This window comes from Diplotaxodon limnothrissa, linkage group LG15 (genome assembly GCF_057381915.1).
Source record: "Diplotaxodon limnothrissa isolate DT_005_m linkage group LG15, D_limnothrissa_male_GT1.1, whole genome shotgun sequence".
Lineage (NCBI taxonomy): Eukaryota > Metazoa > Chordata > Actinopteri > Cichliformes > Cichlidae > Diplotaxodon > Diplotaxodon limnothrissa.
In genome coordinates this window covers 21,537,819-21,658,098 of record NC_140610.1, presented here as the reverse complement: position 1 = coordinate 21,658,098, position 120,280 = coordinate 21,537,819, and the positions used below count along the sequence as shown (strand labels likewise).

The 120,280-nt window shown below is 43.1% G+C and overlaps 4 protein-coding genes and 1 pseudogene across 6 annotated transcripts; 2 read left to right on the top strand and 3 right to left on the bottom strand.

Annotated features, from left to right (window-relative positions):
• Positions 1-903: 903 nt before the first annotated feature.
• LOC146617458 (plasminogen-like) lies at positions 904-14,295 on the bottom strand. 3 transcript variants are annotated; one of them, XM_085373445.1, is made up of 19 exons: positions 14,230-14,295; positions 13,266-13,401; positions 13,059-13,165; positions 12,657-12,771; positions 11,995-12,134; positions 11,695-11,848; positions 11,498-11,616; positions 10,682-10,844; positions 9,176-9,300; positions 8,936-9,095; positions 8,345-8,526; positions 8,105-8,253; positions 7,926-8,019; positions 6,306-6,371; positions 5,949-6,018; positions 5,733-5,873; positions 4,877-4,983; positions 4,021-4,166; positions 904-1,279 (listed from the first exon to the last, which is right to left on the bottom strand). In XM_085373445.1, the coding sequence occupies exons 1-19, from the start codon at positions 14,276-14,278 to the stop codon at positions 1,118-1,120; spliced, it is 2,385 nt and encodes a 794-aa protein (XP_085229571.1). In that variant the 5' UTR covers positions 14,279-14,295; the 3' UTR covers positions 904-1,117. The 3 variants fall into 3 exon arrangements, with proteins under 3 accessions (XP_085229571.1, XP_085229569.1, XP_085229570.1); XM_085373443.1 differs by having other exon boundaries at positions 905-1,279; positions 5,949-6,023; positions 6,306-6,420; XM_085373444.1 differs by having other exon boundaries at positions 905-1,279; positions 5,949-6,023; positions 6,306-6,420; positions 11,695-11,815.
• A 2,320-nt stretch (positions 14,296-16,615) lies between these two features.
• LOC146617457 (solute carrier family 22 member 2-like) lies at positions 16,616-29,310 on the top strand. The gene is made up of 12 exons (XM_085373447.1): positions 16,616-17,040; positions 22,139-22,186; positions 22,343-22,446; positions 23,729-23,883; positions 24,123-24,291; positions 25,614-25,728; positions 26,013-26,113; positions 26,193-26,407; positions 26,497-26,605; positions 26,685-26,797; positions 28,777-28,876; positions 29,191-29,310. The coding sequence occupies exons 1-12, from the start codon at positions 16,690-16,692 to the stop codon at positions 29,279-29,281; spliced, it is 1,671 nt and encodes a 556-aa protein (XP_085229573.1). The 5' UTR covers positions 16,616-16,689; the 3' UTR covers positions 29,282-29,310.
• LOC146617456 (plasminogen-like) lies at positions 29,295-47,676 on the bottom strand. The gene is made up of 19 exons (XM_085373446.1): positions 47,528-47,676; positions 45,090-45,225; positions 43,473-43,579; positions 43,041-43,155; positions 42,817-42,956; positions 42,454-42,574; positions 42,231-42,349; positions 41,211-41,373; positions 40,295-40,419; positions 40,038-40,197; positions 38,893-39,074; positions 38,641-38,789; positions 38,447-38,540; positions 35,450-35,564; positions 34,770-34,844; positions 34,533-34,673; positions 31,754-31,860; positions 30,824-30,969; positions 29,295-29,672 (listed from the first exon to the last, which is right to left on the bottom strand). Exons 1-19 carry the CDS (start codon positions 47,574-47,576, stop codon positions 29,511-29,513), a joined length of 2,406 nt encoding a protein of 801 aa, XP_085229572.1. The 5' UTR covers positions 47,577-47,676; the 3' UTR covers positions 29,295-29,510.
• An 11,246-nt stretch (positions 47,677-58,922) lies between these two features.
• On the top strand, positions 58,923-69,488 carry LOC146617455 (zinc finger MYM-type protein 1-like; annotated as a pseudogene).
• A 14,096-nt stretch (positions 69,489-83,584) lies between these two features.
• Positions 83,585-113,444, bottom strand: LOC146617454 (plasminogen-like). The gene is made up of 10 exons (XM_085373448.1): positions 113,269-113,444; positions 110,468-110,603; positions 93,725-93,831; positions 93,301-93,415; positions 93,077-93,216; positions 92,696-92,810; positions 92,472-92,611; positions 87,371-87,485; positions 87,147-87,286; positions 83,585-84,431 (listed from the first exon to the last, which is right to left on the bottom strand). The coding sequence occupies exons 1-10, from the start codon at positions 113,315-113,317 to the stop codon at positions 84,427-84,429; spliced, it is 1,062 nt and encodes a 353-aa protein (XP_085229574.1). The 5' UTR covers positions 113,318-113,444; the 3' UTR covers positions 83,585-84,426.
• Positions 113,445-120,280: the final 6,836 nt, after the last annotated feature.

Here is a 120,280-nt window from a genome sequence, read left to right as displayed (position 1 = left end):
TTTGTAAGCTGATGTTAACCTTTTGCATTTAGGTTTCAGAGTTTTCCACGGTACAGAAACCGTTTTAGTGAAAGTTACAAATGATCTTCTCATGGCCTCTGACAGTGGACTCATCTCTGTGCTTGTCCTGTTAGACCTCAGTGCAGCTTTCAATACTGTTGATCATAATATTTTATTACATCAATTAGAGCGTGCTATTTGTATTACAGGTACTGTGCTGCAGTGGTCTAATAGACTCCAATTTGTTCATGTTGTGGAGATCAGGGAAATATTTTACTGCTACTATTCATAACCATTATCATTAACCATTGCATTAATTCTTATTCTCATCAAAAACATTGATTGACGCTGTTGGTATTATGTTATAATTTGTATTACTGGTGTTATCATAATCACGTACTAACCTTTTCATTACAGGTGTAGTTGTAATCATTTTATATACACTTTGCATTTCTGTGCTTATTTAAAGAGTTGAAGCTCAGTCAGGTAGTTGAAGGTCGTGAACTTTGGCGCTATGATCAGACAATACGTGGTGTAAGGGATGTTGAGCTATGGAAAGAACACACAACACATATTTTACATTCTAATGGAGAGTCCTCTTCACACACACTAAGGTTAATTATGGATTTCCACAGGATTCTGTGCTAGGAGCAATTCTGCTTATACATGCTTCCCTTGGGCAGTATCATCAGAAGGCATAGTATACATTTTAACTGCTATGCTGATGACACCCAGCTTTATCTATGAAGACAGATAACACACACCAATTGGTTAAACTGTAGGAATGTCTTAAAACTAAATTAAGTCACACACAATCAAGTAGGAAACAACAACTGAATCTTTATCTTGTATTTCACTCAATGTAACCACAAAGAAGTAGATTTGTAATGCATTTTCTGTAAAGCATGGCTTCTAAAAAAAAAAAAAAAAAGTTTAACCTGTTACAGAAACATTTTCATTGCTTTTGAAACCAGTAAGCTGCTCTGCTTTTAGTCTATCCACTTCAGGAGAGAATAGAAAACCGAAAAACTCCATGTCATGAAGTCAATCATTGCCAGAGCAGAACAATATATACAGGTTAAGACATCCTCAGTAAACACACTGCAGATGATAGCTTTTAGTTGGCTTTGATGGTTGTGTCTATCCAGTCCTTAAACTTAGACACTCGAGCGTAGACACCAGGTTTCATGGCATTGGCGCAGCCCAGACCCCACGATGTGACACCCTGCACGACGAACTTGTTCTGCTCATAGCACACCAGAGGACCACCGCTGTCACCCTACAGGAGGAGAACACATGTGTAGAAATAACTACAGTTTTTGATTATGTTTAAGTTAACAGCTGCTGAAACCAGCCTAAAAAAGAGCAGGAAACACGAAGGAAGTTGGGTTTTTTCTGCATTATTGTGTAAGCAATAAACTAGTGCATATTTGCCAAATAAACAAACTATTTGGAATATTAAAAATCTCTTTCTTAGAAAGTAAACATATTTGTGTTAAAATGATGGGGGTAAAAGTGAGAATGGCTCAGGAAATAAGCCAAATACCTGAAACTACAAAAACAAAACATTCGTATTTAGTTATTTCCCATCCATTTTAGAAGCAACACAAATTTTCTATGTCTACAGTCCACACTGTAAATATTTGGGCTTGTTTTTCCATGTTTCCATGTCTAATGAATGTGTATGTTTAATCAAAATATGTTTGTGCCAATACTGAAAGTGATGTGTGCTGTTTAGCCTTTTTAACACACAATAGACAAAGTCAAGTGTTTACTTAAATCCTCAAGAGTGTTGATGACACTCTTTGCAGCCATACAAATAACCTTTGATCTTTGTCTTTAAATTGTGCTACTCGGGTTGACTGAAATTCTCCAACATTTCTATAATAATTTTCTGGAAAGAACCCCAATAACTCTGGCAAACCAAAGAACTTCCTCTGTGAACTTTTGCAGAATCACCTGACAAAAAATGTCTGATCTTTAACCTCCCAGCTAAATAGTGAAAAGTCTGTTTGTTGCTCGAGTGAAATTGATGTTTGAATGACACAAACAGCTGACCACTGCATTCACCAAAGTGAGTTTACTGCTTTCTGTATGCTCCATCAAAGCAGCTCTTTCACCTCACACACTTGAAGAATTTTCAGTATTTGAAACTGCTTGCCTGTTGAGTGCTACATGTAAGAAAGGACAGCTGTGAAATATAGCCCAAGCCGGTTTTCCCCAAATGCATGTGTAAGAAAGCAAATTCATAATATTTGATTCTTATATTTTTCATTTGCATAGCCACATCATTACTCCTCATACTGTTTGACAACTTCAGCTTGAAAGATGTCAAACTATGAGTGACCTCTTTTTAATTTTCTTTTTCAAGGACAACATATCCCTGCAACAAACCCTTGCAACTGGGTACGCCATGTTAAAACTGCCATTTTTCCCACACAGTTCTTTGTATGTTGATGTAAACCTATTCATATTAAAGCTACGACTTGGAATGTTAATGTACTCAGAAAATCCTTACTGTATAAACCACATATGGAAGAACGGATGTAAAAAGTTAAAACAAGTATGTGTAGTTTTAGCTGGACTAACAGGTTTTATTTAATATAATTAAACATTCGTATCAAAAGCATAAATTACCTGTTATACAATCAGATTTTTCCAAGTATTGGATTATTGTACAGTTCCACATGCAAGTTATTTGATTTTGGTCATTTTATCTGTAAATTTCACAAATGTCAAAGCATCTTTGAGTTTATATTAAATTACATTAACGGGCCATTCGATCCCTATACAACCGTTGCAAGAGCTTGGTTCGCATTGCCGGCAATAAGTCGGACTCGTTCCCGGTGGGTGATGGGCTCCGCCAGGGCTGCCCTTTGTCTCCGGTTCTGTTCATAATTTTTATGGACAGGATTTCTAGGCGCAGCCAAGTGGCGGAGGGCTTTCGCTTTGGTGGCCTCAGAATCTCATCTCTGATTTTTGCAGATGATGTGGTTCTGTTGGCTTCATCGGGTGAGGGCCTCCAGCTCGCACTGGAACGGTTCGCAGCCGAGTGTGAAGCAGCGGGAATGAGGATCAGCACCTCCAAATCTGAGGCCATGGTTCTCAGCCGGAAAAGGGTGGAGTGTCCACTCCGGGTCGGGGATGAGTTCCTGCCCCAAGTGGAGGAGTTCAAGTATCTTGGGGTCTTGTTCGCGAGTGATGGGAGAAGGGAGCCGGAGATCGACAGACGGATTGGGGCTGCAGCTGCAGTAATGCAGACGCTGCACCGGTCCGTCGTGGTGAAGAGGGAGCTGAGTGTAAAAGCGAAGCTCTCGATTTACCGGTCGATCTACGTCCCTACCCTCACCTATGGCCACGAGCTGTGGGTAGTGACCGAAAGAACGAGATCATGAATACAAGCGGCGGAAATGAGCTTCCTCCGAAGGGTGGCTGGCCTCTCCCTTAGAGATAGGGTGAGAAGTTCGACCATCCGGGAGGGGCTCAGAGTAGAGCAGCTGCTGCTCCACATCGAAAGGAGCCAGCTGAGGTGGTTCGGGCATCTGACAAGGATGCCCCCTGGGCACCTCCTGGGTGAGGTGTTCCAGGCATGTCCCACTGGGAGGAGGCCCCGGGGCAGACCCAGGACACGCTGGAGAGATTATATCTCTCGGCTGGCCTGGGAACGCCTTGGTGTTCCCCCGGATAAGCTGGAGGAGGTGGCTGGGGAGAGGTAGGTCTGGGCCTCTTTGCTTAGGCTGCTGCCCCCGCGACCTGCCTCGGACAAAGCGGATGAAGATGGATGGATGGATGGATGGATGGGTGGAGAATAATTAACTGTTTGAATTTACTATAGAAACATTATTACTATTACTAAATTCTATGTTGAACTGTTGTAAACAAATGAAACATTTATATATCTGATTTTTTCAGTCATTAGTTTCTGGAAATCTATTAAAATATGTCAGGTCAGTAAGATGAAGTAAAACACACACATTTTATAAACATTCCCCAGTTTTCATAGGTTTGTGTTTTTCATACCCGGCAGCTGTCCGCTCCTCCCTCGATATATCCGGCACACATCTCGTTGTTTTGAACTCTGCCATTCAGGTATTCTGGTAGATTACACACCTTGTTCTCGATAATCGGAAAACCCTCTTCTTTCAGGACACCATCGCCTCCTGTACCTGCCAACACACCTGTGTGCAATTACCTTCCTCCTCCTCATGGCCATCATCATAAGATGTGTAGCAATACATGTACAGTGGAGTTGACCAAACTGCTAAACCTCCCTGTCCAAGATGTAATGTGTTTAATTAACAAAGAATCATTAATTAGAAATTATGTTCAAAAATAGTAATTATTGCTGGTCGATATAGAGCCACAGTAAAGCTTATTGTTCAAATCCTGCCACTTGCTGGTGAAAGGTTTTCATTGCACTCAATGATTTTCCTTCTGTGTCAATCATCTCTACATTGGCATTTCTAAAGTGTGCGAATGAGTTTTTCAGCTTACAGTGTATCATGAGTTGTAAAGCAACTGTGAAAACATTTCAAACATTTGTTTTAAACATTTTCTTTAATCAAGAACAAAAATGCTAGAAAAAGATGTGAATGGGTATCACTATAGCACTAATACATCTTTGTTAGGAAAAAACTAACTTCAAATGAAACAGAAGAAAATAAAACTTGTGAAACAGTGGCTATTATCAACAAGAAAATCCTGCCTACTTGATGTCCCACCTATGTTTATGAGGACCAGATGTGGCTTCAAACAAACTTTGATTAAAAGCACATAAACGTGTGATTTGTATCAGTTTGCATCAGTCAGTTTTTACTCTGTCATTACAATAAGATCCACAGACATTAAAAAAAAAGCACACATCTATGTGACGTACCTTGAGTCTCACCCCATCCAGTTACAAAACACTCTGCTGTACTGGAAACTATATAGTCCTTTTCTGGGAGACAAGCTGGCTGCACGTTATCATTTATTATAGCAGGGCTGAAAGAAATGCAAATATCTTTAATGGCATTCACAAGATTAAACTCGTGTCAACAAGTTACTTATTTTTCTGCATACTCCGTTCCAAAAAGGTTGGGACACTGAGCCAAATGTAAATAAGTTAATATCACATAATATAATATAACAATTTTAATGCATGGGTGTTACCATTTTATTGCTAGTATGTATCATATTGTTACCAGTTTGTCACTAAGCTATTGCTAATTGGTTTAACTCATGGGGATACTTTTGCTCCTATATTATTACACAATTACATACATTTTAATGTAATATTATTCCAGTATGATTACTCTTCATACAACATAACACTTATACATTACTTCCACATTATTGGCTACTCGTTTCCACCTTATTACCCCACTATTATGATAGTATAAGCAAGCTGTAATAGACGGTGCTACCCATTCACGGCTAATTATAGATGAATTTGACTGATAGCACTATTGTTTTTTTTTTTTCACACTTTCTTTTCATAGATATTGTGATAATTGTAATATCAGATGGATAACTAAATAATTAATAGACAGTATCTGTATGCTGGATTAAAGTATGAGAGCCTGTTTTCTAACAAGTCTGGTAGCTGAGTCTCAGTGTTAATACTTTCAAAAACACATATTTCATCCATGCTTCAGTCCTTCAGGTTAGCTAAGATCAAAGTTCAGATCTGCACCAAGTTGTTTGTGTAATATCATTAATAGCTGACCCAGGATGATTAGACCCATACTGACCTCTCTAGTTTAAGCAGAGCAATATCTGCTCTGTTTGGTCCCATTACTATTTTCTCAAGTCTCCTCTCTTGTTTCGATGGCTCATTGCCTCTCTCCGTGTGGATACCCAGGAATACCTTGTAGGCTGAAGGCCAAATGGAGCTGGTGGAATAATCAATCACTGTTTGAGTTATTGCAGAATTTGATTTTAATTGTTAATGGTGGTCCTGTTCCTACCTCTCAAAGCAGTGAGCAGCAGAAAGGACCCACTGAGGGTCGATCAGAGTTCCTCCGCAGACATGTTTTCCTATACTAGTAGAAAGAGAAACAGGTGTTTGTTTCACAATGTACAGACGAGATGCAGCAGCAGCTTGCTTTCAAAAACAAATGAACTAAAAAGTGAACAGACAAACAAAACCCAGGCCAAAATCAATATAAAATACTGTAACATATCACTATTAACATTCAATGTATTTATTTCTATAACTACAAGAACAAGTCTTTACAGTATTTACAGTTAACAGTCAAAAGTATTTAAATTTCTCTGTACATGTTATATTATGAATGTAAGTCCTTTTGGTGTTATTTTCTCACCTGGTTCGGAGGCTGATTTGCCAGGGCCATGAGTGAGGATTCGACACGCAGCCGCCGACAAGACGACTAAAACAACGTTTTGGTTTGATTACTGGTGTTCCGCACTTCATTTCAACTATAAAGCAGTAGTTCATTGTCATGAATTCTCAGAAGATGAGTGAAACAAAAACACTGAATTAGTTTAAACTTTAAACTTTATAGTCTCATTAGCAACAAGCCAATGGAAAAGTTTGCACAAAAATAGGTTTATTAATCCATTTTACTCACTAAATGGATTTTATCTGGTATCTCTAGCATGTCTTGGTTAGCTGGACAATAATTCAGCAGCACCATGTATTGCCTCACAGTGTCAAAGTCATGTGCTGGGATCCATCAGCTGGCTGTGTGAACATGTTCCATTGCATTTTAGGTTACTGTAGATTAAAAAGACTGGACATCTCTATGTGGTAATCCTGCACTTTTTACCCTCTGAAATCTGGGACAGGCTCCAGTCTCCACACATTATTGAGATCAAGAGATTCTGCTCTTTTGGTTTGGCTTTGGCTCTTATGGCCTCATTTAGCATCACTCTATGCCTTCTATTTAGGTATAATTTAACAAATACGAATGGTTTGTGTTTTTGTAAGCAATTTTTTACTGTTAAATTAAGTTTTACTTTTGTGTATTTACCACTACTGGGGAGAACAAACATGGGGTTTGAGGCCTGGACAGAAGTGTTTTGTTTTCCAGAGTGGAAAATAGCTAGAGGTCAGTGGGTATCATCTCAGTCAAGTCCTAATCTGTTTGTCTGGGGTGATTTGTTTTGGTTTGAATTGCAAAAAGCCATGGTACACCTGCAGCAGAAGTACAGCTGCACAGACTGTTGAACAGTTCTGAGAAGTATTTTTAGGTTTGTTGTTGATCCTGCTCTGATGGATATTTTCATATGTGTACCTGGCCTGTATCACTGCACTCACTGGCTTTAGAAAGTCTGCCCACTACCATCTTTCCCATGATGGTATGATTGTGTGTCTTTGCACATAGTGTGCCGATCAAAATAAAGTTCCAACTCTGTCTGCCTGGATTCTCAGCAGAGCTGAACAGGATTTGGCTCTCCCAAACAAGTCAGCTCTTCACATTCACTTACTGTCATTTGTCTTTATCTTTAATTATCTGAAGTCCAAAGAGAAAAAAATATTTATTATCATCACTGGCACCTACTAGCTGCAAAGAGGTATTAGTCCTATTTCCACTTCTAAATAATGGGATTTATAGTAGCATGATAGAGCGGTGCAGCATAGATAGAGACAGAGATTTTTTATTGTTGAGACAATGTGTGAATTTCTCTGACCAAAACAATATTTGTTTGATAGTTGCTAATCTCATTGAACTAAGTGAGATATTCACTGTTGTTAACATGGTTAGAATACCAGAACACATGTGGATAGAATCAGACCCACCATAGAGTCCGGTGGGTGACACAGGTTGAGATGAGTGAATAGAAAGCAAGGGTTACTACAGTCTGCAGTTCAGACTGAGCATCATTCATGCTGATAGAGTGGTTAAAAAGGTTGGTAGATGGTAACAAATTAAAATAAAACACACTGAATCTGAATGCCAACACAAACAATGTTCATATACCACAGTCAGGGATCTGGCAGTGTTCCCATATCCTGTCCCTATCAGTAGTGTAGCACCACGGTCCAATTATATCGTTGTCTGGATTTCTGCAGCTCTGATAGTGGACAGAGAAGTTAGAAGCTAGAAAAAAAATCTGTTCTTACCACAAAGAGTTTTTATTGCAACACCCACGCACTTACATTGCCGTCCAGACCCTTGGTGGGGTGAGTCTCTGGGGTGAAGCTGATGTGACTGTGAGGAGTCTGAGAACTCCACGCCTGGCATGTCACACCATTCGCAGTAACAGAGGTTGGACCTCGGTATGTCGCTCCATTTCCGATCTTGCAGTCTAAAACAGCCGCAGCGAAACAGGGGAAGTAAATGAAAGGTCAAACAAACTGGCAAGGAAGCACAACATGTGACACTTAAAGCTGATTCACCTTTTTCCGGTGGAGTCTGGATGGCAATGGAGGTGATGTGTGGCCGAGGAGAACTGACTTCTGAAGGTCTGACAGAGCATCTCTTCAAGTTGCAGTGCTCCCAGCGGACTGCGGGGTCTGTAGTGAAACACCAGGGAGCTTGGTCCCCGTCAGGGTTCCTGCACAGATTCCCTCTGAGGTCCCTGTTGTAAAAAAAAAAAAGCCCCTGAAACTTTAAGACATCAACCTATTAAACAAGATATTTTTATAGAGTTATAGAGTTACATATAGAGTTAAGCCCAGAGAGGGGGCTTAATAAATAGATGGATCTAATTGGGGTTGGAAAATTTGTTTTTTGGTTTTTTGCCAGTCAGAATTCTGACTGCTAAAAATTTTCAAAAATTAAAATTCATGGATTTTACCACATAGGTTTAAGGTACATCTTCAGCATACTAACATTCTTCTTGTATGTAGTGATGAATTCCTGGTTCATGTTTGTGTTAGAATATAGGTTTTTTTTATAATTTTTTCCCCCTCTCAAGGTCAGCTGTCTTATCCTCTTGTGTCATCCTGTTGTGTTAGCCATAAAAACTGAATGTGTTTAATGCTTACGCATCAGGGTAGGCTTCTGGAGTTTTGTAATGTCTGTGAGGAGTCATGGAGCTCCAACTTTGACATTCTTTTCCACTGATGGTCTCTGATGTTATGCCCCGATAACTGAAACCGTTCCCTTCATAGCAGTCTTCCTCATTTGGGGGGATCACTGGATCACCTGCAGCAAGGGATATTGAAAGGGGGGAGATTCACTCATTTTTGAAACACAAGGACGAGATAGATTAACTAACACTATACCTTGTGTGCGTGCAACCCCACACCGTGGCACGTTGCAGTACTCCCAGCGTTTGCTGGGGTCAGTTGTGTAGCACCAGGGCATCAGTTCATTGTTGGGGTTACGACAGTAGTTATTATCCAGACCTCTGACAAAGAAGATGAAAACATATTTGCACTGAAAAAATAATTTTGAACAGATTTCTTCTTTCTTTTCTCATATTTTTCTCATAAATGTTACTGAATAAATTCAATGAACATTTCAAACCATCTAATGTAAAGTAATATTAAACATTTTCTTTTTTGTTCTTTTTACAGTTCTTTTTAAATAAAAAGTATGCAGTGTTTACTTAATATAAAAATAAGTCAAAGGAGCTTGCAAAGAAAAGCATCTGGACTTCTTTAAGTTACTTGAAGACGTTTCACCTCTCATCCGAGAAGCTTCTTCAGTTCTAAGGTCAAATGGTGGAGAGTCCCAGATATAAACCTAGTGGGAGTATCCCCCCCACAGAGGGACAAAAGGACCCCTGATGATCCTCTAATCGCCTGAGCCAAGGTGTGAAACTGGGTGTGGGTCCCAATCAGCCAGAGTTTCGGGTGAGCTCATTGTGAAACCTGGCCCCACCTTATCATGCGAATTCCTGAGGTCAGATGGCCCAGGATGTGAGTGGGCGTTAAGACGTCTGGGAAGGGATCTCAAAACTGGATTATAGATGGCAGAGAGTTGGTGTCGTAAACCCCCGCAAAGATGGTCGCTCACAGTGGACATAGATGGCTTCTTTCACTCCTCTTTCAAACCATCTGTCCTCTCTGTCCAAAATGTGAACATTGGCATTTTGGACAGAGAGGACAGATGGTTTGAAAGAGGAGTGAAAGAAGCCATCTATGTCCACTGTGAGCAACCATCTTTGAACAGAGGCGGTGGTTTACAGACAATCACACACACACACTCCTCATCGGACGGACTCTGTTGCAATACATCCGTTTGTCATGGACCCCACCGGTAACATTTGAACTTAAAAAGACTAATCTTTTACTTGTTCACAATTTTATTTTTATTCTATTTTTTTGCTACTTTGGGGGAAATTTTTATACTTGAAGTTCTGTTAAAACCTGTTGTAATCCTGTGTTGTTCACAAATTTCTTTTAAAAGGCTTAACATCACTGAAGTACTTTTAAGCCACACAACAGTGTTTGTCTGGTTCCTCTGCTGTTCATGTACCAGAGCTCTAAGGGTCGTTCTTAATCTTCTGATACTAGCCCAAAATTACTCATATACAGTACCAATGGATAATAATAATGGATTGCATTTATATAGCACTTTTCAAGACCCTCAAAGCGCTTTACAATTCCACTATTCATTTTACAAGACGAACTGCCAACTCTTGAGCCACGATTACCCTAATAACCAAGGTAATGACTCCACGTAGGTGCTACACACACTAGAGCTGAAAACTATTGACAAAAACTCCCACTAATATTTGGTTCACCACGTTAGGATGGACATTAATTCCTGGATACAGCTCTTACTTGCAAGGGTAGTTTTCTGGGGACTGGTTGTGTTTATGTGGCACCTGAGCCGACCAGCTCTGGCACGTTTTGCCAGACTCAGTTACAGCAATTGTTCCTCGGTATGCTACACCTTCCCCGGTGACACAGTCGACCTCTGGGACAATGGTGGAAGGTTCAGCAGCTGAAGACGGAAGAAAAGATGTATTTCATGTACAATCCAGCAAAAAAAGAAGTGAAGCATATTGTCTGTATTTTGTTGTCTTTTATACTTTCTTACAACTTCATTTACATAAAGTCTCCTTTAGTTCTATTCTTCCTTTTCTGTTATTCATTTTACTTATACTTTTAAGTAGTTTCTGGCAGTGGATGATGGTAGCTTGAGTTTATCTAAATATATATATTTCAATGTTTATTCAACATGGATTTCTGAATGGGCTGTTGTGTTTTGTCTACAAGCTGCTGAATTGGGATTTTGCCATCAATAAAGAACACCTGAAATAAATGTTGCCTGCTTAACTCTGCACCTTGATTGGATTTAATCATGGTACTTAAAATAGCAGGTCACTATAACATTAGTTGAACTTGAATAAACTGAATTTAAATACTTTGCTGCCTGTAAATAGATTGAGCAACAAAAACTATGAAGTTTGAATGTCTGGTTTCATTGGAACATGAATATATTTGTTTGTCTGCAACAACTCTTGCACATGACATTCTTAATTTATGACCATCATGCTAATTGTGTTGCAGAAGAACACGCTGGGCAACAAACAACAGCTGTGAAAGGCTTTTTGTGGTTCATTAATGAGGAAACATTTAAAAATGGAGACTTACTGCAGCGCGGTATGGCGCAGTAGTCCCACCGTTTGGATGGGCTAGTGGTGAAGCACCATGGTCGGGGATCTCCATCTGGATTTCTGCAGTAGTTCTCCTCAAGATATTTTTGTGGTAGACTGCACAGAGTATAAGAAGAAGTATCCAGAAAGTAATCCAGAAAAGGCTTGTTAAACTCACAAAGGTTTTGCACTTACCTGCTGGGATGGTAGTCATGGTTGTGAGGTTTCTGAGAGTCCCAGCGTTGGCAGGTGAAGCCGTTTTCAGTGGTGGAGATTTTTCCTTTGTAGTCCTCACCATTGCAGACTATACATTCCTCTGGGAAGGAAAATCCCTGATGTATCTGATATGCTGGGCCATGGATAGCAGATAATGTTGTCCCAAATTATATATTAGTATTAAACCAAATGAAGACCATTGAATGTAAAATAGCTGCTAGAGTATAATTAGATATGTGTGTGTGTGTGTGTGTGTGTGTGTGTGTGTGTGTGTGTTACCAGAGCAGCTGGGTACGTTGCAGTGCTCCCAGCGTTTCTGGGGGTCAGTGGTGTAACACCAGGGTCCCCCTTTGTCCCCATCAGGGTTTCTGCAGAAGTTGGACTCCAGATCTGCTCGTGGGTGGCTCTGTGGCATGAAACTGCAGCAGAAACATTAACAAAAATTAATGTAATCAATAAAATACAAAATTTTATTGATGACTTATAAAGCACTGAATGGACAGGCTCCAGAATATCTGTCTGACTTACTGCAGCGTTATATGCCCTTTAGAGCTCTTAGATCTTGGTCACATCTAAGTCGAGACTGGTTCACAGAGGTGACCGGACGTTTGCGGTTGTGGCGCTGAAATTGTGGAATGATTTACCTCTCCACATTAGAAAGGCCCCGACCGTCAATCTTTTCAAATCCAATCTTAAAACACATTTTTACTCATTGGCTTTCAACACTGCATGAGAGTTACTATCTATCTACTTACTCATCTGTTACCTGGTATTCGTTATTTGTTATTGATGTCGTTTGTTATTGATGTCATTTGTTACTGTGCAATTTTTATGTTTGCACAGCACTTTGGCCAACATTTTGTTGTTATTAAATGTTCTATAGAAATAAAATAATAATAAAAAGATAAGAAATGGTTAAGTTAAATCAGTTGAATACATACTTTGGCCTGTGTGGGTAGCTTGCGTCCCATCTCTGACAGACCTGTTCTGATTTTGTTCTGGACTTTGTTCCTCTGTAATCTGTTCCTATCCCATTTGCGCATTCTAAGAGATATTCTAGAAAAGAAAAGAAAAAAGAAACAACAGGACTCTACTATTGTGTTGTATTCAATCAGATTGAACCACAGTAGTGTTTAACTTGCAATCCAGCTCCACTGTGTTTGCAGACACAGTCCAAACATCATTGATCATGACACATTGGCTAAAAATTAACCACAATGTTAGGAAAACTAAAAAGATCACACAAACCAGAGTAGAACAGTCACCAGAGACAAAGAAAATAAAATGCAAAAACAGACATTTCAGTCTTATATCACTTATATCAGGAATTTGAAGATCATTACCGTTTTTTTCATATAAAGCTGTGTTTCTTCTGCGCATGATATTCTCTGTTTTAGAGTTTGCAGCTGCTGTCCAGCACTCGCTGTCGTTTTCATCATACATAAAAGTCCTGTTTTTAAAAAAAGTACATATGTATATAAATGTAGTGTGTGTGCGCACTGTTTAATACCCAAGATGAAAACAATTGGGAGTGTGAGGTATGAACTTACCTGCATGTGAAGAGGGTTTCAGTGTTGCATTTGGTAGCACATTCGGCCAAAGTGCTGACTGAATACATTCGTTTATTCAGTGAGAGGATCCATGCCCCTTCAGTTCTGGAGTAGCCCTCTATCTCAGTAGCACCAACTGCAATCATACACACACACAAAAAAAATCCCCCAAAGCTTTATTTATTAACTGATTGATTTGTTAGCTTATTCTTTGCTGTTTGCCTGAACATTTCCAAAATTATTTAAGCTTCTGTTACATTACTGGGATGTAATTAAGGTAGATAGGATAAAAAATGTAAGAAAAATCACTTTCTTTTGTTGATTTGACCTAATCTTGAATCAGAAAGTCTACATTATTAGTTACACTGGTGGATACTCTTATTAAGCATGTCGAAATTTTCAAATGGGGATGTCAATGTATTTACAAATGATCCTACTAAGGAAAAATTCACGCTTCCGATTCCTCTAAACACTAGGTTTCAGGATTTTTTTTTCTATTTTTTCATTCTGTATGATGGCATTGAGAGTTGATATCTCTATTTTGGTCATTACAGCCACACAGGTGTGTCTATTAGCATAGAAGCCCCGCCTACCTCCACTCAAACCTTCTGTTTGCAAGAGATAGTCAATCAGATAAAAGACAGCTAAAGAAGGTCGTTTTAGACCATAGATGGGCTGAGAGAAATTCCATCCATTACATCCATTATATAAAACATCTTTGCTTTGAGCCCACAGTTAACATCATCTATCAGTTGTAGACATGAGGTTTAGCTTTAAATTGATTATTCAATGCTGTCTGTTCTGACCTGTTTCCATTACATTTATGTGGCTGTGTGAACAAAAACTCTGCATTTAAGATCCTAATACATATCGATGAGGCACTCTCACAGTGAATCCAACAACTGCCTCTTCAATGGCTATGATACATTTATTAATAATTATCATTCAAAGATGAATATCTTACCACTGCAGAGCAAAGCTCCAAGGAGGAAAGCTGCTGTGTTCAGGTCCATGGTGAGACCCTAATATGATCAGATACCTCCTGGTTTATTGTTGGACTTCTTTTAGCATGTTGGGAGGACCAATAGGACAGCTCAGTTATTAGTTAATCATTGTCCTGACAAGGACAGCAAAAGGGCAGCAGGTCGAAATCCTTGTTTATGAGAGATTTTGGAGCAAAACAGAAGAAAAAAAATGTGATTAAAAACACAGCAATTTAATTATTTTCTGCTGCATCGTTATGAAACACAGCTGGAGTGCATGTAACACCTCAAGAATTTATCTGTTCTCAGATGTAACGACTGGCCTTTTGAACTAATTATTCTTCGGCCAATCCTGTAAAGTTTTGGAAACTTTGACTCTTCAGGTAGCACGTGAAGAAGATAATAAAGGTTTATTATCTTAATAAAGGTTTATTATCTTCTTTTTATATTTCACTTTCATCTCTTTTGTATAACAAAATATAGGCTAAAGGTTTGAGTCAAAGCAAGAATAGTTTTGTGTCTTTATTATTTTTTGTTTTGAATTCTGTTTGGTTGCAGTGTTTATTTATTCATTTTAGTTTAGTTTTTATTAATTGAGTGATAGGGTGTGACTACTTTATCATTGACAAGATGTTGCTGTGCAGCAAATAATGAATTCGAGACTGTGGAAAAAACCCAACACTTTCTGTTTCCTGGCTATGTCCATCTTTTCTATACAGTCTATAATGGCGTGGAGGCAAAAACAGGAAGAGGCAATCTTTCTAAAACTGGCTGGATGTTTGAAATCTGTTTTATTAAAAACTTAGGAAGATGAGACGATTTCTTATTATAACCAAAGAAACACAGCCTAGTCTTTGGAATTAATCAGGCTTAATTTAATTTTGTTCAAATCTGTGATATAAGCAATTTACAAATATGATAGAAGTAAGAGTTGAGAAATCTTACATGAGCACAACAAACAGCTGACCTTACATGTGACATACACAAGACAATGGTAGTAATGTTTCTGAAAAACAAAGCATGTAACAGAGGACAACTCATGAGACCATATGATCATATGATGATCCCAATGCTACCTAAGAAAGGTTAAAGTAAGAAAAACACATCCTATCAAAACCCTCATAATAATAATGATATTTCAGTAAAATCAGGGTTCTCCACGCAGCTTCCAGCTTCAGTCTAATTGTATCATAAAAGTCAACAATCAACTGTGTGTCATTGTTTCTTTCTACTGTGGTGCAGGAATAGCAGACACTGCCATTTACAATGAAAATAGATGAGAAGTTGCTTAATATAAATGCACTGACAGATCACTGCACAATAGTAACATTTTTAAGGACATGAAATGTACATGTCTTTAACTGAACCCTGGTTTTTCTGAAGGACTTAGAAAATGCTCATAACCTTTATTAATATGAAGACCATTCAAAGGTGGTTTTGATCAAAATCACTACATAGAAAATGAAAATGATGGTGAGGATGTGTTAGTAACAATGTCAAGTTTGAATAACACACACTGCACACTACAAAGATGCAACAATTATAGAAGGAAGAAAATACATTTTTTAAGTATTCATAAAATTTTTTCAGGTGTCAGTCTTTTAGAAGTCAAAATATTTTGGCTGTCATTTAAATGTCTCTCTTTGAAGAATTAGTTTTATAATGTAAGATAGAATTCATTTTACATTAGTGTTAGGGTTTGGCACTTACTTGTGAAGGTTAAACTTTGGGGTTAGCGGGTTGTGAATGCCTTGAAGTCAATAAATGCACTTACAACAATATCCACAAACATGTCTGTGTATTTATCCACGGTCCCTGGGCCTAAACACAGAGTCGGGCACAGAGCAGCTGCTCCAAGGTGAAGAAGGCCAGACAGAGATTTCTCTGATTTGCTCAACTTCTTTTAATCAAGTTAATTTTTCTCTAAATTCTATAAACTTCTTTGATTTCGGTTAATACGAGAAAATAAATATGTACTGTTTAATGTAACACTGTTCTATATATACATTTTTTTTTTTTTTTTACAAATTCCAGGAATACAGTGGATGGAGGCAGAGTGATTCAAACACAGTCATTTTTATTGTGTAGTTAATACACGTCACACCATTTTCTTAGAAAAATAAAAGACAGCTGACCATCCGTGTCATGTGATGTGATGATCGTGCATAAATATTGAAGCTAAGGCCATTCAAGCATTCCTTAAGAAGACATACATTTAATGATTGCATAATCCTGCTTTCTTCCTGTGTTTGACTTTATTAAACAGTAACACGCTGTTACCCAGCTGTGTTTCATCTGGCCCCTTTGGACTTGTGGATCGACCAGTGTGAGGTGCACGAGGTCCAAGCACCCCTGAAGGGACTCTGATAGTTTGCACTGATCCATGGTTTGCTGAACAGAACAAGATTTGACTTGATTTCTTAAACTTTGCGACAGTAAGGATGACCTTTGATGACCTCTTGGAAGAAGCCGGGTCATTTGGCCGCTGTCAGAGGCGAATCTTTGCCCTGCTCTGCCTCTTGTCGTTGCCCTTTGCAGGGGTATACGTCGGCATCGTATTCCAGGGTTTCACCCCTGATCATTGGTGTCGGGACCCTGCAGTGGTGGAGAGGAGGCATGCATGCGGCTGGAACCTGACAGACAGTCGCAGACTGACGGTGCCTCTGGTCAATAACTCTGGACTGGTGCAGCACAGCACCTGCGAGCAGTATGAGGTGGACTGGAATGCCACAGAGCTGACCTGTGACACACAGGAACTGGACCTGAGTGGAGTCCCACTTACAGCATGCAAGGTCAGTTCCTATATGACTGTTTTTCACAGTGTTTATGTATAATTTTCATATAGTTTCATGTATAGTTTCATATGCACAGTTTACGTAGATAAATGGGTGATGTTTTATAATTTAACTATAGTTTTATAGTTTAATAATGTCAGTCTTGAGCATTAAATAATGGATTCAGTGCTGTTATAGGTAGTAGAAACAAAAAGAAGACTGAAAATGTTTTTTTTAATGTTTTTGTTCATCAGTGACGTTATGGAAAGGCCAAAAAACCCCAAAACAAAACAAAACAAAACAGCCTTTAACTACTTTTACACAAGATAAAGTGTTCAAGGTACAGTTTTTTGGTTGGTAGATTGTTCCAGCATGTTAGAGAAATTCACAGAGCTGTTCTGTGTTTTGCTCTCTCAGCCGCTTTTGATGTAATCAGTCCCACACAGACTCCATGATGTTGATAATACGACTCTGTGGGGGACAGACCATCTGTTGTAGAACCCCTTGTGGCTGAAGATAGTTTACACTATTTTTACTTATGAGACTGACTGGATGTTAGGACTCGTCGCTTTCCTTCTGCGGATGAGTCAGAGACCAGATATCTCCCTGAGCACTGCGTTAAAATAATTTGAATCAGCGCAACAGACATTTACTATGGTTTTAGATTCTACACATTGTTCTTGCTTGTTCTGTGCTCAGGGCCTACTCTACCCCCAGTGCACTTCTTTTAGTTTTCAGCCACTGGTGACTGAAGAAAAGTCATCCATGAAGAAAACAAAGTGCCAAATACTAAAGTTCCTCTAATGGACACTTGAGGCTGGCTCCAAAATGCCACTATGAGTATGAATGAATATCTCTTGCTTTCTGTTAATCTTCATATATTTTAATTCATTCTACTCAGTAGCACCTGAGTTGGCAATGTTTAATAATGGGTAGATAATAAGTTATTAAGAATACAACCAAAGAAAACAATTTTCCTTGTCCATATACACTGGGGCAAAAAAGTATTTAGTCAGCCACCAATTGTGCAAGTTCTACCACTTAAAAAGATGAGAGAGGCCTGTAATTTTTATCATAGGTGTACCTCAACTATGAGAGACAAAATGATGAAAAAAACGGAAAATCACATTGTCTAATTTTTAAATAATTTATTTGCAAATTATGGTGGAAAATAAGTATTTGGTCACCTACAAACAAGCAAGATTTCTGGCTCTTACAGACCTGTAACTTCTTCTGTAAGTGGTTCCTCTGCCCTCCACTCGTTACCTGTATGAACTTATCAGCATAAAAGACTCACTCCAAACTCCACTATTGCCAAGACCAAATAGCTGTCAAAGGACACCAGAAACAAAATTGTAGACCTGCACCAGGCTGGGAAGACTGAATCTGCAAAAGGTAAGCAGCTTAGTGTGAAGAAATCAATCAAATCCTGTAGTGCCAGACGTGTCCCTCTGCTTAAGCCAGTAAATGTCCCGTCTGAAGTTTGTTAGAGAGCATTTGGATGATCCAGAAGAGGATTGGGAGATTGTTATATGGTCAGATGAAACCAAAATTGAACTTTTTGGTAAAAACTCTACTTGTCATGTCTGGAGGAGAAAGAATGCTGAGTTTCACCCAAAGAACACCATACCTACTGTGAAGCAGGGGGTGGAAACATCATGCTTTGGGGCTGTTTTTCTCCAAAGGGACCAGGAAGACTGAAACATGTAAACAAAACAATGAATGGGGCCATGTTTCATGAGGTTTTGACTGAAAACCTCCCAAGGAGGCAAGAGCATTCCAGATGATGCGTGCCTGGGTCTTTCAGCATGACAATGATCCCAAACACAGCGCCCGAGTAACGAAAAAGTGGTTTCGTAAGAAGCATTTCAAGGTTCTGCAGTGGCCTAACCAGTCTCCAGACCTTAACTCATAGAAAATCTTTGGAGGTGTCATGGTCCTGAGTCTGAGGACTCGGTGTTTTGTGTTTCTTTATATTATTCTTTGTTCTCGGTTATTCTGTTTTGTCTTTTGTTTAGGTTTGCTATGTGTTAGTGTTTTTGTTTCATGCCTGCCTGTGTTCTCTCTGTCTGTCCATGGTGTTATTGTGTCTGCTCATGAGTCTGCCTGTCAAGTTCAGTGTCCTGTCTGGTTCTCTGTGTCTCTTAGTTTCCTGTTTTATTCTGAAAGTTCATGTCTCATGTCAGTGTGTTCAGTTTTACCGCTCCCCTGTCTCGTTAGCCTAATTGCTCCCAGCTGTGTCTCCCTCCTGTGGCCCATTCCCTGATTACTCCCTGTGTATTTAAGCCCTGTGTTTTCCTGTGCTCTCTGTTGCGTTGTCTGTCTAACGCCATGTCTGTCTGCATTACTCTGTGTAACCCGGTGTTCATTCTGCGTCTCTCTGCCATCTTTCTTTGTGCATTTTGTTCCTCCTCCCGTGCGTGTTTGGTTTAAGTTTAGTTCTTTAGTTTTCCCCAGTTTAGGTTTGTTTACTCCCCGCTCTGCTCTTCCTGTTTTTGTCACCTTATCACCTCTGTAAATAAACACTCACTCGCACCCCAGCCAGTGCCTGCATTTTGGATCCTTTTCTCAATTCACCACACGACTGCTGCCCAGCCGTGACAGGAGGGAGTTGAAAGTCTGTGTTGCCCAGCGACATCCCCAAAACATCACTGCTCTAGAGGAGATCTGCATGGAGGCATGGGACAAAATACCAGCAACAGTGTCTGAAAATCTTGTGAAGACTTACAGAAAACATTTGACCTCTTTCATTACCAACAAAGGGTATATTAAAAAGTATTGAGATGACCTTTTGTTATTGACCAAATACTTATTTTCCACCATAATTTGCAAATAAATTTTTTAAAAATCAGACAATGTGATTTTCTGGATTTTGTCTCTCATATTTGAAATATACCTATGATGAAAATTACAGACCTCTCTCATCTTTTTAAGTGGGAGAACTTGTACAATTGGTGGCTGACTAAATACTTTTTTGCCTCACTGTATTCAGTACGGATCAACAAGAAAAAGGTAAGACACTGTGTTGTAAGCAACACAAGGCTTCTAAAAGTGCGAAACCTTACAGTTTACAGAGTTACTTGTTAGTTGGAGCCTGTTCCCATTGGGGAAGACAAATGTCCGAAAAACAATTCAATTCAATTCAATTCAATTTTATTTATATAGCGCCAAATCACAACATAAGTCGCCTCAAGGCGCTTCATAGATACAGAGAAAAACCCAACAATCATTTGACCCCCTATGAGCAAGCACTTTGGCAACAGTGGGAAGGAAAAACTCCCTTTTAACAGGAAGAAACCTCCGGCAGAACCAGGCTCAGGGAGGAGCGGCCATCTGCTGCGACCGGTTGGGGTGAGAGAAGGAAGACAGGATAAAAGACATGCTGTGGAAGAGAGACAGAGATTAATAACAGATATGATTCAATGCAGAGAGGTCTGTTAATACAAAGTGAATGAGAAAGGTGACTGGAAAGGAAAAACTCAATGCATCATGGGAATCCCCGGCAGCCTACGTCTATTGCAGCATAACTAAGGGAGGATTCAGGGTCACCTGGTCCAGCCCTAACTATATGCTTTAGCAAAAAGGAAAGTTTTAAGCCTAATCTTAAAAGTAGAGATAGTGTCTGTCTCCTGAATCCAAACTGGAAGCTGGTTCCACAGAAGAGGGGCCTGAAAACTGAAGGCTCTGCCTCCCATTCTACTTTTAAATACTCTAGGAACAACAAGTAGGCCTGCGGAGCGAGAGCGAAGTGCTCTAATAGGGTGATATGGTACTACAAGGTCATTGAGATAAGATGGGGCCTGATTATTCAAGACCTTGTATGTGAGGAGCAGGATTTTTAATCCAATTCTGGATTTAACAGGAAGCCAATGAAGGGAAGCCAAAACAGGAGAAATATGCTCTCTCTTTCTAGTCCCTGTCAGGACTCTTGCTGCAGCATTTTGGATTAGCTGAAGGCTTTTCAGTGAGTTTTTTGGACATCCTGATAATAATGAATTACAGTAGTCCAGCCTGGAAGTAATAAATGCATGAACTAGTTTTTCAGCGTCACTCTGAGACAGGATATTTCTAATTTTAGAGATGTTGCGCAAATGGAAGAACGCAGTCTTACATATTTGTTTAATATGTGCATTGAAGGACATGTCCTGGTCAAAAATGACTCCAAGGTTCCTCACAGTGTTACTGGAGGCCAAGGTAATGCCATCCAGAGTAAGAATCTGGTTAGATACCATATTTCTAGGCTTTTCAGGGCCGAGTACAATAACCTCAGTTTTATCTGAATTAAGAAGCAGAAAGTTAGCGGCCATCCAGGTCTTTATGTCTTTAAGACATTCCTGCAGTTTAACTAATTGGTGTGTGTTATCTGGCTTCATGGACAGATAGAGCTGGGTGTCATCGGCATAGCAGTGAAAATGTATGCTATGTCTTCTAATGATACTGCCTAAGGGAAGCATGTATAATGTAAACAGAATTGGTCCTAGCACTGAACCCTGTGGAACTCCATAATTAACCTCAGTGTGTGAAGAGGACTCTCCATTTACATGAACAAACTGGAGTCTATTAGATAGATATGATACAAACCACTGCAGTGCAGTACCTGTAATACCTACAGCATGTTCTAATCGCTCTAATAGGATATTATGGTCGACAGTATCGAATGCTGCACTAAGGTCTAGCAGGACAAGCACAGAGATGAGTCCACTGTCAGAGGCCATAAGAAGATCATTTGTAACCTTCACTAAAGCTGTTTCTGTGCTGTGATGAGCTCTGAAACCTGATTGAAACTCTTCAAATAAACCATTCCTCTGCAGATGATCTGTTAGCTGTTTGACAACTACTCTTTCAAGGATTTTTGATATGAAAGGAAGGTTGGAGATTGGCCTATAATTAGCTAAGACTGCTGGGTCTAGAGATGGCTTTTTGAGTAAAGGTTTAACTACAGCTAGCTTGAAGGCCTGTGGTACATAGCCGATCATTAGAGATAGGTTGATCATATTTAAGATCGAAGAATTAATTAATGGCAGGACTTCTTTGAGCAAAAGACAACTGAAAAGCTTTGTGTGAAGTGTTTAAACTGTCCGTATTGGATTAAATGTTTACTTTTTTTGTCTTTCAGGAAAGCTGGGAGTATCAGTATGAAGGCAGGAAATCCTTCGTCACAGAGGTGAGAAGACAGTTTGCGTAAACTTAACAAAGTTGATTTAGATTTAAGAGAATTCCCTAAAATTTCTCTGTATTAATTGACTAAACTGTGCAGGTATGTAAGTGAAATTGGAAGTTTTCATATAGACATGAAAAAATGTCTTTGTTCCTTTTTCAGTTCAATCTGGTGTGTTCAGATGGATGGTTGGTGGACATGTTCCAGTCTACTCTCAATGTGGGCTTCTTGGTTGGCAGTTTCGCTTTTGGATACTTTGCTGACAGGTGAGGCTCCAACAACCATCAAGTTTACTGTGCTGGCCAGGTAACATATACAGGGTGGGCCATTTATATGGATACAAAATGGGAATGGTTGGTGATACTTAAGTCCTGTTTGTGGCACATTAGTATATGTGAGGGGGCAAACTCCTCAAGATGGGTGGTGACCATGGTGGCCATTTAGAAGTCGGTCATCTTGGATACAACTTTTGTTTTTTCAATAGGAAGAGGGCCATGTGACACATCAAACGTATTGGTAATGTCACAAGAAAAACAACGGTGTGCTTGGTTTTAACGTAACTTTATTCTTTCATGAGTTATTTACAAGTTTCTCTTTGTTCACAGCCATTGACATGTCGAGGTTAACACGTGAGGAGCGGATTGAAATTGTGTTGATATCTGGTGAACGCAGTAACCGGGTCATTGCAGCAGATTTCAATGCAAGACACCCTTTTCCAGCAGGATGGTGCACCACCACATTATGGGTGCCAGGTCCGAGCATTCCTAGATGAACAGTTTCCTGGAAAGTGGATTGGTTGTCATGGGCCAGTTGAATGGCCCCCAAGGTCTCCCGATCTGACCCCCTTAGACTTTTATCTTTGGTGTCATCTGAAGGCAATTGTCTATGGTGTGAAGATACGAGATGTGCAGCACCTGAAACTACGGACACTTGATGCCTGTGCTGGCATTTCTCCTGCGGTGTTGCTATCAGTGTGTAAAAAGTGGGAGAAGAGGGTTGCATTGACAATCCAACACAATGGGCAGCACATTGAACACATTTTATAAGTGGTCAGAAACTTGTAAATAACTCATGAAAGAATAAAGTTACGTTGAAACCAAGCACACCATTGTTTTTCTTGTGACATTACCAATAAGTTTGATGTGTCACATGGCCCTCTTCCTATTGAAAAAACAAAAGTTGTATCCAAGATGGCCGACTTCTAAATGGCCACCATGGTCACCACCCATCTTGAGGAGTTTGCCCCCTCACATATACTAATGTGCCACAAACAGGACTTTAATATCAGTAACCACTCCCATGTTATTACGGTGTATCCATATAAATGGCCCACCCTGTATAATTACAACTGTGTTTTATAGAAAAATATAACTATAACACCCCTGAAACACATGAAGGCATGTTTGTGTGGTATGAATAGGCACACTCCTGCAGGCCTCTTGTGGCTAGACTTGTGGCTCTGACGTGTCCTGGAGTGAATATATTATTTTCAAAATAATATTCATTCAACAAATCCCCACCTGATGTATTTTCCATTTCACTCTGCAGGTTTGGCAGGCAGATCAGTTTCTTGGTGTCCAACATTTTGAATGCAGTAGCAGGAATCGCAGTGGCTATAGCGCCAAACTACATCTCCATCCTTGTGTTCAGGACCATCCTTGGCTTCAGTGTCAAAGGAGGCTGGATGACCTCATATGTGCTGCGTAATCATCTCCATGTTTTCTGAAACAGATTTTTTCTCTGAGGCATTTTCATAGCTAACTGTGTAGAAATGACACGGCCTAACTTTTGATCATACATTTTCAAATTATTTTTAGGTGAATAATGCAAGAATTTTCTTACATTTGTGGAATTTATATACTTGTGTTATTTTTGCATCTCACATTGTTTTGTTTCTAACAAAATTGTCTTACTTTTAATACCATTCCTGTCCCTCTGTTAGTCACAGAGATTGTTGGTGTGAAGTACAGGAGAACAGTGGGTATCTTGTACCAGATGTTCTTCAGTGTGGGTCTCCTCATCCTTCCTTTGCTCGCCTACTTTATCACAGACTGGCGCTGGCTCCAGGTCACCTTCACTGTGCCCTACGTGCTCTTCGTGTGTTATTACTGGTAAAAAACCAAACAAACAAAAAAGAAAAAAAAAATCTCAATGTTGTTTGACATTGTCATCGTGTACACATGACAATGTCAAACAAAAACAGACATCTGTCTGTGCCTGCCTTTGCGCTCATAAATGACCAGTGGCATTTATGACAGTGCGTCACCTTCATATATATATATATGTATATATGAATATTCCAGTGTTCAGCATGCTGATCGCCTGATCTCTGAGGCAATCATTGCATCACAGTAAGGGTTAGGGAGTCGGGGGCAAGGCATTGGACTACCAATCACGCCATGTGGACATGACAGTCCACATGGCGTGATCATCCAGAAAAAAATGCTCACTTGAAATGAACTACTAGTCACTTTTTCATCACTCTTATGTAAAATTTTAGATCTGTACTTGTTCAGAAATGTCCAACACTCTATGTCATTTTTTCACATAATAGTGTTATCAATATTGCCCATTGGCCAGAGGGGCCGATGGCGCGAGATGGCAGCCTCGCCTCTGTCTCGAAAAGACCCTCAAACCTGTTTTTGGCTTTCCTTGCACACACATTTGGATACTAATCAATTGGATACTAATCAAGGATTTTGTGCACTACTGCAAGTTGTTTGGATAATTGCACAAATAGGCATATATGCAGGTTACGTAATAAAGTGGTATGTGAGTTTGGATCAGGAAACAAGACTTACAGTACTTCTAGCATGAGATGGTGCTTCCCTTTTAGATCAAAATAGATTTTCCCACTAAATTTATTATAGTAAAAGGAAAACAAAAACTGCCCATTATCTTTGGGACTATGGTTTATATATGATGTATCTCATTGCTTTTGTTCTGTGCTGATGCAGGAAGCACTCTGGCCTTTAAATAGTAAAGCAAGAAGTAAGGTTATGGAAGTCAGCAAGGTGGACGGAGATGTAGTACTTCTTCCTCTCCTGCTGTGGTTTCAGAGTCAAGATTCAAAGTGTTTATTGTCATGTGTGCAAAGAAAAAGCTTCTCTCTGTACAATGAAATTCTTTCTCTGCTGTCCACACGCAGATGCCGGTTAACATGTACAAATAGATAAAATAAAAATATCATGAATAAATACATGGAGACAAAAAAATTTAAGTATTAAATAGATTTATGTGCAAAAGAGCTATGAGCTTAATATGCTGGTTTAATTACTTGTTCCATAATAATAACCATTTTCACCTTGCATATTTACCATAGTCACTTTCCAGGGAGTTAAAAAGCTCCTCATCTCCTAAATAATGTATAAATCTTTTCAGTTAAGATTTTTATCTACAGACTTGCACCTTTAGACACTTCTTTGTTTCTCAGGTTTATCCCAGAGTCTCCGAGGTGGCTCATCTCTCAGAACCGTTCCTCCAAAGCTTTGAAGATCACTGAAGCTGTGGCCAGAGAGAACCACAGGACACTGTTCAAGAATACGGAGGTAGGCCGATTAAATAGTTCACTTACAGAACAATTTAAGAGTTTATAGATAGCAATGACTAAAGGAACAATATATTCACCAAATATGTTTAGCAGTTTACTGCTGATTTTAGTATTTAATGGAATTTGTTGACAAAGATAAAGAAAATCACCAAAACTATTCTCTAACATTTCATTTCCACTAACAGGAAACATTAAGACCTATTAACTCCTTATTTCTACCATTATTTTATGACACTTTTTAATCCTGCTTTAATCTCACATTTCCATGTTTTTATTTCCCAGTCACTGACTGATGGTGAAGGTGAGTCTACCTCTGCCTCTTTGCTGGACCTAATCAGAACTCCAAACATGAGAAAGCACACCTTCATCCTCATGTTCAACTGGTGAGACTTGCCTGAAATCACACACGTTTTTTTTGCCTACATGCAGTTGATGCTGAACCTCTGTGTTTGTTGTGCACAGGTTCACCAGTGCTGTGGTTTATCAAGGCCTCGTCATGCGCTTGGGGATAGCAGGAGGAAACGTCTACATTGACTTTCTCATTTCTGGCTTGGTGGAATTTCCTGCCGCCTTCCTTATCCTCTTCACCATTGAACGTATTGGCCGGCGTCTCCCATTCGCCACTGCGAATATCGTAGCTGGAGCTTCGTGCTTCATTGCTGCTTTCATTCCTGACAGTGAGTTTTATGCATAGACTGTACAGAAAACACAGACATGGTCACCACCCTGGTACCCATTGGTTATTGACTTCCTGTGTGTATCTCAGGCTTGTTCTGGTTAAAGACAGCGGTTGCCTGTATCGGTCGGTTGGGGATCACCATGGCCTTTGAGATGGTGGTGTTTGTTAACACAGAGCTCTACCCCACATTTGTCAGGTGAGGAAACTAATTATAACCTGCTGAAGTTATAACCAGGAAATTGTGTTTATCTCTCCATCATTTTGACTGAATACAGGAACCTGGCAGTGTCTGTTTGTTCTACTCTGTGTGATGTTGGAGGCATTGTGTCCTCATTCCTGCTGTACAGACTGGCTGCTATCTGGCTGGAACTGCCACTCATCATCTTTGGTGGGTTTATAATGTTTACCAGTAAGCATGTATATGAAAAAAAAAAACGTTAAATACTAGATGAAAGGTGCAAAACCTCATATTTATGTCTTCTCAGGCTGAATTCTTAAGAATGTTAAGGACTGTGCTCTACATTGCCACTAATATATTTTGGAAAAGGATGAATCTACAGACAAAATACGTACAAAAAATATTCTGTATTTTATGTACATAGCTCAACTAATGTGAATGTGCGAGTGAATGTGAGTGCAAATGGTTGTCTGTCCCTGTGTGTTGGCCCTGCGACAGACTGGCGACCTGTCCAGGGTGTACGCCGCCTCTCGCCCTAAGACAGCTGGGATAGGCTCCAGCACCCCCCGTGACCCTGAAAAGGATAAGCGGAAGCGAATGGATGGATGGATGAACTAATGTTAGAGAAATGTATCTATTTTGACATTTGCTTTAAAGGTGTTTACTCTCACCAAATCACATAGATTTTACTAGAATTAAAGAGTACAGATGCAGCTGAACAAGCAGGTTTAGTCTGGATTTCATCTCTTGAGTTTTCCAATTTTAGATAAAGATTCAGCTGTTTGTTATTTATTATATTTATAAGAACGTCCCTCTCCCTCAAATCAAAACAAAACCAAACAAACAAAACCCCTGAAAGCATAATATTACTTTGCTGATGGGTTGCCAGAAAAATACTGATAAAAAATTTTAAAATTAAGATTTGGGGGAAATATGTCAGAGATTTTCCGTATGGGCTGTATAGGATTTCTTCTGTAGAATGTATGTGATAAATAAAACACATTTACATGGATAAAAGCTACACAATTACCTAATGATATATTCAAACATGCATGTAATGTAATAGTTAGGCTTAAAATGGCAGAAAAGTAGTTTTGTTCATTGTAATTAATTAATAACATATTATATATTTTATCCATATTTAATATAATAAAAATAAATAGCAACTATTACTTTTTTTTTTTTTTATAAAACTAGTAACTGGGTTTTAAAAGGTAACAAATCAAGTTCATAGATTTACCTTTTCAAAAACATCCATAAAATGTTAATAATGTACTCTTAATAACAGATCCTAACAAGGAAAAACAAATGGATCAGATATAATTTCACAAAGCAGTGACACTATTTATGGAATAAAGTAGTAAGTAGTAATATAGCATCACTATGTTTCGATTTGCCATATTTGTCCTTAAAAACATTTAAAACTTTTTTAAAAAAGTCTACTGCTGCTGTAAAACCCCTTCATCACTTAATGTGAATTTTTACTTATGTAAAACTACAAAGAAATTACAAAAAATATTTTGGCACTCACAGTGTTGTTGAATTACATCAGTTATAGAATAATGTTCTTGCAGGTTTGAGTAATGGTTGTACTGGCTGCTGACTGTGAATGGTCCTTTTTTGTCACCCGACTTTAGCCAGTATTTTTTCGACAACAACTTCAGGATGTTTCCTGAAGCAGTAAACTAGAATTTAACATCTTATAGGTTATTCAAAGGAAGTAATCTGTTAAATTACAAGTTTCAGTTCATTTTATAGAGTCCACTGTCCAGAGTTTGAGCCATCCACACAGTATAATACAATGTTACTAACTGCCTGTGTAACTATTCTTTGGAGTGAATAATTCAAGTAATTCATTAAATGCAATATTTTTAGCTAATGCTCAGAGAATGTTTTATACTGATACCAGTTCCTTTAATGCTTTTGTAGGAGCTCATGAGTGTTTTAAAAAGTGATAATTGTTTATTCATTCGATATTTTATTTGTTAAAAGCTTTTTATTTAGTTTTTAATCAACAACAATTTGAGTCAGAAATATATATTTTTACTAGCCTAAGTGTGATTATGACACACTAAATTTAAAAAACAGAACAATATCTGAAATTGAAAAGTCTTTAGCTTTTTTTGTAGGAAATAATTAAAATAATTTTGCAATTACACTGACATCATCTGCATCTTGTTTTGGTACAGGCGCTGTGGCAATCATAGCTGGAGGTTTGGTGCTGTTACTTCCTGAAACCAAAGGAGTACCTCTCCCTGAAACCATTGATGATATTGAGTTCCCTAATTGGTAAAATGTCCCAGTTTTTTCAGTCATAACACATTCAGAATCCCGTTTACTGAGTACAGCTAAAGTATTAGTCCAGAGGTCCATATGAAGAGCACTGTGTATAACTTGTTATATTAATGAGTAAAGTAATCCTTCTTCTGAGTTCATATTACAATTAGCATTTGTTTTTCATTACTTCTTTTTGTAAAACTTACGTAAAATTCAAAGAAAGTCTGTACTAAAGTTTCATTGTAACTGATAAGGAAACTTATCTCAATAGACATTTACTATGCATTATTTGTGGGTGTAGTGTCAAAATGTTTTCTCTCTCTCAGGAAAAAGCGGAGCCACGAAGAAAATCATCAAATGAAGAATCTTCTGAAGTCTGAAGATCAGATGAAAAACAGGGAAACAACTACTGAATGATTACATTTTATTTCACCCAAACACAAGGAAGTACGTTTTTAATATTTGTATAATTTCCTTGTTTCATTTAAGTATTGTTTTTCCAAATTTCATTCATTGTTCATTGTCCTTCTTTTTTTAAACCAGTAACATGCGCTGTTTATAGTGTATCCACATCAGTCAGCAGTGCTTGTAATATCAGAGCAGAACAGTGTACATATGTTAAGATCCTCAATAACCACATTGCAGTTTAGTTGGTTTTGATGGTTCTATCTATCCAGTCCACAAACTTAGACACTCGAGCGTAGACGCCAGGTTTCATGGCATTAGCACAGCCCAGACCCCAGGATGTGACACCCTGCAAGACAAACCTGTTTTGCGAATAACACACTAGAGGACCACCGCTGTCACCCTACAAGGAGAAAACACACACATATACATATATTTTACTGTTCAATTCACAGCTGCTTTTGATGCCATTGAGGTTAACTGCTGGCAAAACTAACAGAGAAGAAACAGAGGAATTGTTTGGCCAGTGGCTCATTTAAAAAATATAACAGAAGACTAATTAAGGCATTGGAAATAGCACATCTACTGTATTTGTTGTTGACTATATACATTGAAAAAGTGGGATACTAAGATTTATTTAACACATTTGACTTGAGTCCTTTTACCTTTTAGGCAGGCCAGACAATAAAACAAAATAAAAAAATAAAAAAATAATAAATTAGTAAAATTACAGAATTTACTCTAGACCCCAAAACAGGAAATTTCCTCTTATTTACTTGTTCCTGTTAGTAAATTATGTTGGTGTACTATGAATGGCAATGGGGGTGAGCAGTCTTATTAAATTACAGAAGTTCAGAATTGATACACTCGTTCACATTTTCTATCATTGTCCAGTGGGTTGGGTTTGAGTCTTCTTCAGGACTATCCTGGCCCCCGTGCCTTATGTTTGACACCCCAGAACTAAAGATCACTGATAACATGAGTGTGCCATAAAACACATTCATGTTAATATAATTTTAAAATTGGGTCACTTTTTCCATGTTTAATCAATGCTACAAATAAGTGGAGGTTTAATTCAAACAAGTATCAGAGAAATGTTTAGTCAATATTCCAGTTACTAAAACAACCATCAGGTAATCATTGTCAGCACAGTTCTTTATATCTCGATTTAAATAATCTAAATAACCATCTAAATATTTACTGTTAATATGGAAAATTTACATGCATAACAGATAAAAGAAGTTCAAACATCTGTCTAGTGTTGATTAGATTTTTTTTTGTGTGTGTGATAACAGAGGACTCAAAAAACTTTAACATGTTTGTAAAATCAAATTTTTCCTGGTTTGAATGTTTGATTTGATTTGATTTGATTTTGGTAGCTTTAATTTATCAGTCTGCAATTTTCTAATATTTTAGAATGACTTTTAATGTGTTGTGAGTTTAATAGTTGATTGTTGAAAGAACTTCTAAATCCAAAGTACTCTAACTTTATGAAATCTTTTCTCATGTATGGTGAACTGTTCTACTGTAAACATATTTTAAAAAAAATTGTACCTGGCAGCTGTCTGTTCCTCCTTCGATATTTCCAGCACACATCTCATGATCTTTGACTCTGCCGTTCAGGTATGCTGGGCGATTGCAGACCCTATTCTCAATCACAGGGAAACCAGCTTCCTTAAGGGTGCCGTCACCTCCCGTACCTGCAGACACAATTCTCAGCGGTTATCCTCCTTGTCATTATGATAAGACATGTTTAAACCAGTGGCTGTTGTTTGCATAAAAAAAAAAAATACTATTATCAACTTCTTGTATGTTGGTTCTATTGCACTGGTCTTTATGTCTCCTTAAAGGTAATTTTTGTCTTAAAAAAGCTACTTTGTTTGAACAAAGTGGAAAACATTCTATAAATGATTAAACAGCTACAATGTTATGTCCAAGGCACCTGTGCATTGTATTTCAAAGCGACATACAGTATCAGCACCATTCAAGCCAGAGTTTACTCAACATTTGTACATAATAATGATGTGGGGTATAGTTAAAAGATCACAAACTTATTTTTAAAACTAAACATAGAAGAATTGTTTATAAGTTGTCCTGTAAGGTAGGAGTACACAATTATTTCAATCAGAAGATTAAAGTGCTGGTTGGGCTAAGTAAAAACGCTCTGATTAAACAGTGCCACTTTGTGGTGAAAAGCTTTCATTACATCTTGCAGAGGATTTTACAAAACAAGACCTGATTGTATTTCATATTAATCTGCTCAGTGCTGAATTTCTAAAGCTTGTAAATTAGTTTTTTAAGTTTATTATCTATAATGCATTGTGAGTTAGTAAGCAAAAATATGTGATCAAAATTGGTTTAAACAACTTAACCAGACACTTTGCATTGTATTTATGTATTTATTTATACAAATTTATACAAATTGACGAGGAATTCAGATAATTCTCACAAATAACAACAATAGCACACATAAATGTGACCTACCTTGAGTCTCTCCCCATCCAGTAACATAACACTCTGTTCCACTGGGCACTATGTAGTCCTTTTCTGGCAGACAAGCAGGCTGTACTTTGTCGTTTATTAGCACAGGCCTAAAAACGCACACACAACATATATTCATACATTGAGAAGCATCAAATTTCAGTCCAATAACATATGGGGGCCACTATGAAGCATGAAGATGGGGTATTCTTTTCTGACACATAGCAATAGGACCAAATGGTGGACATACAAAGGTAAGAGTGTCCTAGTTATAATATTTACTGTGACATAAAGAGCAAATCAAAAACACATGAACACGTGTAAGTGTAAAAGATGTAGACAGTGTTTTTGCTAGATTTTATGAAGTTTTTAAAATTTTGCGTACATAGAAATCCACTTTTTCTTTTCATTGCCTCAGCACAATGTTGTGCTATAAGGGGTACTCTTGAGGAAGACTTTGCTGACAGTGTGTTTATGTGTAATTAAATTTTATTTCATGTATTTGTGCAAAGATTTGTACACATTTCACATGTTGCTGATGTGATGCCTCTTGCGCAGTGAGAGACCATCAAATATTTTCTCTATTTCAGGGACAACAGCTGCCAAGCCACAGAGGATATGGGTGGTGAGACAAGATTTGGCCCTCTTCTAAGTCACAACAATATTAGACGGCATTCACAGCTTTGAAGTCTACCCTGGGAAGGCTGTCCAACCACCTGAGCTTCCAAGTGAATGGGCAATGTGGTCCTACATACAAAATTGCACGAATTCTGTGCAAATCCAAAAAATAAAGCAGCCAGTGATGGGATATCTCCAAAGTATGAAGAGAAGGAGAAGATACAGAGACCCACAGTTCCCATTCCAAACTGGGAATGGGTAGCAGGTCCACTAAGTTGCAAAAGTAAAGAAAACAATACACAAAGAAGAAAATATGTATATATATAAAATGTATATATATAAAGTGGCTTTCAAAAGTATTCGGCCCCCTTGACCTTTTTCCACATTTTGTCACATTACAGCCACAAACATGAATCAATCTTATTGGAATTCCACATGAAAGACCAACACAAAGTGGTGTACACGTGACAAGTGGAACGAATATCTTACATGATTCCAAACATTTTTTTACAAATAAATAACTGCAAAGTGGGGTGTGCGTAATTATTCAGCCCCCTTTGGTCTGAGTGCAGTCAGTTGCCCATAGACATTGCCTGATGTATGCTAATGACTAAATAGAGTGCACCTGTGTGTAATCTAATGTCAGTACAAATACAGCTGCTCTGTGACAGCCTCAGAGGTTGTCTAAGAGAATATTGGGAGCAGCAACACCATGAAGTCCAAAGAACACACCAGACAGGTCAGGGATAAAGTTGTTGAGAAATTTAAAGCAGGCTTAGGCTACAAAAAGATTTCCCAAGCCTTGAACATCCCACGGAGCACTGTTCAAGCGATCATTCAGAAATGGAAGGAGTATGGCACAACTGTAAACCTACCAAGACAAGGCCGTCCACCTAAGCTCACAGGCCGAACAAGGAGAGCGCTGATCGGAAATGCAGCCAAGAGGCCCATGGTGACTCTGGACGAGCTGCAGAGATCTACAGCTCAGGTGGGGGAATCTGTCCATAGGACAACTATTAGTCGTGCACTGCACAAAGTTGGCCTTTATGGAAGAGTGGCAAGAAGAAAGCCATTGTTAACAGAAAACCACAAAAAGTCCTGTTTGCAGTTTGCCACAAGCCATGTGGGGGACACAGCAAACATGTGGAAGAAGGTGCTCTGGTCAGATGAGACCAAAATGGAACTTTTTGGCCAAAATGCAAAACGCTATGTGTGGCGGAAAACTAACACTGCACATCACTCTGAACACACCATCCCCACTGTCAAATATGGTGGTGGCAACATCATGCTCTGGGGTGCTTCTCTTCAGCAGGGACAGGGAAGCTGGTCAGAGTTGATGGGAAGATGGATGGAGCCAAATACAGGGCAATCTTGGAAGAAAACCTCTTGGAGTCTGCAAAAGACTTGAGACTGGGGTGGAGGTTCACCTTCCAGCAGGACAACGACCCTAAACATAAAGCCAGGGCAACAATGGAAAGGTTTAAAACAAAACATATCCATGTGTTAGAATGGCCCAGGAAAAGTCCAGATCTAAATCCAATCAAGAATCTGTGGCAAGATCTAAAAACTGCTGTTCACGAACGCTGTCCATCTAATCTGACTGAGCTGGAGCTGTTTTGCAAAGAAGAATGGGCAAGAATTTCAGTCTCTAGATGTGCAAAGCTGGTAGAGACATACCCTAAAAGACTGGCAGCTGTAATTGCAGCAAAAGGTGGTTCTAATAAGTAGTGACTCAGGGGGCTGAATAATTACACACACCCCACTTTGCAGTTATTTATTTGTAAAAAATGTTTGGAATCATGTATGATTTTCGTTCCACTTCTCACGTGTACACCACTTTGTATTGGTCTTTCACGTGGAATTCCAATCAAATTGATTCATGTTTGTGGCTGTAATGTGGGATGGTAATTCCACTAAGACAAAAAAATATTGCACAGAATAAGGAAAGACTGAGATATTGCACATGTCACATTATGACATTTAATCATTAAATAATCTTGGACTAGTCTGTTTCTACAGTTATGCTTACATGCTTACAGTTATATATGTTGTGTCCAGTGACCAAATTTATGGATGAATTTGACTGATCCAGTTTTCCAATTGCTGTAGTATTTAACACAATTTCTATTTGTAGTTGATCAGGGATAATTAGACCTATACTGACCTCTCTAGTTTGAGCAAAGCAATGTCCGCTCCATTTGGTTCCTTCACTATTTTCTCAAGTCTCCTCTCTTGCTTTGATACCTCATTGGCGAGTTCTGTGTGGACACCCAGGAGTACCTTATAGGATGAAGGGCGGCTTGACCTGTATTGTATAACATGTAGAAACATAGGCACTAATTATTTAGGATTTGAGTTTGCAGAATTTGATTTTAGGTTTCAATGGTGGCTCTCTTCTGACCTCTCAAGGCAGTGAGTAGCAGTCACGACCCACTGAGGATGGATCAGTGTTCCTCCACAAAAATGGGTTCCCGTACTGGTAGAAAAACAGACATTTAGTTCAAAATGTACAGATGAACTGTAACAGCTTGCTTCAAAAAATACAGATATTAAGAGGCAACAATGGTAAAACAGTGAACTGACAAATAAAGAAAATTATCAGACAACTGATATAAATCATCTCTAATTTTCTGCTTCTAAATCTAAGGTTATTGTATTCATCATGCAAGGTACACCATGTTTGGTTAGACACCACATTTCATCTTGTTACCTTGTCCATCAGTAACACTGTGAAGAATCTTGGAGTCATTTTTGACACACTCATTAAACAAATACGTAGGACTGCCTTCCTGCATTTACACAATATCTCTAAAATTAGAAATATCTTGTCTCAGAATGATGGTAAAAAACTAGTTCATGTATATAATACTTTTAGTCTGAATTTTAATAATTCATTTTTATTATTAGTCAGACCTAATACCTCAGTAAAAACAAAATCAACTAAACAAAAAACAAGTGAACAAAAAAAAACTTGTGTATATTTTTCGATCAAAATAATTTAAATTTCTGGATAACTCTACATATCTGTTAGGGAAATTCAGAGTATTTTAAAAATGTAACTCTTTGGTGTTATATCCTTACATGGTCCGGAGACTGATTTGCCAGGGCCACGAGTGAGGCTTCGATACACAGCCGCCGACAATACGACCAAAACAGCGTTTTGGTTTGACAACTGGCGTTCCACATTCCAGTCCAGCTGCAAGGTAATGATTTATTGTCATGAATTCTCACAAGCCCAGTGAAGCAAAAAAAGACAAAGTTAGCTTCAAGTTTTGAGGAATTAATTAATAGACAGAAGTCTTAACACCCTTGTCAGCCACAGGAAAATTGAACGGACAAAAAAAAAATTCTGTTGAAACTGAAAGAGTTGACAAGAGTTATTACCAGTGATGGGAATAACGACGTTACTAACAGCATTACTTTTTTCAGCAACGAGTAATCTAACGAATTACTATTTCTATCGTTACAACACTGTTACCGTTACTAACAACAAAATGCAGTGCGGTCGCGTTACTATTTTTCAACAAACAGACGGTTGAAGCTGTGTTCAGCTTACCGCATCTTATATCAGTTGCACGGAAGTAGCAATCTGGGCGCTACAGCTTTAAGCAACTGCGCGCTCCTGCGGACAGCAATCACTTTCTGCTCGACGATCACTTTTTGGTACACCTGGAGCTAAGCAGGTGTTTGACTGAGGAAGAATAAAGTAGTCGTGGTAAGCCAATCACATGACCACTTCAAGATGACAAAGCAACAAGGTGATATATACCTGTTTTTAATTATATTGATAGGCCATGTAAAACCAGAGTCATGATAAATAATATATACTCGGCGTTTTTCCTGAATAGTTTCGTCACATTTACTCTCTAAGCACAGAGCTAGCAAGCACTCTGTGCTTATGACCAAAACAAAACAAAAAAACAAAAAAAAACCCTGCCCTTTTGTGTTGATCGACCAATCAAAAAATGATATGGCAACATGACATTTGGTTGTTTAGGAAGACGGGGCATTTTAGGAGTGACGGCGAGAGAGAGAGAGAGAGAGAGAGAGAGAGAGAGAAAGAAAGTAGAAAAAGAGAGAGAGCGAGTTTTGAGATGTGAGAGATTTGTGACATTTAGCGTGTTTGGAGTGTGTAGTTAATGTGTTGTCTTCTGTAGTTAGTGTGTAGTGTTGTGGATAGATTTGTGTTGTGTGTCAGAACAATGAGGTGACTGCTGTCTGCAGGTGTCAGGCTGTGATGTTCTCCTTTATAGTGGACAGAATTTACTTTTTAGGAGTGGCACAAATAATTTGTGTGGTATCTTATTGAATGCAGAACGCCTGATTGTTCTGTAAATAGTTTGAAATGGTTATAAAAAAGAGGGTAAAAGCTAAATGGCTGCAAATAACTTGTGGTTTGTGTTAACCCTCTCCAGGCAGACGTTGCAGATTTGCAACAGTTAAGACCTAACAACCTGATTACCCCACATACATATTTTATGAGTTTTTTTACTCAGAAGTACCACTGCAGGACAGGAAACTGTGACGGCCTCAGAGGTTGTCTAAGAGAATATTGGGAGCAACAACACCATGAAGTCCAAAGAACACACCAGACAGATCAGGGATAAAGTTATTGAGAAATTTAAAGCTTAGGCTACAAAAAGATTTCCCAAGCCTTGAACAGCACTGTTCAAGCGATCATTCAGAAATGGAAGGAGTATGGCACAACTGTAAACCTACCAAGACAAGGCCGTCCACCTAAGCTCACAGGCCGAACAAGGAGAGCGCTGATCGGAAATGCAGCCAAGAGGCCCATGGTGACTCTGGACGAGCTGCAGAGATCTACAGCTCAGGTGGGGGAATCTGTCCATAGGACAACTATTAGTCGTGCACTGCACAAAGTTGGCCTTTATGGAAGAGTGGCAAGAAGAAAGCCATTGTTAACAGAAAACCACAAAAAGTCCTGTTTGCAGTTTGCCACAAGCCATGTGGGGGACACAGCAAACATGTGGAAGAAGGTGCTCTGGTCAGATGAGACCAAAATGGAACTTTTTGGCCAAAATGCAAAACGCTATGTGTGGAGGAAAACTAACACTGCACATCACTCTGAACACACCATCCCCACTGTCAAATATGGTGGTGGCAACATCATGCTCTGGGGTGCTTCTCTTCAGCAGGGACAGGGAAGCTGGTCAGAGTTGATGGGAAGATGGATGGAGCCAAATACAGGGCAATCTTGGAAGAAAACCTCTTGGAGTCTGCAAAAGACTTGAGACTGGGGCGGAGGTTCACCTTCCAGCAGGACAACGACCCTAAACATAAAGCCAGGGCAACAATGTAAAGGTTTAAAACAAAACATATCCATGTGTTAGAATGGCCCAGTCAAAGTCCTAAATCCAATCGAGAATCTATGGCAAGATCTGAAAACTGCTGTTCACAAACGCTGTCCATCTAATCTGACTGAGCTGGAGCTGTTTTGCAAAGAAGAATGGGCAAGGATTTCAGCCTCTAGATGTGCAAAGCTGGTAGAGACATACCCTAAAAGACTGGCAGCTGTAATTGCAGCAAAAGGTTGTTCTACAAAGTATTGACTCAGGGGGTTGAATAATTACACACACCCCACTTTGCAGTTATTTATTTGTAAAAAGTGTTTGGAATCATGTATGATTTTCGTTCCACTTCTCACGTGTACACCACTTTGTGTTGGTCTTTCACGTGGAATTCCAATAAGATTGATTCATGTTTGTGGCTGTAATGTGACAAAATGTGGAAAAGTTCAAGGGGGCCGAATACTTTTGAAAGCCACTGTATGTGCGTGTATGTTTGCAGGTGCATGTATAACTTGTACATATCTTTCTTATGTAAATGTAAATTTGTCTGTTATTGTGTAAATACTTACGCTATTGTGTACTCCACACACATGGAGAGATGCCAAACTGCCTTTCATTGTTCTTGTAACAGTGACAATAAAAAGCTATTCTATTCTAACTTGCCCAACACTGGTTATCACTGCAGTCTGCAGTTGTGACTGAGCAACTGTAGAGTCACAGTGATGGAGTATTATTGCGAATACAAATAAAATATACTGAATATACAAACCACAGTCGGAGATCTGGCAGTAATCCCATTTTTTGTTTCTGTCTGTAGTGTAGCACCATGGTCCATTCACATCACCGTCTGGGTTTCTGCAGCTCTGAGAGTGGACAGAGGGGGAGAGTTAGATGGCTAGAGAAAAAAACAAAGAGTTCTGCCCTTTCCCCAAAGTGTTTATATAGCAACACCCACACACTTACATTGCCTTCCAGACCTTTGTTGGCGTGAGTCTCTGGAGTGAAGCTGCTGTGTTCGTGAGGAGTCTGAGCGCTCCACGCCTGGCAGGTCACACCCAGCACAGTAACAGAAGTTGGACCTCGGTATGTTTCTCCATTTCCAGTCTTGCAGTCTAAAACAGCAGCAGAGAACCAGGAAAAGTGAAAGAACTGACAAAAAAACTGACAAGCAAGCAAAATGTTGGCAAATCCACATTTTAAAAAAAGTTGATTTACCTCTTTCTGCTGGTGTCTGGGTGTTAGTGGAGGGCTCCTGTGGTTGAGGACGAGTGGTTCCTGAAGGTTTTGTAGGGCATTTCTCCAAGTTGCAGTACTCCCAGCGAACTGTGGGGTCTGTAGTGTAACACCAAGGAGCTTGATCTCCATCAGGGTTCCTGCACCAATTTCTACTGAGGTCTCTGTTGAAAGGTAGATCTGGAACATTAGGATATCGACCCACAAAACAACATACTTTTTTTCTCCTGGAGTCAAACCTCAGGAGGACTATAAATCTCTGCTGGCTCATTTATCATATAACAAATCAACTGGCACATCATGCTTAGAACAAATATTAGCCTTTGTAGCCTTTCTAGCTGCTACTTTTTTTTTTACGAGTATTTGTCATCAGTATATTTTGACCTACAACACCGTAGGTGTTCAAAACAGTTTTGTCTATGGTTCTTAAGTAAGTTGAAGAAAAAAGTTATAAAATTAAAGATAAACAGAACAAAATGATTTGCAAAAATGAATCCCAATCCAGATAAGTTCAATATTTTATTTATAATAGGACATAGAAAACACACTGAATATTTGAACTGAGACATTTTTCTATTTCGTGAAACAAAACAACTCACTTCAAATGTATCAGGACCAACATGGAAAAGCAAGTGGTAGAAATTGTGGCACAACTTAAGGATAATATTCCTTGAGTAAAATTGTGAAGACTTTCAATATTTCATCATCTATAGTAGATAACATTATCAAAATATTTAGAGAATCTGGAGAATCCCTGTTTATAAAAGGCAAGGCCAGATAAGGGACCTCCCGGCTTGTTATCAGCACTCAGTTCAAAGGCCTGCATTTCTGATGGTGTCGGGGTAAATCAGTGCCTATGGAATTGGCACCTTGCACATCTGGAAAGGAGAGATTTCACCAACATTTTGTGCATCAAGAAATGAAGACTTTGCCAAAGAAGACCCAGGGCTATTGAGTAGCTAGAATCCTTAGCATTCCTCTCCCAAAAGTCCAAGTAAAGTACAATAATTAATCTCTAGACAAATTGTGGATTGTTTTGTCATTATGCAGTAGGCTTCTCAAAAATGTTAGGACGCTCTTCTGCATGTATAGAATTCTGCTGTGTATAAAATGTATTTGATCCTTACGCATTTGGGAAGGCCTCTGGAGTTTTTTCATGTCTGTGAGGAGTCATGGAGCTCCATCTCTGACATTTTTTCCCACTGATGGTCTCTGATGTTATGCCCCGATAACTGAAACCATTCCCTTCATAGCAGTTTTCTGCATCTGGGGGGATCACTGGATCATCTGCAGCAAAAGGTAAAGAAAGGAAGAACATTCCTGGCTACATTTTGAGAAGATGAAGCTGACTTTAAAAGAAGGAATAAGTTGACTAATATTATACCTGGTGCAGCTTCATTCCCACACCGTGTCACATTGCAGTACTCCCAGCGAGTGTCAGGGTCAGTTGTGTAGCACCAGGGCCTCCTTTCATTGTCAGGGTTGCGACAGTAGTTATTGTCTAGACCTCTGACAAAGATAAACACAGAAAAACACAAAAATGCGTGATCATCTTTCAGATTTCATGTGATACTTTTACCAGGGTCCTTAAACCAAAAACAGGTTATTGAGTAAGAGTCAACAATAGACATTCTTCTTTTTTTTCTTTTTAGTACAAGCACAGTGGTCATACTCCATAGTTCTGAGTATTGTGCTGAGTGCTGAGTATTTGATATACAGGATGACTGTTCCTCTCTCAGCAGCATGCTTTCTGTAGCAACATCCCATTTACAGTGCTCTTTCACAGCATGAAGCCATACTGCTGCTGACTGAACCTCGACTCTCTTTTCCTAACCTAGCACTTTCCCATAGCTTCATGAAATGGCTGATCAACCTTGCACCACTCCAGCTGCTACAGCTCTGCCCATAGTCCTTGTTCTTAAAAATTAGTACCAGTAAACATCTTCTCCATTCCTCAGGCATCATTTTACTCTCGATCATTTGAGTTAAACAATCTGGTTAAAAACTAATCTGCCTTCTCACCCTAGGCCTCTCCATACCTCAATAGATATCTGGACTAAATGCCTTTCCACTCTTTATCCTCTTTCATAGCTGCCTTCATTTCTTTGTTTCTATTTCTCTGCACTTCCTTATTCACTTACTGCCCTCTTCTCTCTCATTTTCTACCTTTATCATGTGGATCATGAAGTTCTACAATAGATCTAAAAGCTATTAATGAAAAAGTTGAACTGTGCCACTAATATTTTGTTTACCATATTAAATCACTAAAGGCTGACACTGGTTTCAGGTTTAGCTCTTACTTGCAGGGATAGTTTTGTGGAGTTCGGTTGTGTATTTGTGGTTTCTGAGCCGACCAGCTCTGGCACGTTTTGCCAGTCTCCGTAACAGCAATTGTTCCTCGGTATGCTAAACCTTCATTGGTGACACAGTCCACCTCTGGGATGATGGTGGGAGGTTCAGTAGCTGAGAAAAGAAGACAAGATGGATTGTATAGAGAAGTCATAAAAAAAGATGTCAAACATCTGCACTCTCTTTATTATCTGTAAAAAGCATGTTTTAAACTCGATTCTGAAAGATGCTATAAAAACTGTTTATTGTTTTTACATATTTAAATTATTTTTCTGTTATATTTCCACTGACTTGTACTTTTAAAGCTGGTGGGTTCTTGCAGTGGGTGATGTTGCTTTGAGCAGAAATATTCATTCAACATGGATTTCTGAATGCTTTGTTTACATTGTTGTCTAGAAACTGCAGGTGCATTTGAGGTTTACATCAAAGAAGGAAACCCCTATTAAATGGTGGAAATTTCAGTTGTATTTAAATTGATTTTCTGAAATAAATGAAACGAATATGAAATTAATATTGAGCCAGTTTTGATTGGTTCTGTATAGGAAATGGGATTAAACAGGCAGTCCCCTAGGTATACAACAGTGCATTATGTTGATTGTTAAGAGAAAAAAATTTTCAATCACATGGCAGCAACACAAAGCATTTAAGCATACAGATATGATCAGTGTGACCTACTGAAGTTCAAACTAATGATCAAACTTTTTTTTTTCTGAACATGTCGATCTCCTTATGATCACAGTGTACACTTCTTATCATGGTTGCTTCCAGCAAGATAACACACCATGTTACAAAGCTCAAATAATTACAGACTGGTTTCTTAAAGCTAATAAGGAGTTAGCTACATAAATGGCCTCAACAGCTATCAAATGTCAATGCAATAGAGACCTGTGGGGTCTGGCAACAAACATCAGTGGTGCACCAAATTTTCCAATATTGTGAAATTCTTATCCTCATTAAACGTGAGGACTTACTGCAGCGCGGTATGGAGCAGAAGTCCCACCGTTTGGATGAGCTAGTGGTGAAGCACCATGGTCGGGGATCTCCATCTGGGTTTCTGCAGTAGTTCTCCTCCAGATACTTTAGTGGAAGACTCAACAAAGCATAAATAGAAGTATTTAAGCTTTAGCGTAGCTTCTGGAAAATGTTTTCAATGTCCACAACAAGCTCACTGAAGTGTTGCTCATGTTGTCTTACGTGCTAGGATTGTAGCCATGGTTGTGAGGTTTCTGGGAGTCCCAGCGTTGGCAGGTGAAGCCATTTTCAGTGGTGGAGATTTTTCCTCTGTAATTCTCACCATTGCAGACCATACATTCCTCTGTGAAGGAAAAACACTGATTTATCTGAAATATCATAGCATGATAATTACCGTTCTTCCATATTGCATATCAGTATTTCAGAACATTGTGTAGTGCCTAGATTGCACATATTAGCTACATTAGATAATTTAAAAACCAAATGGCAATTGTTGAAAGAGAAATGGCTGCTAGAGGACAATTAGACATGTATGTTGGCGAAATAAAACAAAACAAAACAAACACAGAGATTTATTAATCTTACCAGAGCAGCTGGGTACGTCGCAGTGCTCCCAGCGGGTGTTAGCATCAGTAGTGTAACACCACGGTCCATTGCTGTCCCCATCAGGGTTTCTGCAGAAATTGGAGTCCAGATCTGCTAGTGGGTTGCTCTGCGGCATGAAACTGCAGCAGAAACATTATGAAACGTTTTAACAAAGGCATAAAAGGATATGAAATGATGATGCAAAATCAAACGCAAACACACACTTTGGCCTGTGTGGGTAGTTTGAGTCCCATCTTTGACAGCTCTTTCCTGAGTTTGTTCTGGACTTTGTTCCTCTGTAATCTCTTCCTATTCCATTTACACACTCCAGAAGATATGCTAGAAAAGAAAAGAAAAGAAAAGAAAAGAAAAGACTAGAAATAGATTTATTGATGTTTATCACGCATTATCTATAGTAAAAAATGTATCTGATCTGAGTTCTGTGATGTTTTATGAAACTAAATTAAATTACAGCAGTGTTTAACTTTCAGTCCTCTACTGTGTTTATAACATTAACTACAATGTCAACAAAAAGCATTGGAAACAAAAAACATGTAAACTAGAATAGACTAGTCACTGTAGCTGACAGAAAGGACAACATGAAAACAGAAGCTTTAGTGTTAGTTTTAGTCATAGAGAAAAATTTGGATCATTACCATTTTTTTCATATAAAGCTGTGCTGCTTCTGCGAAAGACACTGTCTGTTTTAGAGTTTGCTGCTGTTGTCAAACACTCTTGGTCCTTTTCATTATAGACAAAAGACCTGTGAGGAAAAAAATGAGGTGTTGTTTGATTTCTTGCAAGTTGCTATACAAATCTAAGTTAAGTACACATTAGGAGTTGAGGTGGCCACTGGAACATACATGGACAAGGATTGATAACATGGTATTAATAGAAAGCTATTAATACCATGCTATTAAAGCTATATTACTACAAGAGAAGCTGTTATCAAAGCTTGAGATCCAGAGTCTACAGTACAATGGGAAAAGCAGTGAGCAGTATGGAAATATTGAGCCAACCCTCGTAGAAGAGAGCAGTGAATCCAAACTAAATGTTGCCCAGCCACCTGCAACGGCAGATGCATCTACTGAAATGAGAAAATATGTAGCCAAGGTAGCCACCCAAGCAAAAGCACGAGTCTCCTGGTTAACAGTCCCATCAGAGGAGATGCTTGCAGATGTGATGTTATGACATTGCTTTATACCCCATCCCCACCATCAGCATCACTGATTATGGGGATGATGAGCTCATATACACTGCCACAGTAATCTTAGAAGCACCTGCATAAAAGATCAAGGATGCAAGTAGAGGAAGTCTCCAGTGGAGAAAAAAAAGAAGCCAATCCAGGACGTACTCCCAAGTACAAGAGAATAACAACATGGGCCAGACCCACCCAGAGTTGAAACTGAACAATACTGAAAAAACATCTGTGAGAAAGAGGTGCCACACCACACCAATGCCAAGTGGCTGGTGGACCTACAGTAACACCAGACCACAGCAACCTTCCACAGACATACGGAAGCTCCTCTCAAGCATCATAGCAACTAAACTGAGTAGAAACATGAGTCAATACACAAGAATAGCTCAGAAAGGCATTGGAAATACAACAGACAGCAGAAGCATCAGCTCCTGGTCTATAGAGCTGCAACACAGGACTTTACAACTACGCAGACCACCCTGAACGCCGCCTGGATTGACAACCTACAAACTCAATTCTTCACACAACCATATTAGAGTGCCTGCACTGTACAAGGCATAATGGTAGGAATAAGATCCCAGTCAAAAACACATACGGCTTACTGGTCATCAGATCCCCAGTGTGAAAAATACACTGGCCACACAAGGCAATAGATGCAGCTGATGTCGAGAAACAAAAACTCCACGCAGTGCATGGGGGTGTCCACCTTGCATTGTGAGGCACCTTCAGGTTCTACAAGCAGTGGAAAGAGTGTAAGGATCAATGAGTTTCAGAGCCACAACCTGAATCATGGAGCATCCACAAATACAGCTGAAGATAGATGATGATGAGGAACAGTTGTGATAGATGTGGCAATACCAGTGCAGAGCAACATCAGGAAGAAGAAGCACAAGAAAACTGAAAACCACCAGGAGCTAAAGGAACAACTGGAGCAGATGTGGAGGGTAAAATGCGGCCCTATGGATAATGGCAGGAGTAGGAGCTAAAACTGGAAAAAAAATGTATTTGCATATACATAACATTCTATATATGTGCAGCATTTTGATCCACAGAATGAAATGAGATGTGAACTTACTTGCATGTGAAAGATGTTTCGGTGTCACATTTGGTGGCACACTCAGCCACAGTGTTAACTGAATACGCTCGTTTATTCAGTGAGATAATCCATGCACCTTCAGTTTTGGAGTAGCCTTCCACGTCATTGCCACCAACTGCAATCAATCACATCCAAAACCCCCCCCAAAAAATCAGTTACATCATTTATCAATGTTTTCTTTGTTGTGTGGCTCAAAGATGAGTAAAACTTGACTTCACATTTCGTTTTTTAAAATATAAAACAAAAGAATCTATCTATTATATTATATTCAATTTGTATCTCGATGATCTTTCTGTTGTGTAAAATGAATGTAAGACTGCATGTATGGTGGGTAACCTTCTTATTAATCATTTAATGTATACTGATGATTTGGCCCATTTTGTTTCCCTACAGTGCTGGTTTTGTCATGGTCTTCGTGCCTGCCCGGTCGGCCCCACAAGGCTACATTTGCTGTTTCTGTTCTCTCCCTCTCTGCCTGGGCGGAGCTCACTGTGGGCTCCTGCCCTTGGCACACACACCTGACAACAATCACCTGTCATCACCGGGAGCACTATTTGAGGCTGGAACACAGATCCTCTCGTCGCTGGATGATTGTACTACTGACGTTAGTGTTCTCACAGCTCCTGTGGACTTGTGCTTCATAATTCATAATTCGTGATTTGTGATTAGTTGGTGACTTTCCTTCTCTTCTGCCTCAGATCTTCCCCCCCCGGACCTGCGACCTCCCTGCCGTGTGAACGTGTGTGAGTGTGAGCAAAGAAGACGTGAGCGAGTGTGAGAGAGCTACCCTGTGATTCCCCGGAGTTTTGGATCCCTTCACTGTACATATATTGCACTGGCACTGTAAATAAACTACACCTTGGAGACATCTAACCGCTCTGCGTTTGAGTCCCTGTAACCAAATCGTGACAGGTTTGAAGCAGGGACTTAGAGTGTGTGCTAGTTATAGTCCCCAGTATAATACTGCTTTTAACCCTAAAAAGAGTGAGTTATTGTGATTGCTACAACACCGTCTGTGATGATGATGTGAACTTAAAACAGTGTTTTAAGTTGCACATGTAAGCTAATAATAACAACAACTATTATTATTATTATTATTATTAAGATACAACAAAATAATATATTTTAAAAAACCTTTTTGTGTATTCAGTTATTATTCAGTCAGGTCTTTGGGATTTAAGCTTTTTCACTGTCATAGGCTGTAGGCAGTGGACTCTGGAGTCATAGAAATGTTAGCTAGACTTACATGTATAAAGGAGTAAAAGGAAAAAATATAATCATTCTGTTGGACACATAAATTAAATCTTTGCCTATTAACTCATTAAACTAACATAAAAATGAATGCAGTACACTTAGGAACACATTTTAGGAAATCTGCTAAATTTGGGAAATTAGCAATAACACAAGGAAACATAAGGGTGGAAGAGAACAAAACCAGCATCTCGAAAGCTCAACATTTCTTATTTGTTAGATCAATATAAAACCCAAAGTGCAAGTCACCTTTAGACTCCCACATCAAGAGTGCTATTGGACTTATCGTCTGTTGCTATTAGATACATTTCATTACAAATCTAGCAGTTCTCATAACAGCAAAATACAAATGCTGTCAGACTTAATTTTAGATAAAGGTTTTGGTTTTTTTTTCCACCTTGCGCAGCAGCTAAATAATATTAATACTAAACAGTGATCTAACATGACTAACTGTCCTTTTTGTTATGTACCCAAATGTTATATTTTAAAAGAGAGTATATATTCATTGTCAATAAGCAGGTTTTGTCCAGTCAGTCAGTCAAGGTTGCTGATTAGAGGGTTTATCGGGAAATCGTGTAGCCAAACAATCCATTTTACGTCATCTGACTAAAAGGAACCAGTGTACAGGCTACAAAATTATTACAAAGTCATCCTTGACACTAATTACACAACTTTTTGAGTCTTTATAAACTAAATTACACAGAATTACCTGCAATTACTTTAATGTAAACTTACATTTATCAAATTCAATTAATTATTCAAGTCTTGAACAACAGTATAGCTTTGAATGTGCTGATGTGGTCTGTCACGACCTGTTTAGACCAACAAGTTTTCTATTATTTAAACTAAATGTAAACCAAAATGTAAATGTAAAAAACAACTTCATTGCACTGCCTGATCTTATTCCAAAAACCCACATTTAAACAAATTCTGTATTAATTTGGATTAGACCTGCTTTAACTAATGAGGATATATTTTTCTACTTTAGCTGAGTTATTTTTATTCTTCGTCATCTGAAAGAGGAAAAAGTGCTAGTCAGTCATTGTCCTGTGCTGTAAGGGTTTAGACCTCAAACCCTTGTTTATCTTTTAAATGTAAGAAAACAGAGCTAAACAAATAACAAGAAAAATCATCTTTACATGCCCTATAGTAGTTGTACTACTTACCAGTGGAGATCAAGGCTCCCAGGAGGAAAGCTGCTGTGTACAGGCCCATGGTGAGACCCAAAAACTAGCAGTTCATCATCGACTAACTCAAAGAGACACCTTGTGGTATATTATTGGGCTTCTTTTAGCATGTCGGGGGGGAAAATAGGGCAATTCAATTACTTGTTAATCATTGTCCCAACAAGGACAGCAAAAGAGCTGCTGGTCAAAATCCTTGTTTATGAGCACAAGCAAAATCATTGCATCACAAAGAAAAGCACAGCATTTCATTCTCAATTATGTTGCATATTGTTAATTTTTTTTAGCTGCAATTAATTTCCAGTTTTATTTAATTATTAAACCACATCAATTAGAGAGTGGAGAGAGAACTTTGAAGGTTTATCTGTTGTTGGATGGAATGATCAGCCTTCTGCCAATCACATAATGTTTAAAAAAACTACCCCTAAACTCTGACTTATTTAGATATCATGTGAGGGTTTGTGTCTTCTTTTGTATTCCAATTATGCTCTTTGTTTTAAGCATAGCATTACTTAAGCTTTGAATTAGAGCAATAACAATTTTAATTCAGTTTAATTCAGTTAGTTCACAGAGTGGATTTGCTCATTGCAGTTTAGTTTTCATTATTGAGAATGTCTACTTTTATTTTTGGTTTAGTCTTTAGTAGTTTGAGTTAATCTATATGTTTTTATTAAGTTAATATTAATAACGAGTTGTCAGGAGCAAAACTAATCACTTTCTGAAGGCAGGTCGTTCACACTTAACTAGATAACCCAGTCTAAATGAAGCATCAGTACCAAGTAATTCTTCATGTGTTTGCAAACTGAGGAACAAAGACATTTGTGACACATTTATTATAGTTTCATAATCAAACAATATTGCTAAAATTATCTCTCATTTTTAAAATTATCCTTCAATTTTTAATTCACTCAGCAATACTTCCTTTTTGGTTTTCTGCAATAGGTTTTAGTTGAATAATGAAAGTCATCTAAAATTATAAATCCTGTTTGTGTTTGTTAATGAAAAAAGATAGCAGAATGTTCATTCTACAGGTAAATAATATGTGATCTAGATACAATGAAATCAATATCAGTGGTTAATCTTCAGCTAAAATGGACCAATGCCCCTCCACTGCAAACACTGGATTACCAAACAACCTACTCTAGACAGATCAGTGTACGACAAGAACACGTGTTCAATTTTACTTCATTAAGAAATATAATTATTCTTGTATTTTAGAGCATTTTTAGTCAAATTCGGAATATGGTTGCAAGAACAAGTAAATAACTCCTTAAAATGTGATCGGATCTTCATCTAAATCTCATTTGAGCAAAAACGATTTAACTAAAATACAATCCAGTTCCAAAAAGCTGTGAAAACTGTAAATGAAAACAGAACTTAATAATTTTAAATCACTGAATGAACCCATAATGTATTAACTGTTACTGTACTTTTATTACAAGTGTTATACTGTAAAGGCAACAGGCTGTACTCTGCTTCACCTCCTGTGCAGAGTATTAACATTCAGGGTATAAAAAACATATCAAACGTTTAAACTGAGTCCTTGTACTGTTTCATGAACAATAACTATTTAAAAAAACGTTGGACTGGAAGTTGCTGTAAAACTAAGTGTTACTAAAAAGAAACAGCTGTAGAACATTTTGTTACTAGTTATTTTGTAACTAGTTAAGTAACAGCTCAGTAACATGGTTGGGTATAAAAAGCTCACAGTAAAGAGGCAGAGTTCCCCTAAAGTAAAGATGGGCAATTGATTAGTGATGGTAAGTTTGATTCTTTTGACTGAATATAGTTTGAATGAGTCACTCACCAAAGTGAATCGTGTTTTTTGAGTCATTTGAGTCACTGAGTCAGTTGCCCAGAGAGTGCAAAAAATGTACATTTTCACTCAAACTTAATTTGTTTCTCTTTTCATGTATATCCTACTGCTAAGATGAGTGACTGCAAAAGAAAAACAACTGTTTTATATTTAATTTTTTTTATATATGTCCACTGAGCTGTGAGCCAGGGGGCGGTAAAGCGCCTTAACATTGGTTGCCAACCAAGAAGAAGAACCTGTGAGCCAGTAGGGAGGGGACGAGATTTGTTCCTGCTATGCTTTATAACAGGAAGGGAGGGGGGGGGGTGAGTCCTGAGCAAGGAATGTAGAAAACATGGACGATGCGACAGCTCCCCAAAAATGAAGCCAAAACGTCTCTATTGCTCCCTAGTGTCTGGCTGCAGTATAGGTCATAAACCCTGCCTCCTCCATGTTAGTGGATGGGACTGGGGTCAGACTAAAATAAATTAATTCTCCTCAGATAATTTTTTTTCCCAAAGATTCTTTCTTTTTGTTATGGCCCGTCTAGGCGCGGCCAGACCACAACATAAAGGGTGATCCATCCCCGTCCAACCCCAAGCAGCACGTCACACACTTACTATTTTGTGACAGTGATTTATTTACAATAGGTGCGGTTAAACAAAGGAAGGGAGCATATCATAGCTTCAGGGTGAACCCAAGGCCAAAACAACAAACAAAAGCAGCCTATCTCAAAAATAAACGAAACTTACCTACTCAAAGGAACTAAACAAAACGACAATCACTTTCCTCCCTACCTAACAAAAACAGGAGAAAACTGATTAACCAAAAAGGCGGTCCACCCCTACATGCTCTTACATTACATAATACGTCGATACAGTGACCGGTCTGCCGGCTGGGTTGGGCCGAGGATGAATGACTGGGCAGTCCCTGGCGGGCTCTTCTTATCCGCTGTCTCCCAGTCCTCAGCCAATCGGTGTGAGCCATCCACCCTGGATGCACCAATCCCGGAGGAGCACCTAGATACTCAAATCCACACACAATTACAGTCACAGTCGTAACACCCCCTTACCCAAGAATTAACATTAACCCCAAAATGTTTAATTCAAGGAGACAGTGCTCTAGACAGGGTGTCAGCCAATACGTTATCCTTCCCTTTCTTGTAACTGATCTCCAAGTTAAAATCTTGCAACAACAAGGACCAGCGCATAAGTCTTTGATTGGAGTTGCACATTTGGGAAAGGAACACCAGTGGGTTGTGATCGGTAAACACCTGCACAGGCAGCACACTTGACCCAGCATAGACCTCAAAATGCTGTAACGCAAGGAGTAAAGCAAGGGCCTCTTTTTCAATGGTGCTATAATGGGTCTGGTGTCTGTTAAACTTTCTTGAAAAGTAGCAGACGGGATGATCTACGCCGTGATCATCTTCCTGTAACAGAACAGCGCCTGCGCCACACGAGCTGGCGTCAACGTCTAGTTTAAAAGGGCGCTCAAAATTCGGCGCAGCTAGCACTGGTGCACTGCACAACAATGCTTTGGCAGATTCGAATGCCACCTGACATGCTGGAGACCAAATAAAAGGTTTTAAGGGGCTAACAAGATCAGTTAGGGGACTAACCACATCAGAAAAATTTCTGCAAAACCCTCGATAAAACCCGGCCATTCCTAAAAAACGACGCAGTGCTCTTTTTGTCTGCGGGACAGGAAAATCAACAATGGCCTGTACTTTCGCAGCAACAGGGCGCACTTGCCCCTGTCCGACCTGTTTCCCTAGATAAGTAATGGTGGCTTTACCAAACTCACACTTAGAGAGGTTTAGTGTGAGAGAAGATTCACAAAAACGTCTGAACACCTCAGAGAGCGTTTCCAGATGTTCTGACCATGTTGGAGAATAAATGACAATGTCATCCAAGTATGCCTCACAGTTTCTCACTCCAAACAATACCTTCTGCATTAGACGTTGAAATGTTGCGGGTGCGTTTCGCAACCCAAAGGGCATTACCGTGTATTGGAGGAAATGATCTGGAGTTACAAACGCGGAGACTTCAGAAGCTCTGGGGGTTAACGGGACTTGCCAATATCCTTTTAACAGGTCTAATTTAGTGACGTATGTAGCTGAGCCGACACGATCAATGCAGTCCTCCATTCTGGGGAGAGGGAAAGAATCCGGTTTTGTGACAGCATTAACCTTTCTGAAATCGGTACAGAAACGTGGGGTGTCATCTGGTTTAGGCACCAAAATACAGGGTGAACTCCACGCACTGTTACTGGGCTCAGCTAACCCATGTTTAACCAGGTATTCGACTTCCTGTTGCATTAAATTCCGCTTGGTTGGATTTACTCGATAAGCATGTTGCTTTATTGGCTTATCAACTTCCACAACGATATCATGAGAGAGCACAGACGTCTGCCGCGGATGGTCAGAGAAAAGCAGCAAATTAGCTTCAATCAGATCAAGGATATCTTTGCGGGCGGAATCTGACAGATGCGACAGGAAAGAGTCTAAGTTTTCTAACGCTTCTGAGTTTCGCAAACGGGCCAACGGCATACAACTGCTCTTGTCAGTCAAGTCATCATCTTGCAAAACATACAATGGGGGTGCCGAACACACAGAGACAGGCGTTATGGGTGTGGTTTTGTCAGCTGCCACGTCCTCTCTAGAAACATAGCGTTTAAGCATGTTAACGTGGCAAACCCTCAGTTTTCTCTTTCGATCAGGGGTTTTTACTGCATAGCTAGTGTCACTTATCCTTTTGTCCACCTCATAGGGACCAGAAAACCGCGCATGGAGGCTAGACCCAACTAAAGGAAGCAACACTAGAACCTTTTCACCAGGAGCGAAATGTCGGACCACTGTCTTTTTGTCATACCGGGCTTTCATGTTGCCTTGTGTTTGCTCCAAATTGTCACGGGCCAACTGACATGCCCGGAAAAGACGCTCTCTAAAACTGCAAACATAATCTAACACGTTATGCTCGGCTCGCTGCGACTCAGATAACCACTTTTCTTTAAGCAGTCGCAGGGGACCGCGTACAGTGTGTCCAAAAACCAGGTCAGCCGGACTAAATCCAAGGGATTCCTGGGTGGTTTCTCTAACAGCAAAAAGCAAAAGCGGAAGTCCCTCATCCCAGTCTTTACCTGATTCAAGGCAGTATTTGCGCAACATGGTCTTTAGGGTTTGATGAAATCGTTCCAGTGCACCTTGACTCTCTGGGTGATAAGGGCTGGACGTTTGATGTTTAACTTTTAACTCCTTTAAAACCTGGGCAAACACTTTTGACATAAAGTTTGTTCCCTGATCAGTTTGAACAACCCTGGGTAACCCAAAAGTCGAAAAGAACTTCGTGAGGGCTTTCACAACGTTCTTTGCCTTTAAGGTACGTAATGGAATTGCCTCCGGAAAACGAGTGGCAGCGCACATTACCGTTAACATGTACTGGTGGCCTGATTTTGTTCTTGGCAACGGGCCCACACAGTCCAATAGAACTCTCTCAAACGGCTCACCCAGCGCTGGAATCGGGTGAAGAGGCGCTGGCGGAATCGGTTTATTTGGCTTTCCCACCACTTGGCATGTATGACACGAACGACAATATTTCACCACATCTGATTTTAAACCAGGCCAAAAGAAGTTACGTAATACACGATGATACGTCTTTTTGACCCCAAGATGTCCAGCTAAGCAGGCATCATGCGCGAGACTGAGAATCTGGGGTCTATATTCCTTTGGCACCAAAACCTGGTTTACCCGATGCAAATCAGTTGAATCAGGAGACCAAGATCGCAACAGTACACCATTCTCAATGAAATATTTTACGGGAGCTTTAGACCCCTCTCTGTCCACAACAGAGGAAAAACAAGGCACCAGTGAAGGATCACCCTGCTGTGCTTTGATCAACAGCTCTCTGGTAATATTCAAGCTCTGATTAATGTCCTCAGGTATCATTTCAGGGACGTCACATGTGGAGAGTTTCACAGAATCAATGGGTGACACGAAAGAGTCGTCTTCATCAAGCGTAGCCATAAACGACCCCGACAAATCCACAATCTCACCCATTTTACGAGCCTGAGCACGAGTAATTGCACACGCAGGAAACACCTCTGAAGCAGTGGAGCTTGAGTCAGCAGCAAGGGCAGGAATATCAACAACTTCTGGCGGGGGAAAAACATGCCCACCAGCTAGATCATTACCAAGAATGAAGGAAACTCCTTCGATTGGTAATCGCTGGCGCACGGCGACTTTAACGTAGCCCGACACTAACGGCGAGTGCAGGTGCACCATATGCAGAGGGGCTTTGGTGACGCTCATTTTTATTCCCCATACTAGTATGTCGGAACCACAGGATGTTTTTTCAGACAAAGGCAGCACAGACTCTAGTAGAAACGAGTGGTACGCACCCGTATCTCTAAGAATCGTGACTGGCACTTTATCATGTTCTTCACCTGTCAACGAAACAAAGCCACATGACACAAATGGTAGAAACTGCGGATCAACGTCAGTTTTCGGGTTTTGTTCAGCCTCCACGTGCACTTTTGGCGAGCAAGCGGTTTTAATCAAACCCACGCCTGCGGGAAATTTAGTGCCCCTCGCTTCTTTTCTTTCCTCTCTGTCCAGCGAAAACTCCATACTCACACACACACACCCCCACACAAAAACAAAACCGCCAACCAGAAAAAAAAACACGCCAACCCCACAAACCAACAAGCGAGAAAAGAAACGGAACGAGCCCCCAATTATGTTATGGCCCGTCTAGGCGCGGCCAGACCACAACATAAAGGGTGATCCATCCCCGTCCAACCCCAAGCAGCACGTCACACACTTACTATTTTGTGACAGTGATTTATTTACAATAGGTGCGGTTAAACAAAGGAAGGGAGCATATCATAGCTTCAGGGTGAACCCAAGGCCAAAACAACAAACAAAAGCAGCCTATCTCAAAAATAAACGAAACTTACCTACTCAAAGGAACTAAACAAAACGACAATCACTTTCCTCCCTACCTAACAAAAACAGGAGAAAACTGATTAACCAAAAAGGCGGTCCACCCCTACATGCTCTTACATTACATAATACGTCGATACAGTGACCGGTCTGCCGGCTGGGTTGGGCCGAGGATGAATGACTGGGCAGTCCCTGGCGGGCTCTTCTTATCCGCTGTCTCCCAGTCCTCAGCCAATCGGTGTGAGCCATCCACCCTGGATGCACCAATCCCGGAGGAGCACCTAGATACTCAAATCCACACACAATTACAGTCACAGTCGTAACATTTTGTTATCAATAGTTCTCATGATGGTGCTTTATGTCCAAGGAGTCTCCTTTCCCATCCATCCATCCATCTTCATCCGCTTTATCCGAGGCCGGGTCGCGGGGGCAGCAGCCTAAGCAAAGAGGCCCAGACCTCCCTCTCCCCAGCCACCTCCTCCAGCTTATCCGGGGGAACACCAAGGCGTTCCCAGGCCAGCCGAGAGATATAATCTCTCCAGCGTGTCCTGGGTCTGCCCCGGGGCCTCCTCCCAGTGGGACATGCCTGGAACACCTCACCCAGGAGGCGCCCAGGGGGCATCCTTGTCAGATGCCCGAACCACCTCAGCTGGCTCCTTTCGATGTGGAGCAGCAGCTGCTCTACTCTGAGCCCCTCCCGGATGGCCGAACTTCTCACCCTATCTCTAAGGGAGAGGCCAGCCACCCTTCGGAGGAAGCTCATTTCTGCCGCTTGTATCTGCGATCTCGTTCTTTCGGTCACTACCCACAGCTCGTGGCCATAGGTGAGGGTAGGGACGTAGATCGACCAGTAAATCGAGAGCTTCGCTTTTACACTCAGCTCCCTCTTCACCACGACGGACTGGTGCAGCGTCTGCATTACTGCAGCTGCAGCCCCAATCCGTCTGTCGATCTCCGGCTCCCTTCTCCCATCACTCGCGAACAAGACCCCGAGATACTTGAACTCCTCCACTTGGGGCAGGAACTCATCCCCGACCCGGAGTGGGCACTCCACCCTTTTCCGGCTGAGAACCATGGCCTCAGATTTGGAGGTGCTGATCCTCATTCCCGCTGCTTCACACTCGGCTGCGAACCGTTCCAGTGCGAGCTGGAGGCCCTCACCCGATGAAGCCAACAAAACCACATCATCCGCAAAAATCAGAGATGAGATTCTGAGGCCACCAAAGCGAAAGCCCTCCGCCACTTGGCTGCGCCTAGAAATCCTGTCCATAAAAATTATGAACAGAACCGGAGACAAAGGGCAGCCCTGGCGGAGCCCATCACCCACCGGGAACGAGTCCGACTTATTGCTGGCAATGCGAAGCAAGCTCTTGCAACGGTTGTATAGGGATCGAATCCCGTAGCAATGGGACAGACACCCCATACTCCCGCAACACCTCCCCACAGGACACCCCGAGGGACACGGTCGAATGCCTTCTCCAAGTCCACAAAACACATGTAGACTGGTTGGGCAAACTCCCATGCACCCTCAAGTATCCTCGAGAGGATAAAGAGCTGGTCCAGTGTTCCGCAACCAGGACGAAAACCGCATTGTTCCTCCTGTATCCGAGGTTCGACTAGCGGACGAACTCTCCTTTCCAGCACCCTGGCATAGACTTTCCCAGGGAGGCTGAGGAGTGTGATCCCCCTGTAGTTGGAACACACCCTCCGGTCCCCCTTCTTAAAGATGGGGACCACCACCCCGGTCTGCCAGTCCACAGGTACTGCCCCTGATCACCACGCAACATTGCAGAGGCGTGTCAACCAGGACAGCCCTACAACGTCCAGAGCCTTCAGGAACTCGGGGCGGACCTCATCAACACCAGGGGCTCTGCCACCAAGGAGTTGTTTAACTGCCTCAGTGACCTCGCCCCCGGAAATTGGCGGGTCATTCCCCTCATCCCCAGACTCTGCTTCCTCCTCGGAAGACGTGTCAGTGGGATTAAGGAGGTCCTCGAAGTATTCCTTCCACCGCCTGACAATTTTCTCAGTCGACGTCAGCAGTGCTCCGCCAGCACTATACACAGTGCAGGTAGAGCACCGCTTTCCCCTCCTGAGACGCCTGACGGTTTGCCAGAATCTCTTCGAGGCAGTCCGAAAGTCTTTTTCCATGGCCTCTCCGAACTCCTCCCACACCCGAGTTTTTGCTTCAGCCACTGCCCGAGCTGCATTCCGCTTGGCCTGTCGATACCTGTCGGCTGCCTCCGGAGTCGCACAGCCTAACCAAGCCCGATAGGACTCCTTCTTCAGCCTGGTGGCTCCCTTCACCTCTGGTGTCCACCATTTGGTTCAGGGATTACCACCACGGCAGGCACCAACCACCTTGCGGCCGCAGCTCAATGCAGCAGCTTCGGCAATGGAGACGCTGAACATGGTCCATTCGGACTCAATGTCCCCAGTCTCCCTCGGAATGCTGTTGAAGCTCTGCCGGAGGTGTGCGTTGAAGATCTCGCGGACTGGGGCCTCTGCTAGACGTTCCCAGCACACCCTCACTACGCGTTTAGGTGCACCAGGTCTGTCCAGCGTCCTCCCCCGCCACCTGATCCAACTCACCACCAGGTGGTGATCAGTTGACAGCTCAGCCCCTCTCTTTACCCGAGTGTCCAGAACATATGGTCGCAGGTCTGGTGATACGATTACAAAATCGATCATCGACCTACGGCCTAGAGCGTCCTGGTGCCACGTGCACTTATGGACACTCTTATGTTCGAACAGGGTGTTCGTTATGGCCAAACTGTGATTAGCACAGAAGTCCAATAACAAAGCACCGCTCGGGTTCAGATCAGGGAGGACGTTCCTCCCAATCACGCCCCTCCAGGTCTCGCTGTCGTTACCCACGTGAGCATTGAAGTCTCCCAGCAGGAAAACAGAGTCTCCAGGTGGAGCACCTTCCAGCACCCCCCCCCCCCCCCCCGGGACTCTAAGAAGGCTGGGTATTCCGAACTGCCACTCGGCGCATAAGCGCAGATGACAGTCAGGACCCGTTCCCCGACCCTAAGGCGCAGGGAACAAACCCTCTCGTCCACCGGGAAAAACCCCAACGTACCGGCAGCAAGCCGAGGGGATATTAGAATACCCACCCCAGCCCGCCACCTCTCACCAGGGGCAACTCCAGACTGAGACAGAGTCCAGCCCCTCTCCAGGAGACTGGTTCCAGAGCCCAAGCCATGCGTAGAGGTGAGCCCGACTATATCTAGCCGGTACCTCTCAACCTCACGCACTAACTCAGGCTCCTTCCCCACCAGAGAGGTGACATTCCATGTCCCTATTGCCAGTCTTGGCAGCCGGGGGTCAGTCCGCCAGGGCCTCCGCTCCTGGCCGCCACCCGGCACACAATGCACCCGACCCCTATGGCGCCTCCTGCGGGTGGTGGGCCTGCGGGAGGATGGGCCCATGTCTCCTCTTCGGGTTGTGCCCGGCCGGGCCCCATGGACTAAGGCCACCAGACGCTCGCCCTCGGGCACCCTCCCCGGGCCTGGCTCCAGGGCGGGGCCCCGGTAACCCTATCCCGGGCAGGGTAAACTGTTCCCTCGATATTCTTTTCATAAGGGTCTTCTGAATCGCTCTTTGTCTGGTCCCTCACCCAGGACCAATTTGCCATGGGAGACCCTACCAGGGGGCAAAAGCCCCCAGACAACATAGCCCCTGGGATCCCTGGGACACACAAACCCCTCCACCACGATAAGGTAGCGATTCAAGGAGGAGGTCTCCTTTCCCATGAATTTGATTCTAATTCCTGCCGCGGTGATGTTAAATTGGGGTGAAACGTCATCATAGCAACTTTGACTGACAGCTGCAGTCACAGAGAAACAGAGTACCTCTGTTCGGGAATACAGATAGAGCGTAGGCTCTGAGAGGAGGGCCAGCGTTTACTTTTCGGAAACACGCCTGACTGTTTTACCCTGACAGCCTGAGGTGTTCTTCGGTAAACTGGACAAAAGGACCCGCTGCACTTTTTTGGTAAAGCTTTGGTACTACACGATGCACCACGCACTGTGCGATTTTTTTCAGTCGCGTTAATCAGCTTCTGCTCAAACTGCACGATTGACTCGCAGAGGTTATAAGTTCGTAGGTCACGATGCAGGGTCTCACACTATACGGCCTGATGCTCTGATGTGACCCGAGTGCTCACACTGTGCGTCCATAAAATGAAGGTTATAACAGAAAATCTGTCGCTTGCTCTCCCTCGCTGTCTTTTACTCACACAGCACCACCATCAACTTTGCTACATTGCTAATGAAAAACATTGACCAGGCAGCTGTGTTTGAGCAGCAATGTAAATCCAACTATTTTCACGGTTGTTGTGGTCGTGATAATTTTGTGAGGCCACATCGAAAAGGCTCGGATGAGCTTTCCAAAGTTCTACAAGTTGTGCCTCCATCGCTTGTGTCCAGATAACGCTGCACTGCTGTGCTACTCTGTCTTTTTCACCGACGTTTATGTGTTTGTGCGTGCGCAGTGTGAGCGGCTGCGGTGACACCCTCACAACGGTCGTGAGGATTTCAAACATGTTTGAAATACTCCCGACCAAGCAATTTCTGATCGGGAGGTGTTAATTGCTTCTCGTTACACCACGTATACTACACGATGCACCACGCACGATGAAGGCCAACCTCGGGCCGACCAACAAAACGGTCACACGACTCAAAAATCGGCTCAAAATAGGCCAAAGATCGCAAAGTGTAAGCCCGGCATTAGTTAAACGTGTTTGCAAGCTAATCCGTAACTACTGTGCTTAGCTAGGTCCTGAGACCTCGCTAGCTAAGATGAACACTCAGCTGTCGGGGAAACTTGCTTTGTAAAGTTTGTTTAGCTAATCCGTGCAGGTAAATGAATTTACACCGACTAAAGAAATCAAGAGAAACGCCCCGGGGTGCTCAGTCACTAATTATCGTTACTGTACTTTCATTACAAGTATTATACTGTAAAGGCAACAGGCTGCACTCTGCTTCAGCTCCTGTGCAGAGCTGATTATTAAATATGTGCAAAGACCAGCATGTTTTCAGTCTCCACATGTGTAAAGACAGTAACACTATTTTTTTAAGCTTGTACTTCAGTAACTCCTCATTAATCTGTAACTATGGATTAAACTGTAGAATTGACAAAATGTAAGATCCTGAGTGTGTGGGACAGAGAAGGATCAGCTTTATTTCAGATTTGAGAGATAAACATTATATTTCAGTTTGTGATGATTCTGTTCTCTTTGTGATTACAGGAGCTGCCCTCAGATTCAGACCTCAGCACCACCGAGTGACAGCAGACAGATCATCCAACATGTTCACATGTTAACTGCAAAATTAACTGATGAAAACAGTACAAAGGTTAAAGTACCACATGTGCTGTCAGTGAAAGCTGCAGCTGTTTTATTGATAAGGTTAAAGACAAAAAGTCAAAAGTATTAATCACCCCTGTAACTGTGTCACTGTATATCAGCATTACCAGGACCTCAGTTTGGTGTTTCCGAAAGCTGCTGATCTCAGACCTGCACAGCTTCCATTGTAAACACTTGATATACTCAGCTGCATGAAGAGCACGTTTGAGTTTCTCTGACACAATAAAATAAAACTTGATGAAGGTCAAAGGTCGTCACTTGTATGTTTAACTATAAACTTGTCATCTGGAATTCCTTTAGAGTTTTTTGCAGATAGTGTGTCATTTACCATAAAGTGATTCAGCTACTCATGTCATGGTCCTGGGCCATGTGGGCCCAGTATTCTCAGTTTTTGTGTGTTTTGTACTTTATTCCCTAGTTATGCCTTGGTTCCTAGGATTATTTAGTTAAAATGTTCCTTATTTGGTTACCTCCTGTGTGCCCCTGTGTATCTGTGAGCCCTCGTCTCTCCTTGTGTTTTATTCTATGTTTTCCCCAGCCCGTTATGTCTGTGTTTTCCCCGTGCTCTCTCTCCTCCTGTCGGAACCTCTGTACTTCCTGTTTTACTTTGCCCGTCTCCCGTCAGTGTTGCGTTCACTCCTGCAGTGTCTTGTTATGATTATCAGTGTCACCTGTGTTCCCCGTGTGCTCCCACTTCCCTCGTTAACCCTCTGTGTATTTATGTCTGCGTCTCCCTCAGTTCTGTGTCGCGTTCTCCCTCATGACTGTGTGCCCCTCCGTGTGTGTCCTCGTCAGTCTGTTCCTTAGTACTTCCCAGTTTAGTTTCATGTTATTTTGTATCGCCGTTATCTTTTGTCATCTTTTGTCTGCAATAAAGCTGCATTTTGAGTTCAGTCCTGTTTTCCCGTGAGTTTGCGTTTGGGAACTATTTCCTGCCTGCCACACAGCCAGATCATGACAACTCATACCAGAGTAACAAGAGAGGAACATATATTTTAAAATATATAACTTTCTACATGACTGAATATAATATCTTTATTTAAAAGTCCAGAGCCTCTGGGGAGTATCCGAGTATTTATAACATTACACAAACCAAAGGTCTCCATCACAGTGTTCATGAAATGCTGGGTTTATCCATCTTCTGGGGCAGGCCTACGGTGGAGGTCTGAAGATTTCCCTGTGAGGGAGCTGCTGGTCAAGATCATGAGTCCTGCTTGATCAATGCCATGAGCTTCAGTCTTCCTGTTGTTTCTTAAATGGAGTTGACGTCATGCCGCAATGCATTGTGGGAGCGCGGCACCATTTTCGGGGTCTACAAATCAAAACGAACACACTGTGTTGGAACGATGACTACAAGAAAGATAATTAAAAGCAGCTCAAAAGAGAATGGACTGTATAGAGACCGATTGCGTTCAGAGGCGAAACAGCGGTACTTACAGAAAATAGCGTGCATTGGAAATGAAATACGGCGGTGGAGTAGAAACCCTGAAGACCAACCGCTATTGACGTAGCCTGACATATTTTCGTACCTTGTCTGTGGAGTCAGCGCGTACAAGTCATCATTCAAACAAAGGTAAGTCAGCTCGAGTACTGCGTGTGAAATGCGTTTGATTTCCCTGCAAACATTCAGATTAGTGCAGCATAAATTCATTCATGAGGGGGAAATTACAGTGAGAACATGTGGAGGCTGTTAGAGGGATAACATAGTGAGTTCAGTGCATTGATGTGACATTGTCCTGAAGGATTTAGTTATTCTTTATGGTTAAAGAAATTGCAATAATTTATTCATATTTATTATAAATAATTCTAATTATACATCTTGCTTCCATATTTGTATCTTGTGTCACTAAAAATACATTTTGTTTTTTAGTTTTATACATTGATTAATGACCTGCAGAATCTCCTTATCATATTAAGTGATTCATAATTGTCACTTTATGCTTTCTCCATCTTGAAAGTGATTACATCCTTGCATTACATACTTTAGGTTCATTTTCTGCAGGCAGGTTTCTGAGAGAGAACAGGCAGATTTACACTATAACATGCAGCGTTCTATAGATGGACACATAAAAAAATGAAAAATTACATGTATGTGCTAACTTTCTAAACACTTATCTACATTTATGATAAAGTAGATAAAACACATTTGTGTCGGCCTTGGCTCATAGTTCTTGTCTTTAAATGAACTTTGTGTGTGTTTCAGGTACTGCACTCTAAGACTGAATGAACCAGCATTGCAGCCATGGGTCACTGTGAGCATCACAGGGAAGGTTGAAGCCGCCCACTGCACCTGTAAGGCCGGAGTCGGAGAGACCTGCACCCACGTCACTGCTCTTCTGTTTAATGTAGAAGCAACAGTGCGGATCTGTGGCACAAGGAGTGTTACAGATGAACCTGCACACTGGGTTTTGCTGGGTAATATGACCAAGATACAGCCAGAGGTTGGCCATAAGATAGACTTCTCCTCTTCAGCTGCCCAAAAAAAGGCTCTTGATCAAAACATAAACAGACAATCCGTAATGAAAGGTAAAAGGAAAATCCCACCTGCTACTGTGGAGGAGTTGTCACTGCTATAATGCCATAATGTTTTATCTAGGGGTCTAGATTTATGCCTGTAGTGCACTGCCGTGTAAATAATTTGCATTTACTGAATATGTACTGACTGAGTACCACTGTTTAAAAATTGAATAAAGAAACAAACTAATTTTTGCCTTTTTTTTTTAAACCACTTTATAGAACATCACATCAGTAACAGTGTAGAATCCATGTCATTTATAGTTTACAAATGACAAAATGTTTACACCAAATCATGACAGTGTTTACATGATATCAGCCACTACTAACACTACTTTATTTACTGTATCTTTTAAAAAATACCGCTATTTATACAGCAAAAGACTTAAGAATATTTAACAGGAGCAGGTTTCATTCTCCCCAGGTTTTATTATCACACTGTTCACCAAACGCAGCAAACCTTCACCATCTTATCCAGAAGGGTCACCCCTTCACCCTCACATGGAAGAAGTAATCTGATTGGCATGGTGGTATGTTTGAAGCAGGTCCCTTGTGTAGCACTGGAACCCAGTCACGATGTTTCATCCATTTCATTGGCTGGTTTGCTGCAATAATGCCAAATAATTAGCAACTCTATAAATAGAAGGTAGTTCTGCAAAATCACTCAGTAGGATGTTTGTTCTAATTAGCTATGACCTCAGAGTGCATCGGAAATAAAACTAATAGGCTATAGAGAGTGATACGAACATATTTAGAACTTACCGTAATGAAAATGTCTGGAGCACCAACAGATATCTGGGAATGGTAGAGAACTGGATATCAGCTCGTCTCACAACTGCTATCCAGGCTAGACGCCTTCGATTGGTAACATCTGATACAGGAGCTGCCTCATGTTGCTTCCAGGTTGGGAAAGAATGAAAAGATAAACCATTTCAAGCTTATTCTCTTGCCGGTCGTGCGATTGAACATTGCAGCCGACCACACAGCAAATACGAACCATGGCTGTTGTGTGTGCCTTCGCTCCTTTTTGCGCTTTGTTTTGACCCCGAAAATGGTGCATCAGGCCAAAATCCTTTCCACGCCCACCCCCGTGACATCACGCTCTGAAGCCCTATTTTGACTTCATTTTTGCACAATGGGAGGAGGTGCTGTCACGTCGTCCATGTTTTCTACAGTCATTGGTCCTTGTCGCTACCTGATCCGTACCGGAAACCCGATCGGTACCCTACATGCGCGAAAGGTGTCCACTTCCGGTCGTAGCGTTTTACGATAGTTGTGGGTTAGAGTATCTGTTAAGATGTTAAGAATAATAAGTATATCTTAAAATGTTTCCAATAATGAAACATTTCAATATAATGTAGACAAAAACGAAAAATAAAAAGATAGATCATGAAAAGTTGATGTATAACCTATATATGCACATCGAACGTGTTGCGCTTTTGCAGATAATTTATCCTCATATAACTGTCTAAAAAAATAGAAAAATGAAGTTGATATGAAGCCTTGACGAGCTGGTGCTGATGTTCGTAAACGAGAAAAGTGGGAAATGAAGATTGTGGTTCATCCGTTTCTCAGAGAAGACAAAAGCAGGGATAATATTATCGTTTGATCCTGGTGTTGAAGCTGTATCACGGCTTCCTAATGCATTGTTGCCAAATGCATTGATCTGATTAGTCTGATTTGTGTATTCGGATCCGAAACATCTGAAAAATCGGTTTGAATTATATGCACAAATTCGTCCAGTGAAATAACACGGTCGGGGCGGAACGCCTGCGTTAGGAGGCGAGTCTGAAAAATAATTTTAAGGGCAAGAAGCTGAACCAGGGCAAGCAGCAGCAGAGGAAGAAGAAATATGGTCCAAAGCAGAGAAGGTGATGGGGTCAGACAGCAGAGGGAAGGAGAGACAGCCTGAGTTCTCTGTGTTTATTCAAAGCGATCCCCATGGTAAGATGTCTATCTGAATCTACCAGAATGGTACAAAATACACCCTTGGTTGGAATATTCCCAGAGTAGAGACTCTTGTTACTGTTTTGCTGCAATGATTGCTTGGGCAGCGAATAACAAAATGAGTGAAAAAAATGAAACTCTGATGACGGCAATGGATGACCATCGCTAGAAACAAGTGCTTGAAAACCAGACTTACATTAAGACTATAGCAGAAATTCTAATCTTGACTGCTACAGAAAATATAGCTCAACGTGGACACAGGGAGTCTGCTGACTCAAATAAAAGGGGCATTTTCCTAGAAATGTTGAACATGGTAGGCAATCATGATCTTGTGGTTAAAAGGAGACTGGAACAACAAGCCAAAAATGCTTTGTACACCAGTAAAACCATCCAGAATGAAATTGTTTCATGTTTGGCTGAAATGGTTGCTGAGGAGATCACGCGAGAAGTTAAAGACAGTGCACAATTTTCAGTCATTGTAGATGAGACTAAAGATGTCAATCAGAGCAAATTTCTTTTATAGTTAGATACTACTATAATGGTGCAATACACGAGAGTTTCTTAGGGTTTCAAGAGGCAGACAGACTGGATGCCGTTGGGCTGACCAGCAAGATTATTGGCTGTTTAGAAAAACATGGGCTGGACTACAGACAGAACCTTGTTGGCCAAGGGTATGATGGAGCATCTGTGATGAGTGGGTCACATTCTGGTGTACAAGCTAGGATAAAGGAGGTGGCAAAGTATGCTTTCTACATTCACTGTAGTGCCCACTGCTTAAACCTTGTCATAGTAGATGCAGTGCAAAGGGTGCCTGATGCAGGAAATTTCTTTTCTTTGCTAGAACGATTGTACACATTCATATCTGGATCTTACGTCCATCAGAAATGGCTGACAGTGCAGCAGGAAATGTTTCATGGGGTACCAAGAGAACTGCAGCGCCTTAGTGATACACGTTGGTCTTCTAGACATATAGCATGTCGCAATATCATGGACAGGTTGCCTGCAATTTTGCGTGTACTAGAAGAGATATCATCAGAGAACAATGCACAGAGAGCTGTAGAAGCAAAGGGCATTCTGGTTCAAATGGATCTGAATTTTGTTGGATGCCTTGCACTCTTCAGAAAAGTATTGAGTGATTCTAATATGTTATCAGAAATGCTTCAGTCCAAAACTGTTGACCTTTCTAAGGCTATAAACCTAGTTGAATCGCTTAAGAAGACAATGGTTTATTACCAAACTGAATCCTTTTTTGATGACCTGCGGACTGATATTGTATAAACATGTGAAAAAAGTGGCATTTCAACCCAACACATCCCAAAACGATCAATACAGAAAGCAAGAAAACTTCATGATTCTCTTGTTAATTCTACCCTTGGACAGCATGTAGACCCAGACAGCAAACAAATGTTCAGAATCCAAGTATTCTATCCAGTTATAGATTGTATGATGGGAGAAATGGAAAGACGCTTTTCTAGGCTGAACTGTAATATTATGAAAGGTATTCAGGCATTAAATCCATCAAGTGGCACATTTTTGAGAGAGGAGGATGTACTATTTCTTGCCCGTGCTTATGACTCCAATACTGATGATCTGAAGCATGAAGTACCTCAGATTAGGCGAGTCTTAGAAAGACTTGCAAAGAGTGATGAAACAGTTCCTACCACTCTCCTAAAATTTGTGAGTTTCTTGGAGTCGTATAATGATGTGTTCTTTGAACTGTTTCGGCTGTGCAAAATAGCTGTAGTGTTGCCTGTCAGCAGTGCATCTTGTGAAAGGACCTTTTTTGCTTTGAGGATAATTAAAAACTATTTACGATCAACTATGACAGAGGAAAGACTGTCCAATCTGTCTATACTCAGTATTGAGTCCAAACGCACAAAAACATTGGATTTGGATGAGTTTGTCAGACGGTTTGCTCATCAACATGGAAATCGCCGCATTCAGCTGTTGTAGACACAATATTCTTCAACGTGGCCTAATGTAATGAAAAATAAACTTTAAGTACTTGACTAGTGAATTTTGATGGTGAAAAATGTTTTTTTATATTATTTTGTTCAGTGTTTTTTGTAAAGTGCAGATTTCTGACCTTTTGCTGTAAATGTAAGGATGTAATACACTTTTGAATGTATTTCCAACATAAAAAGAGTGTGAAACTTAATTAAAAATACAAGTCCAACTTAATCCACCTTGTATTGTGTAGGTTTCTGGATTTTGTACTTATTGGGATATATGCTTATTTGTTGTATAGGCTATACAGTACATAAAATCCAAAATATTTTTTAATGTAACTGAAATATTTAGTTATATCGGCTAATGCCAAAAAGAATGTTAGGCTACGTTATATTTAAAAAAAAAAATTGATGTATTTTGACTATATATGGCATGTATTAGAAAATGTAGCACCTGCAAATGTGTAAAGAAATGGCTTCAACTTTGTCACCCTATCTGATCTCCATGCCACCCCCAAAAATTTTCTGTAGATCCGCCCCTGCTAATAAGGTCATGCACCCTGATTTTAAAAATGAATGTTCTTCATTGGATGATGAAGTGGCCTTTTTCATGTCTCCTTGTGATGTTCCTCTGCCTCCAAGACCTCCACCCATTGCAGAGTTAGGTCACTCTAGAAAGCACAGATATTCAAGTATTTCTTCTGTGGTTAATGAAGAGGAACAACTGATGCCTAAGCATTAGGCTGATGACTTATAATGTTTCATTCAGGGGCAGCTCTAGAAGGGTGGCATGGGGTGGTAGGTGCTACCCTAAAATGATCTCTTACCACCCGAAGTGCCACCCTAGGTTTGCATATGACAGTGTTGTTTATTAAAATAAGATACCATTAACACTTTGAGCGTAGTTACAGTTAACAGTGAATATAAATGCTAAAACTGAATATATTGCATAGTGTTACCTCCCTCCACAAATAACAAATGGTTCAGCCCATAGCGCAGACTGGCTTTTTTCTTGTTTTCAGTAGCAAGTGATGGTTATGATTGTGAATTGTGAATTCAGATTTCACACAGGTGGTTGGTTGATGCACTCTGGAAATGGAATAAGGGTGAGTATTATTAACCCTCTGGGTTCCACGGACTCGCTGCACCCCCAAATCACATGACTGATTTAAGCTGACATAGCAACAAGCTGCCACGCTGAGTCTTTCAGCCCGTGCTGAAAGATCGGACTTCAAAGTATACACCGTTTTTTAAATTTTAATTATAGGCCAGTAAATCCAGAGTTATATATATATATATATATATATAAACATATTAGGGGTGAAACGATACACAAAATTCACAGTTCGGTTCGATATTTTTTCGATACAAAAAAATGTTCATGCCTTTTTAATTTGTCATTTATTAAAATTATAAATATATATTTTAACTCAAAAGTACAGTTTTGAAATTTAATGTTGTTGAAACAGCAAAGTAATAAAAAGTAAATCTATCTGATCGAGCTTAGCTTCTGTCTCGCTCATATATATAAGTATATATGAGCCATGCTTTTTTCTATATCACTTTTTAGGGTTTTTTTTCCAAAGCATTTTCTGAGGACAGCGCAAAAACAGTAAAGAAAGGGCCACCTATTTGGGGTGGCTGTAGCTCAGGTGGCAGAGCAGGTCAGCCACTAATCAGAAGGTCGGTGGTTCGATCCAGGGCTGCCTCCTGGCTGCATGCCAAATATCCTTGGGCAAGATACTAACCCCATGTTTGCCTACTGGTGGTGGTCAGAGGGCCCGGTGGCGCCAGTGTCCGGCAGCCTCCCCTCTGTCAGTGCGCCCCAAGGCAGCTGTGGCTACAATGTAGCTTGCCAGTGTGTGAATGTGTTAGTGATGGGATTTCCGGCTCTTTTTAGAGAACCGGCTCTTTCGGTTCGGCTCACTAAAAAGAGCCGGCTCTTTCGGCTCCGAACCGGCTCTTCAGGTTGTTTTGTTGCTTTAATTAATTTATTATTAACAGTATTATAAAATTATGCACAAAAGGAATTACTAACGTAAAAAAAGTGGTTTTATTTATATATGTTTATATATAAATATATGCGGTGGTCCCTAGAGACAAAACACGTACAAACTCCAAGACACATTTCTAGCATGAACTGAACTTCCAAAGCAGAGCTACTAGATCACTTAAATTACACAATTGAAAGCATGTGTGTATTGTTTGTGTATTTATACACAGGCACTCATATATATTCAAATAATTTAAAAAAAAATGTTCATTTACCTGTTACTACCACACAACAAATCCAGTCATTGGTACTTGCTGGCTTGTGTAGCCACTCGGTAACAAAAGTTCAACACTGCCCCCAGCATCCTGGAGCACTTCTGTTGTCTTTTGTACGTGTTTTGAGTTTTTATGTGCTTCTGAGTTTTTACGTGTTTTGGAGTTTGTATGTGTTTTTACGTGTTTTGGAGTTTTTACGTGTTTTGGAGTTTGTACGTGTTTTTACGTGTTTTGGAGTTTGTACATGCTTCCGAGTTCGTACGTGATTTGAAGTTTGTATGTGCTTTATCTCTAGGGGCCACCGTAAATATACTTTTATTTATTCACTCCACATAAAATGTAATAAATAAATCATATAATACAAAAATCAACTATTCACATTTCAACTTTTAACTATTTAAATTTTCAGCTTTTTCCTTTTACAAATTTAAAGTGAAACAACACAAAACACTGCAAACCACAACACAATTAAATATAAATTAAAATATGAAAACAAAAAGAAACATGCACATTCTCTGTCAAATGGACCTGCATGAATAAACTTTCTGAATCCTTTATCATCTGCAACTGAAAATAGTTGTGGATGATTACTATACCTTTCTAATGTGACGTTGTTGTCCCTGGCTCTCTTTCTCTCTCTCCCCCTCTGGATCTGTTCCTGTGCTACTGAGTGTAACTACTGCCCCTCCCCCCTCTGCCCAGCGTAAAGCACAAGGCTCGCATGCTGAGTGAAGCAGAAAAAAAGTGCGAGAGAGAGGGTGAGAGAAAAAAAACAAAACAAAACACACGTGACGGCTCGCGATAAGGAGCCGGCTCGCGTCGTTCACGTCAAAGAGCCGGCTCTAAGAGCCATTTCGTTCGCGAACGACCCATCACTAATATTTAACCCCGTGCAGACGGATTCCCCATGCCAGTCCGTTAATCACCTCTCTGTGGTAACTTGCCTCCCGCGAAAGCGTTGTACTGATGTATCATTTGAACTGCGTTAACTCTGCCTTCATGTGTCTAGATTTCGATCTGGCGTCCTGCATCTGCCACCTGCCTGCTGGCTTGGACCACCCGGTGCACCACCTGGCCTCATCACTGACTCTACGGATACCCTTTCCACAGAATTTCACACTCCCTTCCCGAGTCCCACGGTCCCACTCCGATCATAAGCCAACTACACAAACCCTGTCTTGTTGCGTTTACCTGTTTTCCCAGCTCACTATTAATTTTCTCCCCTTTCTGTTGCAGCCTCTCACGGTCCCGATTTCGGCTTCCCCGCATCATCTATTTCCCCGGGTTTTTCAGTTCCTCGCTTGCTTCTCTGGTTATCCTGGGTCACCTTTTGTTAATATAGTAGTTTTTTGCTGCTCGCATTTGAGTGTGCTTTTGGATCCTTTTGGTGTACGTGCACCTCGGTGCCTGACAAATGACACTGACCAGTGTCCCATTCTACCTCCTCCTGAAGTCCCACTGCGCCCAAGTCCTCCACCGATTGGAGTTTCTAGTAACTACAGAAAACACCTAAATTCAACATTCTCAGAAAAGCCTCCTGGTGCAACTGCTCATGAGGATTCACCGCGCCCACCTGATGAAATTGCACACTTTCCAAAGAAGAGATACTTCCATTTATCTACTGTTGCTTTTCCTTGTCTCGATGATTAAAGATGTGTTTGTAGTAATAAATACATTTTTGAGCAAATACATGTTGAGATGGTATGCTTGCTTATGGTGGTTATGAAAGGATTCAAAAAGGATTATTGCTGATAAACTCTTAGCTTTTCCTACTCATGTTCTCCATGAGCTATTTTGATGTATACTTTGAAGATCCACTCACATTATTATTAAATATGTATATTCTCAGTAGAGTATATAGCCACATGTGAACAAGGAATACATTCAATTCTACCAGATACTCATTAACAAGTTACCTCAACATAAACAGTGTTGTGGAGTAATGGAATACATCCTCTATGCTGTTACGTATATAAAATACAAAATATGCGTAACTGTATTCCTTTACAGTTACCCTATTAAAAGGTGGTATTCAAAATACAGTTACTTTGTTGAAATGAATGGATTACACAGCGATATTTTCCTGTTTCATAAGGCTGTGCCCTCTCTATTTTTGCCCAAACAAAACACACATTAAGGACCCGGCCATCGCAGTCTACGTGGGCCAGGTCCTCAGAAGGTCGGGTAGGCCAGAAGTAAACGGCTGTGAAATTGGACGGTCTAGCCTGATCTACTCCCGCCCTTAATTAAGAATATTTCCGGTCGTCAGCGCCCCGAAATCTTGCTCTGTTTTTTGTGTACATTTTTAATTATCGACAAGCTAAAAAAAACTGTGTTGCGGTCGTCATCGCCGGCATGCTTCGAACTGCAGGCTCATCAGAGAAAATCATATCCAGGTAAAACTATTAATCTAGATGCATTTAGGAATTACTTAGCTAGTTTTATGGATAATTTTGGTGACTGAATGACAGCGGTCATTCAAAATATATGAACAAAATCTCTTAGAAAATGTTCTTCTATAAGTTTCAATTTATTTTCAATTATTCATATGATCCTGTTACTTATTTGTGTACATAAAATGGCAGTAAAATTGTCAGAAAGCTGAAAACGGTTAATTTTTAGTTCATAAAAAAGCTTAGCTACACAGATGAAATGTTTAAACTGTTATTTATCAGTGTTAGTATATTTCACTCAAGCTTAGTAATCAATATATGCCATAATATATATGTCATAAAATAAATGAAGTCATACCTTTCTATTAAAACTGTTTATGCTGTTCTCCACCTTTTCCTTAACCAGACAAGGCCGTTGTACTGCAGGATTAACCAAGGTGTACCAGTCCTGGACCGTTTTTTTAACCAGGAGGATCCAAGGCCTGATTTTCGGCTAAGCAGGGCATCTCTGGCAGTGTTGCTAAATCTCCTGAACCAGGATCGGCAGCATGGATGGGGTGCCACAATTGAGATACTGGTGTATCTTTTCTGGTTGGCAAGTGGAGCATCCTACAGGGTGGTCTCAAGAGTGTTTGGGATGCCTCGTTCTACTGTCCACTACATCGTCCACCGAGTCACAAAACAGGTGTTGGCCATTTGCTACCAGGTCATCCACCTCCCAACAACTCCAGAGGACCTGGAGGTAGTGTCCCGTGGGTTTGCAGGGCTGGCACACCACAGAGCCTTTATGAAAGCGGTGGGTGGAATCGACGGCTGCCACGTACGCATCAAGTGTCCAAGTGGCCCTGATGGTCAGTCCTATAGGAACAGAAAACTGTTTCTATCCATCATCTTGCAGGCGGTTTGTGACCATCGGGGCCGCTTTATCGACACATACGTGGGCTGGCCTGGGTCGGTGCATGATTCCAGGGTGCTCCGCCACAGCCCACTGTACAGTCAGTCAGTCTACCCTCCTCCAGGGCATTTCATCCCCGCAGATGGAGAGTACCCATGCCTCCAGCGTCCACTCCCTTTCAGCACACCCTACAAGAGGCCAGTCCAAGGTGTGTAAGCCCAGCGCTTTAACAGCCATCATTCCAGGGCACGCACCATCATAGAGCGTGCTTTTGGAATGATGAAAACGAGGTTAAGGGCCATCTTCCTGCAAGTGCTGGAGGTGCAACACACCTTTAAACCCCACCACTCAATGTCAAATTAATTGTGTGTACACACACATCTATATATATATTAGGGGCATAGCTGGACTGGCCATCGGGCATACCGGGCATTTGCCCGGTGGGCCGCTGGCGATTTTTTGTTTTTATGGGCCGATGGATTTTTTTTTATTTTATTTTTTATTTTTAGGAAGGGTATATATATAATGAAAGGTGTTGGATTGGCCAATTGGTCATGATCGACTCTGGGCTGGACCAATTACAGCCGAGGAGGCCGGATGCACCCTCCCCCTTGTTTAGCAATCACGTGATTTTCGCGCATTGCATGCCGGGAACTCGTGGCAAAACAATCCAAGTACCGCATCAAATGCAAGCATTTGCAGCACCGCAAAACGTTCATTCTCCGGTTCCAATACCTTCTTGTTTTTTCTTTGACGCACAAAAAAGGAATGTACAAAACAAAAGGAGAACAATGCCGTACAAAGACAGACTCGACGAAAAGACAGAGAAAAGATACGAGGAAAAAATCAAAGAAGTGAAAGGGTTAGACCCTTACGAGCACACAGAGTGGACAAAAGACATTAGCGTGCTGCCCAACTTTCACCACGCTCAGATTTATAATTATACGGTTCTTGGAGTGAGTGCATACACTCATGAAGTTTAGTAACTTCAGGTCACTGCAACAAGCCCAGGTACAGTTTACCGACGGATGGGTGCAGGACCTTGGTCCAAAGATTCGCACCAACATTTGTTTTGATCCAGCATTATTTTTAATGCAGGGGCAAATTAAAAAAAACAACTTACGTTCATTGCCCTAGGAACCGTTTTCTGCCACGCCCCAAAAAGTGCTATAAAAAGATTATATATTCATATTTTTTTCCACTTTAAATTAGCCAATCTTTTAAAACTACTTCTCCCTGAAATATTCATATAAAGTTTTAATTATATTTCGGGGGTTTTAGCCCTTTAAATCGCAGTTTAATTACATGAGCGCACCGTTTTTTTAGCCCCCCAAAAAAACCTTAATATTTTCCATAAAATACATTTGAAGTAATATTTCACTTTTATTATAATTAGGCCTTTGGATGGTCCAAAGATTCGCACCAACATTCGTTTTGATCCAGCATTATTTTTAATGCAGGGGCACAGGAAATTCAATATAATGGTATATTATGATTTTTCACTTTTTCCCCAATGCTTTTTACCTTGTTGTGTTCTAAAATAAAATGAAAAAAAATATGTAAATGAAAATACAAGATCAGTTTGAACCAGAAAAAAACTTTTATTTAGAACAATGAACATGAACATTTATGTTTTTGGGAACGGGAAAGATATAAGTAAGAAAAAGGGAGGGAGAGGGGAAGAGCATATGTGGAGGTGTGGTGTGTATGTGGAGGTGTGTCAGAGTCCTCAGTTGACGCAGTCTTTGCAAATGAACACAATGTGGTCCTTACATGTGGACTTCCCGCATTTGCAGCAGGTGCCGACGACGCGTCTCCTTTTCTCATCGCAGAAGTCGCACTGTCTCCTGCCCTTGGAACTAGGGATCAGGGCGGGGCCTGCAGCAGCACTCTGCCCACTCGTCACGATGTCTGCAGCACCTGATGAGCGGGGAAGGCGTCCTCGCTTCAGTATGTGTGGGTTTACTAAAGCTTCACCCACTTCTTCAACATACAGCCTCCGTTTGTAATTTTTCTGCTGTTTCCAGGATGGGTCAATAGCGGTCCACAGCACGTAGGAGTTGTACAGTGACACGTCCAGCAGGTTGTGGAAGAGTGCCACTGGCCAGCGATTTGTTTTCCTCCTAGAGGAATAGGTGCCAACAACCTAAAAAAACCACACACACACACACAAAACAGAAAATTTCAAACCTATGTATATTTTACACAAGAATATATGAGCAAGAATGAATAAATCTGTGCGTAACTGATGCGTGATGACACCTACCTTGTCAAGGTTGTCGACGCCACCTTTGCACCGATTGTAATCTTGGATGATTACTGGCTTTCGCTTCCCTTCCCCGCTCACATCCGGAGTGCGGTGTTTTGTGCTCATCAAGAGCACATTTTTGCCACGTCGGGGGACATAGGAGACGAGAGTGTGGGTGAGCGTGAAGGCAAACGCAGACGACAGGACCGCTCTCCCTCTTGTCTGGAGCAATCGAGGCGGAAGCTCCGGCTTATTTTTCCTAATCGTTCCAACTAGGGCCACTTTCCTCTTCAGCAGCTCTTCTGCCAGGGCAAAGGACGTGAAAAAATTGTCACATGTCACCACGTTTCCCTGGAGCCCCTCCATTAGCTCCAGCGCCACCCGCATCCCCTGGTTCACCTCCGCGCAATCACCAGCTTTGCCGGTGTATACCTGGAGTCTCCAGGCGTAGGAAGTTTCCACGTCGCATACAGCCCATATTTTTAGACCGTACCTTGCTGGCTTCGTTGGTATATATTGCTTGAACTTGCACCTTCCCCGGAACGGGACGAGCTGTTCATCAACACAAATGTCTCTACCTGGGTTGAAGAGCAGCTCCAGGCGATGTGTCCACAAATCCCACACCTTGGGGAAGGCAGCCAACTTGTCCTGACGGGGTCGGGAAAGCTTATCATCAAAACAGAGCGCCCCGCCGATTTGATGGAAACGCTTGTGGGACATGGTGGCTCGAAAAATATCCCGTCCGCATTTATCACCCCAGAGGCTGCGAGACGATTCGTGTCTTGACCGGTAAACACCGGCCAAGATGAGCAGCCCAACATAAGCACGCAATTCATCACAGTCCATGTCACGCCAGCCGGCGACTGCGCGTCTCCCGTGCGGATTAGTCATGGCCACCGTGTGCTGCACAATTTCATCCGTGAAGAGGAGTGCAAAGCTGGATGCCGGGTCCCTGATTCGGGCGGCGGCGTAGTGTGTCGGTCCTGGGGTGACATTTGTAGCTGCAGGAAAATAGCGGAGGGTCTCCGTATGAGTGGGGGACCAAACGATTTTGCCATTTTTTGCAGTCCATTCCGAAGCTGCTTCCTCCATCTCCCCTTCGCTCTCAGCGTCAGATGTTTCTTCGTGGGAACTGGACTCCAGCTGCTCTAGTTCCACAGAATTATCCGTTTCCTCTCCAGAATCCTCGGAGGAGGATGAGGAGTTATCCTGGCACTCTGAGTCCAGGACCATTTCCAACACTTCATCTGTGCTATAATATCTTGCCATCCTGAAAATGACTACTCCCGCTCTACTGCTCATTCTTATAACCTCTGCTGCATTGCATCTGCATAAACAATTTGAGCCCGCAGACAAAACCCAGTCTAATTTGGTTTCGGCCCCTGCTTTTATGTTTATTTTGTTTATATTGCAGCGTGGCCTTCTAACAGAGGAAAGACTTTTGAAGTTAGACACAGACACACTTATTTTTCTCTTTCCTTTTTAAATTTTTTTAGGCATAAAGACCTTTATTTTACATTTTTTGAACATACACACCATTGTCTAAGACTGTTAGTGACACAGAATTATCATTTATTTGAACAGAAAGTCTATGGAATAAATATGAGAGTTACTTCATTTCCTTCACTTGCCCAAAAGTGAAAAAATGGCGCCACCTGGTGGACAAATATAAAAAGTAAAACTTCAAGGCCCTGAGTCCTCATTGACATCCAAAGCAAAATAAATAAATAAAATCATATAATAATAATTTTGGGATGAAAAATAGCTGTTGTGGCGAATCCACTAGCCAAAAAATGGATCGCACATCAATTGTAGAAACGATAGTTTTATATAAGGCTTCAAAAGGGGAATGTACAACAAATAAACTGCTCGACATCAGAGCAACATACAATGGCTTCCCAAACTTTCTTTTCTAGCTAAAAAACCCCAGAGTAACTTTCGTCTACTACAAAGGATTCTGGGAAACGCAGTTTTCTAATGAAAATACCTGTTAAATGCTCCCTTTTAGCAGAAAATTAAATCTATAATTAACAGCCCTCACTAAACATGTGACTAACACTTAAATCACTTACAAAATAATCAAAATGCTGTTATCAAACAAAACTGCAATAAAGTTACAACAATAGCGTTTATAATGGAAGTCAATGGGGCACAAAACGGTCCCTAGGGTAATGGGTGTGGGGATTTTTGCTGCTCAGCCAGGCTGTTTTAAGAAATTCACACTGAAATTTTAAAAATCTTTTAAAAAAATAATCCTTTGGCAAGTTTGGTTATATTCCACTGAACACAGTGGAAATGGCATGCATTTAAAACAAAAAAGTGGCACAAAAAGGTCCCAGTATGACATGAGGGCTAGGGATCTTTTTTAATAGCACTTTTTCAAACTGTTGTCTGCTACAGAGTCACAAGTATTATACTAGTAGTAACATAGAATCCACTTTCTACGGTTTGCATATTTCTGAAAAACCTCTTAGTGGTGTGGCAGCCGTCAATTGAGCCAGCCTTGCAAACCCGTGGATGGACTATGCAGCGGACAGAGGGAGGAAGCATCCTAAAACTCTCTTTGCAGACCACCTTGTGTGATTCTCCACTCTCCGACCACAAAAGACAAACCACGCCCATATGGAAAAGATATATATATATATATATATATATATATATATATATAAAAACACCCAGCACGCCCCTGCGGGCGGTTTATCCTTCAAGCTCGGGTCCTCTACCAGAGGCCTGGGAGCTTGAGGGTCCTGCGCAGTATCTTAGCTGTTCCCAGGACTGCGCTCTTCTGGACAGAGATCTCCAATGTTGTTCCCGGGATCTGCTGGAGCCACTCGCCTAGCTTGGGAGTCACCGCACCTAGTGCTCCGATTACCACGGGGACCACCGTTACCTTCACCCTCCACATCCTCTCGAGCTCTTCTCTGAGCCCTTGGTATTTCTCCAGCTTCTCGTGTTCCTTCTTCCTCATATTGCTGTCATTCGGAACCGCTACATCGATCACTACGGCCGTCTTCTTCTGTTTGTCTACCACCACTATGTCTGGTTGGTTAGCCACCACCATTTTGTCCGTCTGTATCTGGAAGTCCCACAGGATCTTAGCTCGGTCATTCTCCACCACCCTTGGGGGCATCTCCCATTTTGACCTCGGGACTTCCAGGTTATACTCGGCACAGATGTTCCTGTACACTATGCCGGCCACTTGGTTATGGCGTTCCATGTATGCCTTGCCTGCTAGCATCTTGCACCCTGCTGTTATGTGCTGGATTGTCTCTCTCTCTCTCTCTCTCTCTATATATATATATATATATATATAAAACACCCAGCACGCCCCTGCGGGCGGTTTATCCTTCAAGCTCGGGTCCTCTACCAGTGGCCTCGGAGCTTGAGGGTCCTGCGCAGTATCTTAGCTGTTCCCAGGACTGCGCTCTTCTGGACAGAGATCTCCGATGTTGTTCCTGGGATCTGCTGGAGCCACTCGCCTAGCTTGGGAGTCACCGCACCTAGTGCTCCGATTACCACGGGGACCACCGTTACCTTCACCCTCCACATCCTCTCGAGCTCTTCTCTGAGCCCTTGGTATTTCTCCAGCTTCTCGTGTTCCTTCTTCCTGATATTGCTGTCATTCGGAACTGCTACATCGATCACTACAGCCATCTTCTTCTGTTTGTCTACCACCACTATGTCCGGTTGGTTAGCCACCACCATTTTGTCCGTCTGTATCTGGAAGTCCCACAGGATCTTAGCTCGGTCATTCTCCACCACCCTTGGGGGCATCTCCCATTTTGACCTCGGGACTTCCAGGTTATACTCGGCACAGATGTTCCTGTACACTATGCCGGCCACTTGGTTATGGCGTTCCATGTATGCCTTGCCTGCTAGCATCTTGCACCCTGCTGTTATGTGCTGGATTGTCTCTGGGGCATCTTTACACAGCCTGCACCTGGGGTCTTGCCTGGTGTGATAGACCCCAGCCTCTATGGATCTTGTGCTCAGAGCTTGTTCTTGTGCTGCCATGATTAGTGCCTCTGTGCTGTCTTTCAGTCCAGCTTTGTCCAGCCACTGGTAGGATTTCTGGATATCAGCCACCTCCTCTATCTGCCGGTGGTACATACCGTGCAGGGGCCTGTCCTTCCATGATGGTTCCTCGTCTCCCTCCTCTTTCTTGGGTTTCTGCTGCCTGAGGTATTCACTGAGCACTCGGTCAGTTGGGGCCATCTTCCTAATGTATTCTTGGATGTTCGTTGTCTCATCCTGGACTGTGGTGCTGACACTCACCAGTCCCCGGCCCCCTTCCTTCCGCTTAGCGTACAGCCTCAGGGTGCTGGACTTGGGGTGAAACCCTCCATGCATGGTAAGGAGCTTTCTTGTCTTTATGTCAGTGGCTTCTATCTCCTCCTTTGGCCAGCCTATTACCCCAGCAGGGTACCTGATCACGGGCAGGGCGTACGTGTTGATGGCCCGGATCTTGTTCTTACCATTCAGCTGACTCCTCAGGACTTGCCTGACCCTCTGCAGGTACTTGGTGGTTGCAGCTTTTCTAGCGGCCTCTTCATGGTTCCCATTCGCCTGTGGGATCCCCAAGTACTTGTAACTGTCCTCTATGTCTGCAATGTTGCCTTCTGGTAGTTCAATCCCCTCAGTTCTGACTACCTTCCCTCTCTTTGTTACCATCCGACTACACTTCTCCAGTCCGAACGACATTCCAATGTCATTGCTGTATAGCCTGGTAGTGTGGATCAGTGAATCGATGTCTCGTTCACTCTTGGCATACAGCTTGATGTCATCCATGTACAGGAGGTGGCTGACAACTGCTCCGTTCCGTAGTCGGTATCCGTAGCCAGCCTTGTTAATGATCTCACTGAGGGGGTTCAGGCCTATGCAGAACAGCAGTGGGGACAGAGCATCTCCTTGGTAGATCCCGCACTTGATGGTGACTTGTGCTATGGGCTTGGAGTTGGCCTCTAGTGTTGTACGCCACATCCCCATTGAGTTCCTGATGAAGGCTCTTAGGGTCCCATTGATCTTGTACAATTCTAGGCATTCCAGTATCCAGCTGTGGGGCATTGAGTCATAGGCCTTCTTGTAATCAATCCAGGCAGTGCACAGGTTGGTCAGTCTGGTCTTGCAGTCTCGGCTGATTGTTCTGTCTACCAGTAGCTGGTGTTTTGCGCCTCTGGTATTCTTGCCAATTCCTTTCTGTGTCCCGCTCATGTATTGACCCATGTGCCTGTTCATCTTAGCCGATATGATGCCTGACAGGAGCTTCCATGTAGTACTGAGGCAGGTTATTGGTCGGTAGTTGGAGGGGACCGGTCCCTTCTTGGGGATCAGGACCGTCCGGCCTTCAGTTAGCCATTCCGGGTGTCTCTCGTTAACTAGCAGCTGGTTCATTTGTGCTGCCAGACGCTCGTGGAGTGCAGTCAGCTTCTTCAGCCAGTAGGCGTGAACCATGTCGGGCCCTGGTGCTGTCCAACTCTTCATACTGGAGACCCTTTCTTGGATATCTGCCACTGTGATGGTTACTGGACCCTGTTCAGGGAGGTCGCTGTGGTCAGCCCTCAGATCCTCTAGCCACTGAGCATTGCCGTTATGGGTTGCATCCTTCTCCCATATGCTCTTCCAGTATTGCTCCGTCTCCAGCCTTGGTGGTGCTGTTCTCTTATTGTTCCCTTGCCACTGAGAGTACACGTTTGCTGGTTCTGTGGAGAACAGCTGGTTTATTCTCCTGCCTTCTATCTCTCTGGTGTACCTCCTCAAGCGGCTGGCCAAGGCTGTGAGTCTTTGCTTGGCAGTTTCCAAGGCCTCTTAGGCACCTTATTTGTCGCACCTTTCTGCAACTCCGTTAGTTGGCTAACCTCCCTCCGTGCTACTTTGATCTTGCCCTCTAGCCTCCTTCTCCATGGAGGGTACTGCCCCTTGTCGCTGTTCAACTTGTAGCCAAGCATCTCACTGATCACTGTTGCCGTATTGTAGATCAGCTTGTTAGTGTCGGTAATCGTGGTTGTAGGTATTGCTGCATTAACATCATCTAGCAGACCTTCTGAGGGAACTTCACGTAATCTTGGTAACCGGCTACGCGGGATCCAGGTTTCAAGCTTGGCCATGATCCTATTTTTCAGGTCAGTTCCTCTCGCACTCAACGATCCTTCTCCTATCGCACTTGGGGCTATGTACCCAATCTCGGGTGGGGGTGATGATATCTCCCCCCTGACCTGGCGTCCTGACTCCTCCTTGCCGTAGCATTTGTGTTGTACCTCGTCAATCTCTAGCTGTGAGAGCAGTCCCTTCTTTCGAATGTTGGAACACTGAGCTACTAGTTGTTTCGCCGTCATTGTGGATGTTGGGTATCGAAGAATCCATAGGTCCCTCATCCTATTCATGTAGCCCCTTCCGCCGGGGTTACTTGCATAGTAGCATTCCAACAACGCCCTGTTTTCGTCTCTTGCCCACCGATGCCTTCTTGTTCCAGTAGCCCACTTTTCGTCAGGGTGCCCTGGTTCCTCAACACCTGACGCGGACCTTGTTGATCCGGGCGACGTCCGAGCCGGCATGCCTTCATATTTATCTGTCTCGCTCATGTCTGCGGTAGGCTTGCTTAGCATAGGGGGTCTAGCCTTAGGACCCTTACTGGATACAGACGCCCCAGGCAGGAATCGAACTTGCGATCCTCTGTTCCAAAGGAGTGTAGTCTAACCACTACGCTATCCAGCTGCTTTTATATATATATATATATATATATATATATTATAAAGTTTGTATCTGCCTTGTGTGAAACTTGTATGAAAAGCATATAAGAGTGAAAACAGATATAAGATCCCTTGAAAAATTATATAATGAAACTTGTATGTTTTGGATACTTACTAAAACAATATATGAAAGTAATGAGAAAGTGGCCACTTTCATGAGTAAATCACGTAAGCCTTATATGATTTACTCATGAAAGTGTAATCACATATAAGTTTTTACTATTTCTTTTCCATATAGGCGGGTCACAGTCGCAGCACCCCATCCATGTCTGATCTTCCTTCGGCAGATCCAGCAACACTGAACACACCCGAAACTCTGGCTGATTGGGACCCACGCCCAGTTTCCCACCTTGGCTCAGGCGATTAGAGGATCATCAGGGGGTCCTTTTGTCCCTCTGTGGGGGGGCACTCCCACTAGGTTTATATCTGGGACTCTCCACCATTTGACCTTAGAACTGAAGAAGCTTCTCGGATGAGAGGTGAAACGTCTTCAAGTAACTTAAAGAAGTCCAGATGCTTTTCTTTGCAAGCTCCTTTGACAGACTGATTTACAACACAACATGGGGACATGAACAGAGCACCAAGGACAGACACAGGTAGGGCTGACAATACACCAAACTACAGGTTCAACCCTAAACTAATACAAACCAGAATAAACACAAAACGGTGGGTCAACGACCCAGGACCATGACACTATGTGCCATCTTTGTGTACGCTTTCCCACCCAGACTTCTAGACTTCTGATTGGCCAACATTTCTACACGGTTAGGAATATATCGCCATTTGTTGCTTTGGCATGTTCCTAGCAGTGTTTTCCTTCAATTTTGCGTTTACATGTGGACGGGATTATTTTTTAAAACGAAAACGGAAAATCTCAGTTTTCAAAAATACCTGTGTACGTGTGCACGTAGCCCCAGTCTCCAAGTGTTTTAAGTCGATAAATATGTACTTAAAAAAATAATGACAAATAGAAAATCTGTCCATGTGTACCAAAAACATACATCAAATGCTTAGGTAAACTACTGTGCAACAGTTGAACTACAAAGTAGAGAAGAATGCAAATATACAGTTACAGCAATTCCTTAACTTACAAATTTCAAACCATACATAAAATGCATATTTATCACGACATGCTGTTTCTGTGATAGATCCCAACTAGCTTATGTGCAGAGGTTAAATTATGAACACTATATATATTTGAATTAGCTATGTCTTTCATTTTAGGCTATCATGCTTGTGTTAGCTAGCATGTGCTAACTAACACAGCTTGTGTTAGCATTGTGCTATATTGTTGCACTAACAAGCTAGCAAGCGTGGCTTAAACAGCCAGATTCACAACAAAAAAAAAACCCAAACATGAATAATTATCACTGAAAAGAATTAACAGACTAATGATACCTGTTCACACAAAGTATTTTCATCGAGATGGTTGAAGACAGATTCACTCTTTGTCACGTCCTGCGGAGCAGACCGAGTGGAGTGAGTGAGGTGGACCCAGGTGCATACTGACCTTAACCTCCTAAGACCCGAACTTATCCACGGCATGCATTTTAAATTTCTCTTTGATATTTGGGCTCATTGGGACCCGATGAATGTAAAAATAAAGAATTACCAGATTTTTTTTTTTTTACCTAATTTTTGTTTCTAAGAAAAATGAGAGCCACATATGAGGATATCTGTTTACATTTTCCATAAAACAGTAGCAGTATAATGTCCTTGTAAGTGGATATCAGGCCCTTGTAGAGCAAAATTCAGTATTTTGGTCTAAATAACCCAAAATGTGATGTCCACGTATGTGGACGCCAGGTCCTAGGAGGTTAATGAAAAACAAGCCTTTATTTTGGGGCTAACACTCACAGACAAGAAGCAAGGCAAAATGAGGGAACATCTTTCTTTCTTTATTTTGTCTTTGCCTGTCCCGTTCGGTACTTTAGCAATCACGCTTGTTGTCTGAAGGACAGGAAAGAGCCCAACGAATTTATTTTTTCAAGTGGAGAAAATATGCCAATGCCATGTTGTTCCACTTGATTAGTCTGTATTATCATTCTTTATTTATGTTATTTTTTTAAGTTATTACAAATTGGACAGACATATGGAAAGGGAGAAAGGAAGCAAAGGGGTAGGGGAGACGGTAAAAGAAGACACTGCGAAAATCCGTTTGATCACCCGTCAAAAGAAGAAAAGAGAAAACAAACAGCACAACATGATAGAGACAACAACCTAGATACATGTAAGTAACAGTAAATACTAAATATTGAATGTTACTAAGTGGCACGGAGGACCGACAGTGCACAATATGCTTTAAGTTAGCAGCCAAGGAAGATAGGTTTGTGTATGTGAGCGCCTGTGTGTACACCTGTATGCGTGAGCGCGTTTAAGTTTAAAAGGTTTCTCCATCTGGGGGTGTGAGGGAAAATCTAAACTTAAACTAGGAAACTATAAATAAGACTTTCACTATGACTTGACAAAATTAAACTGGATGTGGGGTAGGTAACACAGACGATGCAACAATGAACAAAGGGAGACGGAGGACTTTGTTACGACTGTTGTCGTAATGTTGTCTCATATGTAAATCTGAGTGTACAGGTTAGTGATGGGTCGGTCGTGAATGAAATGGCTCTTAGAGCCGGGTCCTTATTAGGAGCCATGGGTTTTTTCCTCTTTCTCTTGCTCTCTCGCTCTCTCACTTTTTTTTTTTTTGCTTCATGCTGCACGTTAGCCTTGTGTTTGGGCTGAGCAGAGACGGGAGACACAAACAGAGCCTTGTGTTTGTGCCCGAGGGGACAGGGGCGGTAGTTACATCGTAACAGCAGTAGCACACGAAAAGACCAGGAGGGAGAGAGAGAGAATGACAGAAACAACAAGAGACAACATCATTACATTAGAAAGTTATGTTAAGGAAAATGAGTGACACCAAGAAAAGAAGAAAAATCTGTAACCATTTCAATTTTATTGAAAATAGAAATGCTCTTCTGAATAGTTGCTGGGATGCTTAGAACTCAAAATTCACTGCTTTAAATAGTTTATTTTGATGCACATGCTGTTTTCTTTTGCAAAGAAAGCAGTCTCCATTGTTGACATACCATCACCTGATGTCCAGTAACATCATATCATCATTCCTTTCTCTGGCTTTTTCATAATGTAAAACAAAGTTTACACTTTAAATTGACTTACATTACATTTTCTTCTCTTCTATCTTGTACTTAATTTGTCACTAATTCCAACACAGATAAACATTCAGCCACATATGAATACACTTTAAGTTAACATTAAGTTTTTGCTATTTTAGTTCACATACATTTGTCATTAGTTCAATCCCACATGAACATCCATTTCAACGTGCTCGTTCTTATTCATTTTCTTAGGAACACTTTTCCTACATTTCTCTTCAAAACTCAGTTTTTGTCAATCACCAAATATTATAATATAACATGATAAATAGAATATTTTTTAAATCAGAACATCTTGTATAAAGTGTGATTTTCTGATTTTGTTTAACTTGTATTTTTCTTCTCTGGCAGAATTTGTGATTTTCATGCACTACTTAATGTGTATCCATACTTAATAAAAAATACTTTATAAAAACGTTCATGTCAGAGCAGAACAACGTATACATGTTAAGACATCCTCAACAACCGCATTACGGATGATAGCTTTTAGTTGGCTTTGATGGTTGCATTGATCCAGTCCACAAACTTAGAAACTTGAGTGTAAACACTGGCCGTCCTGCCCAACGTACATCACTCAGTCCATGTTGCGACACCCTGAAGGACAAATCTGTTCTGCTCATAACAAACCGGAGGACCACCTCTGTCACCCTACAGGTAGGAAACACAAAATAGATATTAGATAGTGGATACTTTACTATTTTACTCACACAGCTGTTTTTGACTGATGCTAAAACCAAGCTAAGAAAGTGTCAGAGTCTGCGTGTGGAGAGAGGAGAGCGGACCCAAATGCAGACAAAATGAAGCGTGGAACATAACTAGATTTTAACGAAAAGGGAGCTGTTCATTGTGGCTGTTAGAAAGGTGCAAAACAAACCTAAAGTGGAAAAACCAAACATAAACATGAAAACCTGGTGTGGAAGGGTGGATACCTGGAAACAGGGCGTGAACACAACAGACAACCTAACAATGGATGCATGACAACAGATCACATAAATACTAGGGGTGCAACGATACACAAAATTCACGGTTCGGTTCGATACTTTGGTGTCACGGTTCGATATTTTTTCAATACAAAATAAAATGTTCATGCCTTTTTAATTTGTCATTTATTAAAATTATAAATATATATATTTTAACTCAAAAGTACAGTTTTTAAATTTAACCCTAACCCTTGTGCGTGTTTTTTATTTTGACAGCGAATGCGCACCTGCGGACCACTTATGTGCACCCCTGGTTATTTAGCTCGTCATATTGCAGCCACAGAAATTCTTTTGTCCATGAAACCATAAAGCTGCACTTTCTTTTTGCCTTATAGTCTGATTTGTCATAACTTTTCCGTTTTGCGGTAAGCTTTTCTTTGGCTGTCACTTCTTCACCCTGACCTGTCTTATTTGGCTCAGCAGAACTGAAATATATATCCTGCTGCTTTTACAGACGCACTCACATAAGCTCAGCGATTCTCTGCACGATCAACCTCTCACATGTTTAAGCTTGCTGCGGGAGATTTCACTTGTCATGTTTGCATAGTAAGCTAACGATTGATAAGACGATGTCAGAGGAATTGGTGCACAAATTATCATCACTCACCAATCAGTACTGTCGCTCTCTATACACAGTTCACGCGATTGCAAAGTGAAAGCAAAAAAACAAGCGCAAATTCAAACGCGATTTCAATATGTCACATATTGACAGTGGCTCACCGATGCCAATGACATAATTACCCAGCTACATTTCCGAAAGAATGCAAAAGCATTGACATATATTTTTCCTTCCTACAATAGCCGGACGGGCAGGGCAGAGATAGATTTTGGTAGCCCGACTGGAAAAATCGCTAGCCCCGGGACATCGGGCTAGCGATTTTGCGAGCCCTGTATCTGATTGAGAAATCACTCATCTTTGGAAAAGAGAGTTTATTACAGAGGAATGTCTCTTTCCAAAATAAAAGCTATACTATCCGCTTCTTCTGGGCTATATTCTCAGCAGCATATTAAACATATCAGGTCCCCATAAGGAGACTCATGTGCTAACGGCTGTCTAAATGACTCGGGTAAAGTTTGTAGCATGCATGCTTGTTGTTTTTGTCTTTGCACTAGGATGATGTCGGCGTAAATGTGCAGTCATATTCGTTGTGTTCCCACTAGTGCTTTCAGGTTAACCTCGTTAAAATGACCTTAACGCCACAACACGGCAAATCTCCGTTAACGAGCTACCCCTGATAGCCCCGTGCATGGGGCTAGACGGCCAACACGTTAACGAGCTAACTGCGCTAACACACTAGCTCCCACCCATGTAATTGAGCATTGCGTGGCACATCCAACATACTGTTTTACTTTAGTCCATGACGCGCTTACCTTCAGGGTCATACGTCACATGAAAACCAAAATAATTCCAAACGCCAGATCTGAATGAGGTTCAATTTGCCATGTTGCAAGGAGAGCTTAACTTCTGTCTCGCTAGCTTGCCCTGCGCTCTTCCTTCTGACTATGCTGTCTGTGTTGAGCGCTCAGTGGATCTGCGCTCGACAGTGCAGCCTAGGCGGAGTAGTCGAACGCAGATTCACTGAGCGCTCCACACAGACAGCATCGTCAGAAGGAAAGTTGATAAAATAAATTACAAATGTTGTATTGTTCGATACATATGCGTACCGAACCGAAAGCGCTGTATCGAACGGTTCAATATCGATACGAATATCGTTGTACCCCTAATAAATACACACAAGGGTGACAAGGCAAATGGAAACACACGGGGAACACAGCTGAAACAGATGAACATGACGCCACAGGGGAAGAAAAATTAAACAAATTAGACTGTCAAAATAGAAAATACAGAGGTGCAGACTTAAGACACACGACCTTGACATGACATCAGGGAACAGGAGATGGGACACGGGTATAAGAAACAAATACAGAATATGACAGCGAGGGGGAGACAAGGAATGAGATACAAGGGGAAACGTAAACGAGGAGGAGACAAGACTGGGCACACGGGAAAGAGAGGGAACGAGAGCAACGCAAAGGGAGACAAAGGCATCACAGAGACGCACAAAGGGCGACGGGGACTTAAACACAGGGGACATGACAGACTCCCACACTAAAGACATGAAATTACAATCATCATAATGAGGAATAGTGGTGGGTCGGTCGCGAACGAAATGGCTCTTAGAGCCGGTTCTTTGACGTGAACGATGCGAGCTATATTTCTTTTGAGATTATTTACAAGGATAGAAACGGTTAAACTTTGGAGAAGAAAGAGAGGGATTGTTTGGCCATTGGTTCAGAAAAACACAAGAGTAGTAAAGAGAAAAGAAATGTATGCATATGGGTTGTTGACAACGGCCATAATTAAATGAATTATGAATCCTACCAGAGCAACTAGGTACGTTGCAGTGCTCCCAGCGGGCATTAGGATCCGTAGTGTAACACCACGGTCCATTGCTGTCCCCATCAGGGTTTCTGCAGAAGTTGGAGTAAAGCTCTGCTTGTGGGTGGCTCTGCGGCGTGAAACTGCAGCAGAAACATTAAGAACAAATCTCACAAAGGCATAAAAGGATATGAAATGATGATGCAAAATCAAATGCAAACACATACTTTGGCCTGTGTGGGTAGCTTGAGTCCCATCTTTGACAGATCTTTCCTGAGTTTGTTCTGGACTTTGTTCCTCTATAATCTCTTCCTATTCCATTTACACACTCAAGAAGATAGTCTAGAAAAGAAAAGAAAAGAAAAGAAAAGAAATAGATTGACTGATGTTTATCACAAATTTCTTAATGTAAATTATTTATCTGATCTGAGTTCTGTGATGTTTTATGAAACTAAATTAAATTACAGCAGTGTTTAACTTTCAGGTGAAGCTGTTTTCAGTGGTGGAGATTCTTCCTCTGTAATTCTCACCACTGCAGACCATACAGTGGTCTCTGGCCTGCTGTAGAGGAGGGGTAGCACAGTGAGCTCGCAGGAGCGGCACGGGGGTGTGTTTGAAACAGGTATGCTGGGTCAGGTTAAATGACACTGCTATCTTTTGGGGGTTTTCCAGTGACAGTGGAGCAGAAGGACGTGTGTGTGGCAGCAGCCTTGGAGAGACTGTTCCAGCGTGCAGAGCACCGAAACAACAGCATCTGCTGCCCACAGATAATAAAAGATAACAGAGTAAACTGCCAACTGTGTGTGTGCGTGGGGTCCTTACCACAGTGGTGCTGAAATCTTGGTGCTATGTCGGACCCCCAGTCACTCTGCCCGCTCCAGATTGTGGGCCAGGTGATGTCTGCACAGCAGGCGGCTGCGCAGGAGGAGCAGCTGGGGGTATTGCGGGACCACTTGGAGTGGGACACCGCTGTACTGGAGCGGCTGATGGGGGCTGCAGCTGTGCCAGCGTGTCATCCCCCCCGCCCCCACGCTGTCAGTGGCACTTCACCGGATGGTACCGTTGGTTAGGGCTGCACGATTAATCATTAGAAAATCGCGATCTCGATTCATACTTATGTGCGATCTCATTTCCAAATGACAACGATTTAAAAGATTTTTTTAAAAAGACGACGACGACGATTGTACCGCATTTTGGTCCGGGACGTAATCTGCATGAAAACAAGCGCTCTCTCTTCCTGCTCAACAAATGACAAGGGCGGAGCCTTATACCACGTGATACAGAAGCTGTGCCGTGTGATGCTAAAATTAGCAGGGAAAAAAACAACGGAGAGCACGTCAGGGATGATGAGAAAGTGACAGTAGAAAATCCGTCCCGGTCAACCACCCAAACATCAATAACGGGAACCTTATACAGCGCTTCCCTATACACGTCGAACTCCCGCAGGCACAAAGAAATTACGGGGGCTATCACTTATCACCTGACCAAACATATGGCTCCCATCAACACTGTGCAAAACGAGGGATTTAGGAAAATGATCAACACCCTAGACAAATGCTACACAGTGCCGTCCCGCAACTATTTTTTCTATTGTTGCACTACCTGCTCTATACACGCAGTGTCGAGCAACGGTGGAGACGGAATTTCAAGCAGTACAACATTTTGCAGCAACAACAAAACGTGAGACATTTGTTGTTTTTATGTTTATTTATTGTTTTTATGTTCAGTCTCAACTGTTACGAAGTTGATGTGCAGTTAATAAGTGCAATAAATATTTATACTGGAAAAGAAAATCGTGAGAGAATCGTGATCTCAATTCTACCGTTGGTATTTATAGAGACTTTTCACGCCACAATGCTGGGGTGCTGCTGTCCGGAGGAAGAGTGGGCACCACGGCTGTTGCCTCTGTTGTCGGGTGAAGCCCAGACAGCTGCCCTGAGCCTGCCTCCGGCGTCCCATGGAGTGTATTAAGATGTCTGTCAGGCGGAATTGGATCACCTTGGTCTTTCCCCGGAGGATTACCAGCAGCAGTTCCACGCTGGTCAGATGCCGGGAGGGGAGCGGCTGATAGCATGGGCAAGGCAGCTCGAAGACGAGGCGAGGTGGCTGTGTCCAGGGCGCATGTAGGAAGACGCCCATATGCTGGACTTGGTGGTCATGGAGCAATTTGTGAAGGGGTTGCCCGACGCCACCACACATTGGGATCGCTACCACAGCCCCATCGATCAGAACGTGGCAGTCAAACTGGTGGAGGACCATCTGGCCACTGGCCAGGAGTACACGCATCTGAGCAGCCAGCCTACAGGATGCCGGCGACATTGAAGAAGGGACCTCAGCATGGACAGGACGGAGTGAGCACCGGTGTGGAGCCCCAAGAACCTGTTTGCACCCCTGCTTCCTGCCAGAGACCCAGAAATGTTCGTCGCCGCCTCTGAGCCATGGGCGGCTGAACAGACCCTGGGGCCGGAGTGCTGAAAGTGCGGGTGGCTGGGGTACCTACGGCGGGAGTGTCCGTTGATGGAGGTGGGCCAGGTGTTCCGCTTCGCTGGGGCTCCGGCCTTGGGGGCTGCACCCAGACCCTCGTCCACTGAAGCTTGGTTTGCCCCGGCTCATTGTTGGAGGCGGAGTGGGTGGAGGTAAAATGTGTGCATGGGGATGTTCACAGGTATTCCATAGTACTGCTGCTGCTAAAATTCCGGGGCAAAATGCATAGGGAAAAGGCTGCGGTTAGCCCGCGCCTGTCGCGTCCCCTGATTTTGGGTACAAATTGGCTGGGGTTTCATAGCCTGTTGGAGCAGTACATGGGGATGCGATTATGACTGGTAGATGCGTGTAATGTCTGCATGGTGCTCAGTGGTGACGCGGGGTCGTCCGATGCTGACTTTTGTGGGGAAGAAGAAGTGGGTCCTTCTACGGAGGTCCTTCTGTCTTCTGTGTCATGCCCTATGGAAGATTTTCCACTGGAGCAGTCTTGTGATGACACCCTACACTCAGCCTATGACCAAGTGATAGATATTGATGGTCACCTGGTGTGCCCTGAAGCCATGCAGACTTACCCGCACTTCCAATTGCGGAACAGTAGGCTGTATTGAGTGAGTTGCGACACTCACACTAACGAAATACACACCCAGTTGTTGGTGCCACGGAGCCGGCTGAAAATGATTTCCCGGGCGGCTTATTGCAACCCCATGGCAGGGCACATGGGATGCAAGAAAACTCAGGAACAAGTAATGGCCCGATTTTATTGGCTGGGCAGACGTGCGCTGATGGTGCGTGTCATGCCCGGATTGCCAGATGGTGAGCCAGCCAGCCGTTCCAAAAGCGCTTTTGCATCCATTACCCTTAATGGAGGTCCCATTCGAACGCATTGGTGTGGACCTCATTGGGCCATTCCACCAGAGTGCACGCGGCTATCACTTTGTATTAGCTCTGGTGGACTATGAAACGTGATACCCGGAAGCAGTGCCGCTGCGCACCATTTCTGTAAAGAGCCTGGCTCAGGCACTGTTTCAGGTCATCTCCCGAGTTGGTATTCCGAAAGAAATACTGACTGACCAGGGCACGTCGTTCTTGTCTCGCATACTCAAAGAGCTGTATGAATTACAGGGCATTAAATCCGTTTGGACCAGCATCTACCACCCTCATACTGACGTGGAGCGGCTGAATAAGACTTTGAAGTCCATGATTCGTAAGTTCATTCATGAGGTTGAACACAATTGGGATCGCTAGTTAGACCCTCTGTTGTTTGCAGTGCGGGGAGTTCCCCAGGCCTCCACGGGATTTTTTACCTTTGAATTACTGTACGGCAGGAAGCCGCAGGCAGGAGAAAAGTCCGAGCCCCGCAAAAAATGAAATTCAGTACGTGCTGGACTGCTAAAACCGCTTCTCCGGTGAGCCTGGTTAAGGAAAGAGATGAGTTGAGGCCGGAGGTACCAAATTCCACTACTCCTGCCTCCCTTCATTGTGATAACTATCTCACACAGGCCCAGAGAGCAGTTGATGCTGCATTGCAACAGCCTGGTGCAGCCTGGCATATGGTGTGTTCATGGCCCTACAGGCTACCCGAACATAAAAATTGTTCAGAGGTAATTGCTTAGATGCTAAAGCTGGGAGTAATAGAAGAATTATGATATAGCCCCATCGTTCTTGTGGTGACAAAAGACGGGTCTATATGGTTCTGTGTTGACTATCGCAAGGTGAATGAGGTGTCACAGTTTGATGCTTACCCCATGCCCCGGGTCGACGAGCTCCTGGACCGGTTAGGCAATGCCTGTTTCTTCACGACGCTGGATTTGACTGAGGGCTACTGGCAAATTCCCTTTTCTGGAGAGTCCAGGGAAAAGACGGCTTTCTCTACTCCATACGGGTTGTACCAGTACCTTCCAGCTCCTCATGGACTGGGTGCTGAGACCACACACTGCGAATGCTGCCGCCCACTTGGATGATGTTATCATCTTCAGGGACACCTGGACGAAGCATGTGCAGCGGGTGGCCGCGGTCCTGGAGTTCCTGAGACATGCGGGGCTCACAGCCAACCCGAAGAAGAGTGCGGTTGGACAGAGGGAGGTAGAAGTATGTGGGGTACCACTTGGGGGGCGGGCAGGTTCGTCCTCAGGTGGAGAAGACAGCAGCGATCGCATCCTGCCTGCGCCCCTAGACCAAAATGGAGGTGAGACGGTTCCTGGGGCTGGCCGGCTATTATGGCCAATTTGTGCCAGGGTTTGCGGACCTGACCAGCCCCTTGATCGAAAGAGTGCCTCAGATCTGGTCCAGTGGACAGGGCAGTGCCAGGCAGCGTTTGTGTGGGTGAAACAGGCTCTCTGTGGGGAGCTGCTGCTATACACACTTAATTTCTCTCTCCCTTTTCTCCTGCAGACAGATGCCTCAAACAGAGGGCTGGGGGCCGTTTTGTCCCAGCAGGTCGGGGGAGTCGACCGACCGGTTGGTACATCAGCTGGAAGCTAATGGACCGAGAAACCTGGTACAGCACTGTGGGAAGGGAGTGCCTAGCGATCGGGTGGGCGGTTGACTCCCTTCATTACCAGCTCCCGGGATGCCCATTCACCCTCTGCTCAGACCATGCCCTGCTGCAGTGGCTCCACTGCATGAAGGATGCCAACGCCCAGATTACCCAGTGGTATCTGGCCTTGCAGCCTTTTAAGTTCAGTTTTTCAGAACATTGTGTAGTGCCTATATTTCACATATTAGCTACATTAAATACCAAACCAAATGGCAATTGTTGAAAGAGAAATGGCTGCTAGAGGACAATTAGACATGTATGTCAGCTGAACAAAACAAAACAAACACAATAACATGTATGAATCTTACCAAAGCAGCTGGGTACGTTGCAGTGCTCCCAGCGGGTGTTAGGATCAGTAGTGTAACACCACGGTCCATTTCTGTCCCCATCAGGGTTTCTGCAGAAGTTGGACTCTAGATCTGCTTGTGGGTGGCTCTGCGGCATGAAACTGCAGCAGAAACATTATGAAACGTTTTAACAAAGGCATAAAAGGATATGAAATGATGATGTAAAATCAAAGGCAAACACATACTTTGGCCTGTGTGGGTAGCTTGAGTCCCATCTTTGACAGATCTTTCCTGAGTTTGTTCTGGACTTTGTTCCTCTGTAATCTCTTCCTATTCCATTTACACACTCCAGAAGATATGCTAGAAAAGAAAAGAAAAGAAAATCACTAGAAATAGATTTATTGATGTTTATCACAAATTTCATAATATAAATTATTTATCCGGTGCGAGTTCTGTGATGTTTTATGAAACTAAATTAAATTACAGCAGTGTTTAACTTTCAGGTGAAGCTGTTTTCAGTGGTGGAGATTTTTCCTCTGTAATTCTCATTATTTCAGACCAGCCATTCCTCTGTGAAGGAAAACACTGATTTATCTCAAATATCATGGCCATGCATTATAACTTACCAAAGCAGCTGGGTACGTTGCAGTACTCCCAGCGGGTGTTAGGATCAGTAGTGTAACACCACGGTCCATTGCTGTCCCCATCAGGGTTTCTGCAGAAGTTGGAGTAAAGCTCTGCTTGTGGGTGGCTCTGCGGCTTGAAACTGCAGCAGAAACATTTCGAAAAACTTTCACTAAGACATAAAAGGATATGAAATGATGATGCAAAATCAAATGCAAACACATACTTTGGCCTGTGTGGGTAGCTTGAGTCCCATCTTTGACAGATCTTTCCTGAGTTTGTTCTGGACTTTGTTCCCCTGTAATCTCTTCCTATTCCATTTAAACACTCCAGAAGATATGCTAAAAGAAAAGGAAAGAAAAGACTAGAAATAGATTTATTGATGTTTATCACACATTTCCTATAGTAAATAATTTATCTGATCCGAGTTCTGTGATGTTTTACAAAACTAAATTAAGCTGTTTATAGACACAGTACCTCACTCATCATGACACATATGCTAAACATTAACTACAATGTCAACAAAAAACATTGGAAACAAAAAACATGTAAACTAGAAAAGACTGGCCACTGTAGCCGACAGAAAGGACAGCATGAAAACATAGGCTTTAGTGTTTGTATTATTCATAGAGAAAAATGAGGATCGTTACCATTTCTTTCATATAAAGCTGTGGTGCTTCTGCGAAAGACACTGTCTGTTTTGGAGTTTACCGCTGCTGTCCAACACTCTTGGTCCTTTTCATTATAGATAAAAGACCTGTGTGTAAAAAAAAAAAAGAAAAGAAAAATTAAAAAATTGTTGATTCCTTTCTTGAAAGGTGCTATACAAATCTAAGTTATCTACACATTAGGTTTTGAGGTGGCCAATGGAACAACGCATACATGGACAAGGGTGGATAATTTGGTATTAATAGAAAGCTACTATGCCAGCTAACCCACTAAAAGAGATAAAATCAAATCACTTTTATTGTTATAACACATGTGTGCAAGTTTAACAAACAACAGTAGTGTGCAAAATACAAGAGACAGGATGCAAGCCAAATATAACAGGAATGTGAAAATTATGAGAATAAATATATGTATAAATATAAGAATGTATGCACATTAATTAATATTTATACCACACATATATATATATATATATATATATATATATATATATATATATATATATATATATATATATGTGTGTGTGTGTGTGTGTGTGTGTGTGTGTGTGTGTGTGTATTAGGGGTGCAACAATACTAGTATCGATATTGAACCGTTCGATACGGTGCTTACAGTACAGTACAGTGCTCGGTACGCATATGTATCGAGAAATACAACATTTTTTATTTATTTTATCAACTTTTTTTCTAACGATGCTGTCTGTGTTGAGCGCTCAGTGGATCTGCGTTCGACTACTCCGCCTAGGCTGCACTGTCGAGTGCAGATCCACTGAGCGCAGCGCAAGCTAGCAAGACAGAAGCAAAGCTCGTTGCAACATGGCAACTCCCTCAACGCTACCTGAAATTGAACCTCCCCCACCCTCATTCAGATCTGGCGTTTGGAACTATCTTGGTTTTCATGTGAAGCATGACCCTGATGGACAAAAGTAAAACAGTATGTTGGATGTGCCACGCAATGCTCAATTACATTGGTGGGAACTAGTGCGTAAGCGCAGTTAGCTTGTTAACGTGTTGACGCCGTCCAGCCCCAAGCACGGGGCGATCCGCGGTAACTCGTTAACAGAGATTTGCCGCGTTATGGCGTTAATGTAATTTTAACGAGATTAACACTGAAAGCACTAGTGGGATCACAACGAATGGACAACGAACACAACGACTGCACATTTATGCTGACATCATCCTAGTGCAAAGACAAGTAGAAGCAGACAAAAACAACAAGCACGCATGCTACAAACTTTATCATTTAGACAGCCGTTAGCACATGATTCTCCTTATGGGGACCTGATATGTTTAATATGCTGCTGAGAATATAGCCCAGAAGAAGCGTATAGTATAGCTTTTATTTTGGAAAGAGCCATTTCTCTGTAATAAACTCTTTTTTCCAAAGATGAGTGATTCCTCAATCAGATAGATTTATTTTTTTTATTTTGTTGTTTCGGCAACATTAAATTTGAAAACTGTACTTTTGAGTTAAAATATATATTTATAATTGTAATAAATGATAAATTAAAAAGGCATGAACATTTTTTTGTATCGAAAAAATATCGAACCGTGTCACCAAAGTATCGAACCGAACCGTGAATTTTGTGTATCGTTGTACCCCTAATATATATATATATATATATATATATATATATATATATATATATATATATATATATATATATAAAAACACCCAGCACGCCCCTGCGGGCAGTTTATCCTTCAAGCTCGGGTCCTCTACCAGAGGCCTGGGAGCTTGAGGGTCCTGCGCAGTATCTCAGCTGTTCCCAGGACTGCGCTCTTCTGGACAGAGATCTCCGATGTTATTCCCGGGATCTGCTGGAGCCACTCGCCTAGCTTGGGATTCACCGCACCTAGTGCTCCGATTACCACGGGCACCACCGTTACCTTCACCCTCCACATCCTCTCGAGCTCTTCTCTGAGCCCTTGGTATTTCTCCAGCTTCTCGTGTTCCTTCTTCCTCATATTGCTGTCATTCGGAACCGCTACATCGATCACTACAGCCGTCTTCTTCTGTTTGTCTACCACCACTATGTCCGGTTGGTTAGCCACCACCATTTTGTCCGTCTGTATCTGGAAGTCCCACAGGATCTTAGCTCGGTCATTCTCCACCACCCTTGGGGGCATCTCCCATTTTGACCTCGGGACTTCCAGGTTATACTTGGCACAGATGTTCCTGTACACTATGCCGGCCACTTGGTTATGGCGTTCCATGTATGCCTTGCCTGCTAGCATCTTTCACCCTGCTGTTATGTGCTGGATTGTCTCTGGGGCATCTTTACACAGCCTGCACCTGGGGTCTTGCCTGGTGTGATAGACCCCAGCCTCTATGGATCTTGTCCTCAGAGCTTGTTCTTGTGCTGCCATGATTAGTGCCTCTGTGCTGTCTTTCAGTCCAGCTTTGTCCAGCCACTGGTAGGATTTCTGGATATCAGCCACCTCCTCTATCTGCCGGTGGTACATACCGTGCAGGGGCCTGTCCTTCCATGATGGTTCCTCGTCTCCCTCCTCTTTCTTGGGTTTCTGCTGCCTGAGGTATTCACTGAGCACTCGGTCAGTTGGGGCCATCTTCCCAATGTATTCTTGGATGTTCGTTGTCTCATCCTGGACTGTGATGCTGACACTCACCAGTCCCCGGCCCCCTTCCTTCCGCTTAGCATACAGCCTCAGGGTGCTGGACTTGGGGTGAAACTCTCCATGCATGGTAAGGAGCTTTCTTGTCTTTATGTCAGTGGCTTCTATCTCCTCCTTTGGCCAGCCTATTACCCCAGCAGGGTACCTGATCACGGGCAGGGCGTACGTGTTGATGGCCCAGATCTTGTTCTTACCATTCAGCTGACTCCTCAGGACTTGCCTGACCCTCTGCAGGTACTTGGTGGTTGCAGCTTTTCTAGCAGCCTCTTCATGGTTCCCATTCGCCTGCGGGATCCCCAAGTACTTGTAACTGTCCTCTATGTCTGCAATGTTGCCTTCTGGTAGTTCAATCCCCTCAGTTCTGACTACCTTCCCTCTCTTTGTTACCATCCGACTACACTTCTCCAGTCCGAACGACATTCCAATGTCATTGCTGTATAGCCTGGTAGTGTGGATCAGTGAATCGATGTCTCGTTCACTCTTGGCATACAGCTTGATGTCATCCATGTACAGGAGGTGGCTGAAAACTGCTCCGTTCCGTAGTCGGTATCCGTAGCCAGTCTTGTTAATGATCTCACTGAGGGGGTTCAGGCCTATGCAGAACAGCAGTGGGGACAGAGCATCTCCTTGGTAGATCCCGCACTTGATGGTGACTTGTGCTATGGGCTTGGAGTTGGCCTCTAATGTTGTACGCCACATCCCCATTGAGTTCCTGATGAAGGCTCTTAGGGTCCCATTGATCTTGTACAATTCTAGGCATTCCAGTATCCAGCTGTGGGGCATTGAGTCATAGGCCTTCTTGTAATCAATCCAGGCAGTGCACAGGTTGGTCAGTCTGGTCTTGCAGTCTCGGCTGACTGTTCTGTCTACCAGTAGTTGGTGTTTTGCACCTCTGGTATTCTTGCCAATTCCTTTCTGTGTCCCGCTCATGTATTGACCCATGTGCCTGTTCATCTTAGCCGATATGATGCCTGACAGGAGCTTCCATGTAGGGCTGGGACAAAGCGTCGACGTAATCGATTACGTCGACGCAAAAAATACGTCGACGTAAAAAATCTGCGTCGATGTGTCGTGACTTTCAAAAAAAGACATGGCGGCAGCGAGTAGCGGAATCATGAGTGAGGCAGTTGCAGTCAACTTAAATCACTCCACCTGAACATGCAGTTCTACAGTATGGGGATATTTTAACAGAAAAGGAAGTGATTCAGTCGTTTGCCGGCTTTGTGAGGTGGAAATGGCCTATCATAAAAGCACGACGGCTATGCACCAGCACCTCAAACGACTGCATCCAGGAGCAGCTTCTGCAAAGGACAAACCACCGTAAGTTTTCAACTTTTTTACTAACGCTAGTTTTTACCCGTTAATTCATCCAGACACCCCCCCACGTAGACGTACACTCACTTATAGACACAGAGATAAACACCCAACCTCCGTAAATGCAAAACTCATTTAAGCTGCTTAGCAGTAACATATAGCAGCTGCTGTTTAGTTGTTCTCTTTCATAGCATTCATTTCGTGTCTCACTATGGGAACGCCTCCTGCGTGACCTCATCAGAAGCTCAAATACCATTACGCCAGCCCTTACAGGCTGGCTAGGTGACGCCCATGTCAGGAGGGGCCAGTGCCTCCCTATATAATAGGCTGACATAGCGTCAGATGTCATTCAAAAACCTCTTCTCGCTTCTCACAGAAGTCTGTAGACAACTGTGCTATTGGGTGCTAAAGCTAAACTGTCCACAGATTCGAGTGAACAACTCGGTCGCCGGGCGCTTTGTTCCCAGCTGTTCAGTTGTCCACTAGCATACAAGCAGTAGCAATACTGTTCTGTAGCTAGTGCTGGTGCCAAGTAGCAATACTTTCACCAAGGGAAGTAGCAATACTTTCCGAAAGCGAAGTAGCAACACTTTGCTAATAAAGGTACCCCTAGCTTCACCATCAGGTAGCAATACCCTTCGACGCTAGCGGTTTTACACATTAGGCAGCAATACCTGTAGAAAAGTAACAACACCTTTCAACCCACGTTAGCGAGGAATAGCAATATTCTCCGCACTCAGTGTCAGTCTCGCTAACGTGCGCAACCCTCTAGCTAACCATGGCTACAACGGCCAACGAAGTTGCAAAACTTTGTCCTTGCGGCAAGAAGATTTCTGCCTGGGATACACACCCCGTGTGTGCGGCATGCCTGGGTTTATCTCACGCTCAGGCTGCCCTGACACCTGCACACGACTGTATCCACTGCGCGGCTTTCCCACGCAAACTACTCCGCCGCAGGTTAGCTCGCCAGGCTAACCTGTCGGGTGGCGACCCTTTGCTGTGTGAGGCTGCTGCGGCGCAAGGAGAAACTGAGATGCCCGATGATTTGGCCGCAACGCCAGGGCCGAGCTGGGCAGAGGCAGACCCTCAGCCCATCGCGACCGCTTTCCCGTCGCTGGAGGCACACGGAGATCGTGTGTTTTTCCGCGATGCTGGAGTCACCTGGGGAGGAGATGCTAACGAGGACGGAGATGAATCGGCTGACTCGGAGCTCCTGCTGTCTGACGACGGCGAGGAGGAAGATTCCACCTCCTTGGCTAGCATCAGCTGGGCTGCAAAGCCCTCGGCTACCGGCGAGGTTGAAAAACCGACACCGCCGTCTCCCCTGGATCTCGACATGCAGGACATGCAAGCGCGCAGCCGCTAGGCTCAACATCCCGTGGCCCGCCATACAAACAGAGGTTGTAAAGTCTCGTTTTGACGGTAAGAAATTGCCGAAGGCGAAAAAGACGGGGAAGCATGTGTTGCCTGTTTTCCCTGAGCTACTCGATGAGATAGCGGTGACGTGGAAAGCAAAACCTTGCAGCGAGAAACACCCCATCGTGGGGAGCTCCCTGCTGGATTGTGAGGGGATGGAGTCTATCGGCCTCCGCCGAATGCCACAAGTGGAGCCGTTGGTGGCGAGCCATCTTCACCCGAAGACGTCTCTGTCCTCATCGGCCCCATCTCTCCCCTCCAAAGCAGACCGCTTCCAGTCTAGCCTTACAGATAAGTGCTACAAGGCAGTGACTCTGTCAGTAAGAGCCCACAATGCCTCTTCTATGCTAATGGCTTACCAAGCTGAGCTAGAAGAGGACATGACAGCTAACACAGATACCACAGTGTGCGAAGAAATCTGCGTTATAACTGAACACGTCCTCCGCCTCTACAAGGTAGCCATACAGGCTACTGGGAGAGCCATGGGCCTCATGGTTCTTCAGGAGCGAGCACGCTGGCTCGGGCTCACCAACCTGACGACTAAGGAAAAAGAGGAACTCCTCGACACCCCTGTCGTCCCTCACGGTCTCTTCGGTGCGGCTGTTACATCCATGCAGAAGAGATGTGAGGAGAAAAAGAGAGATGATGAGGCTCTGAAACTCTGCCTGCCGAGGAGGGCCCAGCACGCCACCCCAGCAGCGCCAGTCATTCGCGCAGGCAGCGTCTCGCCCGGTCCCCGCTTTCAGGATTCCCAAAGTGCCTAAGACGCAAGCAGCCCCCCAGGCTGCCGGGGCCCCTAAGAATCCATGGACTTGGAAGCAGTCTCTCCAGGCCAGACCTCAAGCGGCCCCTCCTCCTCCCCCCGCTGCCGCGATCGTGAGGAGGAAGAAGCGGCCGGCCTGACAGCCTCTCCTCTAGGCGGGAGCGAACCCAGTTTCCCCCTTTCATGGGCCACCCTCCCGCCTCCCAGCTCCATTCCAGAGCAAGTTCAACGGGACATGTTCCACACAGAGTGCTTGACTCGGGCCGGCGTTCCTGTCACCGGACCCGCCAGAGGGAAAGAGAGCCAAAGTTCGCAGTGTTGTTTCACGAGCACTTCTCTCATGCATTCTGTATTAAAAAAGCCCCGACACGCGCATCCAGGCAGTTTGCCGAGGGCGCTGTCGAGTGTTGCAAAACACATGAGAAAATCAAACATGCTGAAAAACGGAGCACTGTCTGCCATAACGCAGCCCGTGGAGACTCGCGTTTCCACGGCTGTGATGATGCAGATGGGCCCGTCACCTCGCTCGCCTGTGACAGAGGTGACGGGACGCCGAAATGGCGTATGTTTCGCGCTGCGACCACAAGGGGGCGCCAAAACGCCATATTCGGTGGAGTGGCCAGTGAGCCCTCTGTCTCTCCACATGAAGAACTGGGCCACCTGCACTCAGTCAGCATGGGTGCTGAGGACATTGAAAAAGGGCTACAGGCTGCAATTCAGTGTCGCTCCACCACAATTCAAAGAAATTGTTTACTCTCGTGCTCCGGGCGAGTCTGCCAGTTTTCTCCTGGAGGAAATTTCCACCTTGAGAGACAAAGGAGCTATAAGAATTGTCCCTCCCGAGGAAATGCACAGCGGATTTTATTCGAGGTATTTCCTTGTGCCAAAGAAAGGGGGGAGGGGGATGAGAGCCATTCTGGATCTCCGTGCCCTGAACCGGCATTTGAGGACATACAAGTTCAGGATGTTGACGCACGCCTCGCTGCTACGGTTTGTACGAGCGGGCGACTGGTTCACATCAATCGACCTGAGGGATGCTTATTTCCACATCCCCATATATCCCCCACACCGAAAGTATCTGAGATTTGCTTTCCAGGGGATGGCATACGAGTTTGTAGTCCTGCCTTTTGGTCTCTCACTGAGCCCAAGGGTGTTTGTGAAATGCACCGAGGCAGCAGTGGCCCCGCTCAGGAAAAAGGGCATTCGGGTGGCCACGTACATCGACGATTGGCTGGTGGCAGCCCCAACCCGCCAGGGAGCAACTTGTCACACAAATGCTCTCATACAGGGGTCCCCCAAGTTACACACGCTGGCACACAGACTGATAGTCTGGAGCAGTGTTCACTTGCTGTCACTGAGAGCAACTCACGTGCCGGGGATCTTGAACTTTGGAGCAGATCTTCTCTCCAGGGGCAACCCGCTGTATGGGGACTGGAAGCTTCACCCGGAGGTGGTGAAGCAGATCTGGCTGCGATTCGGTCTGGCGACCGTGGACGTTTATGCATCCAGGGAGAATGCTCAGTGTCCCCTGTTTTACTCGCTGAACGATCAGAGAGCTCCACTCGGGGTGGATGCTCTAGCTCACGAGTGGCCGAGAACCCTCCTCTATGCTTTTCCCCCAGTGGCCCTCATTTCTCCAACTCTGGCCAGAGTGAGGGAGAGAAGTCACTATATGATCCTGATAGCCCCGCACTGGCCAGGGAAACACTGGCTGGCGGAGATTTTTCAGCAGCTGTGTGGCCCACCTTGGCTGTTACCACTACGCAGAGACCTCCTGTCTCAGGCACGGGGGGAAATATTCCACCCCCACCCAGAGAGGCTGGCTCTGTGGGCTTGGCCCGTGAGTGGTTTAACCTGAACACGGTGGGGCTCCCTCATAGTGTTATCGACACTATTCAGTGTTCTAGAGCATCATCTACTCGGACGCTATATGAGCATAAGTGGCGTGTGTTTGAAAGCTGGTGCTTAGAATCACAGGCCATCCATTTTCAGTGCTCTGTGGCTGTGATTCTGTCATTTCTTCAGGCCCTGATTGATACGGGTAAAGCCTTCTCCACCATCAAGGTGTATTTGGCAGCAATTTCAGCCTGCCATATTGGTTTTGAGGGAAAGACTGTTGGCCAGCATCCCTTAATATGCCGTTTCATGAAGGGTGCACGGCGTAAATTGCCTACGTCTAGGCCATTGGCTCCATCGTGGGACCTTCCCACAGTATTGGCTGCGCTCTCCTGTTGCCCATTTGAACCCCTGGAACAGGTTGAGTTGAAATTTCTGTCCTTGAAGACGGCTCTTTTAATTGCTTTAGCTTCTGCTAAACGTGTGGGAGAGATCCACGCTCTCTCAGTGCATCAGTCATGCATTCAGTTCTCCTCGGATAATACGAGGGTCAGTATGCAGCTCACCCTGCCTTTGTCCCGAAGGTTGTCGGCACATGTTCCCCTAAAGAACTGCCGGCCTTTTGCCCACCGCATTTCTCCTCAGAGGAGCAACAGCGGCTGCATACCTTGTGTCCAGTCCGTGCTCTGCGCATTTACATGGACCGAACCCAGAGTGTCAGACAAAGTGACCAGCTGTTCGTGTCCTGGGCTAAACCACATATGGGAAAGCCTGTGTCTAAACAGCGCCTCTCCCATTGGATAGTAGGAGCAATTGCCTTGGCCTATACTAGCAGGGGCCTTCAGCCCCCTGCTGGCTTACGTGCACATTCCACTAGAGGTCTGGCGACCTCATGGGCTCTCTTTAGGGGAGTTTCTATTCAGGAGGTGTGTGCAGCTGCATGCTGGACCTCACCTCATACATTTGCTAGGTTTTACAGGTTAGATGTGACAGCACCTAACCTAGCACATTCAGTCCTCAGTGCAGGTTCTTCCCGGGTGGGGGCCTATCCCCTGTGAAGTGCTGTTGGGGACAGTTGTCTTCTTAACAGGCATGTCTGGCAATCCGGGAGTCAGTATTTCTCCCATAGTGAGACACGAAACGAATGCTATGAAAGAGAACTTAAGGTTATGTATATAACCCCGGTTCTCTGAGTAGCATGAGTGAGTGTCTCACCAGACCGCCCTCCTTGCTATGGAAGCGAGGAAGTGGTGGGCTTGTTTTGAATGACATCTGACGCTATGTCAGCCTATTATATAGGGAGGCACTGGCCCCTCCTGACATGGGCGTCACCTAGCCAGCCTGTAAGGGCTGGCGTAATGGTATTTGAGCTTCTGATGAGGTCACGCAGGAGGCGTTCCCATAGTGAGACACTCACTCATGCTACTCAGAGAACCGGGGTTATATACATAACCTTAAGTTATTGTTTTTTTGGTTTGTGGCCCATGCTGGCAAAATGAGTCGGAATGCATGCAGGCTGATTATCAGAATCGGCGAAAGACAAAAATGTGAGACAGTGAATTGGCCGCAGGAGAAATGTTAACAAGGATAATGCACCACCTGCTAAACGTAGCCGTCGTGGACACTATTACAACATTGTTAACATTGTTTAATGTGTTTCATCCTATTTGAACGCTGTTTTTATACATAATGCTTCTCCAGCTTGATCTTATAGGTCAAAGTTATGCCATCTAATGACTAGAAAGCAGTGCACCAGTAAAGGTGCCATCAGCTATGGCTGTTTAAACGTTATCTTTTCCAGCCATCATGATTACTGCATATCATATGTTGAACATTGGGGATTATTATTAACCTCTTACTGTTATGCTATGAAAGCACATGGCATAACAGTGTGTGTGTATATATCTATCTATCTCAACCAGATCCATATCAAATTATTTTGCTATTATGCTTTCCATATAATTATTTAGTAATTATTCGAATTCATCTGTGTGCTGTGTGTGATTTATGATTTCAGGAACAAACAGAAAAGTCTGGAGGACTACTGTCAGAGAAGAAGTACACCATGCACCCCCCAGGAGGTGGCTGTACTTACTGAGAGCGTCTTATCTATGATTTTAAAAGACAAGAGACCACTTGCTGTGGGTGAGGGATTCAAAGAAATGCTGACCACTTTCCAACCAGGTTACACTCTGCCGTCTAAGCGTCATTTTACAAGCATGATGGAGAGAAAGTATGAAACTTCAGTGGAGAAACTAAGGAATGAACTAAAAAAAGCCACATCCAAAATCTCCCTTACCACTGATGCTTGGACAAGTCTGGTCACAGAGTCCTACTTAGGGGTAACTTGTCATTTCATTATTTGTTCAAAGACGCCATTGCTGCTGTTTGTATATTATTAATTTTTTGCTATGATTTCCTTTGTTATATTTGTTTTGCAAAACATTAAATTTTTTGTTAAAAACAGAAGATTGTAGTACAATGTTATTGTGGATTTTGTTTTGTGAATGAAGAGCACTTTTTGGCAGAAAGCAAAGTGAATGTTACATTTTGTTTGTTTAAAGACACCATTGTTGCTATTTATTTGAAATGTTTTGTTAACTTTTCCTTAATTTTATATATGTTTGCACATTTCATTTCTTGTTAAATGCTATCTCTATTGTATTGATTGTACGACCTCTACAACTTTATTTTGCAATTTTTTTTTTATTAAAAGGTCTTCAAATGAATAAATTTGTGTTTTTCATTTATATACATAAATTAGTAAATGTGAAATTGCTATACAAGTCAAATAATGGGGGAAAAAATCGTTAATCGAATCGAATCGAAATCGAATTGGATTGAAAAATGAATCGTTAGATTAATCGATGCATCGAAAAATTAATCGCTAGATTCATCGATTAGGAAAATAATCGTTTTGCCCAGCCCTACTTCCATGTAGTACTGAGGCAGGTTACTGGTCGGTAGTTGGAGGGGACCGGTCCCTTCTTGGGGTCCTTGGGGATCAGGACCGTCCGACCTTCGGTTAGTCATTCCGGGTGTCTCTCGTTAACTAGCAGCTGGTTCATTTGTGCTGCCAGACGCTCGTGGAGTGCAGTCAGCTTCTTTAGCCAGTAGGCGTTGTTAAGGTTCACATAATTGAGGAAGGAGAGTACAAACAACCAGGTCCAGAAGATCTTGGTCAAACAATTGATTTTAATGAATACACGCGTGGGAAGACCACTGTACGCAGACAGGAATTAATCTTCGACTTAATCAAAGCATACACAGATTTTTATAGCATCAGGGTTTGAATTAATGACGCCCCTTCATACGTCACAGACAGAATATATACATACGTCAAATCAAAACCACAATGACTTTTAACACAGTTTAAAAGAACGTTGTCTTCTATCTTCATGGCCTGTACTTCCTGTCACTGCCGAAAGCTCTCTTGTCATCTTGACACCTCAGCAGCAGTTCTGCGACAAACTGCTCTTTTGCAACCCCAAGCAAAACATGATTAAACTTCCACCTATAAATGATTCTCTCTAACTGAGTGTGTGTGTGTCTATGTCGTCCTCAAATGCTCTCTCAATTCACCCGTTGCACTTCTGACCTTTTACCAGACCAGAGGCTCATCCTTATGTGTAATAACCTAACTGAAACTACATGTACTATGTTGAATAAATGTTTTAATCAAGAACCTCTACTAAGAGCTTAGTAAAAGAATATAAAAGTATAACAGACAATTTGAATAACCTAGTAATTCAAATAGCCTCGTCTAACCTGCTCCTCAGAATAACTTAGACTCTGCTTTCACTTCTGCAAACTCTCTGCAACTTCCGGTCAACTCCTGCAACTTAGTCTTTCTGAAAGACACACACACTGTTTAAACCTCTGAATACAATATCGATGCTGCAGATTATATTATTAATGCAATGGTAATGATGATGATTATTTAACAATAGCAGTAAAATAATTTCCCTGCTCCACAGCGTGAACCATGTCGGGCCCTGGTGCTGTCCAACTCTTCATACTGGAGACCCTTTCTTGGATATCTGCCACTGTGATGGTTACTGGACCCTGTTGAGGGAGGTTGTTGTGGTCTGCCCTCAGATCAACTAGCCACTGAGCATTGCCGTTATGGGTTGCGTCCTTCTCCTATATGCTCTTCCAGTATTGCTCCGTCTCCAGCCTTGGTGGTGCTGTTCTCTTATTATTATTGTTCCCTTGCCACTGAGAGTACACCTTTGCTGGTTCTGTGGAGAACAGCTGGTTTATTCTCCTGCCTTCTATCTCTCTGGTGTACCTCCTCAAGCGGCTGGCCAAGGCTGTGAGTCTTTGCTTGGCAGTTTCCAAGGCCTCAGGTATGGACAGCTTGCTGTATTTCTTATGCACCTTCTTTGTCGCACCTTTCTGCAACTCCGTTAGTTTGCTAACCTCCCTCCGTGCTACTTTGATCTTGCCCTCTAGCCTCCTCCATGGAGGGTACTGCCCCTTGTAGCTGTTCAACTTGTAGCCAAGCATCTCACTGATCACTGCTGCCGTATTGTAGATCAGCTTGTTAGTGTCGGTAATCGTGGTTGTAGGTATTGTCCATAGTGCTGGATTAACATCATCTAGCAGACCTTCTGAGGGTACTTTACGTAATCTTGGTAACCGGCTACGGGGGATCCAGGTTTCAAGCTTGGCCATGATCCTATTTTTCAGGTCAGTTCCTCTCGCACTCAACGATCCTTCTCCTATCGCACTTAGGGCTATGTACCCAATCTCGGGTGGGGGTGATGATATCTCCCCCCTGACCTGGCGTCCTGACTCCTCCTTGCCGTAGAATTAGTGTTGTACCTCGTCAATCTCTAGCTGTGATATATATATATGTATATGTATATGTATGCATACATATATATATATATATATATATGTATGTATAGATGCCCCAGAGACAATCCAGCACATAACAGCAGGGTGGAAGACAGGCTAGCAGGCAAGGCATACATGGAACGCCATAACCAAGTGGCCGGCATAGTGTACAGGAACATCTGTGCCGAGTATAATCTGGAAGTCCCGAGGTCAAAATGGGAGATGCCCCCAAGGGTGGTGGAGAATGACCGAGCTAAGATCCTGTGGGACTTCCAGATACAGACGGACAAAATGGTGGTGGCTAATCAACCAGACATAGTGGTGGTAGACAAACAGAAGAAGACGGCCGTAGTGATCGATGTAGCGGTTCCGAATGACAGCAATATCAGGAAGAAGGAACACGAGAAGCTGGAGAAATACCAAGGGCTCAGAGAAGAGCTCGAGAGGATGTGGAGGGTGAAGGTAACGGTGGTCCCCGTGGTAATCGGAGCACTAGGTGCGGTGACTCCCAAGCTAGGCGAGTGGCTCCAGCAGATCCCGAGAACAACATCGGAGATCTCTGTCCAGAAGAGCGCAGTCCTGGGAACAGCTAAGATACTGCGCAGGACCCTCAAGCTCCCAGGCCTCTGGTAGAGGACCCGAGCTTGAAGGATAAACCGCCCGCAGGGGCGTGCTGGGTGTTATATATTTAAAAAAAAAAAAAAAAGAAAAAGAAAAAGAAAAAAAAAAAAAAAAAAAAAAAAAAAATATATATATATATATATATATATACTGTATACATATATATATATATATATATATATATATATATATATATATACTGTATATATATATATATATATATATATATATATGTATGAATATTGTGCAAAAGAAATGGCATATATGTACAATATGGAGTGCGTAAATGTCAACATTTTTTTCGCGTGAACAGCCCATGTGAGATCCTCCACCAGATATACACCTAAGAAACGGAAGCCGCTCACTCTCTCCACAGCTGCACCGTTGATGGTGATGGGGGTGTGTGCTTCTCTACACCTCAGGAAGTCCACTATCAACTCCTTTGTCTTGGCACCAGTGTGTCAGGGCGCTGATCTCCTTCCTCTAAGCCGTCTCATCACCTCTGGTGATAAGACCCACCACTGTTGTGTCGTCCACAAATTTCACAATGATGTTGGAGTTGCTGTATGGTGAGGGTGGCTGTAGCTCAGGTGGTAGAGCAGATCAGCCACTAATCAGAAGGTCGGTGGTTCGATCCCAGGCCGTCTCCCATGCCAAATATCCTTGGGCAAGATACTAACCCCATGTTTGCCTACTGGTGGTGGTCAGAGGGCCCGGTGGCGCCAGTGTCCGGCAGCCTCGCCTCTGTCAGTGCGCCCCAGGGCAGCTGTGGCTACAATGTAGCTTGCCATCGCCAGTGTGTGAATGTGTGTGTGAATGGGTGAATGACTGAATGTAGTGTGAAGCGCTTTGGGGTCCTTAGGGACTAGAAAAGCGCTATACAAATGCAGGCCATTTACCATTTGCTAGTGGCCGTGCAGTTGTAGGTGTAGTGTGAGTACAGGCGAGGGCTTAGTACACACCCCGACTGGCCGAATGGGGTGCGTAGGAGGGCTTTGTACGCATCCAGGAAGGAGGTGTAACAGTGGTCAAGCAGCCGCTCTCCTCGTGTTATGAAGTAAATGTGTTGGTGGAGTTTTGGTAAAACTTTCTTCAGGTTTTCTTTGTTAAAGTCCCCGGTTGTGATAAATGCCATCTCTGGGTGCATGGTTTTCTGGCTGCTAATCGCACTGTACAGTCCCATCATTGGCCAGTCAGCCTCGGTTTGTGGGGGAATGTAAACAGCCGTAATAATGACTGCTGTAAATTCCCTCGGTAGCCAGAATGGCTGGCACTTAATGATCAAGTACTCATCAGGATTATACAGCTCATGTGGGAACTATAGATGAGGAGAAAGCCAACATTCACAGTTACCAAGAAGCACCTAGTTGTTCAGTTTAACCCTTTAAGACCTCCAATAGAACCAGGTCCGCCAGAGCTTACTTTATATTTTTACATGCTGTAGTGCCATTTTTGGGAGCATTTCAAGTTGCTATACATTAATACAACTGTTATATCCCATATTTTAATAATATGTATGCATTAAGTCCATAGTAACTACATTAATTGCAAAAAAGTGCAATAAACCAAAAAAATTGAAAATCGTTTTTGTTTTTTTTACATAAATTTCTACTTGAAGAAATTTAAGAGGTTTAGCGCTTAAAACTTTAAATACAAAAAAGTTGCAAAAAATAGTTTACAACAACAGGAAATTTATTTTGAGTGTTTTCATAGTTTTATTTTTGAGATACACCAATTTTTATATACTGCAGGAAAAACGAAAAACAATCCTATGATGCAAATTTGCAAAGAAAACAGCATGTGCATCAAAATAAACTATTTCCAGCAGTGCAATTCGAGTTCTAAGCATCCCAGAAACTATTCAGAAAAGCATAAAACATAACTCCAGTATAGGCTTTTAAGGCCTACAAATAAAAACTAAATTTTCCGCGAAAATGACATCACTTCCGGTTTCGAGCAGGAAATTACGGACATGCGATCGTTCGCGCTGACGTCTGTTTCGATGTGAGAAGTGTTACGAACAGCTGATCGGATCAGCAAAGCGTGTTTCTGGAATATTATGTTTTTGTTCCTGCAAGCGCTTTTTAAGCAATTTTTGCAAAGCTATATGTGGAAGGAAACCGTGACCTACGACAAGCTGATGGCACAAGATGTAAGTACAACTCGTCCGGTTTCATATGCAAAAAAAATTATTGCGCTAGCTTACGCGGTTCCGGTTCTACAGGGATTTAAAAATAGTTACGCAAAACGGAGCGTGCCTGTTCCGACTGGTTTTAAAGGGTTAATAACATCAAGAGAAGCTATTATCAAAGCTCGAGATCAAGAGTCTAAAGTACAATGGGAACAGCAGTGAGCAGTATGGAAATATTTAGCTAACCCTCGTAGAAGAGAGCAGTGAATCCTAACTAAATGTTGCCCAGCCACCTGCAATGGCAGATGCATCTACTGAATTGAGAAAATATGTAACTAAGGTAGCCACCCAAGCAAACGCACGAGTCTCCTGGCTAACAGTCCCATCAGAGGAGATGCTTGCAGATGTAAACAACTGAACAATACTGAAAGAACATCTGTGAGAAAGAGGTGTCACACCACACCAATACCAAGTGGCTGGTGGACTTAGAATAAGACCAGACCACAGCAACTTTCTATGGAAGGTTGCTGTGGCATAGCAACTATACTGAGTAGAAACATGCGTCAATACACAAGAATAGCTCAGAAAGGCATTGGAAATACAACAGACAGCAAAAGCATCAGCTCCTTGTTTATAGAGCTGCAACACAGGACTTTACAACTACGCAGACCACGCTGAGCACCGCCTTGACAACCTACAATTCAATTCTTCACACATCCATATTAGAGTGCCTGGACTATACAAGGCATAATGGTAGGAATAAGATCCCACTTATTGATACATAAGCCTTACTGGTCATCAGATTCCCAGTGTGAACAATAAAGAAAGAAAGGAAAGAGTGTATGGGTTAGTTAGTGTCAGAGCCACAATTTGAATCATGGAGCATCGACAAAAACAGCTGAAGATAGATGATGATAAGGAACAATTGTGATAGATGTGGCAATCCCAGTGCAGAGCAACATCAGGAAGAACGAGCACAAGGAAACAGAAAACTACCAGGAGCTAAAGGAACAACTGGAGCAGATGTGGAGGGTAAAATGCGGCCCTATGGATAATGGCAGGACTAGGAGCTATAAATGGAAACATTTTTATTTGTATATACATACCGTTTGTATATACATGCAACATTTTGATTCACAGAACGTAATGTGAGATGTGAACTTACTTGCATGTGAAAGATGTTTCAGTGTTACATTTGGTGGCACAGTCAGCCACAGTATTAACTGAATACGTTCGTTTGTTCAGTGAGAGAATCCATGCACCTTCAGTTTTGGAGTAGCCCTCCACGTCATTGCCACCAACTGCAATCAGTCACATCCAAAAAAAAACAATTACTTCATGTATTTCCTGGTCAGAAGTGACTGCCATAGGAAATGAATGGGAACCCAAAAGCTAAATTTTCTAATCTTTTATTTAGCAGACCAAGTATTGGATATGAGGAGTAAAGTGAAATACTTAGGTCATATCTTAAAAAATGATCTCTGTGATGATGATGATGCGAAACCCCAGCATTGTAAGTTGCACATGCAAGCTAATATAAGGCCACCTAAATTTTACATGTTAAAAGAGCCATTTTCAAGCCTATTGTGCCTATGGCTCATTTGTGGTGTAATTATATCAAAGTCATAATGAAAAAAAAACCCGCTGGTGGCTTTTCAGGATGCATTTAAAATTTTCCTTAAACTTCCAAGATGGACATCTGCAAGTCAAGTGTTTGTCGTGAGTAACGTCCCAGCTTTTCGTGCCTTACTGAGGAACTATATGTACAAATTTATGTGCTGTTTGAATGAGTCAAGAAATTCAATAGTAAGAGCTGTGACAGTTATAACACATGGCGACACAACTGTAGTTCAAGTTTTTATGAACATTGCAATAAGTGTCCTTATATTTGTGAGTTTTGTCTTTGTTTTTTTATAATATGGAGGAATTTTGTCTGAAATATATATATTTATATAAAAATTCCCCCTTCGCCCCTGTGGACGGTCTATCCTTCAAGCTCAGGTCCTCCATCAGAGCCTGGGAGCTTGAGAGTCCTGCGCAGTATCTTAGCTGTTTCTAGGACTGGAAAAAAAGCACCGAAATAAAGCACCGAAATGTGCGTTGCTTGTCGGTCTGGTTACTACCGTTTATGTCAGAACACCGGTACCCATCCGTAGCCATGATTAGTGCCTCTGTGCTGTCTTTCTTTGTCCAGCCACTGGTAGGATTTCTGGATGTCAGCCACCTCCTCTATCTGCTGGTGGTACATACAGTGCAAGAGCCTGTCCTTCCATTATGGTCCCTTCTCTTCCTCTTCTTTCTTGGGTTTCGGTGCTCAAGGTATTCAGTGAACACGCGGATCTTGTTCTTACCATTGAGCTGACTTCTCTGCAGGTACTTGGTGGTTGCAGTTTTCCTAGCGGCCTCTTCATGGTTCCCATTTGCCTGCGGGATCCCCAGGTACTTGTAACTGTCCTCTAAATCTGCAAAGTTGCCTTCTGGTAGTTTGATCCCCTCAGTTCTGACTACCTTCCCTCTCTTCGTTATCATCTGACTACACTTCTCCATTCCGACTGACATTCCGATGTCATTGCTGTATATCCTGGTGGTGTGGATCAGTGAATCGATGTCTCTTTCGCTCTTGACATACAGCTTGATGTCATCCATGTACAGGAGATGGCTGACAACTGCTCCATTCTGTAGTCGGTATCCGTAGCCAGTCTTGTTAATGATCTCACTGAGGGGGTTCAGGCCTATGCTATGGGCTTGTAGTTGGCCTCTAGTGTTGTCCTCTACATTCCCATTGAGTTCCTGATGAAGGCTCCTAGGGCCCTGTTGATCTTGTATAGGTCTAGGCAATCCAGGAGGGAATTCCAGGACATATTTTAAGAAATCTGCTACTGCTAAATTTGGGGGATTAACAGTATCACAGGGAAACATAAGGGTGGAAGGGATCACAACCAGCACCTCAAAAGCTCAAAGATTCTTATTTTTTAGATCAAGATAAAACACTTTTAGACTCCCACATCAAGAGTGCTGTTGGATTTCTCATCTGTTGTTATTAGATACATTTCATTACAAGTCTAGCAGTTCTCATAAGAGCAAAACACAAATGCTGTCAAGACTTATTTTTCCATCAAGATTTTTTTTCCTTTGCCACCTTGCACAGAAGTTAAGACAGCAGGTAAATAAAATATTTTACTGAACAGTTATCCAATATGAAGGCATATCAATGTATATTCAAGGAAGTAATTAGAATTTCGACTTGTTTTAACCCAACAGGCCGGTGTGTAAAAGTAGTTATTAAAAGCAGAGGAGATATTGTAGCGCTGTCCTTTTTGTTATGTACCCAAATGTTACATTTTTAAAGACAGTATATATTCTTTGTCAATAAGCAGGTTTTGTCCAGTCAGTCAAGGTTGCTGATTAGAGGGTTTATCGGGAAATCGTGTAGCCAAACAATCCATTTTACGTCATCTGACTAAAAGGAACCAGTATACGGGCTCCAACATGGTTACCAAATCATCCAACACACTGTTTTAGGTCTTTATAAACTACACTACACAGAATTATCCTAAATTACTTTAACGTAAGCTTACATTTATCAAATTCCATTAATTATTAAAATCTAGACTAAAGGTATAGCTTTGAATGTGCTGATGTGGTCTGTCATGACCCATTTAGACCTGAGACTGTGAGAAAAAATGTGTCTCTGTGCTTCTTATTTTGTTGAGTTATTTCTAGCATATATAATGTAAAAAAAAAAGAAAAGTGTTAGTGTTATTGTTGTATTCTGCATTATAAGAATTTAGCACTTGAAACGCATCCATTATTACCATTTAAACTAAATGCTAAAAAAAAGAAGCCAACCCCCCCCCCCCCACACACACACACACCTTGTTTGCTTTTTTAAATGTAAGAAAACAGAGCTGAACAAATAAGAAGAAAAATCATCTTTACATGCCCTATAGTAGTTGTACTACTTACCAGTGGAGATCAAGGCTCCCAGGATGAAAGCTGCTGTGTGCAGGCCCATGGTGAGACCCTAAAACTAGCAGTTCATCATCGACTTACTCAAAGAGACACCTTGTGGTATATTATTGGGCTTCTTTTAGCATGTTGGGGGGACAAATAGGGCAATTTACTTACGTGTTAATCATTGTCCCAACAAGGACAGCAAAAGCACTGCCAATCAAAATCCTTGTTTATGAGCGCCAGCAAAATCATTGCATCACAAAAAAAAGCACAGCGTTTCATTCTCAATTATGTGTGACATATTGTTAAATATTTTCAGCTGTACCTGTCATGGTCCTGGGTCGGTGACCCAGCGCTTTTTGTTCGTTATCATTTTCTTGATGATGATTGTTGAAGTTCTATGTGTTATATTCAGTCTGCCTCTGAGTCCGCGTCTGTATCTGTCTGTCTATGGTGTCACCCCATCTGTTTGTGAATCTGTCTGTTTAGTTCAATGTCTTGTCTGGTTCCATGTGTCTGAGTTTCCTGTTTTATTGGGAAGGTCTGTGTCATATGTGAGTGTGCTCAGTTTACGTTTCCCCTGTCCCGTCAGCTCAGATTCCTCCCAGCTGTGTTGCCCTCCTGCCTCTCATCCCCTGATTACTGGTGTGTGTATTTAAGCCCTGTGTGTTCTCCTGCCTGTTGCCGGTTCGTCTGTGTAACGCCGTGTCAGTCTGTTACCCTGTGTTCCACGGTGTCCTGTTCCTCGTCTGCGTCTCTCTGCTTCTCATCCCGTTGTCATATGCTCCCAGGTCTGTTATTTTTAGTTCTCCCAGTTTAGGTGTCTTTAGTTATTTGTTATGCCCCACTGTTTGTTTGCCACTACACCTCTGTAAATAAAACCACCGGTATCTCATCCACTGCCTGCATCTTGGGTCCTTCTTCCAACTCCACACGGCTCGCCTCGGCAGCCGTGACAGTACGAACCGGCCACAATGGACCCAGCAGCATCCAACCCGCCCGAGGAGCTCCGGGAGGATATTATTTATTCTGTGGACTGTTTAATTAATTTATGGCTGGGGCATGAGGAGAAGGGATTCCGCCAAGCCATAGCTAATCGATTGGAGCGACTGGTTTCCGGTCTCCCCTGGCTGTTCGGCTCACTCCACCCACTTGTTCAGAATTTCTTTCTGAACGAGCTGCACCTTCACCCCCCTACCATTCGTCTGCTCAGCCCACCGGAGGATATGCAGTCCGAACTGCCGGATGTGAAGTTACCCGGCCTGTCAGAGCGTTCTCCGAGGAGGAAGCAACGTTCGCATCATAGGCGTCTCACCCCACAGCCGGGTGGTGGGACTTCAGAACCGCCGGCTGTGGTGAGTGAAAAAGACATTCTTTCTGTTTCACCAGACTTTGGGACTGTTAATTCCGGGGCTGTGTTTATTCAGTTAGCCGCCCGGCCTCAAGCTCAGTTAGCCGCCCGGCCTCAAGCTCAGTTAGCCGCCCGGCCTCAAGCTCAGTTAGCCGCCCAGCCTCAAGCTCAGTTAGCCGCCCGGCCTCAAGCTCAGTTAGCCGCCCGGCCTCAAGCTCAGTCGCCACCTCCACCACGTTCAGTCTCACAGTCCATAGCTCAATTACAGTCACAGCGGACTTATTACAAACCATGCTACAATCCATAGCAACTGTAGCTCAGTTGGCAGAAGAATCATCAGCTTTATCCTCCGTTCAGTCTCCAACTTCACCACCGTTGTCATCACAACCATTATGTCAGTCACCTTCAGTTCAGCCTCCTGTCCAGCAGCCACCAGCCCTGCATCCTGTGTCAGTTGCTTCACCTGTAAAACAATACAAGTCAATTCTACCCGAAAGACACTATTCCTCGCCCATCCATTCCAAGCAGAGAGACAAATCTAATAATAATGTCAACATTCCTCAAAGGCTGGCCAGTTCTGAGACTGAGATGCACTCCAGGGCCTCCCCAGAGGCTGGGTTTCAGTCCCCATCAGACTCTGGACCCCTGGAGTTTAAGAAGCCAGCTGAGGACTGCACCCGGCTGTTGCTGCCTGAGCAGGGTCAATGCTCTGCGCAGCTGCAGGCCGCTATGTGTTTGCCAGAGGCCCGTGTGCCTGCTGGTCCTGTTCTGTCCCTGCCAGAGGCCCGTGTGCCTGCTGGTCCTGTTCTGTCCCTGCCAGAGGCCCGTGTGCCTGCTGGTCTTGTTCTGTCCCTGCCAGAGGCCCGTGTGCCTGCTGGTTCTGTTGCGTTCCTACTCACACTCTCATTACACATACATATAGGATCTTGGGGGTGGGCACGATACACGGAATCCAAAGTACCATCAGGGTGTACACCCCACCCCTGGCGTCATTGCCCACCTCTCAATGATAAATACACGTAGACATTGAGGGCCAGCAGGAGGGACCATGCGCTTACCTGCTGCTCTCTGGCAGGTAGCTCCATGCCCTCCTGGGTTTTAAATGCACCTTAGAACACACATGCATCAACACTACAATGAGCGGGTGGAGGGAGGTTTGGAGTCTTCTCTCACCCCCATTCTCTGCGACCTGCTGGAGCGGGGGGACTAGGAGGAGGAGTTGGCCGTCCGACTGCGGTCTGGAGTGTGGGGCCTCCCTGCTGCTGCGGAGTCGGGGCGGTCTGCCTCCCCCCACCGCAGGGAAAAGGGTAACACCACCTGGGTCTGGGTGCAGTTCCCCCCCCTCCAGGGGCAAGGGTACCTAGACCCGGGGCTTAGAGTACGCTTGGGGAGTGTGATCGTGTGTACAGCGTCTCTTTATGTCTGTCTCCACGTTGGTTGAGTGTGGAGTAAGTGTATATGAGAGCATGAGGGTGGGAATGGATGTTTGTATATGTGTGTGCCTGTATTTTTGTGTCTATATGTCAGGTTGGGTGTCAGGCGCCACCTCTCTGGGGACATCTTAGGCCCTCCAAGGTATGGAGGCCTATCTCCCCCTACCACCACTTCCCCTGCCAGTGGCGGACTCCCTCAGACGTCGGTGCGTTGGTGGTTCTTTGTGTCCGGGGATGGGCGTCCAGGTACACACCGGCTCACTCCTTGGCGGCCGCTTATCGGGGCCTGGAGCCTGGGGCTTGCTCGGGCCACTTCGGAGGTGGGGTGCCCCCGGCCTCTCGGCCTGGGGCTCGGTCACTCAGGCACGGCTGGCTGCCGGCGGAGCTCACGGGCGCGTCACTGCAACTCCCCCTGGCTTCTGCTCCGCGGCTGCTGAGTGAGCCCTCATCTGGGACTCTCCTCAGCTCTTTCTGGGACAGTGGCGCGGCTGCCCCTCTGTTGGTCTTCCTTGGTCTCTTGTGTTCTGGGGGCCTCTGGATGTCTGGAGTTTTGATCTCCTCCATACCTGCTTCATGCCCTGGAGGACGGGGCTGTGGCCCCCCCCACACCCTCTAGCAGATCATTACATGAAGGAACCTTTTAAAAAACAAAAAACAAGCGCGTCCATGCTCACAGGTGTACACACGGGTGATCACACCCACAAACTACACCCTTTTTGGCTCCTACCTCAAAGCACACTGTGTTCTGTTGAGCTTATGTGCTGCACAATAATGTTTAATATTTAGTATTTACTGTCATATTCCCATATATCATTGTGATGTTGTTTATTCTATTACTCTTGTTCTCTTCTGCTTGTTTTCTTTTTTCTTTCTCAGCAGGTGACCCAGGTGATTGATATATGCATTTTTTTTCTTTTTTTCTTCTTTTTTTTCTTTTTCTGCTCATTCTGTTGGTTTTTGGTTTTTGCCCTTCTCCCCCGTCCCTCTTCTCAGCTGTTTCTCTTTCCCTCTTTCTTTCTCCCCTTCTTTCCCCCAGTCAAGTCTGTCCCATGTTCAGTAAGTGAAAATAAAATAAACAATAAAATGTGAATCAAATGGACCATTATGGCAAGGCTGGGATGGTCAATTTGGTAAAGTAAATCCGTTGGGCATCTTTCTTTGCCTTTAGACAACAATTCTGATGGCAAAAGAGCCAAACGGGACAGGCAAAAAAAAAAAAAAAAAAAAAAAGACTCTGGACCCCTGGAGTTTAAGAAGCCAGCTGAGGACTGCACCCGGCTGTCGCTGCCTGAGCAGGGTCAATGCTCTGCGCAGCTGCAGGCCGCTATGTGTTTGCCAGAGGCCTGTGTGCCTGCTGGTCCTGTTCTGTCCCTGCCAGAGGCCCGTGTGCCTGCTGGTCCTGTTCTGTCCCTGCCAGAGGCCCGTGTGCCTGCTGGTCCTGTTGCGTTCCTGCCAGAGGTCTCCGCACCTGCTGGTTCTGTTCTGTCCCTGCCAGAGGCCCGTGTGCCTGCTGGTCTTGTTCTGTCCCTGCCAGAGGCCCGTGTGCCTGCTGGTTCTGTTGCGTTCCTGCCAGAGGCCCGTGGGCCTGCTGGTTCTGTTGCGTTCCTGCCAGAGGCCCGTGTGCCTGCTGGTTCTGATGCGTTCCTGCCAGAGGTCTCCGCACCTGCTGGTTCTGTTCTGTGTGTGCCAGGGGCTCCAGTGCCCACTGGTTCTGAGACTGTTTTTGCTGGGGGGCCTGAGGAGCCCGTCCAGCGTCCTGCCTCGTCAGCTGGGGGGCCCGAGCAGCCCGTCCAGCGTCCTGCCTCGTCAGCTGGGGGGCCCGAGGAGCCCGTCCAGCCTTCTGCCTCGTCAGCTGGGGGGCCCGAGCAGCCCGTCCAGCCTTCTGCCTCGTCAGCTGGGGGGCCCGAGGAGCCCGTCCAGCGTCCTGCCTCGTCAGCTGGGGGGCCCGAGGAGCCCGTCCAGCCTTCTGCCTCGTCAGCTGGGGGGCCCAAGGAGCCCGTCCAGCCATCAGCTGCAGTCTCATGACCAGCTGCAGTCTCATCACCAGCTGCAGTCTCATCACCAGCTGCAGTCTCATCACCTGCTGCAGCTTCATCATCCTCGCCTGCTGCAGCTTCATCATCCACGCCTGCTGCAGCTTCATCGTCCTCGCCTGCTGCGGCCTCAGAGTCTTCGGCCTCGCCTGGTCCAGCCCACGTGTCTTCGGCCTCGCCTGGTCCGGTTTCAGCATCTGCTTCAGCATCCTCCTCGCCTGGTCCAGCGTCTGCTTTGGCTTCATCCGCTTCGCCTGGTCCAGCCACTGCTTCATCCTCGTCTGGTCCAGCCTCCGTGTCTTCATCCTCGTCTGGTCCAGCCTCCGTGTCCTCATCAGCATCGCCTGGTCCGGCCTCAGCTTCAGCATCCTCATCAGCTGCATCGCCTGGCCCAGCTTCAGCATCCTCATCAGCTGCTTCACCTGGCCCAGCTTCAGCATCCTCATCAGCTGCTTCGCCTGGTCCAGCTTCAGCATCCTCATCAGCTGCTTCGCCCGGTCCATCCTCCGCTTCTGCTTCAGCCTCGCCTGGTCCAGCCTCCGCTTCTGCTTCAGCCTCGCCTGGTCCAGCCTCCACTGCTGCTTCAGCCTCGCCTGGTACTGCGCAGCCTTCTGGTCCCCAGCTGCCGCCTCGACATCGTCGGTCATCTGCCAGGCCGCATGTTGGGCGTCTTCGCCACCGTGGCCGGCCTCCGGACTTGCATTGTCGCCGCTGTTGCCGGCCCCCGGACTTGTTTCCACGCCGCTGTTGCCGTCCGCACGGTCGGCCCCCGGACTTGTTTCCACGCCGCTGTTGCCGTCTGCACGGTCGGCCCCCGGACTCGTTTCCACGCCGCTGTTGCCATCCGCACGGTCGGCCCCCGGACTTGTTTCCACGCCACTGCCTACTGCGTGGCCGGTATCCGGACCTGCCCCGCTGCTGTTCGCATGGTCGGCCTCCTGAACTTGACCATCTGGGCCTTTTTGGACTTTGTCCCTCCGTCCTGGGCCCCCTCCGCCCGCCCTGGTCGGGTCGTTTTCTGTTTTGTTTTGGTTTGTGTTTCTGCTGGGCTGTCTGGTGCCAGCCCTTGAGGGGGGGGGGGGTACTGTCATGGTCCTGGGTTGGTGACCCAGCGCTTTTTGTTCGTTATCATTTTCTTGATGATGATTGTTGAAGTTCTATGTGTTATATTCAGTCTGCCTCTGAGTCCGCGTTTGTATCTGTCTGTCTATGGTGTCACCCCATCTGTTTGTGAATCTGTCTGTTTAGTTCAATGTCTTGTCTGGTTCCATGTGTCTGAGTTTCCTGTTTTATTGTGAAGGTCTGTGTCATATGTGAGTGTGCTCAGTTTACGTTTCCCCTGTCCCGTCAGCTCAGATTCCTGCCAGCTGTGTTGCCCTCCTGCCTCTCATCCCCTGATTACTGGTGTGTGTATTTAAGCCCTGTGTGTTCTCCTGCCTGTTGCCGGTTCGTCTGTGTAACGCCGTGTCAGTCTGTTACCCTGTGTTCCACGGTGTCCTGTTCCTCGTCTGCGTCTCTCTGCTTCTCATCCCGTTGTCATATGCTCTCAGGTCTGTTATTTTTAGTTCTCCCAGTTTAGGTGTCTTTAGTTATTTGTTATGCCCCACTGTTTGTTTGCCACTACACCTCTGTAAATAAAACCACCGGTATCTCATCCACTGCCTGCATCTTGGGTCCTTCTTCCAACTCCACACGGCTCACCTCGGCAGCCGTGACAGTACCAAGTGTTGTTTAATTCCCAGTTTTATTTAGTTATTAAACAACATCGGTTAGAGAGTGGAGAGAGAACTTGGAGGGTTTATCTGTTGTTGGATGTAATGATCAGCCTTCTGCCAATCACATAAGGTTTAAAAAACTACCCCTAAACTCTGACTTCTTTAGATATCATGTGAGAGTTTGTGCCTTCTATTGTATTCCATTATGCTCTTTGTTTTAAGCATATCATTATTTAAGCTTTGAATATGAGCAAAAGATTCAGTTTTAATTCAGTTTAATTTCAATTAGTTCACAGAGTGGATTTTAGTTGTAATGGTTTAGAATTTTTACTTTTATTTTTGCTTATTTTTTTTACTTTTATCTCCATTTGTATTAGTTTGAGTTCATCTGTATGTTTTTATGAAGTTAATATCAATAAGTATTTGTCAGGAGCAAAATTAAACACCTTCTGAAGGCCCTTCATTCACACATAACTAGACATCACATTCTAA

Bases quoted from the DNA above. Each gene is read 5' to 3' on its own strand.
- LOC146617457 (XM_085373447.1), top strand. From the start codon at position 16,690: ATGACCTTTGATGACCTCTTGGAAGAAGCCGGGTCATTTGGCCGCTGT. The intron at 22,187-22,342 runs GTGAGAAGACAG...TTCCTTTTTCAG, and splicing joins GGAAATCCTTCGTCACAGAG to TTCAATCTGGTGTGTTCAGA. The intron at 26,798-28,776 runs GTGGGTTTATAA...GTTTTGGTACAG, and splicing joins ACTGCCACTCATCATCTTTG to GCGCTGTGGCAATCATAGCT.
- LOC146617458 (XM_085373443.1), bottom strand. From the start codon at position 14,278: ATGGACCTGAACACAGCAGCTTTCCTCCTTGGAGCTTTGCTCTGCAGT. The intron at 13,402-14,229 runs GTAAGATATTCA...GTATGATTGCAG, and splicing joins TGGAGCTTTGCTCTGCAGTG to TTGGTGCTACTGAGATAGAG. The intron at 11,849-11,994 runs GTAACACACACA...TCCATGGCCCAG, and splicing joins CAACGTACCCAGCTGCTCTG to CATATCAGATACATCAGGGA.
- LOC146617456 (XM_085373446.1), bottom strand. From the start codon at position 47,576: ATGGGCCTGTACACAGCAGCTTTCCTCCTGGGAGCCTTGATCTCCACT. The intron at 45,226-47,527 runs GTAAGTAGTACA...GATTGATTGCAG, and splicing joins GGGAGCCTTGATCTCCACTG to TTGGTGGCAATGACGTGGAA. The intron at 31,861-34,532 runs GTCAGTATAGGT...GTGCGTTTTTAG, and splicing joins GCTTTGCTCAAACTAGAGAG to GCCTGTGCTAATAAACGACA.
- LOC146617454 (XM_085373448.1), bottom strand. From the start codon at position 113,317: ATGGGCCTGCACACAGCAGCTTTCATCCTGGGAGCCTTGATCTCCACT. The intron at 93,217-93,300 runs GTATGTGTTTGC...TTTCTGCTGCAG, and splicing joins AGCTACCCACACAGGCCAAA to TTTCAAGCCGCAGAGCCACC. The intron at 87,486-92,471 runs GTAAGATTCATA...TTTCTTTTCTAG, and splicing joins CAACGTACCCAGCTGCTTTG to ACTATCTTCTTGAGTGTGTA.